This window comes from Myotis myotis, unplaced genomic scaffold (assembly GCF_014108235.1).
Source record: "Myotis myotis isolate mMyoMyo1 unplaced genomic scaffold, mMyoMyo1.p scaffold_m19_p_13, whole genome shotgun sequence".
Classification (NCBI taxonomy): domain Eukaryota; kingdom Metazoa; phylum Chordata; class Mammalia; order Chiroptera; family Vespertilionidae; genus Myotis; species Myotis myotis.
In genome coordinates, this window is record NW_023416317.1 from 2,772,946 (window position 1) to 2,894,841 (window position 121,896).

Below are 121,896 nucleotides of genomic sequence, written 5' to 3' on the forward strand. Positions count from 1 at the left end.
AGATTAACCAGGGAATTTATATGCAGATATGCATGACCCATGGACACAGATAGCAGTGCAGTGAAGGCCTGAGGGGCGGGGGGCAGGAGTGGGATAGAGGGGGCCAATGGGGGGAGGCAGCGAGGGAAATAACTGTAATGCTTTCAACAATAAAGATAATTTTTTAAAAAAACAAAAGAAATTTCTTTAGGCTAAAAAAGAATGAAATCAAATGATAATCCAAGTCTACCAGAAGGAATTAAAGAGAACTAAAAATGGTATGATGGGAGTAAACATTTAAAAAAATTATCATTTTTTTCTTCTCCTAATTACTTTAAAAGACAACTGTTATTTAAACACACACAACACACACACTTCCTAACAGATTATAACATTTGCAGATGTACAACTTTTAAAAATAATAGTACAAAGAAGAGAGTGTATAAGTGGAATGATACAGTTATAAAATTATTACATTTTACATGAAGTGTGACAATATTTACACTTAGTTAACAGAGCATACCGTAATCCTGAAGAACCTAAAATCTTCATAATAAACCTCCTAGCAAGTGTCATTCACGTGTTTATTCTTATGTCTTTATCAATGCCAGCCAAGGTCTCTCAGCGGAAGCAGCTTGATAAGGCATAAAAATAATTTGAAGGTAAACAGCTTTTTCTTAATGATCTGACATGAAACAAGTATAAAACTTAATTCATTTTATGTCCCTGAGTATTAGTTCTTAAAGCCACACTTTTGATGAGTTCTAACATCTAATGAACCCGTAATTGGTAGGCTGTGTGGGGTTAGTTGTAACCTTCCCCTGGCAAAGCTTGTGTGATTTGTTGTATTTACTTTGCCTCTGATACTTTGGGCCAACATTTATTTATTCCATGTGCATTTTTGTATCAAGGCCACAAAATCCCCAAAAGAATATCCTAAATGCAAAATATGTAATGGCGTGTATTGGTCATCAGAATAATGAACTACCCTAAGTGACACAGAGGTTCAGTGCTGCAGCATAAACATGCTGTGAAAGCAGCAGTACACCCTCCCTTCCACGTCCACTGACCCCTCCACCAAGCCCTCCACAGCTCCACGCTACAAACTACAGTCCTCAGTCGCTCCATCTGAGTCGGCGACTTCTCTACACATTGATTATATCATATTGTTACATCATACATATAATTTCATTGTTTTATAATCAACGGCAAGTGACTGTGGTGATTTTGGGGGGAAAGACTAATGATAGCACATAATTATTTGTTTCTTAAAGAAATCTCTAGCTTCAATCATTCAACTTTATTTTAACAGAAACATAAAATATATGATGATTTTGCAGGTTTTTCTCTTGGCAAACGTTGCCTTCCCCTGAAGCTTTTGTCTCTGGATCAGATTTTGAGTAGGAACTAGATACATGGATGCATGAGTCAAAATAGAAGGCACAAGGTTATAAAATAAGAGCATATTCAAACTACCTTTATTTAGACAAGACAACAAAAACAGAGTTTATCAAGAAATCTGAACCTGGAGGCTGCGCCTCCGGGTCTGCATGAGTTAGCCTGTGACTTTAGAGCTTCATTTTGGACCATCTATTGCTTCTCAGTCTGCTCTGCTGCGGTTCATCAGACTTGGTTTCTCCTTCCTTCTTATCCTCAGCTGTGGGCTGGCTCATTCATTCCAAGCCCCAGTCCAGCTCGAGACTAAAATCCCAGTGTAAAGCAGGCTCTCACCCAGATGGAGAATTCTGCGGCCCAAGAGCGCCTCTAAGCAAATGAGTAATTGGTTTAAAGGCTGGCATCTGTATGGAATGCACTCAATGCAACGTCCAGTACAAGCACTGGTGGTGTACAGTTTATCTTGGTGCCTAGTCTTATCTTTATTGATGAAGAAGATGAAAAAATTGAATATAATGCTTAACATCTACAGCTCTCATAAAGAATGATTACACATACAAAGACAGGAATAGAATTCAAAATTAATTATCTAAATTCAAAAAAATGGTGCCCTTTAAAATGAAAGAAAATTCCATACAGAAAATTTAAGTAATCTCACACACTTTGTTAAAAAAAAAAAAAAAAAAAAAAAAAAAAGAGAGAGAGAGAGAGAGAGAGAGAGAGAGAGAGAGAGAGAGAGATATCAGGCCCTGATGGGTTTGGCTCAGTGGATAGAGCATCGGCCTGCGGACTGGGGGGTCCCAGGTTCTATTCCAGTCAGGGGCATGTAGGTTGGTTGCAGGCACATCCCCAGTGGGGGGTGTGCAGGAGGCAGCTGATGGGTGTTTCTCTCTCATGGATGTTTCTAGCTCTCTGTCCCTCTCCCTTCCTCTCTGTAAAAAATCAATAAAAATATATTTTTAAAAAAAGAAGTAACCTGTAGCTTGACTTATATTATATGTATATATAAAAAAAGAGAGAGATATCAGGCCCAAAATGGAGGCACTTGTGTTAAGCTCACATTACCAAGCCAAGACTTAAAATCGAGGTTAATTACAGCTGCAGTCTCCCCCAGGAGTGAAATTTAAAGAGCTCACCGGAAATTGCCTGGTCAGCACTGGTGAGGTCGCTGCCCGGGGACCCCTGCCGCCCCAGTGGAGGCCGCCAGGCCTGGAGCCGGCTCCTCTGCGCCATCAGGCGTGCCCACCGCTTTGGGAAAGGAGGCACCGCTGGTGTTTGATATTCATTCGGTTTTGTTTATCTCGCCGTCATTCATCTTTGTGTGGTCCTGCCACGCACTGAGCCGGACGCATGGAACGTGGGGCAGGGCTGAGTCCTCAGGGGTAGTCTTGTCGGGGAGATGGGCGGGCACACGGAGAGCAAAGTGCGGGGGCTCAGGCCAGGAGCCCCGCTTGGGACATAGAAGAGCCGGATCACTTCCGCATGAGAGAGGCCCGGAGGGCTTCCTGGAGCGGGTGGAGGTGAGGTTTGAGGAAGCAGTTCTGGAATGTCAGTTATAGAAGCAGGCAAGTTCAGGACCTGCAGCGCTACAATGAGGTTGGAGTGAAAGGATAGGTACCGCGGAGGAAGCTTCGCTTTTAGCCAGTTTGAGAATCATGTTATAAAATCTAACTCTTCAAGGTCTTCCTGAGCTGTCGAAGGAATCTGGAAGCTGCCTTATCGATCATGGGATCATGGGATAAGCTGAAAGTCATCTTACTGTGGAAATTGGCTGATCAAGGTAGTTTTCAAAGCCAATGAAACTGGAGCAAAGCACAAGAAATGAAGTTGGGAAACAGGGTGTAAGGGGTGCCAGGTGATGCGAAAACAGAGCCTTTGGTGGAGACCCTGGGAGGGACCCTGTGGCCAACACCAGCAACGACTCTCCTTGGCGAACAACAGGCCGGCCAGGACGTGGGCTCTGTCAGCACGCATGCCTAAGGGCTGTGCCTCCTGCACCAACCTCTGTTGGAAACAGTATTAGCTCTGACTGAGAATCTAATGACAAAACCGCTTTGAAATGTTATTTCACAGCCTTTTGGGACATCTGCAGACTCTCCACAGAACCGGATCTGTTTTCTTGTTTCCTATACAGTTAGGAAAACTTGTTTCTCAATGTTTCTGCTGCAGGATGAACTTCTAAAGAATAAAGCCTCAGAGGTGTTCTTTCCTTTGCCTTTAACCCAAGTCGTCTCTGCATATTCTTCCTCACCCTCTAATGTTACCCCAAGGATGAGCGGCGGGTGTGGAAGGAAGGGGTGAAGACACTGTCAGGGTGGGAAGGCTATTGTTTCTCCCACTTTCGCAGAGTGTCGTTTTAGATCGGTGCTGGCCTGGAGGAGGTTTTCACTGTTTGAACCACAGGCTTTATATGACCTTAAAAAAGCTCTCAGCCACAAGTTGGATGCTTTGGCAGCGTTACAAACGTAGCACCACCGGCAGGGAGTGCTTCGCTTCCCTGCTCATTTCTGGCCGGGAGAGGGAGGAATGCTGGGCATCGGGAGGCAAGGAGAAGGCTGCCCAGCGCCTCGCACACTGCCTGGCCCCTGGGCCTCCTCCTGGATCCCAGGTAAGCACCGCGGTGCCGGAGCAAGGTCAGCCCAGCTCCTTAGAGAGGCCGGGAAGAGGGGTGCAGTGGGGTCCAGGGAGATCGCCTCACCTTCCAGAGCTCCAGGCCTGTCTCAGCCCATAGGGTTCTCATTCAGCCCAATAAATGGCTGAAAATGTGCTCTTATGTTTTCTTATTATGCATATCTCTGTATATCACTTTGCAACATGCTTTTCTATAGACTATTAAAAACATGAAAACAGCAACAGAATGTTTGTTTTTTACAAATCTGTGGCTAGTTGTTAATCTGTTATTCTCTCATATTCATAAATTATAAAATCTTATAGCACTCTGCTGCTGGGAAATGAAATATTATATAAAGTTTAGTTTTCAATATTAATGTTTTAAAATACTACAAATGGATAAAATGTAAGACAACTTTAGGCAGTGAACTGCAAAACTATAGGGAAAACGCTTTCCTACAATATGGCATTAGTCTCTAAATATAAAGATCAATGTCACAAATTTGGGTTCTTAAACATTTTTTTTTTTATATCACAAATTGTGTTTCCTCTTAGATGTCAGAAACTGAGCTGGAAAACATAAAAGTAAGAGCAGCTGAGCATTTTGAAAAGGACAAAAATAACATTTCTTGGTTGAAGGAAGGTAAGTCCTCTTGCTGTTGATTTTCTCCGAATGTGAAAATTGTGATTTTGTTTATAAGCAAGAGCTAATGTGGGAGATGGAATGCCGGGCAAATCAAATAATATTCGTGCTTCTGATTTTTTTAAAGTTTTCTCCTCTCGGGCTGGGTGGCACGTGAAGGTGCTTGGCGTTGAGCAGCTTGTTTCCCTCTGTCGCAGTAAGCACATGGTTATGCTGGGAGAAAACGTACATTTTCAGCTCGGACAGATTATCCGTGAGGTTCTGGCTGTGCTGTAGGACTTTCTCCTTTAGCCAAGGAGACTAAATCATTTGAGGACAAGAATTTTCTAAATAATAATCACAGCAAGGAAGGCGTGCTGTAGGAAGTGATGTCTACAAATAGAATCGCCATTCACTGCAATTAAAGGGGCCACCTCCCCCGGGAGAGCGGCTGGCCACAGGCACCGTGTGCGTAAGGCGCTGCTGGAAATACACACACAAATCGATATGTTCTCCTAGGACGAGAGCAACTTTGTGCGCTTTTGAAAATATGTATCAGCTCATGATTATTTACTAGAAGGTTTCATTTTATAATCTTTTCATTTTATGAACATCTTAATGTTTCTTAAAGTGGCTTGGTATTTTATTGAAAAAGGTGTATCTTTTACATTATTTCATAAATTTACTCAGTCGTACAGAAACAGCTCCTCATTAGTTGCCATTCCTCAAAATTGCATTCTAAGGTCATGGGAGACTTCAACATATACGTCAAGGAAGTTCTACAACACCAGATCAATACTAGCAATAACATCGACCCATTGCCAATGTGTGCTGATAGTATGCTGAGTCATCACAACAACCTGTGCAACAGTAATTATTCCTAATTTTCAGAGGAGAAAACAGAATCACAAAGGGCTGAAGTAACGGGCTAAGAGGATAAGATTAGGAAGCGTGACAGAGCTGAATTCGATCCCAAAGTGTGTGACTCCAGGGCATCTGAATTAACCACGACCTTATACAACATTTCAAAGGAAAGATGTTAAATTACTTGCAGGGCGTGACCTGCCCCATGCCCCACGAATCACAGTTCATAGCTGGAGCTCCTCTCTGCTAGAGCTCTGCTTCAGGATAAAAGTTGGTGCAGACATGAAGTATTCTCAGAATCACTTCCTTCAAAAAGCCACAGGCAAGAAAATTCTCCAACTTCTCTTTATTAAGAGATGTTTAAATAGAACATTTAAAAAACTGTGAAATTAAAAATTGAACTTGGATCAAAGATTTCCCTTTGCATTTCCTGTGAACTCCAAATCCATGAAGACAAAGGTGTTCTTCACTACTACTGATAGCGATGTTTACATTATTTACTTTTGCTATAATTATGCCATTCTACAGTCTCATATAGAAACAACGATGAAATGGATAGACCAGTCCATTGTTTACTGAAGTATTTTCTTTTTGAAGAAAGTGTGTCCATTAGGTACAGTTTCGACATTAAGTTCTTGTAATCCATAAAAGCCAATTTCCCAGGTGACCTGCTTTATCCCTTTGGACACTTCATTTAAGCTATGTTCAAATTATGTTTAACATATTTCATAAAAAGAAATTGAACCAGATTCTAGATGTCTTTTAAAGTAAATGGACTTGATATTTTATTGAAATGGGTGTACCTTTTACATTATTTCATAAATTTATTCAATCGTAAAGAAACAGCTCCTAAGTAGTTGCCATTCCTCAAAATTTCATTCTAAGGTCATGGGAGTCTTTAACATATACGTCAAGGAAGTTCTACAACACCAGATCAATACTAGCAACAACATTGACCCATTGCCAACGTGTGCTGATAGCATGCTGAGTCAGCCCAACAACCTGTGCAACGGCAACATCTTAATAGGGAACATCTTAATAGGGGATCATCAGAATGAGCTAGTATTCAAACATCAATCCCTTTTTTTAATATTAAGAAAAAGTATACGTGTTGGCTTATTTATTTATTTTTAAAGGCAAACTGGCACATTGGAAAGAGTCGAGCATTTGCAGCTGGACAGGTGTGGTTTTTAAATCCCAGCTCAGCTCCTTGCTAGCTGGGCTGTGACTCTGGCGTGTTGCTGAGCCTCCCGAAGCTCAGCCTCAGCGACGCATGGTGACACCTGCTTTGAGTGACTGTGGAGATGAGATTTCATTATTCTTGTGTGCTCCCCCCCTTTTGAAGCATGATTCAAAATAATATAGTTATATTTTTTGAGATCCTCATTCACATTTGGAACAATCATTAATAGTAAGAGTCCTCTATATTTTTATAGTATTTTATATAAATTTCATCATTTAGTCCCTGCAACAACTTGATATGCAGTAACATTGTTCCCATTTTATAGTTTCAGAAAGACTTTGGATCGTCCTCAAATTTGCAGAGCTGTTAAATGGCAAACTGAATCTGGAACCCAGGTCTTCCAGCTCCAAATTATACTCTGCCTTAAACCACTTTACCACATTGATTTTTCCAATGATTATTAATCAGCTCTCCCCCCCCTTAAAAGTAAAATAGATGGTTTAAATTTGTTCAAATTTTTTCATGAATGACAAAAGTAGTTGCTGCTCATATCACAATGCCTCTTTCCTCCCTCTGCAACTCTAGCTGAACACTCCCCATTGGTGAAAAGTAGAGAATCATAGCAATGCCTCACTGATGAGAGTTGAAGTAAAAGCACCCACTGGATGAATCCAGTGCGGACCTCAGGGTGTGCATCCGACCAATGAGTCATCACCATCATTGCCAACCTGGATGCTAATGTCCTTTCTAATTTCCATCTTCAAACATTCACTCCATTTGTCCAATGAGACTCAGCATTATGAACCATGTGTTCCTGGAGATGAGTCATGAGAGGGGCAGGAAAAAAATAGAAAGAAACACAGTCCTGCACTCGAGAAGTTTCCTATCTCATTGGCTGGCTTTTGCCTGAAAGGCAAGGCGTTGATTGCCTTCCACTCTGCGTCCACTGGACCATGGGGGCGATGGGCTCAGCAAGGGCACCAGAGAGCTGGTTACAGCCACACCCAGAGCTATTACCAACAATTAAGGTGAATAGTGTTTGGGAAACCACTGCAGACCTGAAATGCACTCCTGTCAATGTAATTGAATCCTGTTTTATAGCCTATCCAGGCATCAGGCCTCTATCACTATTAGTCATGCTGTCTTTAAATTCTAGATGATCAGACTGTAGCTCTATCACATTCCTATGTCCCAACTTAAGGAACTCAAGAGCCCAGGAATAAATACTTAAGAGGCAAGACAGGTAATTCTGAGGTAAGATATCCAAGGATCATACTCAGAGAAAACCTGTTTTAAGACAATCAGAACAACAAAATATGATTTTGAAATATGTAGCCAGCACGATGAGCTATCTTGTGCAATTGTGGTCCAAGGTGGTCTAACGGCCAGTCTTGAAGGCGGTCCCTATCTATTTGCACAGGTGGCACGAGGAATGCTGGGAACAGAGTCATCAGAGGGCAGATGCCTGCTTTGTGCTATGGTCAGGGCACACTGGCTAGCTCTTCCTGTAATTAACACAGAATGAGAGGGACAACGGACAGGGACAGCAAGGGCGGGGCCCAGGGATGAAGCATGCTGAGGGCACATGAATTCATAACTAGTCTGCAGAGTGGCAGGGGCAGGCAGAGGAAAGGCTAGGCAGCAAGCCTGGTGATGGCTATGACAGAAACAAATTCAGTAACCCCAAGTGAGAAAATATGTCCTGGGTAAAAGTCATAACAAGGAGAGGAGAAAAATAGGCCCAAATGTGCAAAACTTTATGAAGGGAAAATTGATATAACAGAGAAATTAGGGGGAAATTACAGGTGGAATAAGATGGCATGTAATGCCCCATTAAGCCAGGGAGCATTCTGGGTAAGCATTTCAGTGCCTACCACCTCCACCATTTGATACGGAAGAGAAGCATCAGGGAGGATGAAGCCTTTAAATTGTTGCCATTTGTAGTTTAAAATCACAGCGTCGCCAGTGCTTGAACTGCACACAATTTCTTACACTGTCTCCTGATTTTTCAGGGGAAACTGGAAATCTGAAATTCCGTGTGAAACCTCCTAATTTCTAAAGGTTAAGTAAATAATAACAACAATAATAAAGCACATTGCAGAACAAATTAAGCCAAGTTCTGTGACGCTTTCAGCCCATCGGCTACCAATTTGTAAGAATTTGTATCCCGAAACAAAACCTATTACAATTTCCCCAAAACCAGTTTTCCATAAAAATTGCTCATATGTGCACACACACATGTACATGCACACAAATACACACGTATTTATATGTATGTGCAAAGTCAATTGTTTACAAAATCTGACGTTATGACTGCTGAAATGAAGCCCTTTTCTTGTAATTACCTGGACTTGTTTCAATGAGGCATTCTCTTCTGGCTGTAGTAAGCAGAGGGAAGACCAAAATAACCCAGGTTACCAGTGTGCCCTCAATGTTTATCATCGTCTCATCAGGTGCTGACTTTCCAGTAACTGCTGAAGCCGGTGGGCCTTAGTGGGAAAATCCATATTTCTGGAAGAGGTGTGATTTTGAAAAGAGGAGATGAGAGCAGTGAACAAGTTGCCCTCTGACCTTCCAAGAAACGCCAGGAAGAAAAACACTTGGATGTTGAAAACTGTGTCATCATTTTGAACTAAGTACAAGTAGTCATATGGTGACTAGAGTCTTTGGTGATTTCATGATCATCATTTAAATACATTTTTGAGGAAACTCGCTGAATTTATTTAGTATTAACATAGAGAAGTTGGGTCACCAATGACTTGGCATCTTGAATACATTGGTTATCATTTAATCAGAATTAATACATGTTAGGAATTGATATAACAAGATACTGGAAAACAGCCTAGAGGTCCCCAAAGCCATGTCCTAAATATAAATATTCTCTTCTTAATAAAATGCAAAACTTCAAATCCATATTACAAGAATATCATCTCATTCCTGATCATTGTTTGCCAATGAGATGGAGAAAGTGAGAATCCTACTTTCTATTGATATTCATAAATTCACTGAACTTTCATAATTCTAAATGGACAAAAATCCCCTTCCCTTGCTCAAACATAATTTCAGATTGTAAGCATTAAAACAATTCTAAAATATATATTTTATTCAATTTAGCAACTATTTGATGAGGCTCCTCTTGAGCTCACAGACAACATGTTAGGCAAAGAAACAAAGATGTCAAACAAGGAAAACGCCACTTCTGCCTTTAAGGAACTCATTTACTTACGTGCTTTATAACAATGGCTAAGTATTAATCCAGGATAATTCCCTCACTCAGATACTGCTCGTTTTGCAAAGGCCCCTTTTTCTGACTAGCGTAAGTATGAAGCCACGTTCACGCCTATGTTAAATTGTTAATTTACACAAACAGCATATCTTGAGATTCCTGTTCTTATGTGTACACAGGAAACAGGATAATTAGCTCTTATTTCATTAGTCTTCATTAACTTGTGAAAATGTGTTACCTAATAACCAAAATACAGGTGAGGAAAAAGTAACAGCCAAAGAGAATGTTGTTTTCTGTTTAAACATAATTAAAAGGATAAATTAGATGGGAAAATATGGCTTTGCAAATCATATCAATAAGAAAGACGAGAACAAGATACTTTTATAGGAGTAGTTTTCTGGAGGCTTTCAAACAGGCTGATGTGATAGAGCATGGGGAACGCTCCTTTAGAATCAGTGATTAAGGAGGCTCAGAGAGAGATCTGAGTTGAGAGTAAAATCACAAGAAGAGGCCAGCTCAGCTGTGCAAAAATCTGCAAAGAACATTCCAACAGGGAGAAGAGCTTGTGCACACACAGAGTGGCTCGGAATTCAGAATGGCTGAGTGGGAAAGGAGGCAGGAAGGGTAGAGGAAGGAAGGGAAGGAGGGAGGGAGGGGAGGAAAGAGGGAGGGAGGGACAGAAAAGAAAATGATGGGGAAAGGGAGGGAGGAAAGGAAGGTGCTTAAGTTGCCAATAATGTTGGACTACCTTGCAGGTCTCAGTCAGGAATTTGGATATTTTTTCCTAATTGGAGCCACTGGAGATTCTAAGAAAGAGAATTTGAACAATCACTTATATTGTATGAGCTAAAGAGTACACAGAGTCCTAGCTGGTTTGGCTCCATGGATAGAGCATTGGCCTGCAGACTGAAGGGTCCTAGGTTTAATTCCAGTCAAGGGTTCATGCCTGGGTTGTGGGCTCAATCCCCAGTAAAGGGTGTGCAAGAGGCAACCAATCAATGATGTGCTCTCATCACTGATGTTTCTATCTCTCTCTCCCTCTAACTTCCTCTCTGAAATCAATAAAAAAAAATTTTAAAAGAATACACAGAAATAAAATAGAAGATATTGCATTTGAGTACGTAAAAGATGATAACTGAAATAGGATAAAATTGTGAAAGTGAAACAGAGGAAATAGGATTGGGGATCTATTTCAGAGGTAAAGGCTGCTGAGCTGGCTGGTGCAGTGGTTTGAGGCAATGAAAGAAAGGAGTCCAGGCTGACTACTGGCTTGAGGCACTGCATGATGGTGATGCTGAGTGGAGGGGATGGGAAAAACTGGCTGGAGATGAGAGAACCAGACCTGGGTGAGTCAGATTAAGTGTGAAATGCCTTTGAGGCTTCCCAAATGAAGATTATCAACTAAGCAAAAGGATATGTGAAATCAGTTGTTGACAAGGAAAATCTGCTCAAGATTTTGCTTAAACATGAAGATTGAGAACGCATTTTCTGATAGAGAGAGTAAAGGCAATGAAATAAAATTTCACTTAGAAGGAATGGGACAGACAAAAACATGTCATGTTTCAAAAAGTGAATGAAAACAAGAGTGGCTGGAGCATCTTGACCCAGGGGAAGGCTGGCATTCGAAGAGTGTGGGGAGCTTGCCCAGGAATAGAGCCAAGAACCATTCATAGACTTAGGTCAGCATTTTGGATTCCAATAAACACTTCACCCTGGAAATGCCTACTAAAGATATATTTTACATTACAGTAAATATATTCTACTACATTTTATTTTCAAAAAAATGTAAGGTTAAGTACTATCAAAGGATAATACATTACTATCAAAATCTAATGATTACAAAACAAAGTTTTAATAGTTTGTATTAGGTTCTGAGGAACAGAATCAACAGAGATAGAGGACAGATAGATAGATGATAGATAGATAGATAGATAGATAGATAGATAGATAGATAGATAATAGATAGATAGATGATAGATAGATAGATAGATAGATAGATAGATAGATAGATGATAGATAGATAGATAGATAGATAGATAGATAGATAGATAGATAGGAGGTTTATTATGAGCTACTGGCTTACACATTTATGGAACCTCAGAAGGGCCACAGTGTGCTGTCCCCAAGCTGGAGGCTCAAAAAAGCCAGTTGTCTACTTTCAGTCAAGCCCAGCTTCTGAGAGCCAATGCTTTAAGTCTTGCTTCAAGCAAGACATTCAAACAACCGGAGTGCTGATGTCCAAGGGCAGGAGATGATGGATGCCCTAGCCCAAGTGGAAAGAGCAAATTTGTCCTTCCTCTACCTCTTTGCTCTATTTAACCCCTAACAGATTGGATGATGCCCACCCACATTGGTGAAAGTGATTTTTTTAAAAATCAGACCTCCAATTTAAATGCTAACATATTCCTGAAACACCCTCATGGACTCAGTCAGAAATAATATTTTTGCCAGCAACCTGGGCATCCCTTACTCTAGTCAAGTTGACACATAAAATTAATCTTCACATAGTTTTTGAGAGGAAAGTAACAGACGCTGATTCTAGCTAAATTAATGAAAAGCAGAATGTCTTCTGAGGCTGCGAAGTGGCTCATAGTCAAGAAGCAAAATCCAGGTCCAGAGGGGCAGAAACCGGCTCTGGACAACAAATATGCTCAGGCCGCCGCTCCTGGAACAAATGAATTCCGTATACTTTCTCTTTCCTCTGTCGCTTAGAGTGAAGGCTCCAAACCCAGAGAAGAAAGCTTCCTAGCTTCAGCCGTTTGTCCTGGGCAGACCGCCCGGGAGCCTTGGCTGGCAGCTCCGCGGCCACACAGAGGACGAGAGGTACCTCTTCAGCAGGAATTCGGGCTCTGGCACCACATGCAGGGAGAACAGATGTTGTGTGGCCCCCAAGTAATGTCTGCTCTAAAAGCCAGCACCCCTGACCCGATTGTCAGTGCTCTTCTCCTGAGGGGTGTTTTCTTCAGCACGTGGCATGAGCTGTGGGCGGAGCGCCGGGCACTCCCGGAAGGAGGGTCCTTAGCCTCAATGCCCTTTTGCTGAAGTTCAAATGTCAGAATCACCAGGATTCTCTGATAACCTTATTTTATGTTTAGAAAGTTCAGTAAAATATGAGATTTTCTGTGTTCTCATAAGTCAACAAATTAAAGTCTAGTGGCACAGTCTAAAGCTGACGATTAAAATGTCTTTCCAACTAAGTCTATAAAGTAGTAAGTTCATTTCTTATAAAATGATGATATTGATCCCAATGGAACAGGAGGCCTAGAAAATGCCATGTCAGCCTTGAGACTATGGTCAGATGAATTAATCAGTGCAAAGTCCCTACACGTTGTTAACAGCAGATTTAAAGACTCTCTTTCAATGATGATAGAGCAGTGCATCAAATCCAGAGTGGCCTTAGCTCACCATTATTAATTGCAGTTTTATGAACTCAGAGCGAAGCAATCTGGAGAGTGGGAACTGGTTTCTCCTGTCTCAAAAGGAAGAAGAAAACTGTAGAGAATGAGAAACTTCAAGAGATTTGCTCCTTTTAAGTGAGATTTTTCAGTGGATGAATTCATTTTCCTATATGTCACAACAGCTGTTGATGTGATACCCTTAATCAACATTAGTGTAGTGAGAGAAAAAAGCCCCTTATGTTCTATGCCTCAGGAATAAGGACATTTCATTTCTTGTAAATTCTACAGAGATACTTTATTTTTATGTGATGATGGCCCATTTCTTTCAGCTTAGGAACAGCATTTAGAGGGAATATACTCTCTAATAAAATGCACCTACACTAGGTGTTCACCAGACCATTAGTTAAAACAGGGAATGTGAATAGAGCAAATGAAGACATCCCTCTGCGGGCATGAATCATTGGAGCCATTTGAGCCATTATTTAAGCTTGTCGAAAAGTAAATGTGCGGCAAAGACAAAAAGCAAGGGCAAGGACAGTAGTTCTGCCTGTGTACGACTTCAAGGAAAAATACAGAGGACGCTTCACAGTGGTGAAGTATTAAACAAGACATCAGGCGACTCTTCCTGAGTTGAATTTTCTCACCAACATGGATTTGAAAAGAAATAGCTCCATTAAGAAGGGAAGAAAGATGCTTTGTGATGTCTAATCTCAAACAGCAGACAGTAGGAGAGGAACATCTGCATTTTCCCTCTTCTTCCACTTACAACTTTCTTTCCTGTTTTATATTTAGAGTATTCAGCGTTATAGATAGGGAATCGTATTTCTACCAGTCACCAAAAGACATAAGTGAGTACCTTGAACATAATTTTCTTAAGAATATAAAAAGTTTATATAAATATACTCTTCTGGAGAATTAAAAAGTACATTAAAAGCTATATTCAGACCACAATTAATAAAAGGAAACATTCCACTCTATACATGTCTTAAAACTAATTTCTTGGACTAACATATAAAAATTCAGATTGATATGGTAAACCATTCATAATATAGGAAGCATTTGTTTAACAAAATAATATAAAATCAAGTAAACCAAGTCAGCAAACGTTTGGACTTCACAAGGCACAGACTCACATGGTGACATGCCGTGACTCCTAGGCCCAAGGGACTTGCAATTAGTTGGGAAACAAATAACAGCAACACACCCTGGTTGCCAACGAGGCAGACGAGAGCAAGCGTTCCAGCTGTATCTGAAACAGAGTGGACTGCACACAACCAGTTTGGCTGGAATTGTTTTCAGTATAAATCTCACAACCAAGCCATACGGGTACGTCCAAGTCCTTAGCTAGATGCGGACTTCTCTTAAGATTAAAACAGAGCTTGTTGGTTTGTTTTGTTTTTAATGAATTTGGTGGACTTGGGCTAAAACTACTCTGCTAAAGAGTCACTTGAAAACAGCAGGTTCATTTAAAATATTAACTTAGATTTCTGACATATCTTAAAAGATTTTTTCTGTAAATATTGTTTAAAATAAAAAAAAAAACCCTATACCATAAAAAGATAGACATTCATAATAGATAGGAAAGGACTTCACTTTTCCAAGGGAAATTTTTTTTTTAAATATATTTTATTGATTTTTTACAGAGAGGAAGGGAGAGAGATAGAGAGTTAGAAACATCGATGAGAGAGAAACATCGATCAGCTACCTCCTGCACATCTCCCACTGGGGATGTGCTCGCAACCCAGGTACATGCCCTTGACCGGAATCGAACCCGGGACCCTTCAGTCCGCAGGCCGACGCTCTATCCACTGAGCCAAACCGGTTTCGGCCCAAGGGAAATTTTTAAGTAAATAATTTTTTTTTTTTTTTTTGTAAAGAGGGAAAATTTCACTAAAGACAAACAAAAAGTAATCATACTTGGAGGCACAGTGTACTTATAGGACTGGATACTTGGAGTGTGTGAATTCAGTAAAATGTTAACACTTTGCGATCTGTAACTAAGGAGCCACCCTCGGGCCTCTGAACTCAGGTGAAGTGATCCAGGCTGCGTTCTGTGACATGCGCTCTGATAAAGCGTGTACTCCGCGTCAGGTTTTCTTAAGGAAGTTAGTCTCATTTTGGTCTTTCCTGGATATAACGAGCAAAAATAACTTGTGTCCATCATTTTGGAGACCAAACTAATAATTCTAATTAGGAATTGATTTCAATTTTCAAAAACACTGAACAGGAAAAAGTCACATGGTTAAATATGCATGTTTAAAACACATACATATATATGCACCTATGTTGCTGGAATAAAATATTTGATTCAGTCCTTCCTTCTGGCCCTCCAACAATACAATGCATTTATTAATTATCTACTATTTGTAAGATAACATAGTTTCTACAAGATAATCACACATAACACAGTCAGTAGATGTGTGATGTTACAGGGTAAGGTGGTAGTTATGGGAAGTTCACCATAAATCAATAGATTTAAAAAGGAGAAATGTTAAGTATTAGATTATTAATTGCTTAAGGGCAAGGGTGTATCTGGCTTGTTTACACCCATATATCTGAGTAGCCAGATAGCCCCTGGAGAATAGCAGATGCTCAAAAATGATATAAATAAATGAATCAATACAGAAATAAATATTGAGGATAATACGAAATGCAGACGTAGGTAAGAAGACACGTAGAATTCAGAAAAATTGAGAGTTCAGTTGGGCTATAAGTTGTAACTAGAATTTTAATAGGCAGTATCATTACAAACTGATGAAACTTGATGATCAAAAGTAGAGACAGAGAAGCCTGGGGTGTTCAGAACACAGCACTTGTGTTTGGCTGCAGAGTAAGAAATAAACCTTGCCTATGCTGCAAATGGCTCTTAATACCAGGCCAAATGTCCTAGGACAGGGGTGGGCAACCTGTTTGTGAGTGCGTGCCAAAACCAGCAAAATCTCTGACTCAAAATTCTTCTGTGTGCCAACCCTAATTTTTTGAGAACATGTTACGCCTACTTGGTATCTCTTAAGGTGTACATATGTGAAGAACCTTGAAGGAATAATAAAATTCATTCGAGCAACAAAAACACAGTATACGATGATGAAAAACACATTTATTTTTTAATGTATACATGTACACTGATAGTCCGACAGAAAACTTTATGACTCCGTTTGATATTATCAGTGGGACTTTTGCTGCTGCATCACTGATGACAGAGACTTTACATCAGGTTTCTATTTCGTGACCTTCAGAGATATGCACGAGCTACTACTTTCATCCGTCAGGCTGCTCCTATTACGAGACTTAACAAAATTCACCACTGAGAACAAAGATTCACAAGCGTATGTGGATGAAACCAAAGCACTGGTCGGATCTAGAAAGGCAGGGAGAGTTAAGGCCGAGGCATAGAAATTGCTCTTCCCCTCTCTCGTCAATCCATGTCTATGGTCTTTAAGATAACTTGTTATGTAAAATTATTTATTTATCTAAGATGCACCTACACTGAATTTATCTGCAAAATAAAAAAGTCGATATTAAGAAAAAAAGCTGTAAATGGAAGATTATAAGAGAGGGTTTCGCGTGCCAGCAAAAGTTACTGCCGTGCCATGTTTGGCACGTGTGCCAGGGGTTTCCCACCCCTGGCCTAGGACCAAGGGACGCCATCAGACATATCCAGGGTTATGTGGGGAGATAGACAAGTCACCTCTGTGCTTCAGCAAACATTTGTGATTTGAGAATCTTTATGAAGATAAATTGGGAGGGTAAAATAGAGGTGAAGGGGGAACAGAGTGTCTAATTAGAAGCTTTTTGCATCCACAGATGAGAAATAACGATTTCTGAACTGGGATCATGGTTGGCAGGGCAATGGAAACAGAGGCTGGCACCCAGACAGTGCTCACCCAAGGCCTTGACCATGGGCTGGATACTAAGGGGTAAGAGAGAGAAAGAGTTGCCAGGGATTAAAGAAAGCCTCTGGACTGAAGCAGACTGTGTGTGTGTGTGTGTGTGTGTGTGTGTGTGTGTGTGTGTGTGTGTCCTTATGTAAGTAATCTGTTTACTTTAGAAAAATTTAAAAATATGGATGGAAAACTTACTTCCAATCCCCACACTTGGAGATAGCCGTTGTACATCTTTTCTTATCTGTTTCATATTTGTGTATCAAAGTGTGTATGTATATTTATATATACACACACGAATTACTAATTTCATCAAAATCTGTTTATGCAATATACGTATTTAATAATGTGTTTCCCATACTCATATATGAATGCAAATACCTTTCTGGTTAATAAATATACATTTATAGCATTATTTCAATTGTTATGCACATAGTATTCCACTATTAAAGTAATAAAATATATGTAACCCATTTCCTAGTTTTGGATATTCAGGCTGTTTCAAATGCTTTGCTGCTAAATCTCAGAGAAATGAGATTGTCATTTCCTTATAAGCTGACTAACCAAAAGCACTGGTGTGTCCTCAGACCTCACCCTGGGCTCTCAGGCCACAGTTTATGATGGATTGCACATCAGGTCTTCAGTTCCTTCTCATAAAAGTCATGTGCAGAAGCCTTAGCATGCTAGTCCCACAGTTGCAGAAAGTAAAGCTCAGAGAAGTTGAAATAATTGGGTCCAAGTCCATGGGCAACAGACAGCAAGGCTAGGCCTCAGTCAGGTATGCTGTGAACTGCCCACTTCAGCGAGACCGCCAGGCTCGCTGTGGCCTGCAGCAATTAGCCCGCAGCCCCGCTCCAGCTCCCCCCCCAGCTCCCCCCCCTCCCCCCCGCACATGTAAGTAAACAGGCTCTTTGGATCCAAAATCCAGTGCATTTTTATCAGAGACTCTGCTTTGAAATATGCCTGAAGGCAGATAACCAATAACCCCTAATCGGCACTCATTGGGCAATTATAATGAAAGGAGACTGGCAGAGTTTGGGAGTCATGCAGATGATGCCTCTTTAAACCTGTTACTCACCTAGTTGGATTCTCTAAACAGTATCTTCGGCTCAGGGGAGTTGATAGGAAAGAGGCCAGAGTTATGGCATCAGGCAGACCCAAAGCCGATTTATCTACAGATTGTAGTGATCAAATAGTTCAGAATGAATTACAACTTTGTAATATTACTACATTCATATTTAAGAGATGAAAGTTAGAGTTCAGCTCCCATGATATCCAGTCATTTAAGACACAGTGAGTTATAAGGATTAATCATTTTAATATCTTCCCATTGAAGTTGGCTAACTACACAAAAAACAAGGCGGATAGAGGGGGGAGTGGAAATATTATTTTGTTTGCTGATCTTTGTGAAACAAGCCCTTGAAAATAAAACATATCATATCAAAGCGTGGGTGTGGGGATAATTCCAGTGGCAGAGCGAACTATGATCAGATTAAGAAACAGCAATATATTTTTGCATGGCTAATAAACAGATCAAAAACCTGCAAACCTAAGGATATTTGGATGCAAACTCTAAGTTTAATTTTCCCATATCCCTATCTGGTCATACCATCTCTCCAGCAAGAAAATTACATTATACACAGCCTTGTTTTCCAGTGTTCAGCAAGTAGCACCCACTGTCAACCTCAGATGTGACCTTGATTGTCGTTGTTATATTTAGAATTTAAAAAATGTGTCCCCTTAAATCTTTAAATAGTAGGATTTAGCAAAGAATAAGGACACTCAGTAAAAGCTTTCCTAAAAGCCAGAAACAACATCTTTCAGAGAACCACTCTATAGATATTGCATCCACTGTATTTTTCAATCATGAATTAAATTCAATTATCCTTTGGGGATCAGAAGACTGTAAGTTTATAATAATATTTTAATTCAAATTATAAAGCTATATTTTGGTAATCAAATTATGCTTTACAAATTACCTGATTTCTTAACATGTACCCTCAAAAGGAAAATAACAATAAAAAATGCTTAAGGAAGGAGTTTAAGAAACTAAGTCAAACATTTTTCACTCTCCAAGAAGAAATTTAGTGCAATTCAAAAATGTCTGATTGTACAAATATACCATTGCTCCATAAGGCATCCAGACCTGTGGAATAATAAGCACTCATATTTCTGTCTAATTAATTGAAACTATAGAGATTATATAAATTTGGCATTAGTAATAAGGGAGACTAAGTAGATAACTTTGGGATTAAACAGATATATAGCTTAATTACAGCTTTCTAGTGGTTCAAATATCAAACATCAAAACTGCTCATTTTCACCGAGACCTCCAGGCTTGCTGTGGTCTGTAGCAATTATCCTGCAGCCTCTACTCCAGCTTTCCCCAGCATATTTAAGTAAACAGGCTCTTTGGTTCTTTTGCGTTGTTTTTGCAAGTATTCATTTTATAATAACTAACTAGCAGCCTGATGCACGAAATTCATACAAGAGTAGGCCTTTGCAGCCCTGGCCACCCTCGCAGCCCTGGCTGCCTCAGCTGCATTCAGAAGGTGTCTGGGTGGTTGTTCCGTTGTTCAGGTGTTCGGTCAATTTGCATATTACACTTTTATTATTATAGATTACCCAGAGTCAGGGAAAATAACTTGTACAATTATTAAAATTGTCCCATATGAATTTCAACAAGCAGAGAATTATGCTTACATATAAATTTAGTTTGTTCTCTTTTTTAAAGTAAACAAGGTTTCTATCATTTCAGAAAAACCTTTTGATAAGAAATAATATATACCCTGTCAGTCAATCAACCAACATTAGCAAAGCCATAACACATGTCGAGCAAGAGGGGATATTGGATCAGATCCTGGTATTAGACTAGACCAGATCACACAGTACTGATTAGCGTGTGAACAAAGTTACTCTAAGGGCAATGGGGAAATATTAAATGATATTAAACCCAGAGAGGCTGCTGTTAGGACCTGCCCTTTATAAAGAACACTCTGGTGGTAGCAGAAGGGAGAGGAGAAAAAGTGGTGGTGGAAAGCAGGCAGGAGGGCTTGCGGGTTATGGAGGAAGGCTTAAAAGGGTGGCAATGTGAATGAGAAGCGATCTTGAGCATCTTGAAAATTGGAATGGCCAGGACTTCCTGGCACATTGGTTAAGGGATGCAGGAGACAGAGACTTCAAACACAGTGCCCAGCCTTCTGGGAAATGATTAAGCTCTTTGCTCAATTGAAAACACAGCTATTACACTGTATGCTCCACCTGGTGTGAGTTAAAGAACTAAGTGATCTTTAAAACTAACTTATTTGGAAAGGCATGTTAACTGGCGTCAAGGTGTTAGAAGTGATAGGTTCTGGACACTGGAGCTGAGGACTTTGGCTGACCAAAGTGAGGTCCATATTTCCAGGTCGGCTCTGAGGCAGTAGTCCATCGGGAGAAAGTAGCATGTTTTGAGTTTGTTTCAGTATAGGGGGAAAGTAAGCTGAAGATTTGAGGAGAAAAATGAAGCATAGCATTTAAACTAAGTTTCACAGCATCTCATGTTTTCAACTGTAACCTATTTGGGGGCTTATGGAATGAGACAATCTAAGCTTCGTAGTAGGTGTAAACAACTCATTCATTTGATCTTCCCCTTTTGTAAAGTGAAGGAAAGCATTCACCCTTTCTCCACCAGTAGAAATGCTGCTGGTCTGAATGGCTGATAAGATGTAAAACACATCTAGAATTCTGTTGATGTCGGCAACAGGTTGACCCGCACATTAGACACAAGCTTAAGTTGTGTCCAAAGAGGCTGTGAGGTTTTCAAGTCAGCGTGGGTGCCCTCGTACACACACGTTTGCTTTCTCGTTTCCATGAAGATGAAGGGAAATAATGAGCAAGTGTAGGAACAAGGAGAAAATAAAGGAGGGGCATGGATTTTCATTAAATCCTATTCAGTTTTATAAAATAAGGCCTTATAATGACAACAAATGAAACAATTTTGGTATATGCTTCTTTTTAAATTTGTCATTTACTTTTCACACAGTAGACATACATACTATGTTAGTTTCAGGTTTACAAGATAGTGATTAGACATTCATACACCTGACAAAGTGAAGTGGTCATCCTGGCGCCACACACAGTCGTTACAATAACATTGACTGCATGCCCTTTGCTGTCCTTTACATCCCCTGACTGTGTTATAGCTGGCAATTTGTTCTTCTCAATCCCTTCACCTTTCTCACTCATCCTCCCATCTTCCCTCCTATCTGGCAACTACACATTTGTTCTCTGAATCTATGATTTGTTTCTGTTTTATTTATTTATTTTCTTTTTTAGATTCCACACGTAAGTGAAATCATATAGTATTTTTCTTTTTCTGTCTGACTTATTTCAGCATAATATTCTCTAGGTCCATCTATGTTGTTGCAAATGGCAAGATTTCATTCTTTTTTTAAGCTGAGTGATATTCCATTGTATATATGTATATGTTTTTAAATTTTTATTTTCAATTACAGTTGCCATTCAATATGATATTACTTTCAGGTGTACAGCAGAGTAGTTAGACATTTATATAGCTTATGCAATAATCTCTTATAAATCTAGTTCTCCCCTGGCATCATACATAACTTACTACAATATTACTGAATATATTCCCTAAGCCGGACTTTATATCCCTGTGGCTATTTTGTGACTACCAATTTGTACTTCCTTTTTTTATTATTATTGATTTCAGAGAGGAATGGAGAGGGAGAAATAGAAACATCAGTGATGAGAGAGAATCATGGATCGGTTGCCTCCTGTGTACACCCCCTACTGGGGATTGAGCCCACAACCCAGGCATGTGCCCTTGACTGGAATCAAATCTGGACCCTTCATTCCACAGGCCGAAGTTCTATCCACTGAACCAAACCAGCTAGGGCCCAATTTGTACTTCTTAATCCCTTCACCTTTTTCACCCAACTCCACTCTCATCTGGCAACCATCAATTTTTTCTCTGGTCTATGAGTTTGTTTCTGATTTATTTATGTATTTTGTTTTTTTAGATTCCACATGTGAGTGAAATCTTATGGTATTTGTCTGTCCATGTCTGACTTATTCGACTTAGCATAAAACCCTCTAGGTCCATCCATGTTGTTGTGTATGGTAAGATTTCATTCTTTTTTATGACCCTGTAATATTCCATTGTACATGTGTATTATAATTTCTTTATCCAATCATCTATCAGTAGACATTTAGGATATGTCCATATCATGGTTATTGTAAATAATGCTGCAATGAATGTAAGGGTACATATATCTTTTTAAATTAGTGTTTTGAATTTCATTGGATAAATTCTCAAAAATAGGATTTCTGGATCATAGTTTTTAGTTTCATTTTTTTGAGGAACTTCCATAATGGGTACACCAATTTGAAATCCCATCAACAGTGTATGAGGGTTCCTTTTCCTCCACATCTTCGCCAACACTTGTGGTTTATCAATGATAGCCATTCTGACCAGTGTGAGGTGATATCTCATTGTGGTTTTAATTTGCATTTCTCTGATAATTAGTGACATTTGGCATCTTTTTGTATGTCTATTGGCCATCTGTATGTCTTCTTTAGAACAATGTCTACTCAGGTCCTCTGGCCATTTTTAAATTGGATTGTTTGGGGGTATTTTTGCTGTTAAGTTGTAAGAGTTCTTTATAAATGTTGAATATTAACTCCTTATCTGGTATAGCCTTGGCAAATATCTTCTTCCATTCGGTATGCTGTCTTTGCATTTGGTTGATGGCTTCATTTGCTATGCAAAAGCTATTTAGTTTGATGTAATCTCATTTGTTTATATTTTCTTTTGTTTTCCTTGCCTAAGGAGATATGTCAGGAAAAAACAGTACTAAATGAAATGTCAGAGAGCTTACTGCCTGTGTTTTTTCCTAGAAGCTTTATGTTTGGAGTCTTACATTTAAGTCTTTAATCCATTTTAAGTTTATTTTTGTATATGGTGTAAAAATGTGGTCTAGTTTCATTTTTTGCATGTACAAGTGTATCTGTAGTTTTCCCAACATCATTTATGAAATAGACTGTCTTTACCCCATTGTATGTTCTTGCCTCCTTTGTCATAGATGAATTAACCATATAGGCCTGGGTTTATTTATGGGCTCTCTATTTGTTCCATTGATATACGTGTCTGTTTTTATGCCAGAACCATTCTCTTTTGAATACTATAATCTTGTAGTACAGTTTGGTATCAGTAAGCATGATACCTCCAACTTTGTTGTTCTTTCTCAAGATTGCTTTGACTATTTGGGATCGTTTCTGTCCATATAAATTTTAGGATTATTTGTTCTAGTTCGGTAAAAAAAAAAAAAAAATCTCATTGGTATCGTGATAAGAATTGCATTGAATCTGTAGATTGCAATTAACATTTTAATGATGTTAATTCTTCCTATCCATGAGCGATATAGATGTATCCATTTATTTATATCTTCTTCATTTCTTTCTTCAATGACTTATACTTTTCCAAGTACATGTCTTTTACCTCCTTGGTTAAATGTATGCCTAGGCACTTTTAATGCAATTGTAAATGGGATTTTTTTTAAGTTCTCTTTCTGATTGTTTGCTATTGGTGTATAAAAATGCAACCAATTTCTGAACATTAAATTATATCCTGCTATTTTACTGAATTCATTTTTAGTTCTAATACTTTTTGGTGAAATCTTTAGAGGTATCCTGTTATCTGAAAATAATAATGCTTTTACCTCTTCCTTTCTAATTTGGATGTTTTTTATTTCTTCTTGTATGATTGCTAAGGCTAGGACTCCCAGTACCATTTGAATAAGGGTGATGAAAGCAGCCATCCCTGTCTTGTCCTTATCTTAAGAAAAACACTTTTAGCTGAAACCGGTTTGGCTCAGTGGATGGAGCGTCGGCCTGCGGACTGAAGGGTCCCAGGTTCGATTCCGGTCAAGGGCATGTACCTGGCTTGCGGGCACATCCCCGGTGGGAGATGTGCAGGAGGCAGCTGATCGATGTTTCTCTCTCATCGATGTTTCTAACTCTCTATCTCTCTCCCTTCCTCTCTGTAAAAAATCAATAAAATATATTAAAAAAAAGAAAAAAAAAAGAAAAACACTTTTAGTTTGTGCCCCGTGGGAATGATATTAGCTGTGGTTATTCTCATTTTGCTGTGAGTTTTTATCATAAATGGGTGCTGGATTTGGTTAAATGAGTTTTCTACATCTATTAAAATGATCATTTGATTTTTATCCTTCATTTTGTTTATGTGGTGTATCGCATTAATTGATTTGTGGATTTGAACCAACCTTGCATTCCATGAATAAATCCCACTTAATCATGGTGTATGATCTTAATATATCATTTAATTCAGTTTGCTAATATTTTTTGAGGATTTTTGCATCTTTGTTCAGCAGAAATAGCAAAATGCAACATATTGATTGTGGATCAAAATATACAGCACTTTACATATTTTTATTGTTGGATTTATGCCATTGAGAATAATGCAATCAAGTATCAAATCTTTGGAACCACACTGACCTGCATTTAAATTAGGATTTGCTACTAATTAAAAATTGGTCTTAGTCAAATCATTTAACATCATTGAGCTCTGATTACTAAAGCTACAAATCAAAAATAATAAAGGCTGCTGCAGCAGACACAATTGATTGCCTACCCATCATCTATTCTTTTCTTCATAGCAAATCTCAATTTTCATCAGAAATCCACCAATTTCAATGCAGCCATGTGTTTCCAGGAAGACTGGCTCTATCATCAGTCCCAGGAGTGGGAAGAATTCTGATTAATTTAACTCAATTCTAGTGGTCCCATTGCCAGTGTTCAATTTAGACAATAGTTTGTGAAATAATTTAGGACAATGACAAGAGAGGTTGTCTGCTGGGAGTTTTCAGTAAAGGTTTTTGTTTGTTTTATTTTGTTTGGGGGAAGGTGGGTTGGTTTGTTTTGTTTTGTTTTGTTTTGTGTGTGTTTGTGTGTTTTTTTTTGTTTTTGTTTTTGTGTTTTGGCTTCTAAGAGAGTTCATAAGAAAATGTTCTTTCCTCTTTTGGACATTGTCAAGTCTTTATGTAATGACTGATATTGGGGAAGCCATCATATTATTACAAAGGGAAGCAGATTGATAACAAAGCCACACACCTAACCTAGAACACAGAAAAAAATGGAAAAATTCTATTTTTATAACTGTTGTTTAGCCATTGATTTTTTTAAAAATATATTTTATTGATTTTTTACAGAGAGGAATGGAGAGGGGGAGAGATACAGAGTCAGAAACATTGATGAGAGAGAAACATCAATTCAGCTGCCTCTTGCACACCCACTATTGGGGATGTGCCCGCAACCCAGGTACATGCCCTTGACTGGAATCGAACCTGGGACCCTTCAGTCCGAAGGCTGACGCTCTATCTGCTGAGCCAAACTGGTTAGGGCGAGCCATTGATTTGATCAATCTTGTAGCCATCTTACCTCTGAAATTAATATGTGAGAAATAAATTACCTTATTTTTTAAGCCAGTTTGGATTCTGTTAATTGAAACTGAAAACTATTTGGCAGAATGAGCAATAACAAGTGAAAGCACTGGACACCCAATAATAACTACTATTATTAATTTACCATTTTCTCATACTCACTTTTTTGTTTTCTTTATCTCTTTACCTGAGCATTTGAAACCATCAGGAAACATGTAGTTTCTTATTTCTTTCTATATTTTCCTCCACACTTATAGCAGTGCCTGTCAACGGTAAGTGCTCATAAACATTGTCAAATAGAAGCACATTTGAATCTAAACCTCCTCATATCCTGTAAGATCTATAATGACATAAAGTGACCAGGTTTCATTAGCAAAGAAAAGGAATGCTTTATAAATAATAGTATGAGAAAAATCAATGTGATTTTCATTTTAAAGGAAAAAATATATTTCCACGAACTGAGTTTTAAATGCTAGGGAGGAAATTATTTTGAAAAACTGACATTTTTAAGGAACTAAGAAAAAGAAACTAAGATAAAAAAAAAATTAAAAGATAACAATGTCTTTGTAAAATCAAGCTGTGCCCTTAATAAAAGTTGATAAATATGAAAAATGCATTTGACCGTTGACTAAAGTAACATCCTTAAACTTACAAGCAAATTTCTGAGTGAGTGCTTAAGCCTTGTCTGTTTATATGCTCCCTCTTTCATTAAATAATTTTGCTCTTTCTATGGCTCCATAAATCTCTTTAGAACTCAATGTGTAATACAAAAATTTTAAAAAGTGATGTAATAGGAACTGACACAATTATTTTTACCAATTAGCAAATGTGACTAGGCTCATAAAAACATATTTTTTCTATTTATCTTTTTTATGTTTAGCTTAAGATTCTCTGAATGAATATTAATGTTATATAAAAAAATTCTGTTACTGTAAAGTTGAGTGTTGTGTTGAAAAGAGAAACTTGAAGAAAGGAGGAGACCTACAGATAATCTTATTGGGGACAAAAATCAAGCTAATACCATGTTATAGTACTGTAGCAGAGAAGTGTATGTGTTGTTGTTTTTTTTCACTAATCCCTCACTAATATCATATCCCATTAGCAGTTTTGAAAACAACTGTTCTTATGTGAATAACAGAAATCATGGTTATTTTCATATGACATTGTTATCATTGCTGATATCTCAAGATATTGTTTATTCTTATCTCATCATCAGTTATTTAATGTCTTGGTGTTATTTAATTTATTGATATAGATGAACATTCTAGTATATTATAACAATTTTAAAAATATTGTGATAAGTGTATGTAGCCAGTTTCCTTATGATCATGTAAATTTAATTTTATGCATTTAAAATGTTATTTTGAGAAGAGATCCATAGGCTGCACCAAGTTTCTGATGAAGGACCCTTGACCTACAGGAATCCAAATGGGCAGAACACCACTGAACCTCTGCCTCTACCAACATATAATATGCTACTTACTTCATGTCAAACAACAAAACTTAAAGTCTGTGATTGCATTACCAAAAAAAAGATCTTTAGTTTTTTCCAAAAAATGCCTACATTTTTAGTAATCAATTTTACATGTTTTTCTTTTTAGACCATTTTGAATCTTTTTTTTTAATTAAATATAGTTGGTATACAATATTGTGTTAGTTTCAGGTATACAATATAGTGATCTAACATTTTTAAACCTTGCATTATGACTATAAATATTCTAAGCTTATTTTGAAAAAGTTGATAATATAAGATTTATATCCACCAAGGTAACTACCTTCAAAAAAATTAAAACGTAAGTGCTATGAAAAAATTTAAATTCTGTTGTAAAATCAAGGAAAGGTATTCTGTCCTTTATTTGAAAAATTATAGATAGACTAGAGGCCCGATGCACAAAGATTCATACAAGAATAGGCCTTCCTTCCCCTGGCTGCCGGCACCGGCTTTTCTCCAGCACTGGGGACCCGGGCCTTCACTCTGGCCGCCACCTCCTGCCTTCACTCTGGGCCAGATCTGCCTCCCACTTGCTCTGGCCAGCTCCATGGCCACCGCTCAGAGGCTGGCCCTCAACGGCCAGCCTGGGCTTGCAGGAGGCTTGGCTTTCTTCGTTGCTGGGGCGACAAAGGAAGCCAAATGTCCCTCCCACTCTGGCTGGCTCTGTGGCTCCAGCCGGTGCTGCCATCTTTGTGGCTATGGGCACTGCCATCTTTGTGGCTATGAGCACCATCTTTGTGGCTATGGGCACTGCCATCTTTGTGGCTATGAGCACTGCCATCTTTGTGGCTATGGGCACCATCATCTTTGTGGCTATGTGTGCTGCCATCTTTGTGGCTATGGGTGCTGCCATCTTGGTGGCTATGGGTGCTGCCATCTTTGTTGCAGAGTGACAGTTAATTTGCATATTACCCTTTTATTAGTATAGGTAGATAGATATGTATAGAGATATATGTGTGATATATACATATATCATCAAGCACATAGTTTTAAATAGTTTTACATTATTAAATAAACATTTAATAGGCTATTATACTGGAAATGAATTTTGGTAGTTTGTCAAATTATTAGATGGTTTAAAAGGGTTATTGATCAAAGAGAAAAATTCATCCCAATACAAATTTTTAATTATAAAAAAATTAAAATACATACAGATACAAAATACTCTCACATAAAAAAAATCACAAGTTGAGATAACCAAGATGGTGTTGTAAGTGCCAGTACTCATCACCTCCCACAACCACATCAAAATTAAAACTATAATAAAGAACAACCATCATTCAGAACCGCTTGAAAACTGCCTGAATGGAAGTCCTACAACTAGAGAAGTAAAGAAGAAAGCACACTGAGACTGTTGGAGGGGCGGAGTTGCAGAACAGGTTGATCTGATATCCACATGTAGCATGTTTTTAGTTGGGAGGGATAGCCTGACTGAGGAGGAGTCCTGTGAGGAGCAAGGAGTCCTAGCCCCACACCAGAGCCCCAGCCAGGGGTTCCAGAGCTGGGAAGAGAAGTCCCCGTAACTTCAGGCTGTAAAATCCAGTGGGGATTGTGGCTAAGTGACACAGAGGCTGCTGGCCTCTTAAAGGACTTGAGCATGAGCTTAAATGGTGCCACTTCCTCTGAACTCCAGCACTGTGCAGCAGCTTTAGGGAAATCCTGGGACATATGGGGAGGAACTGGACTGTCTGGCATTGGGGTAGGAACTTAGGGGTGGCTTTCTCCCAGACAGAGGTACTCGCAGGGGTCATTGTTCCTATGCTGGGACCACCCCTGTTGCAGAGCTGACTGGAAGCCATATCTAAATATCTAAATTTCCATCAACATGGCCCACACTGTTCCTTCATCCCTGGTGATTCTCTGAGACCCCATCCCATCCAATTTGCAGCCACAATAAAGCTGTTTGCCACAACTATTCTATATGAATGGCCTGTCCAGGCTCAGCTTCAGACTTTGCTAAAATTTCTAAAACAAACAGCAGCTGGTGTCAGCATGACCCAAACCTATCAATAAAAGGCCCAAAACCAAACACTAGCACTGGTCTGCCTTGCTTCACAGCTGTGCCTAAGCTGGGCACTTCTAAAACCAATATAAAAAGTAGCCATCTGCAGATTTCTCTGTAGCTCCTGCAAGGTAGCCCCAGGCAGAGGCTGACTGCACCTCCCTGGAGGCCACAGAGCCAGTGCACCCAGTGAACATCTTCAGACCATACCAGATTACAACTCTACACATCTACAATTGACACATTCAAGGAGCCAACTCAGTGAGCAGCAAACCCCTCTGAAGCAAGTCCTGCTCCATAGGGATGTCTCCTGCACAGCAGCTCTCCCACTGTAGTTACAACTGGTCCTCACAGCCAACTGGTCTGGAGGTCAATTCCTCCCAATGATGCCAACAACAATCAAGGTTCAACTACATGAAGAGTGTACACACAGCCCACACAGGGGCACAACTAGAGTACCCAGCTCAGGTAACTGGGGAGGCCAAAACACTGGGCCCTACAGCACGTCTACTACATAAGGCTACTCTACCAACTCCAGGAGACATAGCAGATTTGCCTAGTACATAGAAACAGACACAGGGAAGCAGCAAAAATGTGATACAAATAAACATGTCACAAATGGAAGAAATGGAAGCAAGCAAACTACTGGATAGAGTTCAAAACAATGGTTATAAGGTTACTCTAGGATCTTAATGAGAGCTTCAAGAGACTTAATGTGGCCTTCAAGGGACATAGTGAGACTTTCAAGGATCTTAGTGAGACTGTCAAAGACATGAAAAAGGCCAGTCAGAAATAAAGGCTACACTAACTGAAATAAAGAATAATTTGCAGGGACTCAACAGCAGAGTAGAAGATGCTAAGAAACAAATCAATGATTTGGAACAGGAGGAAGCAAGAAACACCCAATCAGAAGAGCAAAAAATAAAAAAAAAATATGAAGATAATGTAAGGAGCCTCTGGGACAACATCAAGTGTACCAACTTTCTCATTATGGGGGTATCAGGAGAAGAGAGAGAGCAAGTTATTTGAAGAAATAATGACAGAAAAATTCCCTTACCTGGTGCAAGAAATAGACTTACAAGTCCAGGAAGCACAGAGAGTCCCATACAATAGGACCCCAAAGAGGCCCACACCAAGACACATAATTAAAATGCCAAGGGTTAAAGACCAAGAGAGAACCTTAAAAGAAGCAAGCAAAAAGCAGTTAGTTACCTACAAGGAGCACCCAGATGACTATCAGCTGATTTCTCAACAGAAACTATGTGGGCCTGAAGGGAGGAGCAAGAACAGCAAGAACCTACAACCAAGATTACTCTATCCAGCAAAAGTATAATTTAGAATGGAAGGTCAGATGAAGAACTTCATAAACAAGAAAAAGCTGACCATGAAACCTATATTACATGAAATGGTGAAGGGTATTCTTTAAGAAGAAAAAGAAAAAAAGATTTAAAATAATATGAACAATAAAATGTCAACAAATATCTATGAATAATTGAATCTAAAAATAAACATCTCTCTATATAAAACCCTAATATGCAAGTAGACCAAACGAGAGAACAACCAAACAACCAGTCACTATGATGTACGCTGACCACCAGGAGGCATGCACAGAACATGGCGGGCGTCAGCAGCAGGTGGCAGAGCATGGGACATGGTGGGCATTGGCTGCAGCACAATAGTGGAACAGATAAGCAGGGAGCCAGACCAAGGCGGGACACTGATCGCTGTCATCAGGGCGAGCCTCTGGTGGTTACTGAAAATTCTGTGCTCCCACATGCCACAGTCCTGCCCGGCACTCGCACCTGCTGCTGACACTGGCCCTGCTCAAACCTGCCACCGGCACCCAGTACCAGCCCCTATTGCTTGGCGCCATCAGCAGGTGCAAGCGGTGGCTGCTGGCCCCGATCACCCCTCAGGGCTTCTCTACTGCCCCTGCTCCTAAGGGGCAATCAGGGCCAGAAGGTGCCTCTTGCACCTGCTGCCAGCAAAGGCCCTGCTCACATGCGCAATTGGTGCTGGAGCCACCACTCGCACCCGCTGCTGGTACCCAGCGCTGGTCCCGATTGCTCAGCACCATCAGTGGGTGCAAGTGGCAGCTGCTGGCCCCGATCGCCCCTGAGGGCTTCTCCACCTCCCCCTGCTCCTGAGGGGTGATTAGGGCAGAAGCCGCTCCTTGCACCCACTGCTGGCGCCGGCCCCAATCGCTTCGCACTGTCAGTGGGTGCAAGCGGGGCTGGCACAGTCAGTACATGGGAGCAGTGGTGGGGGGAGTGGGGCTGTAGGCAGACAGGAGACCAGGGGCCATGGTGGGAGGGGCTGGGAGGAGGGGTGTGCAGGGTGGACCAAGGCCCACCCTGTGCTCACCACAGCCTTGCGGCCCACTGTTCCTTTCAAGGTGCACAAATTTATGCACTGGGCTCCTAGTAAAAGAATAAAAAATCTAATTAACAAAATAAACTGATGAATAAAATAGAATCAGAAGCATGAAAACATGGAATAGAGTGATGGTGAACCTATGACACGCGTGTCAGAGGTGACACGCGAACTCATTTTTTTAGTTGATTTTTCTTTGTTAAATGGCATTTAAATATATAAAATAAATATCAAAAATATAAATCTTTGTTTTACTATGGTTGCAAATATCAAAAAATTTCAATATGTGACACGGCACCAGAGTTAATTTAGGGTTTTTCAAAATGCTGACACACCGAGCTCAAAATGTTCGCCATCACTGGAATAGACTGAAGATTCTCAGAAAGAAGGGGTGAGGGGGTTGTGGGCAGAGATTAACGAAATATCTTACATGCATATATGCATTACCTATGAACACAGACAACAGGTGGTGAAGGTCTGGGGCTGGGAGGGAATAGGTGGAGCAGGGCAATGGGTGGAAAAGGGAGGACATCTATAATACTTAAAACAATAAAGTGTGCGTGTTTTTAATCACACGTTTATGAATTTTTTTCAGTGTTTCTCAAACTGAAGGAGTCAGGCGCACGTAGCTTGAATTCACCCTGCGATAGCTTCCAAGTTGACCCTTACTGTTGTTAGTAGTGATTAACAGTAAGTTACAGTAATTGATCTTACTAAGCGTCTGGCACAGTGTTTAAAGCTCTATCAAGGGGAACAAGGCAAGCAGAATAACAACTCTCAGTGGCTCCGGTCTAGTAGCATAGATAGTGCTTATCACAAATAATTGGCTAAATGTAATTGTTTCCAACATTATGAAAGAAAATCTTGCGGTGTATTATCTCAATTCTTGCAACTTTATGAGCTATGTACTATTATTTTCATTTTGTAAAAACAACAACAAAAACTTGAGTTCAGAGACGTAGAGTCACATGCCTCTTGTTGTAAGGGGACCACAAGCGTAAAAGGAGAGTTTAACATACGCAAAATTAATCATAAAGTAATAACATTTTATACATTAATGTTTGCCTTCTTGAGGGAAGAGCTAAACATTAAATAAATGTTTATTAACATTTGAAACAATTATGTCTTGTATGTGATAAGTAAAAATTATCAAATGACTCAAAATAAAACATCAAATAAAATTTAAGAGGCTAAGGGTGGGAGAACAGAAACTATTGCATCCTATGTTCTGCCAGGAAGTCAAAGGCAAGATCTGCAGACTACCCATCTTGGAAGAAGGCTAGGTTCATTCTTGGTTAAAAAAAAATTAACACTTTAATTTTTAAATTAATAGGAAAGTCTGTGCACGTGTGCGGGTGGGGACACGTGGAAAGCTCTATACCTCCCTCTCAATATTGTTACAAACCTAAGTATGCTTTAAAAATTGTCTTTAAATTTGTCTAAACAGTAAATAATAAATATAAGAGAAATATAATTTAGTATTCAATAGTTGATGAGCATCTACTATACGAGTAACAAATACATTGCATCTTTTTTAATATAATGGTTTTATTAAGGTATAATTCACATACCATGCAATTAACCCATTTAAAGTGTACAACTCAGTGATTTTTATATATTTTTATTGACATATAAATGACATATAATATCCTATTCATTTCAGGTGTACATAATAATGATAGTTATATACATTACAAAATGACCCCCACGGTAAGTCTAGTTAGCACCTGTGACAGTTATTACAATATTATTGACTCTATTCCCTCTGCTGTACATCCTCATGACTTACCTATTCTGTAACTGGAAGTATACGTTGCATCTTGAGCTATTTGATTCTAATCTGCTTCAGTGCTCTTAGGAGTGTTGTGCTAATGAAGGTTCTGAGTGGGGTAGGAGTAGCAATGCCGCCATCAGTGCCAGAGGGGATGACTGTAGCTTGCCAAAGATTGGCCATTCTTGGCTCCTGAGGTTTCCAGACTATGCTGAGGGTATTGTCCCTTCCCAGGAGAGTCTCCAAGTACGGGGGAAGATCAGGTCAAAGGAACAGAAAAGGCATACTACACTGTGGCAAGTACAGGAACAGAGCTGGGTTCAAGATTTTGTATCGGTCCGGAGACACGAGATAGGTAAGCTGCTCTCAGAAATTAGTAACTCTCCTTATCAGATATAATAAGGATAGCCCTCAGTTACAAGAGTAAACATCCCATCTCAGCTTCTGCCAAATCCAGGCCCTACTCATCCCGCCATTATTGAGGGTTTAGTGTCTGCCAGAACATGTACTGCAAACACAGACCAACCAAAAGCAAGCAGTCAGAACGCTGCTTGGTCTGACATGGCTTCTGCAAACCTGCTCCCGTGTCCTCCTCCTAACGAAGCTGACTCACAGGCATTCCTGCCTCAGCACAACTTATGCTCCCAGCCACCCAGTGCTGAGCCAGTGTCAAGATCATGGAGTCTATGGTTTAATTATTAATCATCCCAAAAACCATGGGAGGAGAGAATCCTCCTGAGGTTCCCAAGGCAGTAATCTAAAACCTTTGGTGATTGGGATGTATTATATTTCAACTGCTTCTTCAGCCTCTTGTTCCATTTTGTTTTGTTCCCAGAGCTAACCTTGGTGACAGGCCTCCCTTGGACACCCATGGGTTATAAGATTCATCTTTCCCTCTTTTGTAAATTTCATATTGGTGAGACCAGGTTGCAGATTCATTTCCTCTACAAATATTTACTGAGCATGACTCTTTCCAGGCACTCTTCTAGGCAATGTGGAAGGACTAAACAAAATAGTCATAATATCTGTATTTTAGTGGAGAATGGCAGGCAAGAAGCAAACAAATAAGTATCTAGTATGTCTGGTGATGAACGTGCTAAGGAGTGGAGGAGGCAGGGTATAAACAGGGCAGTCAAGGAAGGCTTCTCTGATTAGGTAATACCCCAGCAGGGACCAGAATGAAACGAGGGCAAGAGCCATGTCTCTATCGAGAGGGAGAGAATTTCTGGCATGGGAAACAGCAATTGCAAAGTCTGAGGCACTGCGTTTAAGCCCAGTGAGGTAGAAGGAGCCAGCCTGGGTGCTCACTGCTGAGGCCAGAGGGGATCAGAGCCGGGTCATAGAAGGTTTTAAATTTTAGTCAGAGAGGAAAGGGAAATAATTAGCATGTATAAGTAACATGGTATGATTTACATATTTTAGGGTGCATGGATAGGAGATGTGGCCATTTGGGAATTTGGTGGCAGAAGACATCTTCTTGAGCTGGTATGTGTCCAGGTGAGCTTCCATTCCAAGGCAGTACTGGCCACGTGCAACGCATAGGGTGTTAAAGTAGATATAAGGAGCCACCCACACTGGAATCACTCAAAAAGCTATTTATCCTGAATTTTTAATGAGACCCGCTAAGACATAGTGACCCAGAATGTTTGTGATTGCGGCGAAAGGATGTACATTTCAAACAAGTTGCATATAATGACTTACATATGCAACAACTCCTAGAGTCAGGGAAAGCTTTGCAGAGAAGAGAATTCATGGACTGAGTTCAAAGACAAGAAAGAGTTAGCTTGTGGGTGAGGGACAGAGAGCGTGGATAGAGGATCCCTCAGGGAGAGGAGCCATCATGGACAAGTACGGAGAGACACAAACTATCAGCTAACATGTTGATTCCTGTGTTTGGTTTGAAGTAACTGGAACAGCTTTCCTTTTGAACTTTAACCCTGTGCCGGGCATACATATGGTCTCTTTTTATCATTCCAGTTACTGTGAGCGAGACTCTGAGGGAGGGAAGGGCCTCTCCAAGCTTCCTCAGCTAGTAAACGGTGAAGGAGAATTCAAGCAGACATGGTTTATGTTAACTCTGCATCATGTGGTCTTAACCGTTAGACTGAGGAAAGTCCAATAATGAAGTCCTAGAGACGATAGGACAGCTCAGGAGGTGCTTGAATACCTTCCTATGAGCCAAAGAGTTTTAATGTTGACACAAAATCTATGGGGTGAGGCTCTTTGAAGAAGTTTATACAAGAGAGTGCCAAGATATAAGTTCGGGCAGTGACCTCTGGCTGCAGGAATATCTGGAAGAAGTAGTAATGCAAAGACAATGCCGCCACTCAGCTCCTTTAGAAAGCAGAGCCTGAGGCAATGGTAAAAGTGCCCATAGCGTATCTGAGAGGTGCACCTCGGGTGGTGAAGGTGCAGAACTAACTATGGTTAGTGTTATAGGCTCAATAATGGCCACCCAAAGTTATCAGGTCTTAATCCCTGGGACCTGTGAATGTTACCTTATAAGGAAAGAGGGTCTTTGCAGATGTGACTAAGTTAAGGATACTGAGTGTGGACATGAACTTGGATGACCTAGGTGGGCCCTAACCTCAATCATAAGTGTGTCCTTGTAAGAGAGAGGCAGAAGGAGATGTGACACACATCGAAGAGAAGACGGAGTGACTGTGGAGGCAGGGAGTGGAGTGAAGCCGTCATGAGTAAGAAAAGCTGAAGCCACCTGCAGCTAAGAGATGGATGCTTCCCTCGAGCCTCCACAGGGAGTAAGGCCCGGCTAACACCTTGACATTGCGCCAATGAAGCTGATTCCAGACACCCAGCTTTCAGAACTGTGAGAGAATACATTTATGTTGCTTCAAGGTTGTAGTTTTTGGCAGCAGCCTGAAGAGGCTATGCACTGGAAAGAAAGGATGCAAAACAATATGATGTAATGCATTATGATGCTTTCTATGCTGGTCACCACTCCACAAAGAGCAACATCATGACACGGCATGGGTTGGCAGGTGGCGTTGTGCAGCCTGAGGGACTTCTGAAGAAACAGTCCTCTAGAGCAGCCCATAAAAGGACAAGGGGTGAGAAATTTATCTGCTGATTGCATCATCCAAACCCTAGAAACTACTCAGGAAACTCCATTCCAGACCCTATGGCCTGCATTTCATGTAAATGCAGACATGGAGGAGCTGCTTAGTGCAACTAGAACTCAGCATGTGTTTTGAGAGACCCATGCAAATCTGAACCCTCAACTTTGATTCTAAGTGGATTGGGATCTCACCAAGGATGCAGGAAAAGGCAATGGTGGGGTGATGCATTTGGCAAGAACATTGTCAAGGGAACCAAGTTTGCTGTGTAAAATTGAAGTTAATCAAATGAGTATTGGCGTCAAACAGATTTCACCTTGTATCTACCACTCATTCTACATGAGATCAAGGATACTTTGATTTCTCAGAGTCTCAGTGTCTTCCCATCTTTGAAATGGAAAGAATAATGTGCACTTTTAATGGTTCTAGTGAAAGATTATGTGTAAAGCATTTATCACAGTGTTTGGCCTGCAGCACAAATAAAAAATTGAAATGGTGCTCATTGCTGTCATTATTGCACAGAGTGAAGAAGCAGAGGAAAGGATGGAAGAGGACATTCAGGAATCTGGCTTGGGCAACTAAGAGGACATTAGGAAGGGGAGAAAACTTGACAAAGGAAAAAATGAGGCATCTATATAGCGATGAATTTCTCAGAGCAGCATCATTGCTTTGCTTGACCACCTGGATCACTAGGACCTATTTATTGAGCCTCAGCTGTGTGTGAGACACTAGCTTGTTCCTTTACATGTGCTATTTCATTAGTCTTTATACTGACCCTTTCATTTTTGGTGTTTTACCATGCTATAGAGAGGCAGAATCCGAGGCAGAGGGAACATAAGTAATTCTACTCAGGCCACTCATTTATGAATTGGTTGAGTTAGAGATGTCGACCTAAATCCCTCTGATTCCAAAACTTGCATTCTCACTACCTCCCCATGGCGTACCATATTCTCCACACAAGCTTAAGTGTACATAGAAAACAAATTCCAAACACAAGTATATTATTCTTGAATTTTCTGTACATGCAACATATAAAGGCATTTACTAAAAGGTATTGCAACTGACAACATCAAGTACTGATAACAACACAGAGCAACTGGAAATCTTGTACGCTGACAAATGGATGTACAGATGGGAGTGATTTGGGGAAAGTGATAAGCAGTATCTGCTTAAAGCTAAATTATGCCCATTCTGCCACCCAGAAATTCTGCTCTTAGGTTTATGCCCCATAGAAATGAGTGTGTATGACTCTTTTATAAAACATGCATAACAGTATTCAAAGCAGCTTTATTCAAAATGTCCAATCATTGGAAACAGACTTAATGTCACCAAACAATAAAATGAGTAAATAAATTGTGTCTTGCAATGGAATACAACACAGAATAAAAAAGAATGAATTACTGGTACATATAAAAACATGAATAAATCTTACAGACATGATGTTGAAACAAATAAAATTAAATATAAAAATATACATTGTATAATCCCATTTATATAAAGAACAGGAAAAAATAATTGTTAGTAATAGAAGTTAGAATAGTAGTTTCTCTTTTTTTAAAAAAAATCTTTTTTGTTGAGAGTATTACAGATGTCCCCTTTTATTCCACCTACTTCCCCCCTCCACCAAGTTCACACCCCCCCCCAAGCCTTCACCACCCCATTGTCTGTGTCCATAGGTAATGCATATATACATATAAATTCTTTGGTTGATCTCTTCCTGGCCCCTGACCCCCTTCCTGCTGAGATTCATCAGTCTGTTCCATGTTTCCATGCCTCTGGTTATGTTTTATTCATCATATATTTATTGTGTTCATTAGGTTCTTTCTTTGTTTATTTTTATATTCAGTTGTTCATAGATATGTATTTATTAACATCTTATTGTTCATATTTTTAATTTTTTTCTTCTTATTATTATTAACTGCTTTTCTCTTGCCCAGTTCTGGATCTCAGAGGGAGCAAGTCCATGTAAGTTTGTGTGCTGGCCCTTTAAGAGGAACTGCCTGGGTCTCCAACACTCTCTGTGTCACTCAGCCATAATCCCTGGTAGTTTTACAGCCTGAAATTACAGGGGCTTCTCTTCCAAGCTCTGGGATCCTGGGCTGGGGGTCTGGTGTGGGGCTGTAACCCCTTACTCCTCACAGGAGGCCTCCACAGCCGAGGTAACCCTTCTGATTGAAAAAAAACAACAACACACCACACACAGGTGTCGGACCAGCCTGTTCCTGAACTCTGCCCTCCTATTAGTCTCTATATGCTTTCTTCTTTTTTAAAAAAAAAATATTTTTTAATTTATTTCAGAGAGGAATGGAGAGGGGGAAAGAGATAGAAACATCAATGATGAGAAGGAAACATCAAATGGCTGCCACCTGCACACCCCACACTAGGGATCGAGCGTGCAACCTGGGCATGTGCCCTGACTGAGAATCAAACCATGACCTCCTGGTTCATAGGTCAAAGCTCAACTACTGAGCCATGCCAGCTGGGCTGCTTCCTTCTTTACTTCTCTAGTTGTAGGACTTCCATTCAGCCAACTTATAGGTGGTTCTGAATGATGGTTGTTCTGTATTTTAGTTGTAATTTTGATGTGGATGTGGGAGGTGGAAAGTACTGGCATTTATCTATGCTGCAATCTTGGTTCTCCTGGTATAGTAGTTACTCTTGGGCAAAGGTCCCCGGGAAGTTGGGGGAGGGGCACAAAGAAGTTGTCTGGGATGCTGAAAGTATTCTATATCATGGGTAGTGGTTACATGGGTAAACACAGAATTTACACTTAGGAGTTGTATACTTTATACTCTATAAGTTATATCTCAATTCTATATGAGGGAGCCAATAAAATCTGCCCAGTAGGCGCTTGACTGTCAACCTATGATTAAAGTTGAGTTTCATGTTAATCAAATTCATCTCATTCTTTCATCCTCTGCACCTGGCACATAGTAGGACTTTAAGTATGTATGCAACAAATGAGCACATGTCTAAGACACTAAGCAATTTTTCAGCCATCTTTAAGTATATCTCTTCTTTTTCCTCAGGTGTCTGTCAGGTAGATAATGGAACATCCCCATACCTGAACACATGTTCATTAGAAGGAATAAACCATAGTAACAAGCAGCAGCTTTGTGCATAGCAGATCACTTGCATGAGGCCAATTTTCCACTTATGACAGCAGTAGTAGCACTAAAAGCCAATGAAAGTGGTCTGTTCATTCCGAGATCGGCTTTTATGGCTTATTTTAAATATTATCAGCAGAATCAAGAGCCATCATTATAGTGTCTAAAAAGCCTTCCTACCTCGTAAGCAAACTGTGATTTTGACAAATACTTATTACTGGGCCTGCGCAAGGCCAATGGTGGGAGAGAAGAGCCCGATCATTGTGATTTCCGATTTCCGGTTACACAGTCATTAAGGTAAGGTTGGTTAGTTTCAGAATAAACAAAATGGATTCATATGTCAAATGATATAAATTGCTTTAAACAATTCCAGCATCTTTAAAGTCTTATTTCCAGGCAGCAGAAGACATGAACAACTTAGTTATCCAACTTAGCTACTCTGGGCCTTACAAACATGTAAGGAAAGTTCAATAAAACTCAGTCATTGCCATGGGCTCAGCCACTTGTTTCTTCTGTCTCATTTAAAGTACATTTCAATAATTTTATTCCTCTAATTTCAGACTTGTTGGTGACTCATGCATGCTCAAAATGACTTGTTAGTACAAAGCTTCTTAAGAAAAAAATAAATCCAAGACATGCTTGTCCTGCTTGTCCATGTGAAGAAGTCTCTGTTGAGAAGTCTAAAGTTGAGAACAGAAGGTTTCTGGAGGGTCATTTGACAAAATTACAACCTTCCCCATGAGGTCAGGAGTGCGAACATTTTCTGTAAGAGCCAGCTAGTCAATATTCGGGCTTCACAGGCAGTGCAGTCCCTGTCAAAACTACCCAGCTCCACCATTGCAGTGTGAGACCACAGGCAATAAGTAGATTGCAGTGTGAGGCCACAGGCAATAAGTAGATTAGCAGTGTGAGACCACAGGCAATAAGTAGATTAGCAGTGTGAGGCCACAGGCAATAAGTAGATTGCAGTGTGAGGCCACAGGCAATAAGTAGATTAGCAGTGTGAGACCACAGGCAATAAGTAGATTAGCAGTGTGAGGCCACAGGCAATAAGTAGATTAGCAGTGAGGCTATGTTCCAACTAAACTTCACTCATTAATAAAAACAACTGAAAGGCATTGGGCTGTATTTGACCATGGCCATAGACTAGACGATTCACTGGACAGGACTGCCCCCGTTTTTTGCCTTATGGTATGCTCAGGGCAATGGTTAGGTACTCAGTAAATACTGGTTGGAGGCAAAAGTAGGTTTGCAATGTTCCTATGGAAAATAATACAGTAATTAATAATTATAAAGAAAAACCTCTGTTTCATATACTCATACTACATTTGAATTTGCCCTCCCCTGTATTTACTAAATAAATAGTGAATAAATCATAATCCTTAGGACCCCATATAATTAATCAGCCATCTACCTCTAGGCTTTTCCCTAAGAAAATAATCAGAGGTCAATGCAAATATTTTCTGTGAGTACTCGTCACAATATTTGTTTGTAAATGTAAGACAATACAAGTAGCATAAATGTCCAACAATAGGGGAGTGGACAAAGAAAGTGTATATTAACATGATGGAATGTTAATCACTCACTAAAAGTTATACTATGTAATGTTGGAAGAATAATATTTAACACTTTTAAAATATCTTCAAATGTATCAAGTAAAAATTTGTATTAGAAGCAAGTATTTTCCAATGAACAAATATGTATTGAACATTTACTACATACCAAACACTATCCTAGACACTGAATTTCAGCAGGAACAGAATTGGCAAAAATTCCGTCCAGAGTTTATATCCACTATCTTCCTGTATCTTTGTTGAAAAGAGTACTATATATAAATGTGCTTGTTTTTTAGTTTGAAATGTTATTCACCATAATATATCTTAAAATTTATTGTGGGGGAACAAAATCATGGGTAATTTTATCTGTCGTCATTTTAATTAAGAATATTAAAGTTGATTAGTTAACATGAATTGCATCAATAATGAATAATCTGATTTTAAGTAATTAATGCATAATTAAGTACAAGGTAAAAAACAGGTTTCAGGATCTTTTAAGAGAATCATTTTTATTTCAAATAAAATTTATATTATTTAACAGGTTCTCAAATAGCACTTATTATATATTTATGTGATATGACATACATCATACATATGCTATGTATGTGATATATATACAAATATACATGCTAGACACTACTTAAGTACTTCATAAATATTAATTTACTAATCCTTGCAACAACACTATGTGGTAAGTATTATTATTATCCCTGATTTACAGATGAAAGAACTGAGGCAAGTGTGATGGGTAAGAGAATTGCCTGAGGTCCCAAAGCTAACCAAGGGCAATGCCGAGAGGTAGAGCCAGGCTGGGCAGTTAGTTCCAGGGCCTGTTTTCAATCATTATGAATACTATTTGTGAACACAATATATAAAACTGATAACAATTTGTTAATATCAACTTTTTTGTATTTTAAAATTTCTAACATTTATATAATTACTAGAGGCCCGGTGCACAAATTAGTGCACCAGTGGGGTCCCTAGGCCTGGCCTGTGGGATCGGGCTGAAACCAGCTCTATGACATCCCCCGAGGGGTCCCGGATTGCTAGAGGGCCCAGGCCAGGCTGAGGGACCCCACCAATCAGCCTGTCCTCAGCAGCAAGCATCTGCCTCCTGGTGGTCAGTGCACATAATAGCAAGCAGTTGAGTGGCCATAGCATATAATTAGCATACTACACTTTGATTGGTTGAATGGATGACCAGAGGACTGAACACTTAGCATATTAGGCTTTTATTATATAGGATAAGATCAGTGAGAATGATGAAGAGGCATTTCTGATAAGCATAGGAATTTATGAGTGACAGCTGCAGACATATCACCCTGAAGAGGTAGTTTATTTCTATAGTTTTCTTTGGAAACAAAGTACTAAGTATCTTCATTCTCATGGATAAGTAGTTTCAAATGGTAATATTTTATTCTCCCTTTTTATTTAACTCTATTTGCAAAACTAGTAAAAATCTTTAATGAAAATAATTCATATCTTTCAGGAGCAATAGTAAGAAATTTGGGTTTTAAAGTTAAACCACTACCAATAGCTAATGATTTTTATAACATCTCTTAATGCATAAATATGGACACTTCTGACAAACACTTCAGTCAGTTTAACATTATTTGCAGAAAATATTTTTGAAATGTGTTTTGTAACATTAAGCTGATAAACATTGCCATTTAAAAATTACATATCAGTACTCATTTCTGTCAAATCTTTATATTTCAAAAGAGTTACATTTATTTTGTTCAAATGATTGTTTCAAACCTTGTTTCATTTTCATCAATCATAATTTATCTGTAATTAAAACCACCAAAATATTATAATCTGAATTGCCTATATGCCCTGAGAGTAAAATAAATCAGGTCTCTCATTCTCTCTCTCTCTTCTCTTATTCTATTTAAGGGCCAATAAATTTTATCAATAGCAAATTGTGGCCCTCAATGAAAAAGTTACCCTTTAAAAACTATGATCAATTAGTGGTGCCTGCCATTGGCACAGTCCAGGGAGAATGACAGTGTATATGTGTGCCAGGCATTTCTATGCCTTGCTTTTTCCCCCTCTGACATTATCAAAATGCTCACATAAAGCAAAAACAAGATCCTGAGTTATAATATTCTCATAACACAGACATTCAACCAGCATTGACTTCTTCCCAGTTAGATGATATTACTGAACTATCTGCATTTCCTGTGTTTTGGAGGGCTATTCTGGAGCATCTCCCAGGTGATGGCTAGCATCCTAAAATGCTTCTGGACAGAAACAATCCTATGATCTCATCCTGAAGCTTTTAAGACTTCCCCTTGGATTAAAGGTCTTAGCATCTCGATTTGAAGAAGAAGAAAGAGGTGATAAGTATTATATAAACACATTTTCTTTAGCATAATCTTCAGAGAAATTGTTGAGCCGAGTAAGTTTTCATGAACTAGCAGGGCTTAGCACACTTGTGATCCTACCTGTGGGACCAGCAGGAAACCTCATGCATGCCTTTCATGTCTCACCGATCACTGGGATGAATCTCAGGTTTGGCAGTCCGCTCCGGATCTTACTCGTCTTCCTTGTACAGACAGCTTTATTCAGACAAAACTCAGCTCTCTAGTTAGACTTCCTGGAGCAACAGGTCGGCTGGAGTGTGAGAAGAATATGTGGAGGTAGCATGAGGATGGAGGATACTGTTTGACCTGGATTGAGGCCTTAGGCACCAGTTAGGAGGCACATGCCCATAATGGGCTCTTCAGAGAGTTTCTGCAGAATGTTATTTGCTAGTTGTCTCTGCAGTTATTTATTTCCATGATCTTCTCTGCTCTCTTTCAGTTCCTTTTCATGGAGGTTATTAATTTATGCTTTTCAACAAGAATTTGGAGGAAAGCATGGAAGAATTTAGAGGAATTATAGGGTTTCTGCATTCCAGAAGTTACATATTCTCCCTAATCTCACAATTTAAAATTTGCTGAGCACTTATCATATCTAACTCAACAATTACATCTCCAGGTATTTACCCAAGAGAGGTATGGGGCATGCTGAGGCCAGATACTGCTTGTTTGAGAGATTTGAGAAAAGTCTGAAGCCTGAGCCAAGAGTGACTGTTTGTGTGGAAAAGCAAACGGAAACAGTTTGGGTGGTCCTGCAAATTGGGTGGGGTGGGGTCTGAGGGAATCAGGGAATCACCAGGGCAGAGTGAATAGTGTTAGGAGGCTTAGGGGGCGGGGGCAGAAAAGGAAAGATGACTTCTGCCAGCACTTCTTTCCGAGAGAAAGCTGCCTCTCCAGCTCTCACTCCCACACCAGACAATTCAACTCCTGCCGTATATGCTGGTACCTTTTGAGCTACTGTTCCAGTGCTACCACTCAGAGATAGCAAGCCCAAGTAAGTCTGTGCATGGCCCCTTTAAGAGGAACTGCCTGGGACTCTAATAGCCTCGGTCTCACTCAGTTACAATCTTTGCTGGCTTTTACAGGCAGAAGGTATGGGGATTTCTTTTCCTGGCACTGGAGCCCTGGGCTAGGGAGCCTGGTATGAGGCTTGGACCCTTGTACTCAGGGGGGGACCTCCACAGCTGAGATATCTCTCTTGATTTTTATACACTACATGAGGATGCGGGGCCAGCCTGTTATGCTTCACTGCCCCTCCTACCAGTCTCAATGTGGTTTCCTCTTTATACCCTTAGTTGTAGAACTCCCACTCAGCTAGATTTCAGGTGGTTTTGAATGATGTTTGTTTTGTAGTTTAGTTGTAATTTTGATGTGTTTGTCGGAGGTAGTGAGTACTGCATTTACCTATGCCACTATCTTGACCAGAAACTTTAATTCCCAATATTTAAAAATCAGAAATTTTCATAGAAATGCCAAACTTTTGATGTCTCTTAAAAAGCAAATATCTGATGATACTTAATCTGCATCCCAAATGGCATCAATTAGCTGGAACCGATTAGCCACAGCCCATTTGTTCATGCATAATAAGTATTGTCTGGTTCTCCTTGCTTCCTACCAGGCACTTTCAACATTTACATATCTGCCTAGTACATGGTCATTTTCAGTTTGGAAACCGTAAGCTAGATCAATGATCAATAACTTGGATCCTCAAGATGTAAACAACTTTTCAGCTTTGATAAGTGACCTATAATCTCATTAGGAATGAAATTTTTGTGTGCTAAAAATCAGTCCTGCGAAGTCACTCCCTCATGTATATACATAGAGAACGCACCTGCAAGCGTTGAAATTCCAGTCAGCCTTTGCACACACTGGGATAAGACTAAGGAAACAGTCATACCTGCTATAGAGAAAGCTTCAGCCATTGAAGTAACCCAGACTTAGCCCTATGGCAGCCACTGATGGACACGTGGATGAAACACACAGCTTATTTATTTATATTTTTATATTTATGTGTGATTGCTCTGTGTTCTTTTTTTGTTTATCATTTGGGGCTCAGGATTATCTATTGTTTATAAAAAGTTGGAAGTAGCTATATCTTAGAAGTTTGAAAGGACTCATGGATAAAATCTGTTGCTTTTTCCAAAGTTGTTAGTGTATTCTGCTTGTTTTTGTATTCCAAATTTAAATATATTCTAAAATTTCTAACTTATTTGCATATTTGTGGTTTTTATTATTTGATTTCTGAGAACTCTGTCTCTATTTTTAATATTTTTCCTTCCTTAGAGAAAAAATAAATTCTTGGATTTATTTTTATATTTTTGTTTAATTCTTATTTCTGCTTTAACCTGTTTTTTCTTCCTTCTCTTTTTCTCAAGATCATTTTCTTTTTCAATTTTCTTGAGTTGAGTACTTATTTTAGTTGTTGTCATTTAAGAATAGAATTTTCCTAAGTTTATATTTGACTCATTCTTTAAGTTTTTATATTTTATTATTACTGTATTTGTTTTCTAACTACAATATATATTTTATTTGATTTCTCCTTTCTCTTATTAGGATTTTAGAGAATAATATTTAAATTTTCAATTGGCTAAGCATTTGATTTTAAAATTATCATTAAGTTCTAAATTTATTTCATCATAGTAAAATATGGTCTGTATATTTTCTGCTGTTTGGCATTTATTGGTATTTTCTTATGACCTAGCATGCTATAATTAATGTTTAATTTTTGTGAATATTGAATGTGGATATTTCAAACAAATATTCCGAAGATGTTTTAAAAGAATAGGTATTTTCCATTATAATGCTGCCTTTTGGTTTTGTTATCCTAGTCTGTATTGCTTTATTTATAAATACATGCATTTTTAAACATTTGATAGCTTGATAAAGGGCTATCAAGTTATTTTCCACCACAACAGTATTTTCTCAATTTCTCTTTATGTTTGATCTTTGTAGTATACAGGGAGTGGAAGCCTCATTCTGGTTCAAAGGACAAGACTCTGTTTCCATTGCTAACTATTAATCACAGGCAAACATAATATGTGCTTCAGAAAAATAATTCTCATAAATTGAGAGTTTATAATACTATTTATACCAAATATTTTGTAATAATAATTTAAGTTCTTTTATAAATGAAAGAAAAATATTTTGAATCAAATAATCCCATTAAAGTGGCTACTTCATTGAGCTCCTTCTCTAAAGGAGTAACCAGAATCAATAGCTTTTATTCATCAGCTGAAAAAAATGGGGGTACTGAGTTTAATGTTTTGAAAGAGAATGCTCAAAAATTAAGGCTAATACGCAAATTCCCAACTCTACTTTTCAGAAGGTGAACTAATCTTTTGACTAGATTGGTACTCATGTCAGATTCCCGTTTTTACTTAACAGAACTCATTTCCTAAAAAAAAAGTTAGCTTTCACTTAGGGAGCTCGTCATTTTAAACTAGGGACCCAGTGCACAAATTCCTGCACCTTGAAAGGAACTGTGGGCCGTGAGGCTGTGGTAGGCACAGGGGCAGGTCTCGGCCCATCCTCCACGGCCCCCTGGTCCCTCTCACCATGGCCCCCAGGTCCCCTGTCCACCGGCAGCCCCACTTCCACCACTGCCGCTCCCAAGCGCTGACAGCACCAGTACCGCTCACACCTGCTGATGGCACTGAGTGATTGGGGCCGGTGTCAGCAGTGGGTGTGAGTAGCAGCTGCTGCCCCGATCACCCCTCAGGAGCAGGGGGAGGTGGAGAAACCCTCAGGGGCAATCGAGGCAGGCAGCCACCGCTCATACCCGCTGATGGCGACGAGTGATCGGGGCCTGTGCCAGGCACCAGCAGTGGGTGTGAGCAGTGGCTCTGGTGCCAGCAGTGGGTGCAAGCGCTGGGCAGGACCATGGTTCACAGGAGCAAAGAATTTTCAGTAACCACCAGAGGCTTTCCCTGATGAGAGTAACCAGCACCCCGCCTTGATCTGGACCCCTGTTCACCTGCTCCTCCATTCCAACTCCTGACATGGTCCACACATGCCCCCTGGTGGTCAGCGCACGTCATAGTGACCAGTTGTTCGGTTGTTCCTTGTGTTCCACCATTCGGTCTATTTGTATATTAGCCTTTTATTATACTTAGATGTATGTATTATTTCTTAGTTTTCTTTCCACCACTGATAAAAATGAAGCTTCCTTCCCTTCTGAAAAATAAGGAAACATTAGGTATAAAATCATTGTATAATTTATCTGAAAAATTTATAAAATTTTAACACTCCCTTCTCTACTGTCCACTCCCTGGGGCAGCAGTTTAAGGGAGTGACTCAACTTAACTCACTGGCACTGCGTTGCTCAGAAGGGAGCTGGGATTGCTCACTCATGGGAACTTGAATGAGGAAAACTGTGAGAGGCAACAGCTGCAGTGTCCGTCCTGTGTGGCCTGTGTGAAGGTGCTTCAGCCAGCACAGCTCCACTGCTCTGAGTGAGCCCTTTGCCTCCTGTGAAGACGGATGCATGGGCTCAATGTTCTCAAACTTCTGCTTGAATGATTTTTGACATTTTCATATACCATCTGGGCTGATATTTACTAATTTGCTTGAAAACTGATTCATGTTTCAAAAATTAACTAAATGTATGTAAAGAAAATTATGTATCTCCAAAATTGGTAAAACAGCACTTGTAGTTGCCATAATATGTTTAGATTAAAAAAACAATTACCAGTTAAACAAAATGTCATTCAACTTTACAAATTAAATATTTGACAGTAAGTATAAACAATTAAGTAATAAAAGATTGAATCCATTAACAAAAATATATAGTTAAAATGACTTCCTTAATGAAAACAAAAGATATGTTTAATAAGTGCTTTGTAATGAAGAGACCTTCTGTTTAAGATCACTTAATTGAAAAAAATATATAAAAACCAAAATAATGTAAGAAACTTTCGTTCAATAAACTTTTGGTTCAAAAGACAGAGATCTCATCCATTTCTCTTCTAAAAATATCTATTCATTTAGAAAGTCTGAAGGACATTATGGAAAATGTTTCCAACTCATTTAATGTTTCTATTTAGTTTGGGGAAAATATTAATGAAACATCTTGATCCTGTCTTTCCAGTGTCTCCACATAGTGGGCCAAAGGTCTTCATGGAGCTCTTCAGATGGGCTTCAAATAAGGTTGCTCAGAGAAGAGAATAAGCTTTTGATATTTGTCCATTGGAGAATGGATGGATGCATTTAATATAATGTATTTCAGGTCTATTGGGTTCTGCCTCTGACGCAGGATGAAAAAAATAATAATGCTATCATTTACTAGGCACCCATCAGATATAAAGAACTGTGTTTAAGCACGCCTCATTTCAATCTCATCTACATCATCTCATTTAACTCTCACTCACCGTGGGAGATAGGTACTATTATTATCCCCACTATATCCCTCAGTAGACTGAGTCCAAAATTTGCCTAAAGACATGTAACACATGAAGATTATTTCAACTCCAGAGCTATGCTCTTAACCATTGCCCTCAGCTGAATACAATTCAAAGCTACAGTTCCTCCTGGGTCTTCCCGAGCCCTCTGAACCAGAAGAAGAAATATATACTCATTAAGGGCCTGCTGAGGTACAGGGGTCCAGGAACTGCTGTTTCCAACTCTGCACACTATGTTTTTTATCTTCATCAATATGTTTTATTGATTTTAGAGAGAGAGGAAGGGAGAGAGAGAGACATCAATGTGAGAGAGGAACATCTATCTATTGCCTCCCAACTGCTCCTCAACAGGGGATCCAACCTGCCCTGACTAGAATCGAACTTGCAACCTTTTGGTGCATGAGATGGTGCTCCAACCGACCGCGCACCTGGCCAGGGCTCTGGCCACTTTTGACAGCCCAGCCCCACCCCCAAAAGTCACAAAATTGGGACGGTTGGACATGAGTCCTAGTGTATTAGTGAGGCTAGGCAGCGTGTTGAGATGGGATGGCATTAGGTAGGACTGGGGTGAGAGGGGGTCATAAAAGTCCCCAAATCAAAAGAGATTCCTCTTCACTTCTCCCTTCAATAGGCTCTAAAGCCTACACCCTACCTTTGTCTTGCCTACTATCAGTGAAAAGAATGTCACATCTTGGAGAATACTTTACTAGTTAGCTTTCCTGCCTTTTTGTATGTATATAATTCTTAATAATTCTATATATCTAACTTAAATATGACTTTCCCAGAGAGCCTTACCTGAATCCTAGTCTACTTTATTTTAGCCACAGCACCGAAGAGCTCCTATAGCTCCTTGCCTTTTCTTTGTCATGAGATTCATCACACTGTGATTGCTCCTGCTTACCGCTTGCCCAAGAACTCTAATAGCAGGGGGCCCCATTTGTCTTGTTCACTGCATTTAACAAAGTGAGTTTTTAACCATAGGGGCTCAGGAAATACTTGTTCCATAAATGAACGACAGAATGTATGGCCTGATGCTAGCTAACTCACTCTGTTCAATTCCATGGGCACCGATGAGTCAGGTTGTATCTCCTACAGCCAGAGAAGCAGTGGTAACATGAGCTCAGGCACTGTGATCTTTGTGGCTATTCTGTAAATTAGCAAACTGATATTCAGTTCTTAGACATATATTTTATAAACCCGGTTGCTATGTGTTAGTCCTGGAAAAATTAATCCACTCTTAGAAGGTTAAACAAAAGCAGATTTTAAGAATGTGAAGATGATGGGGTTCTGCATTATGGAAAATTACCAAAATAAGCTCAACCAAGGAGACATCTATTATTCCCCTGATAATACCACAGCCTTTTAAAGGCCCAGGGATTTCAAGAGAAGCTCAAGCCATTTTCCTGAGGCAAGCTGTATATATTTTTCACAAAATGAAGAAATACCAAGACCTTGTTGCAAAATCTATGTTATATTTTAAATATTTATATTTTAATCATTTCCAAATAATGATTTTTGTAAAAAAAGATAAAATGCAAAATGGTTTGGCTCATGACAAGATAATTATAGAATATAAAAAGTAATAACACTTCATAGTAAACTTACTGCTTCCAGCCATCAGGGCACATTACCAACTAGAAAACTGGAAATACCTTAGGAAACAGCTATTCTAGGAATTGGATTACAGGACTTGCAGGACTGTGTTTCCTGAGAGAAAGGACGCAAACAAAGTGAGTCCTACCATGACTCAAGCTTCTGCCTGAAGTAATTTCTGAGCTGGGATATAAAAAGAGGAACCCAAATGAAGTTAGGCCATGTCCCTGAGAGGGCCATGTGGAGACATAGAGATACCACTCCTGACACTACCCAGACCTGAGTGAAATACTCTGTTGAGACTGGTACCAGCAATGTTGGTTTTCTTGAAGGATAATGTGAAGTTCCACCCCCAGCTCTTTCCTTTAGGTTTCCAGCACTGACGACAATAGAGTGCTTTCTGGGGAAGGACTAGAGCTAAGGCCGTGACCTGCACAAGGCGCCACGTGAGAAAGGGCCTGTGGCCGGCCTCAGGCATTCAGAGCCTGAACTGAGAACTGCCGGGAGCCAAGGCGCAATTTCCTGTAGGGACTTACCTCATAAGCACATTATCTTGATCTAGTTCATACTAACTTCAGGATCTTTCTCTGTTATATCACTTACCACTTTCTTTGCCTTTGTAGTTGTTCCCAATTTTACATTTAAATTTTAATTATAAAATAATAGGTTCATTGTTGGAATAAGCCTAACATTTTTTAAAGAAAAAAGTCAACTATAACCATCACCCACTCTTATCATTTTTTGTGCTTCCTTCCAGTCTTAAATTTTATAGGACAAATACCATTTTATTGTAAGGTTCCATTTCTCTTTGATAACTATTTATATCATATTAAAGTTTTCATTATTTAAACATGCTTCGATGTGCTCTCTTATACATAAATCTTTGACTGCATAGTTTCTTTTTATTTTCTATAAATTTCCAGTAATGGGAGAGCTGGGTTAGAGCATATGTATATGTTTAAAGATTGTGCCAATCAGCACGATCCATCTGTAATTGATAGAAATTCAGGTCATGCTAACTTAAAAAATGATGCTTTATTTGCTCTTATGACTGGATAGTCTAGGGATTGATCTACCCTCATTTATGGCTGAATACAGAGTTTACAAGTATCTGTGTGTGTGTGTGTGTGTGTGTGTGTGTGTGTGTGTGTGAGTGTGTGTGTGTGTTCTCAATTTTTCTGTAAATAATTTCTTCATAGATGTTTTGACTTTTTATTTTCTTAATGTGTCTTTCAGAGAGCATACATTTTAAGTTTGATAAGCTTAATTTATTAAATTTTTTTATGGTTTTTGCTTTTGATGTCTTAAGAAATCTTTGACTACCCTAAGGCTCAAGTTGCAAAGAATTTCTCCTCTGATTTATTCTCAAATATTATACTTTTGCATTTACATTATATTTGTGATCCATTTCAAGTGTTTTTTGTTTTGTATTTTGTGTGTGTGTGTGTGTGTGTGTGTGTGTAATGTGAAATGAAAGTTGTAAATTTTTTTTTAATTTGCCCATGTAAATATCCAGATGTTCTAGTACCAGTTGTTTAAAGAACTATCCATTTCCCTATTGAATGACTCTGGCACATTTGTCAAAAATTAATTGACATTTATAGATTGCTGGAGTCTTATTGTGTTCCATTGATCTATATATCTATTCTTATACCAGCACCACACTGCCATGATTGCTATAGATTTATTGTAAATCTTGAAGTCAGGTAGTAAAAGTTTTCCAATTTTGTTGTGTTTCAAAATGGTTTGAGCTTTTTAAGCCCATGGCTTTTCTGTAAATGCCTGCTGCTGGGATTTTGATTGGAATTGAATTGACTCTATAGGTCATTTGAAGAAAATTGCTATCCTAACAATATTGAATCTTCCAATCCATGAACATAGTATATGTCTCTATTTAGATACTCTTCAATTTATCTCAGTGGTGTTTTGTAGGTTTTAGTATATAGGTTTTACACATATTTCCTCAAATTTATTCCCCAGTATTTCATGGTTTTTGATGCTATTATAAATGGAATTTTCTTCAAATTTATTTTCCAATTCTTTCCCTGTCCACCTTAAAGCTCTGCTTACCTATGATTCCTTTTTGGCCTATTGGCTACATTCTCTCCTGCTACAGTTTCCCTCCAAGAGGAAAACTGGCCACTAACATTCCTAAACATAATTCTTAAAGGTCATGATTTAAAAGGAAGTTTCTTTCCTGTTAGCTCTATCAAGAAATTCCCAAAGACGTCTATCCTTGAACTGCCTTGAGTGACCAGATATTCTAGGTGTTAAGGAACTGGGAAGAGTTTGCTAAAGAAACCCCTTCCAAGGAAGGGTATTGGGAAGACAAAAAGCATCGTTAACCAAGTCCTCTACAATACTCATGACATACATTATCAAATAACTTTCTAAAAAAGGTGTGCTGACTTTACCATCCCATACACTGTGCAAATATTCTCTTTCCTTTTTCATAAATGGTTCTCTAAATGTTGATTTTCAATATGAAATCTCTGAATATTTATAACTACTGGATATTCTCCCCACCGCTGGCCTTGCCCTCCTCTTATTTGCTTATTGCACAAAGCCTGGCTTTTCTTGGGCATCACAGTGAGAATGCATTTTAATCCCTTGCCCAGGGAATTGAAATCATCAGTTAAAATCCTAACTATCCATCCAAAGAAGTTTGTTTAAGCTTCTAGTTGCCAGCATAGTGGAAATAGCCCATCTACTTTGAATTACAGTGTTAGTATGCTAAGAATGTTTAGAAAGCTCTTAACTTGGAAGAAAATAATTAGTAGTGGAAATTCCCACAGTTAGAATAAACTAGAAGACCAATATTATAATTAGACTCTTTCAAATGCTCTTCATACTTCTAGAAAGAGGGGCAGGTCTCATAACTAAGATTTCCTGTATCATGCATTATTTATTTTACTGATAGAACAGGAAGTATATTTTCCAATATAGTATTAATTTATTTAAGGTCTCTAGGGTTTTCAATATACAACACTTAAAAGAACTAATTGAACAACTGGGTCCTGAGACCCTCAAAGAGTTAATATACCTCTCTACATAAGAATTGGGATCATAAGTTTTATTAGTTAAACCTTACGGTCAGTTTTTCATCTTAAAGAAAACCTAGATATTAGTTTATACTATGGATCATCCCAAAGAGTATTGGTAGAAAGGCCAAACCATTTCTCTGTCTCTCAAATAATGAGTACATTTCTCTCTCTCTCTCTCTCTCTCTCTCTCTCTATATATATATATATATATATATATATATATATATATACACACACACACACACACACACACACACACACTGAGTGGCCAGGTTATTATGACCACCTGACGTTTGTAGGCAAATTAGCTATGATTTCGGGCTGAAGTTGCTAGAGGGTGAGACCATTATAAATAGGGAAGCAGGTTGTTTGCCACAAAGTATAAGTGACTTTTTTCTGAAGATATGGGTAAACAACGCGATTTAACAGCCTTTGAACGTGGGATATATTTGAATGTGAGTGGTCAGATTATTATGACCACCTGACATTAGTAGGGAAATTAGCCGTACACTGCATCGTATGGGATATGGAAGCCGAAGGCCTGTTCGAACAACTTTGCTATCTGCAGTTACCAAGATAAAATGTCTCCAATTCGCACAGGAACACAAGGATTGGATAGTCGAGCATTGGAAAAAATTCATGTGGTCCGATGAATCACGTTTCCAGTTGCATCATGCAGGTGGCAGAGTGAGAATTTGGCGGAAACAGCATGAAGACATGCACCCTACATGCATGAGTACAAACCTTCAAGTTGGTGGGGGCAGTGGTATGGTTTGGGGCATGTTTTCCTGTCATGATTTGGGCCCTTTAATTCGTGTGGAACAACGTCTGAATAGCACAACATCCCTAAGTATCGTTGCTGATCAAGTTCATCCTATCATGTTGATGGCGTATCCCAATGGAGACGGCTTCTGCCAACAAGACAATGTGCCATGCCCCGGTGCTCGTATTGTGCAGGAGTGCTTTCAAGAACATGAGGGAGACTTTACCTTGCTTAGGTGGCCCCACAATCACCAGATCTCAATCCAATGGAGCATTTGTGGAATGCAGTTAAAAGAGCCATCAGGCAGCTGGTTCCACAACCATCCAATCTCACAGAACTGGACAGTGCTATTCATCAGGCATGGTGTCAGATTCCCCTCATCACCTTTCAACATCTCGTGGAGTCAATGCCAAGAAGAATCGCCACAGTATTGAAGGCAAAAGGTGGCCCAACGAAGTACTGATAGGGTGGTCATAATAATCTGGCCATTCAGAATATATATATATATATATCTCCCACATTCAAAGGGTGTTAAATCACATTGTTTACCCATATCTTCAGAAAAAAAATCACTTCTACTGTTGCGGTAAACAACCTGCTTCCCTATTTATAATGGTCTGGTCCTCTAGCAACTTCAGTGCAAAATGATAGCTAATTTGCCTACAAATGTCAGGTGGTCATAATAATCTGGCCACTCAGTATGTGTATGTATGTGTGTATGTGTGTGTGTATGTGTGTATGTATATATATATTCGTGCACTGGGGTAGAGGGGGGGAAGGGCCCCTCAGTCTGGCCTTCACCATCTCCAATCTGAGACCCCTCAGGGAATGTCCAACTACCTGTTTGTGCCCACACTTTTAACAGATAACAGCTCCATTGTTGTTTCTTTCTTATGCTTAAAATCATTGGAATTAGTAGGTATTCAAAGTGTGTATACATTTTGGGGGGACACCCTGTGTATCTCTAGTCAGCGGTGAAAGAAACCAACAGCAGATTTGGAACCCCCAGACAGGGAACCTCACTCACTCCCCACTTGTCTCCCCACTTCACTTTCCACCTTCCTGGGCAGCAGGAGAATCAACGTTTTCTCTCATTAATTTGGAAAAGCACGTCCTGTCACCCGCTGCCCGGCAGGAGTGCGCTAGGCCCCAAGCAAGCGAGGCTCAGTCAGGGCAGCCTTCGCTTATGGGTGCTGGCACCCAAAGTACACATTCCTCCTCTACAGTCGCCCTGACTATCCCAGTGTTTCACTGAGAGAATGGAATTCCTCTCCACCTCTGGGTTCTTGATCTTGAATGCTGACCGAAGGCACCTCAGCGAGGGCTGCCCGCACCCACCAGGTGTGTCTGTCTGCATCTGCTCCCGCCTCAGCACCTGCATTAACCCTCTAGAGGTGATCTCGTAGCTGCACTAGCCTCTGTGGGAACAGGGCATCACCACTCCACCCTCTCACTGTCATCTCACAGGAGCCCACCCTCAGCACCCAGAACAGCCAGACACTCTCCAAAGGACGTGAGCGCATCAGAGGGGATGTGTGCACATCCTATGGGGGTGTTAGGCATGCTGGGTTGATGGAAGTGCAGTGGAGAGGTGGGGGAAACTTGTGCATGCCTTGGTTTGCAACTGTTGCAGGTGCGGGGAGGTTAGGTGACAGTGTGCTGGGGGATGTTCGCAAGCCAGGGGGGGATGTGCACACCGGAGGCCTCTGGCTTTGCAGATCCGCAAACCCCTGTGATGCGGCCAGGAGGACTTCAGTCTGGCCCATCAAGGTGGCTGTCCCTGCGATCCTGCACCTTCTGGGCCAGGAGGCAGATCTTGCGCAGCCACTCCTGGGCGCTGATGGCCTGCAGGCGCTACTTCAGCTCAGCATGCAGGCTCCCCTTTGCGCGCTCACAGCTGTCACCACTGCCATGTGGGGAGTACAGGCCGCCCTCCACCGGCCTGCCTCCCCTGTCCAGAGGCTCTCTGCACTGCTCACCTGCCCAGAGTGACTGGGGCTGGGTGGAAGCCAGGCGTCCTGCCCTGCCCAACCCCGGCCAATCCGCCCCTGTGCAAGCTGCTGCCCTGCCAGGAAGGGTCACAGATCTGGGTCCTGGGACCACGGAGATCCTCAAGCACTGCCCCCCGCCTGGCAGGGTCACGGATCCGGTCCCGGACCTCGGACAGCCTTGCCTGCTGCCGCCCGCCTTCAGTATGCAAATTAGCCGCTATCTTGTTGCTTCAGGGTGGGGGTCCCCACTGGGGTGCCTGGCCAGCCTGGATGAGGGGATGATGGCTGTTTGCAGCTGGTCACACACCCTTCAGGGTGGGGGTCCGCACTGGGGTGCCTGGCCAGTCTGGGTGAGGGGCTGAGGGCCATTTTCAGGCTGGAGGGCGACTGAAGCTCCCAACTTCTCCTTTTTTTCTTTTCCTTTTTTTTATTCTGGGATTTATTTACCTTCTATGGCTGTCACTGGAGCTGAGAGCCGGCTTTAGCTCTGAGGCTTGGCTCCAGCTCTGAGACCTCGGCTGCTGAAAGCACGGATCTGTGTTTGTTCTATAATTGAAACACTGTTGCGATCCTGCTGGCTGAAGCCCAGCTGGCCGAAAGCAGGTTTCTGGGTTTTGTTTAACTTCTATAATTGCAACATTGTTTCTTACAGTGCAAGCTCAGAGGCCGGCAGTGGCAGGCAGGGAACCTTGGCTTCCTCCTTCACTGGAGCAAGCAAGCCTCCTGTTTGCTTCAGCTGCCTGGCTGCCGGACAGCATCTTGGTTGGCAGTTAATTTGCATATTGCCCTGATTAGCCAATGGGAAGCGTGTCGGAGCTATGATTAATTACCATGTTTCTCTATTATTAGATAGGATATATATATATATATATATATATATATATATATATATATATTTCAGAGAACCTGTAACATAGATACAGATTCCCAGAAGTGTGGCTTCATTTTTCTAGCAACAAGTTGCTTGTAGTATAATTAAGGTTTTAACATTTCTATCTGAATGAAAAATGAAAAGGATCATTTTGAGAGTATATTTATTAAAGCTTGGGACAGTGAAACAAGGAAGGGCCTAGGATAGAGGAAGCAACAGAAGAAAGACTAGGTGGGTTGCCCTGGCTCTCTGGAAATGTTATAGGAAAGAAATGAGCTGAGGCAGGGCTGCTTTACTGGGAAGTCAGAGAAGAGGGGCCTTAGAGACAGGTTCAGGGGATAACCCTGGGATAAGCTGCCACTGCCCATTGCTCCCCTGGTTGCAAATCTTGTGGGGTCTCTTAGAGTTTAGGAGATGCATACCTATGGGGGAAAGAGAGGGGGATGGGAAATGTGCAGGAATGCTCCCAGGAGGGAGAGCACATCCTGGGATCTTCTTTTTGAGGGTTTTTAAAGCTGGGACTTTAGGGGAGATCTTAGGGGATGATCTGAAGAGATTATTTATCAGCTTTCCAGGTACATCCTTCCAGAATCATGGTCTCCACTCATTGCCCTCCTGGTTCTGCTGCTTTTCTGGGCCCAGGACTAAAATACAACTGAGGTCTAGATGTTATCTCCAGGGAGGTGAACTTCTGTATCTGGCTTTAAGTAGTTTGGTCAGTTTGTTCACCTGTGTCAGTCTCCCTGTTACACTTGTCCTGGCTTATTGGCCTGTCTCATTCCCCCGTCAGAGACTTTCATCCCTGAAATTTTTAGGGATGAGGAGAAGGACCAGTTTGTCTTCCGTAGCTGCTTCCTGCTGACAAGGGCCATGGTCTCGGCCTCCATGGGGTGTGGAAGTCGGTCTCTGCCTGACCTAAGGGGGACAAGGGAATAAGATCTGAGACTAGGATAGAGGCTGTTAGCTGATTCTTCCAAATTAGAGAGGCGGGGTCCCCAAAGCGTCATCATCTTGGTATCGAATTTTATCATTCCAGAAATGGAGTTGGTGGGTTGCTTTATATTTCATTGACTCTATTATGTTGTCCTAAAAATAAATCAGTTCAGCAAAATTTTTGAGTCTTATTTCAGGAGGCAGTGATGCAGACAGCCTTCCAAAGTGAGACCTATATTGTGTAAACAAGCAATAGGTTATTTAATAAGGAGTATGCCTATGAAAACAGAAGAAAAAGCAAAGGTTAATGATCAGAGGAAATTATAAGCTAGGTTCTGAGTTTGCGAGACTGTCAGTTTTAGACAGTTTTAGATATAAAACAAAGTTCCTTTTGCTAGAATAAAAGCAAGTGCTGACATTCTGATACATCCACTTTATTTGTAGTTTAAATATCACAGGTGGTGCCATCAGGTGCTCAGGTAAATTCTGTATGGCTTACACTGCATCATTAGTTCTCAATAATTCCAAGCAAAGAATAGGAGACAAAGAAAACATTACTTTGGAAGAAAAATAGAAAAATTGAGGATCCAATTCAGTGTGAAAAATAAAACTTTAACTAGAGGCTAATAGCCACAACTGTGTATTAGAGATTCTATTGAAACACAATTTTCACCCTCATTTTTATCAAAGAGCCAAATTGAGACTATTTACTGTATTGTCAGTTTCAATTTGTCCTGATTATTTGCATAAACACAAGAATTGTAATTGGTCATATAGGCTCTTTTAACTCTGCTTTGCTAGAATCTCATAAGGAATCTCCAGGCTGAGCTGTCATTAGCCCTAAAAGGCAAAGAAGCCAATCCATCTAATTGCCATCATATTTTTCCTGCAATACCTATAGATTTGGATGAATTCCTTAAGTTCTCAAGGCTCCCAAAAATGTCTTGAGGTTCTTTCTTTGCCATCTCCTAGGATAGAAACCTTTATTCCTTACCTGGAAAGACTGCCATGAACCATGTAAATATGCAAGGTACTAGGCTTTTTCCAAGGGGCTCTTATTGGACTCAAAGGCAATCTTCATTCCTTAAAGCTTTCTGGTGACATCCAGAGTACAGGCATGTCTCTCTTAATCATGAAATTCCAGTCATGGTCTTGGGTAATAAAACCACAATTGGAAACTGGTTTTTTGTGTCCTAATATAAAGAGAACAGATTCTAATTGGATTCATGCAAACAAGGATATCGCCATGAAAAGAATAATATTCACTCATTAAGAGTTGCCAAATTCTGGGGGGATTGGGTAGGGAGAAAATAGAAAAGCTTCAATATTGCTTGCAAATATGTCTTTAGAAAGATCCATGGAAAGAACTCTGACTTACTCTAACTTACAGGTTTCTAAGAGGTCACATCTTTGAACTCGATGAAGATTTATAGAACTCTAAGGAATAATTGGATTCATGGAAATACTGGCAAATAACCAGGATAAACAAAACTTGATTATATGGGACTGAATGAACTGAGGATTTTTATTATTCTTATGACCATTCATAATATAGCTGAGTTTTAAATCTTTTTGTTTTCCTGCTCCATTACCTAATACCATGAATTCTTAGTATTATTACTATTTAATTTTTTTTTTTTAAAAAAGAGTAGGTGGTATTATTATACCTGTAAATTGATTCAATTCTAAGGGGGAGGGGGGGTTGATACTAATTTAAATTACACATTTTAACATTTGTACTAATTCTCCATGTAATTAAGATTTTTTTTCATAAAATGTTCAGCATCCACAATTCACATATAACCAAGGAGTTAAAGCATTTTCCAAAGTGACAGAAGCTTCTATCAATTGGTATGCGTTGCTCCCCAGCTTCCGATGTTCAGAGAGTACATGAGGCATTTTTGACCAAGAGGCTTTTTTATATACTTCTGAATGACAGAACCAACATGCTCATTGCTTATCTGCCTATTATGAACTAAATATATAGAGCAGCCCAGACTCATCTTTGACCCTTTAATGTGTGTATTTATAATGCCTATAAAATTGTAAAATATTTTCCATCATAGTTTTATTTTGAAAAAGAATTTGTCAGTTATCAGTGCAATTTACTTTTTATTCTGTAGTTTACTACTACTTTAAATTCTTTTTACATTTGTTTTTAAAGCTTATCTCAAAATAATGACCTAGGTGCCAAAGGATTGGCCTTATTGAAGAATTTTACTTGTTTACTGCTTTCAGTAAGTGAAGGATGTACTTTTATTTGGTTCGTTACTTTCACCTACCCTTCTTTCTTCCTCAGGTTGGATCCCCACTCATTTCAAAACAACTATTGTAAAATTACAGGAAACAATCTTAATACCCATCAGATTATTACTGGTCAAATGCATAAGAATGTTATAAAAGCACTAAAGACAGATGTTAAAGTGAAAAAAATATCTACCATTGCATATAATAAACTCTCACTTTTAAAATAAAAATGGTGATGCTATCTATGCATAAATCAGGTATAGAAGAATACACAAGAAGCTGTCCACAACTTCACTACTATGGGAAGATTGTTGAGTGTCTCTATTGAGGTGGAGTTGGTGAGTGATGATAGGACTTCTCACTTTCATTTTTTTAAAAGAATTTTCTCCTATCCTCTCTCTTTTAAAAAATGTTTTTATTAATTTTAGAGTGAGAGGGAGAGAGAGATAGAAACATCAATCACACGCCCCCTACTGGGGATCAAGCAACCAGGGCAGGTTCCCTGACCAGGAATCAAACCAGTGACTTCTTGGTGCATGGGACAACACCAAATCAACTGAGCCATGCTGGCTGGGCATCATTGTCAATTTATAACCTCAAGGAAAAGACTAGCTTTTTCTATAACTTAGATAAACTTAAGTAATGATCTTCTTTTTTCTATGTCCATGAATTCTCTTTTTTTTTCTTTTTTGCTCAATGCCTCCACTCCAACTACCTTTCTCCACCCACCCCACCCCCACCACCACCAGAGCTGTCTGCCTGCTCTCTAGCGATGAGTCGTTCTCTATTTTCTTGGTAGTTCAGTTTGTTCATTAAATTCCACATATGAGTGAAATCATATGTTACTTGTCTTTCTCTGACTGGCTGCTTTCACTTAGCATGTTCTCCAGGCCCATCCATGCTGTTGCAAAGGGTAAAATTTTCTTACTTTATCCAGAAAAGTAGCATTGCGTAAATGTATGACAGGTTTTTTACACACTCATCTACTGATGAACAATTGGGCTGCTTCCAAATCTTCACTATCCTCCTATATAATAAGGAGGTAATATGCAAATTAACCTTCACAAGATGGCTGCCTATGACCAGGCTGGCAGGGGGGTTAGTGAGGGACGACCAAACGACTGAACGAGCAGGCTCCATGGGGCTACCAAGCCGGTGGGGGGGACAGTTAGGGGTGACCAGGCAGGCAGGCAGGTGAGTGATTAGGAGCCAGCAGTCCAGGATTGTTAGAGGGATGTCCCAGGTTAGAGAGGGTGCAGGCTGGGCTGAGGGCCACCACCCCCCATGCACAAATTTCGTGCACTGTGCCTCTAGTTGTAAATAATGCTGCAGTGAACATAGAGGTAGATACATTCTTTCAAATTAGTGTTTCGGTATTCTTCAGATAAATTTCCAGAAATGGAATCATTGAGTCATAAGACTGTTCCATTTTTAATATTTTGAGGTAACTCCATACTGCTTTCCAGAATGACTGCACCAGTCTGCATTCCACCAGCAGTGCACGAGGGTTTCCTCTTCTCCACAACCTCATCCAATACTTGATGTTTGTTCATTTATTGATGATAGCCATTCTAATAGGAATGACGTGATACCTCATTTTGGATTGAATTTGCATCTCTCTGACGATTAGTGACATTGAGCATCTTTTCATATATGTATTGGCCTTCTGTATGTGCTCTTTGGGGAAGTGTCTATTCAGGTCTTTAGCCCATTTTCTTTATTGGATTGTTTGGATTTTTTTGGTGTTCAGTTTTATACGTTCTTTATAAATTTTGGATATCAATCCTTTATCAGATGTGTAATTGGCAAGTATGTTCTCCCATTCAGTGGATTGTCTTTTCATTTTGTTGATGGCTTCCTTTGCTGTGCAAAAACTCTTTAGTTTGATGTAGTGCCATTTGTTTATTTTTTATTTTGTTTCCCTTGTCCTAGGAGGTATATCAGAAAAAAAATATTGCTACCAGAAATGTCTGAGATTTTACTACCTGTGTTTTCTTCTAGAATTTTTATGGTTTTGAGTCTAACATTTAAGTCTTTAATCTACTTTTAGTTTATTCTTGTGTGCAGTGTATGAAGGTGCTCTAATTTCATTTTTTGCATGTATCTGTTCAATTTCCCAACACCATTTATTGAACAGACTATCTTTAGTCCATTGTATGCTTTTGCCTCCTTTGTCAAATATTAATTGGCTATAAAGGCATGGGTTGGTTTCTGGTTCTGTATTCTGTTGCATTGATCTATATGCCAGATTTTATGCCAGTGCCTCACTGGTTTGATTGCTACGGCCTTGCGGTAGAGTTTGATATCAGGCACTGTGATTCCTCCAACTTTGTCCTTCTTTCCCAAGATCACTCTTGCTGTTTGGGGCCTTTTGAACTTCTCGATAATCCTGATTTCATGAAGAAAATTGCTTCCTGCTTTTCTGAAGCTACCTCTGTCACCTCATCATTATGGAAAATAGACTTGTATTTATTGTTACAAACCCTTCTAAGTAAAACTTAATTTTCCCTAATGATTTGTGGGAAGAAAGCACACAAAAGTCTCTTTTCGCTTTTATGTCCTTTGTATCAAAGATGGTTCATGCTACTAATATAAAACTTATATAAAACAATAATTGACAATAATTACACAGTTGAATAAAAATAAGCAATTTTAGAATGTTTCAGGATGAACTTTTTAAAAAATATTCTTTTAGGTAATCTTAAAATGAAAATGACTTTAATATGCTCATTAAATTCAACAAAGTTCAAATACAGACTTACAGCTGTTAAAATCATGAAATTGACACTAATGTTTTATCATCACTATTTAGCATTTATCTTATAATAGGAATTAGGTTTTGTTATGTACAATTACCAAAAACATTTAATGTTCAGAAAAGAATATTAATAATGTAAATATGCTTACTAAAGACCTGATATGTAAATCAAACTATCCAGATGTATAATTAATCTTATCTTTGCATTTCTGAATGCTCTTTAAAAATTTGGCTGCAGCAGCCATATTATAACAATGAGCATAATAGAAAAGCTTCTGTATTTGTTTTTGTTTTGTTTTTAGATGTGATTGCATGGTTTTATATTTACATATCTTTATCTCCTGGAACAGACTTTTTTCTTTTAAGTTTATTTGCTTATTTTTATTCAACTGTGCAATTATTGTCAATTATTGTTTTATATAAATTTTAAGTTTATTTTAAGAATTTCCACATTCTCTAAATGGGTCATGGTCTTGTTGGATGTTTTATGTTATCTTGATTTTCTGTTTTATTTCCTCTTTAGCTCTTCTTATTACAATCTAATTGTACTTATTTAGGTTTCTATGGTCTGTCTCATGAACTAGAATGTTAATTCCACAAAGATTTGTTTGTTTTGTTTATTCGTGTGTCTACAGAAACTAGAACAGTTCCTGGCATGTAGTACGTGCTCAATTTTTTTAATAAATAGAAGTCAATGCAGTGCCTGAATGACAAAACCAGTTGGAACCAGATAGCTACTTTCTAGAAGTGGGTCACATATTCTAGTTTACAATGGGTGCCTCATTCTTATTGCCTGGCACACTTTATTGATTTATGTTCTCTGCCTGGCTTTGCTTAACTTTGAGATTGTAACTCTTGAAACATGCTCCCAATGTATTACTCTCTAACATATCTTAAGTGGAACACTTAGATCAATAATTCATTTGACAGTTATTACAATAATAGATTGCATCCTCAGTTGAAACTTGTGAGCCCTCCCACCCATTAAAAGAAAGGCTTGCACTGATGCAAATGAAGTCGCACCTGTGAAAGGTTTATGGCCACTGGCATGCTCCACCATACCCAGGGGAAAGCCACAACATATGATTCACCTACAGTGAGCCTAAGGAAGACACAGGGTAAGAATTCCACCCAAGCTATGTGTATTTCCATTTCAGAATTATTTTAAGTTTGCAAAAACCTATTTTGTTCTATGTCACCACTTACCAGGTTAGTGCATTGATCAATTACACATAACTCATCATTTTATTGACATTTTTACAATGTATATGAGCTGAAGCTGCCGCATCAAACACTGAAATCAGGACAGCGAAGATGTTGTCCTCTGGACCGGCACCCCCTCACCTCTGCAGATTGTTGTTTTGAGGACACGGGGTTAGGGCACTAGAACTGGGCATTGTATTGCCATTACAATATTGTGGAAAAAACACCTTGAATTGCAGTGGCAAATGACAATGAGCATTTATATCTTGCTTGCTTATCTATGCGTCAGCTGCAGTTTGGCTGGGTGCAGCAGGGCTTGAGTGCAAAAGGCAGAAGACCGTATTTTCAAGTATGTTGTTCTCATATTGTTTATGTGGCCAAGTCACAGCACTAAACTCTCCAAAAAGAACAGAGATATACACGCCACCCTCCTGGAGCCTGAGCAAGGATGCACAGGTCAGATGGTATTCAAGGAAGTAGAAGTTTTAGACCAATGAATCAACCTGTTATATACCCACATTACATGTAGACAGAGACGATGTCAGCTATGATCTTAGACCTCGGTATGGTAGTCCGATTTAAAAAGTTCAGGTGGTGCCCTTTTTATGGCAAAGATGAACTACCAACATCGACTATGAAGAGTGAGGACTGGTCAAGCACGTTACTCACTGGGCATGAAGTTCTCAGAACCTGGATATTAGAATTGGAACTACAAAGCACGGGCATCTCGTAAGCTTGAGGCAGCAGTAACCACAGAACCTGAGGAGTCGCTGTGTCTCCAAAGATGTGGGCAGAAACCACCTTTTTGCAGTTTCTCTAATGGAATTACAATTAACCACAGGCTTGTTGTGGAATATGGCTCCACTGGGTATTACAAGTTTGGCCTAATGAAAACAGTGCAATGGTGCACAGCATATTCTCTCTCTCTCTCCGGAAAGGTACTTAAATGGTGATTTCACAAAATATTACTTTTAATCAAATCACATGGGTAAATGTCATTATTTTATCATTTTTCTCTACATAGATGAAATTTTATCAAAGATCATTTTTTCAGCCAAATGTGCTATACAGTTTTGATGACGTTTTCTTATTATTTGACAAACTTTCCATTAAACCTGGCTTCCATTAAAGAGAACAGTGTGCTGAAGAAGAAACACATATGTTTATGTCTATAAATCCAAAGGGAACACAATATTTTCTTGGTCCCAAATTGAAAGATTCTTCCAGGACAAACAAAGGATTGCCAGTGGGAACTCTGGATCTCGTATTTCAAGTGAGCTGGGGAAGCTGGACATTTTTGTGAAACAAAAACATACAGTAATTTCAAATTACACACATTCACAGAACAAACCTTTGCCAAACTGGCTCTCAGAGATTATTTTTCCACCTACCTAGTTTAATGGCTTTTCTTTTAAGTATTAGTTGAAAATATTTACCTACAAGCTCAAAGGAATGTCCTGAAGTTGATTAAAACTTGGTTGGAAATATTCTAAGTTTTTAAAAAATGATTCATTATGAAGAAAAGTACAGAGTGTTTTCTTGTCACTAACAATACAATCTGAAACATAAAATGTGGCCTCTTCTCAATGACCTAAGAAATGTCATTGACAACAATAAAGTTGCAAGTAACTTACAAATTATGTACTAAGAGTAGAATTAATAAATACAGTGAGAGAGATTAGTGACTTTAGCTGCACAAGATGAAAGAATTAAGAAGCCCCACTCAAGAAGTTGTGTGAAACTGTTAAAACTCCAAATTCCTCAAAATATTTATTAAACAGACAAAAATAACTAGCAACAAATTGGAAAAGAAATTCCTTGGCTTAAACCACTAAGTAGACAAGAGGATATAAAATTTGCACAACCTGACCACTCCCTCTGTTTAAAAACAATCATTTAATAAACAGCTCGAAGCAAGAAACTCTCTCTTGATTTTCAACCAAAACAGCTCAACATCGGCTGGACTGGTGGGTCTAATCATGTGCTAGCACATAGGCCACTTGGCGCACTGCTCATTTTTTTTTTTTTTTTTTTTTTTTTTGCCAGAAAACTCCCTCACCCCCTCAAGAATGTTTTTATTAGAGTTAGCAAATAAAGGAATTTTAGTTTTTATTTTATGGTCACTGGCATCAGCGGTTACAATTTGAAATAACTACCGTATCTTAGCAACTCCAGTCTTAACAAAATAAATACAGCAAGGAGCAAACAGGCTTCAGGCCACACCAGCATCTCATCAGCATCCAGAGAAGAAAGGGGCAGGAGCAGGGGACAGCTCTCCTGTGGTGCTGGGCCTGGCAGCTCTCCCAGCGCCAGCATCATGACAGGACTTTCCATTCCACAGCAGGAGCACCTGCAATGCTGAATTTTAGGGGAAAAAATCGTTCACTTAGTCCTACAAGGGCAGACATGAGGGAGGAAGGAAAAAGGATGATGTTTTGGAAAAAAAAAAAAAAAGATGTGAGGGGGGAAATACATTTAAGTATTATTTTGTTCTTTTTTTTTCTCCTGGGGCAGGGTGGCCACAATGGGGCTTTTCTCCTAAATTGCATCAAAATCAATGTTCATACTTGCACAGCCTGAGAAGTTCCTTCCCTTAGACCAGTGGTTCTCAACCTTCTGGCCCTTTAAATACAGTTCCTCATGTTGTGACCCAACCATAAAATTATTTTCGTTGCTACTTCATAACTGTCATGTTGCTACTGTTATGAATCGTAATGTAAATATCTGATATGCAGGATGGTCTTAGGCGACCCCTGTGAAAGGGTCATTCTACTGCCAATGGGGTCACGACCCACAGGTTGAGAACCATTGTCTTAGACACTATAGCCTGGTATAGCTTCAAATTATGACTGAAATAAAAAAAAAGGGTACTAAATAAATCTTTAGTGGATAAATTAACGAATCTACTTCTGTCCTCTCAAACGGGTTTGAAAATATTGAAGACAAAAATCTATTGAACTTATTTCATCCCCTGGATGGATTGCTCACAGGGTTGCTGATGTAGAATTAACCTGGATAGGTTGCTTACAGGGTTCCTGGTGGAGAATTAAATTCTCATTCAACGTGGTCCAAACACCCGCATCAGTCTGAAGTCAACCTGAGGCTATGCAATTTCAAAGAAAGATCAGGGACTTTGTGGTTAGATAGACTTCACTAGGGCCCATTATGTCATCATTTCCAGCTCTGTGAGCTTATAATATTACATTTAACATCTCTGATCTTCGGTTTCTTTTCAGCCAAATGGGATAAAACTCCCTCAGGAAAAAGATGGCGGTAAAGTTGTCAATTGGAATAATGTATGTAAGGCTCTCTAGCTCATTTCCTTGTAAGTACATTTACCATCAACAAAGTTAATTCACTTCCCTTTTCTTGATTTCCTTTCATCTGAGTCATATAGGCCACCATCCACAAACACATCACATCTGGCAGCCGGCTCAACACTCTCCCGTTGTATACCAACCAGCTTTATCTCCACTTCCCAGGATATTTCGCTGTTGAGTTCTTTGGTTCATTAACTCTTGAATCCGTTTTATCCTGTTCATCTCCAATTATAAATTGATATCTTGTTTAAGGCTTCATTAACTCTTGCTTGATTGCAAGAGCCCAGCATTGCTCATCTAACCTAATCTTGGCCTTCCAATCGGCTGCCAGAATTCTCTTTCTAATTTTGACCAGGTATTTTTCTGCTTTAAATTCTCCTTTCTATGATATATGAGGCCTCCAATTTCTAGGCTATCCCTATTTCTCAAGTCTCATTTCCTGGATATCTTCTTACCATGAACCTTATACTCCAGTCAAATCAGTCTGTTTTTATTGCTGCTTCATGACTCAACACTTTGGCAATTCTTGAACCATATACGTAAAATGCTTTTTTGCCCAGTTGAGAAACTCCATCTGCACTCAACTGAAGTATTATCTCCGCAGTGAAGACATTCCTGTAATCTCTTTAGAAGGCTGATAACATTTTATCCAGGACCATGTCAGTACAATATCTTATGTCTTCATAGCACTTAATTACAATTCATTGGAATAATTTATTTCCTGTGTGTCTTTCTTATTAAACCATGAGTCAGAGAGTAGAAGACCTGACATTACAAATTATGTTTTAGTATTCCCATTGACTGGCACAGTACCTGAGATGCAATAGGTGCTCAATAAATGTTAACCCATCTCCTTTACCACTCTCCTTCCTACCCTCCAAATAATAAAAGATGAATTAAATTGGCTTGTTTTGACTTATATTTTGATCATATTAATGGAATAATTTACTTCATTTGTTAAAGTAATGTCTAATATAATATATATATATATATATATATATATATATATATATATATATGCCTAAGTGACCGTTAAGATGGAACAACTGGAAAACCAGTTGACCAGTCTCTATGATGCGCACTGACCACCAGGGAGCAGAGGCTCAACACAAGAGATGCCCCCTGGCAGTGAGTGTGCCCCCACAGGGGGAGCACAGCTCAGCCAGAAGCCAAGATCACGGCTGACAAGCACAGCTGTGGCAGCAGGAGCCTCTCTCAACTCCACGGCAGCACTACCGAGTGGCAGCAGCAGGTGCAGCGGGCCGGGATGAGCACGAGTGGTGCAGCATCTGGCCCTGGTTCTGGCTTCTCCCTGGCCGTCTGCCGCTTGGCATACTGCTACATCCCTCTCACAACCTGGGACCCCTCGGGGGCCAAAACTGGCAGTCAGACATCCCCTGAGAGGTCCTTGATTGCAAGAGGGTGCAGGCTGGGCTGAGGGACAACCCTCGCCCCCCCCCCCCCGCTCCCCAGCACAAATTTTGTGCACTGGGCCTCTAGTCTAAAATAAGACTGAGTATCTCTTTAACCCATAAACTTATACTTAAGTAGAAAAATAATTTGATGTTATTTTTGTGCTTTGTGAATACTTCTGATTTCTGTTTCCTTGATTAACAAAATCCTATTTGTGGTTTGTAACCTTAAATCTCCATTAAGCCTCTATATTATTCTGCTTCTTGCTACTCTCACCCCACACACATCTCACTTTATATTTCCTTAGAAAATGCTCATGGTATGCATACAATAAAAACAAAACAAATCATAATGATGATTGAGATAAAAAGGTTTCCAAAAGAAGCCACAGGACCTATAAGAACTGCAGAGATGGGAAATGAGCTGCGCCCCCATCCACGAGTGGTGCTTGAGAATCTGGAGGGATATCTTAGCTGTAGAGTTCCTCCCTGAGTGCAAGGGTCCCAGCCCCACGCTGGGCTCCCAGCCCAGAGCACCAGTGCCAGAGAGAGGAGCCCCACAACATCTGGCTGTAAAAATCAGCAAGAATTCTGTCCATCCGGGTGAGACAGGGGGCTGCTGGCAACCCAAGCATCCTCTTAAAGAGCCCATGCACAGACTCACTCACTTGCAGGCACTTGCCTGGCCTCCAGTGGAAGAACTGCAGCTGGGGGTCGAAGGGGGAACAGAGACATACAGAGAGAAACTGAGTTGTATGGATCCAGGGCACAGGTTGGAGGGAGAGCTTCCATTGTCCCTATGTTGATCCGTGCCTTCACATGGCCAAATCTGAATCTGCCCTAGTCTAGTGAATTAATCTTACCCCATCACTCAGATGACTTCCTGAGACCCCACCTTTCAGTACTACCTTAGAGGTAGCCAGCAGCAGGCCTCAGCAGGCTATTTTGCTGAATGGTTCTAGGCCCACTACTGATGTCAGGCGGGCTCAGTTCGCAATGGTGGCCATTCCCACACACATCTAGGCCAAGCACAGGCAACTACCAACTGTGGGTCACTTTGGAGCTCCTACCAGGTAGCCCAGGGCTGGTCACACTCAGCTGTTTACCTGGCCCTTTAACAGAAACACCCAGTTGAAACAGCAAAAATAATATTTTTAAAAAATGAGGATAGTTTAAGGGATTTCTAGGACAACATCAAATATAACAACATCTGCACCATAGGTGTACCAGAACCAGAAGAGGAAGAGCAAGGGATTAAGAATCTATTTGAAAAAATAATGGCTAAAACTTCCTTAATCTGGTGAAGGAAATAATACAAGTCAGGAAGCACAGAGTTCCAAACAAGATAAATCCAAAGAGGCCCACACCAGGAGAGGTCATAATAAAAATGCCAAAGATTAAGGAAAGAATCTTAAAAGCAGCAAGAGAAAAGCACTTAGTTACCTACAAGGGAGCTCCCACAAGACTGTCAGTTGATTTATCAACAGAAGCTTTGCAGGCCAGAAGGGATTGGAATGACATACTCAAAGTGATAAAAAACAAAGACCTGCAACCAAAACTACTCTACCCAACAAGATGATAATTTAAAATGGAGAGATAAAGAGCTTCCAAGACAAGTAAAAGCTAAAGGAGTTCATCACCACCAAACCAGCATGACAAGGAATGTTAAAGGGACTTTTTTAAGAAGAAAAAAAAATAAAAGAACATAAATATGAATTAAAATATGACAATACAATACCAACATACCTATCAATAATCATTTTAAATGTAAATAGATTAATACTCTAATCAAAATATATAAGGTTGCTCAATGAATAATAAAATAAGACCCATGCATATGCTATCTAAAAGATACCCACTTCAGATCAAAAGACTGATTTAGATTGAAAGTAAAGGAATATAAAAAGATATTTCATGCAAATAGAAACAAAAAAACTGGGGTCGCAATACTTATATCAGACAAAATAGACTTAAAACAAAGGCTGTAATAAAAGACAAAGAAGGACCTTTCATAATGACAAAGAGATCAATCCAAAAAGAGGATATAAACATCTATGCACCCAACCTAAGAGCAACTAAAGATGTAAAGCAAATATTGACAGACATAAAGGAAGAAATTGACAGGGATGAAGTCTTAGTTGGGGACTTTAACACCCCATTGTCATTAATCAATGGATAGATCCTCCAAACAAAAAACCAACAAGGAAACAGTGGCCTTAAATGACACATTAGAATGCGTTATTTATTCATTTATTTATTTATTTATTTATTTATTTATTTATTCATTCATTCTTGATTTGAGAGAGAGGGAGAGAGAGAGAGAGAGAGAAACATTGATCTGTTGCCTCCCACATGTGCCTCAACCAGGGATTGAACCCACAACCTGGGTATGCACCATGACTGGGACTTAAATCTGCTATCTATTGGTGTATGAGTCAACACTCCAACTAACTGAGTCACACTGGCCAGGGCCAGACCAGGTAGAATTAATTGATATTTTTAGATCATTTCACCCCAAACAACACAATATACATTCTTTTCAAATACACATGAAACCAGCATTATTTACAATAGCCAAAATATAGAAGCAACCTAAGTGCCCATCAATGGACAATTGAATAAAGACATGGTACATATACACTGGAACATTACACAACATTAACAAAGAATACACTCTTACAATTTGCAACAATCTGGATGGACTTAAAGAGCATTAACCTAAGTGAAATAAGTCATACAGAGAATGACAAATACCATATAATTTCACTTATATGTGGAATCTAAGAATGAGAGAAATGAACAAACAAAACAGAAACAGACTCATAGATACAGAGAACAAAATCCTATTTTTACCATTGAAGAGAATTGGGGCAGCTGGGTGAAAAAAGTGAAGGGATTAAAAAGTACAAATTTGTAGTTACAAAATAGGCATGGGGATATACAGTACAGCATATGGAAAATAGTCATTAATACCGTAATAACTGTGTATGGTGCCAGGTGGGTAGTAAAGTGTATAAATGTCTGACTACTATGCTGTATACCTGAAACTAATGTAAAATAATATTGACTGTCAATCGTAATTTAAAAAAACTTTTTTAAAAGATAGAAAAAACAGAATACATGTGAGGTGCTCAAGAATGCAGTTAAATATTTTAGGTTCAATATTTCCATAACAACTTTCCTGGTGGGTTTAAAGGAAAATATTTCACTAATTGCCCATCTTCAAGAAAGCCACCCTCAACCATTCAGATTTAATCTAGTCCCATCCTTATTAGAATTACTGCCTCTAAAAATAAACAAATGGGACTACATCAAAATAAAAAGCTTCTGCACAGCAAAAGAAATCATTAACAAAACAAAAAGGGAGCCCATTGTATGGGAGAACATATTTGGCAATGGTACATCTGATAAGGGGTTAATATCCAAACTGTATAAGGAACTCATACAACTTAACAGAAGGAAGACAAACAATCCAATTACAAAGTGGGCAAAAGACCTAAATGGACATTTCTTCAAAGTGGACATACAAATGGCCAAGAGACATATGAAAAAATGCTGTTACTAATCATCAAAGAGATGCAAATTAAAATGACAATGAGGTATTGCTTCACACCTGTCAGAATGCCTACCATCAATAAATCAACAAATGACAAGTGCTGGCAAGGATTTGGAGAAAAGGGAACCCTAATATACTGCTGGTGGGAATGCAGACTGGTGCAGCCATAATAGATAACAGTCTGGAGTTTCCTCAAATAATTAAATATGGAACTGCCATTTGACCCAGTGATCCCACTTCTAGGAATATATCCTAAGAAACCCAAAGCACCAATCAGAAAGAATGTATGCACCCCTGTGTTCATAGCAGCACAATTTACAATGGCTAAGACCTGGAAACAGCCCAAGTGCCCATCAGTAGATGAGTGGATAAAAAGCTGTGCTACATTTACACCATGGAATACTAGGCAGCAGTAAAAAAAAAAAAAAAAAAAAAAAAAAAAAAAAAGGATTTCTTACCATTTGAGACAGCATGGAGGGACCTGGAGAGTATTATGCTAAGTGAAATAAGTCAGTCAGAGAAAGACAAGTATCACATGATCTCACTCATATATGGAATCTAAGTAACAAAATAAACTGGTGAATGGAGTGGATCCAGAGACATGGACGCATGGAACAGAGTGCGGAATCTGTGAGGGAAAGCAGGGGAGGGGGAGGAGGGAAGATAATCAACCAAAGAATTTGTGTGCATATATGCATAACCCATGGATGCAAACAGTGGGTGGTGATGGCCTGGCACGGGGGAGGTGGCGAGGGGGCTGGAGGGGGTCAATGGGGGGGGGAAAAGTACATATGTAACACTTTCAACAATAAAGTTTTTTTAAAAAGAGAAAGAAATGCTGCCTCTACTTTATTGATAAGATGGTGTAAAATTTCTCCCTGTACACACCAAAGAATATCTCAAAATAAAAAGAAACTATAGAGGGGACATCATCATTATGTCTGAAAAAGAAGTGAAATGACAAAAAGTTAGAAAAAGGGAGAAAAAATAAGTGACATGGTCAGAGAATAAATTCATTCAAGCAATGTGACCTGAGTTCCTACCACCTACTTGGCACTGTGTCTGGCACTCAGGAAAATAAACTTTAAAAATGTCCCAGCCCTTCAAGGTTGTCAGGGAGACAGACAGACACCCACCAATTATTATGCTATGACTTGAGCTTCATATTGTTCAAGAATATTCTGTTAAGGACCTATAATCATTAATTATTGAGCAAAAGTCATGCTTAAATATAACATCATTAATTACTATTGTGTGGGGAGAAAAAATGATTTACAAATGTTTAAGATGGTGAGGTTGTTTTAAGGATAACACAAATTAAAATTATATTGCTTTTCTTTATAAACTTTCTACATCCCAGTTATAATCTACTTTCTAAATAGTACACAATGCCATGCTTTTATCATTAAATACAGATGCCCAGTTAAATCTAAATCTCAGATAAATAACACATACTTTTTGGTATGAAGTATTCCCATATATTACATGGTACATACTCATACAAAAACGTATGCGCCATTTTATCTGAAATTCAAATTAAACTGAGCACGCTGCACTTGCATTTGCCAGACCTGGCAATCCCCTTCAGAGCGGCCTGTCCCGTCAGCAGACGCCGCCGCCTCCCCTGCCGGTGGCTTCAGTGGACGCCACGAGGGCACGAGGGCGGGCGCCACGGCCCGCGTGGCTGCGTTTACAACAGCACTGGGCTCAAGCAGAGGCTCGGCAGCTGCGTCCCCCTTCTCTCCCCAATGCTCTGGTTCATCACACAAGTGGCAAAGCGCGACCTTTCCCCTTCCATCCTCCTGAGGAAAACACACTTTCTAAACGGGTGAAAGTCTCAAAAATTAAAACTGACTGTGAACTGTTCCAGAAGCTTGAGGCTGTCAATGCTTTATGCTTTTAAGCAGTTGCCATAATTCACCCCAGAGGCATCTGCATATTTTTGTGGAGTTTTTCATGGTGTGTAGTGAACTTTGATATCTTTTGGGAATAAAAGAGCTCTCTGTCTGTCTATCTACACATATATATTTAACAATGCAAGTTATTGTTACAAAATGTAGGCTGTTGTCAATTTCAGTTCCCTGTCAGATCAAAAGAACAGAGCAGGCAGGAAGGAGAGGATGAGCTCACTGCCTACGCTAATAACAAGCCGGGTCCCGAATTGGCAAAGGCAGCCCTCGCTGCAGAGATTGTTTTTAACACCATAAGCAGACATTTAAAAAACTGCATGGTGACAGGAGAGTACATTTTAAATTGTCAACCTTCATGATGTCCTTTTGAAGAATAGCAATTACATAACCGGGAGCTTTATTTTGCATTTGAAATATATATATATAAAGCACTTGGCAGTGTTATGCACAACTCCGTATCTGAATACTTTATAAAAATTATTTAGTTTTTACTATTACCTTTTTCCCCCCTATTACCAAATTACTAGTTAAAGTTGCCATCAATATTAAGTAGGTAGTACAGAATTACAACTGTTTTCTATTTAAATTATTAACAAATGTATTTAGTCAGGCCATTAACCATATGCCATTTTTTAATCACATTCAAAGTCCAGTTTGTAATGTTGCAAGGGTCACACTTTTTGTCATCTTTATAGCATTAAAAGAGTTTGTTAATATTCTAACAATTTGTTAAAGTTTAAGTCACTTCCTATTAGGCAATGAGAGAGGAAAATGCTATCCAAAAAGTAATCTTATATCACCACAACATCATTTATTCTTTTTTTCTAATTCTCATCTCCTTTGGAAATAATTCTAGAAAAATCTCTTTAAAAATGCAGACAATGCCAAGAGAAATGCATTGCAAGTACCTTAAATAGTTAATGTATTTTCTAAATGAATGATTTAAAATAGCTATTAAAGGAGAGGAAATGAGCTTAGGTTTCTAGTAATGACTTCTCCTCTTCAAAATGAAATCTGTAAATCCCTGATCACAATTCCAAATCCCCAAAGGGCGTGACGTTCTGGGACCAGGGCTCATGGACTTCATGTCTAACAGCCCCCCGTGAGTACCATGATTTTTATAGATGTAATTTGGGAGAATTTTCAAAATTTATAATCCTGGGGACAGTTTATGAATGAATTTCCTTCTTAAAGTACATTATTCTAGAAATCAACTTTTCCACCCAAATTGTAACCAGAGCATATAAGAATGTGAGCAGAGCATAGATATGTACCTACAGAGACATATGCATATGTGTTTATATATGCATGCACACACATGCACACAATATAAGTACCATTTTATTCATAACAGCATAATGACTCAGCCTGTGATTGTTAATAAAAGTGCATTTCTAACCATCAAATTGGAGTCTATTATTCTAAGTTAATTGCATTTGCCCTAAAGAGACTTACAGCTGGATGTCAGCCTGTTTGTGTCAGTTTCATTTTATTCATCAGTCAATCTTGTCTCCTCTTCTTTTTAAAGCCCATATATTGATCAAATAGATTTTTTAGCATACCTCCGCAGCTTCCACAGCATCTTAAAAAATAGAAATCATCTTACTATCATCAGATACATTTGATTACTTCATTCATTTGCCCGTTATCTTCATTGCTATTTCAGGAGCAAATAGATGCCCCTTTGATAGGCCCGTAATTTTGCCTTTGAATATAATAGATGTAATTCGCTTAAAGAGGCATTTGGCAAAAGTTAAGGTAAGGACGCGTACACTGCAGTGGGTGGTGCGCGGCTGCTGCTGGTGAGGGCAGGGGAGGCGCCTGGCAGTGGCTTGCTTCTTTACCAGAGTGCATTTCAGAGGAGAGAGCATCCTGTTAAATTTGGCCTCAGAGGAGAGGGTACTATTAGGTGGGGAAGTGGCTTAAAGAAATAACCGGGCTCCATGTTCCCATTTGAGCCAAAGAAAACCCGAGGGGGCACAGAAGAGCAGGAGGTGAGGGTAGAAAAGCAGTTAAGCTAGAAAATCCGCACAGAATTAGAATCTTCCTTCTGTGAGTCCAGTTGCGTAGCGGGGATAAAAGCATCACAGGGTGAGGAGGTAATTAGCAGATCAGAAGCAAAGCAGTTAAAAGGTGACCCTTACCTCCTCCACTACTCAGTCTAGGAAACTATGGACAATTATGTCAGTATTCTCTCCAGGGACGGGGTACGGGTCCTCCATCTGCCAGGACACAAAGCTCTCAGCATTGTCACTGCCCGAGCCCGGTGCTTTGTATGGAAATTCCTTCACATCACGCCAGCCTGGCCTTTCACCCTTGCTTTTGACCAGTGATTCTGAATGACTGGTTTCCGTCCCGGGACATTGGGGAACCTAGAGGCACTGGGGGAGGTGCCCCTGCTGTTTGGTGAGCAGGCTGAGTGGCACAGCTCACAGCCCACAGCACAGCCCCCTGGACGAGGGTTTACCCAAATGACAGCAGTGCTGCAGGTAAGAAACCCTGCTCTCCGGGGTGCCTGGCATACACTTAACGCTGAAAAACAAAGCCTGCAACACAGTTCAGCGGAGGCAGCGGGTGAGGAGGATTTACGCAGCTCAGAGAGGAGGGCAGAAAGCTGCAGAAACAGACTCTCCCCTGCCTATTAAATAACCTGCACCCAGGAACAGCTGAGCAAAATACAACCCCAATTTTGAGGGGAACAAAGAAAAATGAAAATCATTGCTTGAGAGAAGATGTTTCAAAGGCCTCCAAGACAAACCAACTGAAAAATCCCCAATAAAAAGACTCAGTAAGAAAAATTGTGTCACGGTCCCTAATCCTCAACAGACCTTAACAAGAGGTTCATGAGCCAGAGACTCATGTCTGCAGAAGACAAAAGACATAGGAAATAATATCGTCTAGAGAAGGATTATTGTAAAGCGGCAGCAGAAAGATAAAACAGATCCTGCATCTTACAATTAGGACTCCTAAAAAGAATAACCAGAAATGTGCTAAAAACCATATCACAGTAACTGCAACATCTTTCTGCTCTTGGGAAATTAATATTTAGTTTAGGCCTGGGGCAATATTTTTAAAACCTTTTTTTTTTTTTTTTTGGACGGATGCTTTATACCCCACCTAACTAGATACCCCCGCCACCAAACCACTCCCCAGCACAGATGGCCAAGACATTTGCTTTTTCAAATACTCCATATTTCCACAGCCACCCACCAGACAAAAATTAGATTACCAATGCTTGTGTAAACTTTCCAATCTCTGACACAATAAGATTCCAGAAAATGTACGTGTGCAGCTAAAAGCAGCATTATACATAATGTACTGTAATTCCAACAGACAAGTTGCTATCTTCCGTAGATATACACACTTTCCATGCCAAACACATGAACGTCAATACATTTTTCTCAAGTTAAAATGGAAACCATTTAACAGATATAATGGGCACCATGACTTTCATTTTGCATTACTAATGCAGTAGAGGAGGGAAGCTTTGGCAGGGATTGCAAGGAGACCAATAATGTAAAAAAACAGGAAACAACATAGAGTTATCATTGCTGTCAAGCTATTGTCCCAAAGCCTGGTCAAGGAACCCAAGAGCCCTGAGATTTCATATGGTCAGAAGTCTAATTCCACATTCACATTTCTACCGATGAGCATGTAAAAAATGGACAAAATAGGAATTGCGTGTTTACAAAAAGATCAAAGGGGTGTCGGCATGCATTTCCCCCATTCCTGAGGAGAAGTTATCATAGGCAGCTTGATTTTAGGGGAGATTGCTTAAATGATAAGTAAAGAGAGTTAGGAAGATTGTCCATAAAGCCAAATCCTGAGTCTCTAATTTCACTGCAGGAAAAACATATTTGTCAAGTCTCCTTTCTATAACCCATGTAAAAATGTCAGAAACAATAATACACAGCATTGGCTCTTACCCTTACCTCAAGTCTTTCCAGCATCTAGGATCGTTACTTCAGTCATTACACTCTGAAGAACTTTTTCTTCTGGTGCTATTAGATTTAGGTAATACACTTAAAGCCCTAAACCAATGTTATATTTTGTTTTGAGTTTTGAACACAGGGTTATTGGAATCAAGCAGACCTCAATTCTAAGCTTATCTCTACTACTTACAAACTGAGTGAGCTTGGGCAAATAACCCTATCAGACTTTCAGTTTCTCCACCTGTAAAATGGGTATAATAAAAATAAAGAACCTAACAATTCCTGATATAGAGCCCATTGCATTTTAGCCATAGTCGTTATGTCCGTTATATTTACAAAGCGGGTATAAGCATGTTTAGTACTAGGCTCCGAAGTGTAGAGACAGACTCCAGAAGCCACCTGGAGGAAGAGCGGGAGACTGTCTTTGTTAGGCTCACGGTGATTTCCAGCAGCGATTTGCCCTTGTTTGATTTTATTTTTCCCCTTAGGAAAAAACACATCTGTACCTGGTGAAATGTTAAGAGTGAAAATGTGACAATATTCAGGAAAATCAAACTAGCTCTTCTTTCAAAATCTCACCACGCCCAGCAACCAAAGACTTGTTGGCTGCTGTGCCCTGTGTGGGGCCTCCTCCACTCCAGCGGCAGGCCTCCAGGCGGTCCGGCCTGCGAACGCCGTGACAGCAATTCGGTTACGAGGTGGGAAATGGTGGGACATGGTGGGAAACAGTGGGCGTAGGAAATGAAGAATATCTTGGACTGTGAAAGGTCCAGATGAGTTAGTAAGCTATTAACTTGGATCATTTTTCATATGATGAATCAACTTTTATGAGAAATATTCAATGTTTTCAAACTGCTTATCAAGATCTTAACTCTGTCATCGTCTAGGCCTGTATTATTGAAATTTTAAGGACACCACTTAATATTTTAATTGTTAGCTTACAGTGACGTGCCCTAGAGTCTAAAAGCATCTCAAAAATTTAGCTTGTTTCTGTCTTCTCATGGGGAATAAACGTTTCAGAATGAGGGTCTTCTAGGTGTACCATGTTTAACCAGATGAAAACTAAACCGGATGGGCACGACAGTCAGCAATAGAAAGAGAAACAGATTAAGTGCTTATAATTAAAGCTGGAGGAATGGAAGAATTCACACTTCCTTAGAGCTATTATTTCAGACAGTCTGGTGTCAGAATTAAAAGCCAACCAGTGCATCTGTTTATATTGCCAAGGATTTTCACAGAAGAAGGGCTAGGAAACACATATTTTTTAATTAGGGTCCAAATTCCAAAGAGCACACAAAAAAATAGTACTTAAAAAATTTATGTTCTTGTGATTTGTATTGTCCAATGTCTAAACAAAGACAAAAATCATGTTCCTTACTTCTCCTTCACAAACACAAGTGAAAAGATTTTTTTAAAAAAATGTAATTCTGTTGCTTTGGCCACAGACTCCTTTTTGTTTTCCTCTTGCTTCTGGCTGAGCTACTGCTTCTCTTTCCCAGGATGAAATCACATAGGAAAAGCTGCTTAAGGAAGGCTTCACTCACACAGAAGGCTCACACACTGGCTCTGCTCTCTGGCCTGAAGAGCTGGTTTACAATGGCCACCAAAAATTACCGTTTTACACTCCAAAAGTACACCTCCTATATTTAAAATCTGAGTTAACTCTTTGCTTAAACTTCGAATTAAAGGAAAGCCTTTTTTTAAAAATCCATGCTGATGATATAGAACATTGTAGCACTCAAATCTATTACCAACTCTATTGTACTCTTCACCTGAAAAGTTAGAGGTAGTTTCTGCAATTTCAAAGATTACTTTTTTGTTCGGTTGAAATAACATAACAAAATAAAAATATAGTTTTCCCTACACAAAAGCGAATAGACTTTATTCAGTATTTATTGACCACCTTTTGCCAGCCAGCGGGCTTGCTGTTGGGGAACACGGGGTTGAGTCAGTCATCCTGCACCTTGAAATCTCTCCTAAGGGAAGTCAGGGTTGTAGCAAAGCACCTGGGAGAGGAGAGTGGTGAATGGACTGAGAGGTGATCGGTTCTCATGCCTTTCCTTCGGTGGAGGAGGAAAGTAGGATCTCAGAGGCCTGAGCTCTGAGGTCACAGAGCTCTTACCAGGACTAGAGTTCATGTCTCCAAATTAAAAGCTCATGCCTCTCAATAGCAATATACTTCTCCCCAGAAAATAATTGGTTTTTTTCCCAAAAACAATAATCCCAAGCCATGAAAGTCAAGACAGTTGACTAAGAGTTGAGAACAGAGCAGAGAGGCAATATTCATCTCAATTACACAGCGTGATGGATGGTGGGGAGGGAGGCTTTGGAGCTCAGACCCAACTGAGTTCTCACCTTGGATCTACTAGACCTATCCAGCTCGGTGATGTTGGCAAAAATGGAGCTCTGAAGGTATTCATATTATTAAATACTTTTAATTAAGATAACAATATGTGTATGACAGGTATACATTTCACAAAATAATGTACTTGAGTAGGTACTGAATATGTGTGTGTATATATATATATATATATATATATATATATATATATATATATTCCTGTTTCTTCTTCTCTCTGATAGAAATTGAATAGAACTGAAGAAAGACCAGGTCAGCAGAAACCACATCTCAGCTTTTCTGTTTCTCGCCAGTCATTTTAGCATGAGATCCACCCTGCAATTTTAAGCCATTTTTATAGATCATTTTTGGCACCTTCACAAGATTGAACATTTCCACACTGAACATTTTGGGAGTTAGAAACCAGAGACTAAACAATTACATTTAGAGAATTTCTTTCTTTTTTTTTTCTCAGAGAATTCCATCAGCATACACCCTCTAAGAAAATATGGGGAGTGTACAGAATCAGAAGAAGTATTTAAAATAAAGTAAACCACCTAGATAATTTTGCGAGTCTCATTCCATTATAAATCATAGCTACCATGGGTAAAGGGAAGTGTAGGTCCCCGTATCTAGGATGTCCAGGAGACCAGCTTTAGCAGCAGGGAAGGCCAGGTCCCTAGGCCGTAATTCAGTGCCCGCCGTTACGTTCTCTGCTCAGCGGCTTGGCCCCCAGTTTTGCTTTATTCTCAGGCTTTTTACACACAGCAAGAAAGATGGCTTCTGTCAGTCACAAGCCTGTCTCCCCTTCCCACCTGGCAAAGGAGAGAACACTCATCCCAGCATGCTAGTCTCAGGTCCCAGCCCTGCTGCTGCGCCTGGCTCTCAGGACCATCCTGCAGAGAGGCCTGCCTGGGGAGCCGAGGGCTCAGGCCATGGCTCCATGCATGGAGCAGGGCTGGGTGAGGCCACTCCACCCGCCAAGGGAATAGGCCCTGCACTGGAAAGCGGAGCTCTCCTTCCTGAAGAAAAGGGGGGAGAGAACCCTCCCAAGGCAACGCGCGCGCGCGCACACACACACACACACACACACACACACACACACACACACACAGAGGCATAATTCTGTTTAACTTCCCTGATTTAGGATTTCCCAGTTCAATTCAAAACCCCCTGGGCGGTCTTTGTAATAGCTTCCCGAATTGACTGCTGGGCGCTGCTGGTGCCAGGTGGAAAGGAAGAAGCCCACCCTTGCCCACGGCCACCCTCCAGCCGCCAGAGCACTGGCTCAAGCCCCTAAACATCGGCATACCCAGGGCATGCTGGGGGTGCAGTTTTACCTGAGGTGCTGACCGCCTGTGGCTGCACACATGTTAGATTAAGAAAGGTTAAAAACAGTGCGCTCGTTCGTGCGATATGTGGGCTCAGTGTGGCCATGCAGGCGCCTGCATTCATTCTGTGGGCTCACAGCTCCCCGCCTCCACCCCCGGCACCCCCTGAACATGCATGCAGAGGGAGGAAGGAGTCAGTCGAGCGAGACTGAAAATACAGGGAACAGGGCCGGTGGTGGAGAGACACCTCCTGTGGCTGGTAAAGAGATAGGGATGCAAACTCTGATGCAGAGGCTCATCTTTAAAAGGAGGAGGGTCCTTCTCCTCCAATAGAAACAGAAGAAAATGTACAGGAACAGGAGGGTCCTTCTCCTCCAATAGAAACAGAAGAAAATGTACAGGAACAGGAGGGTCCTTCTCCTCCAATAGAAACAGAAGAAAATGTACAGGAGGGTCCTTCTCCTCCAATAGAAACAGAAGAAAATGTACAGGAGGGTCCTTCTCCTCCAATAGAAACAGAAGAAAATGTACAGGAGGGTCCTTCTCCTCCAATAGATACAGAAGAAAATGTACAGGAGGGTCCTTCTCCTCCAATAGAAACAGAAGAAAATGTACAGGAACAGGAGGGTCCTTCTCCTCCAATAGAAACAGAAGAAAATGTACAGGAACAGAGACATTTTGCAGCAAAATGCAATCAAAGGAAACAATACCAATAAAGTTTTATTTGTACCCTTTTGGACAATGGTTCACATACTTCTCCAGCTACACATTAGAATTGTCAGAGCAATTGTTGCAAATTGTGATGCTCAGGCTGCACTCCATGTCCTGCACTCCATTTTCTTTCCATAAGAAGAAAAAGTTCCGTTTTCTTCAGGCTGAGGCTGTCCCAGGCAAGCTTTAAAGAGTTGGCAAGATCTGACCGACTAGGTGGGAAATGGGAAGGCATTACATGTGAGAACAACTTGGGCAAAATACAAAAAACTAGGAGCCAGTAAAGAAATTAATCTGAATACAACAAAGGAAGCAAGGAAGAAGTGGGGAAGAACACAGACAAGTTAGTCTGGGGGACGATCACAAAGGATGCTGCAAAGTAGACATGTGTGCCTCCCATTACTGTAACCATTAGCTGCACAAAGTCGGGATCTTACCAGTGTTGTCCACTTTTGTAATTCCAATCCCATGAAAGTCCATGGCAAAGACATTGTAAAGTCAGTAGATGTTCAATAAACGTCTGTTGAATAAATAACTTAATAAATGAACAAATGCATGAGCTGTATGTCTGAGATCCTTGAGAAAAGTGGGACTGTCTCATACCTGATCCCAAGTCACTCACTGCAAATACCTTTCCACATTTTACTCAGATCTACCTGGGGCCTCAGCTGGCTTCACTGGATATGACCTCAGTCCCTGTCTACTTAGTACCAGCAATGATAGACTGTGCATGTAATACATTTTTACTAAAATTTGACAAAAGTCAGACAACAAAACGGAGAAGGGCTTTACCATCCAAGTACTAGGTAGCAAGTGATCAGTTAAATATTAGAGGCCCTGGCTGCATAGTTCAGTTGGTCAGAGTGTTGTCCAGATACGGCAAGGTTGCAGGTCCAATCCTGTCAGGGCACATACAAGAATCAACCAATGAATGCATAAGTACGGAGAACAACAAGTCTCCCTGCCCCCCCCCCCCCCCGCTTCTCTCTTTCTGAAAATCAATCAATAATCTTTTAAATTAAATATTAGATAGCCATATTGTTAACTGTGTTACTTAGCCATTCTCATTGGTCATTATTCCATGGCAATACCTTGCTTCCTGCCAATTGCTATACTTCTATTTCCCTCCAGCCTCACCAGTACGACCCAAACCACAAGTTTCAGCTTTTCCTTACGTAGAGCATTTAACTCTGACTCTCCTATGCCAGGGCTCAGGAAAACTCAAGCTTTCTCAGGAAAGAGTCCCTTCCTGTTCATAGCTACAAACATTTGTAGCCGATTATTATTGTAAATGTCAATTTTTTTCTCTGTCTCCACACAAAAGAATGAATCACTCAGGGAGACAAGTGGAAAACCTCTGACCTAATAGTCACAAGTGAGGCCCCCACTGGGGAATAAATATTCATTATTAGAAATCCACAAAACAATAGGTATTCCCATGACTGTTGTATGTGATCTATGCCCTCTACACCCCCTAGGAACTCACATAATCCACATTGTTGTCTTAGCCTGTCATCCCCGAGGCCAGTCCCATGCTGGTGTGACTACAGGGGACACTCGCCGATCATGAGGATGAAGGTGATGAGGAGATGCTTGCTGAGATTTTATATCTTATAATAATAGGGGAGATAATAGCTACTTTGTGTGTCCAGAGCTGTTTAAAAGCATTAACATTTCACACAGTGCACATTCTCAGAAAGCAGATCAATGTTTACTCTTCCCTGTGTGGCGACTCCATGCAGTTGGGCACCTCTGGGTGAAAGCCTGGGACCCTGGAAGCGCAGCCCCAGTTCATTATGTCAGAATAGGGCGGTGTGGGCTGGAGGGTCAAGGGGCCCGTCTGTAATACTTTCACAATGAAGATAAATCTTAAAAACTAAATAAACAAAGACCCTGGCCATTGGCAGTGTTATTAGTGGTCAGGGGGCCGGGGAGGAGTGGGCAGCGAGGCGCTGGGATCACAGCGCTGAGTGGCTGTCAGGCAGCAGGACTATTACTGGTGCAGCATCCGTTTTGGAAGGAAGGAGACACACACACTCATGCACGCACATCGCACCAGGCCTGTGTGGTTCTTCCAGAGGAGGAGAATTTATTTTATTCTGTGACTTCTGGTCCAAATCGGCAAGTGGGCAAGTGAGAGTAGTGGGATCGTGGGATCATCTCTCTCTCTCTCTCTCTCTCTCTCTCTCTCTCTCTCTCTCTCTCTCTCTCCCTCTTTCCCTCTCTCTCTGGTCAGTGTGTGTTTCACTGATTAAGCACAAATCAACTTAATTCACGACCAACCAGAAAAGGATTCTGCAAGATTTAGCTCAGCAGCATCCAAAGGGCCACAGTCTGTCCTCAGAGCCCACTGAGAGGGGACCCCCAGCGCCGCATTCGGAGTCTGGACCCGTTTGTGTGGCCTGAGGAGTGGGGGTGATGCGCTTTGAAAGGGAGGCTTCTAGAGTTTTCCCTGGGGAAGGCAAGGCGCTGGGAGCGCTGGGCAGAGCTGAGCTCACACAAAGCGGAAGAATGTGAGGTTGCCTTGACAGCTGGATCCCAGGCAGAGGCTGGGCTGCCTGTCTAGCAGGCCCGCTGGGTGCAGATGAAGGAGGGGCAGGAGCCCTCGCCCCCTTAAAGGAGCAGTGCTGCCCTGTGCAGCTCGCTGTGGGCACTGCTGTTTCCTTCCATGAAACCTCTCTCACTGGCCAATTGGAGCTGGTCAGGCAATGACATTTTCATGCATGACACACTTACTTAACAGCCCCCATGTGTTTTCATACATTTACAGTTGATAACAATGAGGCTGTTTTGTCAGAAATGGTTAAAAAAAAAAAAAGAAGGTACTAGTTGCAAATGCAAAGCAATGGGAAGATACGCAACCCAGATACTGTGCCCCATGGCTGATGCTCCTCCGAGGGGTCACCCAGCTCCCAGGAGCAGGGAAAGGCAGGGAAGTGTGATCAGGTTGAAGACTTCTGATGAGAACTGGTGTTCAGAGCCCCTCCTCCCACCTGGAAGGAGGATGATAGCACAGCAAGGTGAGGTGGGCACGAAGCACCTCATATTTAAGTAGACATTTGGCCCTTGGGTTCATCATTCTCTTCAAATTTTAAGTAGGTGGAAAGAACGGGAGGCATGGTTTCAGAGATAAACCAGCACTTACAAGAGGAAGCCAACTGAAAACTAGGATCCTTGACTCATCAAGTACAGCACGCCGTTACCACAGGTCAGCCGCTATCAGCCAACTTCAAGAGAGGTTTCTGTTGCTATTTCAAATGTCCATTTGGCTAGAGTTTTTTTTTAAAGTGTGTTTATACATGAGGCATCTGTTATTGACCTAATGGTAACAATGTGTTGATAGAGGTTTTGAGAAGCAACTACTAGTTCTAATGGTCAAAAATAAGGGTTTAATATCAGCCCAACAAATACATGTTGTTATGAAAGCACATCCTGGTGACAAACATGTCTGTTGTTCTATACTGAAGGGAAATTGGTGTGTGGTCTTTTGGTTTTTTTTTTTTGTTTTTGTTTTTTTTTTTGTTTTTGTTTTTTTTTTTTAGATTGAGATAGAGGGAGGAAGAGAGAGGGAGAGAGAGAAACATTGATTTGTTGGCTAGAATGATGTCCTAACCAATTGAGCTATCCAGCCGGGAGGGATGCAGCTTGGTTTCATCCTGTACCTCTGTCACCCCAGGGGGCACCTCAGAAGTTTCTACTGCATTCTTTGCTGAAAGCTATTGGTTAAGTAAAGAACAATATGAGGAGACTTGTGTGGCAGATTTTAGGTGAAAAACCCAGAAGTGAGGCACATCACATTTCTGTCCAAATCTCTTTGGCCAGAGCCATTTGAGTGACCCCACCTTGACACAAGGAGAAGGGAAATGCAGGTGCCTGTGGTCCAGAGAGAAGTCCTACTGGTTCGGTTGCATCCAGCCAGCCTCTGTCACCAACATGCATCTTGTGAGCTAAAGATGGTGCAGATGTTCCTCAGGCGCATTTGAAGGAGCAGATACACCAGTATGTGCCAACACAGAGCATCCTGAATGCCCAACGTTCCTGTCAGGCGCATGGAATTCCTTTACCCACTCGCCTCCCTTGGCTGTCCAGGTTTCCTTCTGTGCCCTGGCTACTGCTCCCCGCCCTCCCCCAGTTCCTCTTCTCCCGGGGACACCAGGTGCTGTGCTTGACAACAATTTTTCACAGAAAGTTTTAACTTTTCACAGAAGAAAATGTGCATCTTCCTGCTCTTCCTCTAGATTAGCTCTTGATGGCTCTTCGCTGAGAAGACCTTGGAGCCTTAGCGGGTGCTCACTGCTGTTCCCACAGCTCCCGCCGTAGCGCCTGCTGTATGGGCCCTCAGTGTCTCCTCACTGAGCTACTGGACTAGAAGCTGCTAGAAAACTGGCTTTTATCCGAGTTTCTCCTTACCTAGTACAGTGTCTGGCACAGAGTAGACCCTCACTATCAGTCACTGAATGAGTCCCAGGATTTCAAGGCAAAATCTAAGTGTACATTTTAATCAGTAAAGAAAACCAAAATACAAATGAAACATGAATGCCATCTATCAAAGAATAGATGGTTCATTAAAAAATTAATGGGAGGATTATGTATTTTCCATTAGAAAAGTGCAAAACTTTTAAATTTTCAACCTTTAGCACCATCTTTGCAACAAATAAACAACCTGGGCTGTTTCCTTTCAAAGGTGTGCTCGCTGCCTAGGAGAGGAGGGAAAGGCCAGGGCCGCAGGGCAAGCATGCGGTCCCTTTCCGCAAGCTGTGCAGCCCTGACCGACCGGAGGCCCGCTCTGAGCCGGGGGGTCAGGCAGGTTGCCCTGGGGTCTGGCCTCAGGGAGCAGGCAGTGGCTTCTGAGAGGCAGGAACGAAAACTTAGGCAGAAGATGGATTACTTTTCAAATTCAATTCTGATTAGAGAAGATACATTTTTGTCAACTTTTTCATTCACAGCAAAACAAAAATAATATAGTGTGTTATATTTTATTCAGTATTTTTACATTATTGTGATATTTTAGATATTATTGTACATATTGACTTCTAAAAAAGATCTTTCTTCATATTAGAATTTCTAAGACTTAGAAATGGTAAAGACTGTTAGCACCTTATCCAGTTCAAAATATTGAGATATTTAGCACACATTACTGTAATAATAGTGGTGGCTAATTCAAACTGGTATCATTAAAGTGTCTTCTTTGTATGTAATTCATATTGCTTACTATATTACTGTTTTAATGCTGCAATATCATCAATATTACTTACTATATTATATGCACTAGGAATGTTACTATTCACCTATTTTATCAGGTTCACAATAGTAGTTAAAAGCCCATCTTCCATTTTAGAAGTCCCAGCTCTGCCACTCACCATCTGTCATTATAATTCATAACTTATATTACTTTTCTGTGCCTCAGTCTCCTCATATTTTTAGTAAATGTGGATCATAATGTGTGTAGCCCATATGGTAATGTGTGGGTTTATAGACACTTATGCATTAAAGGTTTTATAGAACATTGTTTGCATGTGTATGTTCAACTTCACTTTCTTACTTCTGCTCCCTCCCATTCATCCTACTTCAGTCTGTCTCCTGGCCTTACCGTCTATTGAAAGTTTTCTAGCAAATGTTTCCAAATTGCCAAACTAAGTGGTTGTTTCCCATCCTGAAGTATCCTGGCCTTCTTTGCAGCATTTAATCCATTGAATCATACCCTCCCTTTATTTTAATGTTCTCATTTCTTGGACAAGGAGAAGAGGTGCAGACAGATTCAGAGAAACTGATAACATAGCCACCCAAGGTTTACACAAGCAGACAGAGGCAACAGTGTAAGGAGAAGGCTATAACTGCTTTACAGGTTAATGTGAAGGAGAGCAGACATAGGGTAAGGATTACTAGTATCCTGTCTATTTTCCCTGTAATTCTTCCTCCATGTTGGAATTTCTAACACGAAAACACGATCTTGCTTTATTCCTGCTTTAACCCTTTATTTCAGGGTCTCAAACAGGAGTTCAGGGAACTTAGATAGAGTTTGTGTGTCTGGGGTGGGGCATGTGTATCATATGTGTGATACGGTTCATTTTCCCAAGGAGAGAAGCCCTATATTTCCTTGGGGTCCTTTCCCCTAAAATCGAGAGCCAGTGGTCCAGAGGCTCCAGTTTAAAATCCATGGTAAAGACACAAAACTCCCCTCACCGTCCGCCCCCGGGGTCCCTATGCCCTCCTCTCCCATCCACCAAGCTCTTACTATGCTCTGCTACGTGCTGTTTTCCCACCTCCATGTTTTACAAGCTGTTTTCTTCATCCTGGAATATTCTTGCTTTTAACTTCTACCTGGCATTTGAATACTAATTATTTGAGATCCTGTGAAAATGTTATCTCTCCTTAGACATCTTTCTCACTACATCAAACTTAGTTGGAAATTCCTAAATGTTGCACCCACAGAACTGTGTGTAGCACCTCTATTATCCGTTTATCATGTGCTATTCAAGTTGTGTGAGTGCCTGTCACCCTACCGAAGAGTAAATCCTGAAGGCAGGGGCCAGGTCTGATTCATTACTGTGTGCCTACCAGTAGTTAGCATACTGCTGGGCATATATTCAGAGCTCATAACTGTTTCCTGACTGAGTGAGCAAATTACTGATTATTGTCTTGCTTCAAATTCATCCATTTTTGGGGGGGAGGTATTGTATGGTGTTTTCTGAGGAATCTTTTTGTAAAACATAAATGTTGATGAATCCACATGACTACTATATACTCTTTCATACAGAGATGAATTCAGAAATAATGTGCTGTTTCATACCTTTTCTAAATTGTTTTAAGTCATGTAGGCATCAAATCAAAATACAATTTGATAGTTGGCGATAGAACAAAGATTGATTCCATGATTTTAAGTCCTAGGAGGCCAGCACTCTCTTCACTAACATTTTGTCTAAATGGGACTCATTGCAAAGTTACCTCAACAGGAAGACCACCGTACACCTTGCACGGAAATACGGCATTACTGCAGGAACGGCTGCAGAAAGAGGGGAAACTAAGGCAGAAACACATTGTGCTTTGTAAAAGACATAAGTCTAAAGTACTTATTATTAAAATATATTTTCAATCCATTGTTTTATTTTTGTGGATTTAAGAAACACAAAACCTCTTTTGATCCAAAATAGAAACAAAATTTCCTCACAATTGTGTGTAAAGAAGTTGGAATTAGGCATGCATCTGGCATCTTGAAGCAGGAAGAATGTATAAACAGTATACATTGACTCTTGACAAACCATTGCTTTCTTAAACTAGAATAATAAAAATTTGCAAATGAACAGAAGAGTGGGAGGTAGATATCTGATTTACAATGTTTCTGAGATAAAGCACACTATAAAAAAGATCAGCGTGAATAATAAAGCATTGTTAACTGAGTCATGACATTTCTATTCCAGCTATGACTTGAACAGCAGAACTGAAAATGAGCACTTTGTGCCATGTTCAAGTGGGAGAGAGGCATATAATTATAATTCTTACACTGATGAGGATTCAAGAAAACCTGAGGAAAAGTTTATTGAAAAACATATTGATGTGTCATATTATAAATTACCTTTTCTTATTAATCCAAAAAAATATTCTTTTGTTGGCTATCTCATCGTGGCAAAAAGGTGTTTCAAGAAAAGACATACTTACCGTAAAATCCTTCTCTTACATTGAGAAATATCTGCCATGTATTTATTCTGTAACTTTCTCAACACGTAGATGTATTAGAGAAATGTATTTTCAAAATAGTCTTAACTTCCATGGTCTTGATCACACATATCAACATTGTCATATCATTTATCAAAAATCCTCATAGAAACCTAGTATTTAGTCAAAACTAAGGAGCCTATTTTAACAGCCTGTGTGAAAGTAAAAGAAGATATAATATTATGCTCCCATTTAACATACATTTTCATCCATTTCCTTTGTTTGTTGGATGTTTGGGGGGGGGGGGACTTCAAAAATATAGTGGTATAACCAAGTGCAATGTTTTAACAGAATTGGAAATGGCATTTACTGAGTAAAATTCGTAGTGAATGAAAATACCCACCCACAGCAAAGGGGTGAAATCTCAGAGGGTCAACTCGCCAGTGTGGAAGGAAGCTCTCTAAGTGACCCTGCTCCTGCCTGGCAGCTGTGGAGGCAGAGGGCGCTGTGAGGCCGGGGGGAGCACCTGGAGGTTGTAGTGCTGTGATAATGCGGCCTTGCAGGAAGCTCGCCCCGTTCAGGGAACATGCTCATTGAGTGCCTCCAACAAGGAGATGGAGAGTTTTCCTTTAGAAAACGTGCCACATTTGAAGGAACATCTGGAACCCATCCTCAGGGTGTCCAGAATAGGTGATAGAACATAATAGAGAGAATTGGTCAGCCATTCAAAGTCAGCTGGCCCATGGAGTCCTCTGTACACATGCACCGAGGTTACTCATCGACCACTGCGATGAGCTTCAAAGACTGAGGCAGAATGCAATGTGTCTGGTCTATGTAGAGTCCTTAACCAGGACTTTGAGCCAATATGCAAAAGACCTACTCACAAACTTAGAAGAAAATATACTTTGGCTATTTCTTGCAGTTTACTACTCCAGTTTCACCTATAACCATTTCTCTCTGTCTGTTAGTGATAAAGATACACACGGGGATTTGGTTTTTACACTAACCTGGTGTTTCCTACAATGTCAGTTGTGATAAAGAGTAAAGATTAAGACACATGGGGAAATATATAAAGACTATAGCTGGTGCATTCTTGTATATAGCAATGCATATAGCCTATTAGGTTATAGTGGAGAAAGAAAGAAAACCACAAGGTTAGGGGTGAAAGCACAATACAAAAGTCAGATGGATGAGGTGGTATCAGAAAAAGAGCACAATGAAAGAGGATCACAGATTAGATCTAAAAGAATGATCACACATGCACCTCATAGGAAAGAAACACTGAAGAACCTAAAACAACCTCGGTCCCATTTGCTCGTGAATCGAACTGACTGTATGAACCTTGTTGTTGATACAATTCTGATGTAGAATGCTCTTAAAATTGAGTAGCATGTTGGGAAAAGAAATTTCTCAAACTTAAGTTTTGGAGATGAGCCTCGCACTGGGCACCAAGAACCAGCCCTTAAGGCTCATTATGACAGCTCAGAGTACAAGAAATTGTCAACCTATTTTCTAGCAGGAGAGAACTTCAATCTTTCTGAATTGAGGCACTAGTTTGCTTGAAATCTAGTAAAATAACTTTTGCTTGGAAATGAAGACATGGAATCATTTCCAAATTCTAACTCAAACTTACTTTAAGCACATATGCACCCAGAGCACTGGACACAAGTGCTTTCTGGTGCTCCTCACTTACAAACTGGGTTTGAGTCTTGGCTGTGTGAACTGGGGCAAGTTGCTTCACCTCTCCGAATTTCAGTTGTCTCATGGTTCATAATAAGTGCAAAGTAAATAAAAACTTTGAACAAAGTGCTGTTTTCACATATTGCTATCCTGCTGCGAATATTCAGACTAAAAGGATAGTATAGAATAATGAGAATCATTTGAAGTAAGTGGCAGAAATTTGGCCATAAAATATGCCAGTTTTTCCATCACTCTCCGATTAATGGACATATTTTCCAGACCAGATAAGCACCCATGGGTGCAGATACTGATTTTTGACTATGTGGAGGTTGTCTCCTTAACCCCCGAGTTCCAAAGCTCAGCTGTAATGCATTTGATATTAGAAGTCTTCCGGTGACTCAGGACCAGCGACCCTGGGAGCACAATACAGCAGCTTGGGTTTTACAATTATTCCAGGCGACTCCCATGAATGGGAGCATTGAGAGCCACTGTCCTGAGTATTACAAAACAAAAGCTAGGTGGGCGCATGCCAACATGACCTATAAACTAGACCAGTTGGATGCAACAAGCTGATCGCCTGGACAGGTATATCTCTGAGAGACCTTGACAATGGAAAGCGTGCTTCCTTTACAACATCAGCAGTTCTGATGACGTACGCAGCTCTGCTAAGGAGAAGAGGGAATACTCTTCCTGGTCTTCCACCATTATTGAACTGGAGTAACCTGGTTTATTTATACTTGTTTGCATCACCAAGGGAGAACTTCAAGCACAGTGTGGTTGACTCATTTCAGGCTTAAATATTCCATTAGCTAAGTGGTAAGGAAGTTCATATAACCCAGGAGGCCCTCTGGTTCCATCTCAAGTATTATTCCTTTGGAGTTTCTGTCACTGTTTTCAACCTTTTTAGTTTCTGCAAATGTATTTGGCATTCAATTAAATTGAGATTAATCCAAAACAGATGACGCTGTAGTGAAGAAGTGCATTGTTGAAATCCTACCATCAGAGGTACTAAATTATCAGCACATAGACACAAACAGATCCATAAATATCAATTATTTAAAATGACTTAAAATGCATAGCTATTTATATAATTCATTTGAAAAAATATAAATGCAATGAACTCTTAACAATGAGCTAAAATGAGTAATTTTCTCTTCCTGGCAACATAAAATCATAAGCTGAAGACCTAGAATTTCAGAGCCTTCATCTCCAGTTGCCAAGAACAACTCAAAATTTTGCCCAAACCTCTGACTCTCTATTTTGTTGAGTTGTTCGCTTACCTAAAATCTTAGGGGTTCAGAGAAAGAGCTCAGCAGAGCTTCTTTGTCCTATAAGCTTGGAGGGAAAATGTGAAGGACATAAAAAGCACCTTGAAAAATCTAAATCACAAAGGGCGAATGCAGTAACAGTTACTATTGTTGTTTATTGACTAAGTGGGATAGAGCCAGATTTCAACCAGGCACAGTTGTTCTTTTTCTAGGACAACCTAATTGATAGAGTCTCTTAAAGGCGAGTCAGGTGACTAAACTACCCAACTGATGTATATGAACCAAACATTCATCATCTAATTCAGCAATGCCCTTTAAATACAAAAACAACAACAACAACACCTCAGCAACGATGGCTGGGCACAATCATGTGCTTTAGAGTCCCAGGGAGTGGGACAACAATCATTGTCCTTCCTCCCCCTTCATTTATTTAATTCTCACCTGCCTCACCTGAGGTCATGCCCTGAGGGCATGCTTAGGGAGAGGAAGGGATGAGAGAGAGATATCTATGTGAGAGATAAACCCACAACCCAGCCATGTGCCCTAACCAGGAATCAAAAGACACTCAACCAACTGAGCCACTCCAGCCAAGCTTCCTCTCCCTTCATTTGACTTCGGCCTCATGGGGAAATCCTGACCAGCCATTAGTCATTAAGGAGAATCACACTGGTACAGAAAGCAGGTTACAGACCCACAGAAGGGCTGCCTGTAGGCAATCTATCTGTTGACATATTTGTCTCCTTTGAAGAGACCATAAAGCCCACAAAGACACAACTATACCTCACTTACCTTTGTATCTCTTGCACATATTAAAGTGGTTAAGAGAAAGATCGATATCCTTCAAATGCCTGAATTCAAATTCTTACTCCAATCTCTGCTAGATTAGGAATACAACAATGAGTAAGGCACAGCTCCTTCCATGGAGCTGCGTTTTCTCACTAGGAAAGCTCAACTCATAATAACTTTCTCACTGGGTTATTGTGAGGATTAAATGAGAATCCATTTAAAGCTCTTAGCCAAAGATTCTCATAGCGTAAAGAGAATATTAGCTATCATTATTTTTATATTATAGCAGGTGCTAAACAAATGAATATATGGAGGAATTGTGTGGGAGACGAAGCTCACATCTGTGGTTCATTCCACATCTAAAATTCTAGAATTCTATTCAGTTACAAGAGAAGTTCGTATCTGAAAACATTTCAGCTGTGCTAGATATTTGTGTTGTGGGTGCAATGTGATATAGAAGGAAGTGCATAGGACTAGAAGCTGGAGAGCCAGAGCACAAACATGTCTTTATCTACCACCTCGTAGGTTGATACATATCTGCATTTTACCTTTTTGCCAAGCACTGGGGTAAGCTCAGGAATACCAAAGCGCTAGCCCCTTTCCTCACAGTGGAAAGGACACGCTCGCAAGCGTGTCAGGGAAGCGCAGTCCAGGAAGGCTCCGGAGAAGCTGAAATGTCTAGGAGGGTGGAACTGGGTTTCCTTCATCTCCGTTTCCCAGTCCCTTGCAGGGTTTCCAAGTACAGTAAGCAGCAGTTGACAAGTGTCTGTTGAACAAATAAAGTATCACTTCTGCCAAGTCCTGCATGATGGTTCGGAGCCCACTAAGGTAAGACAAGAAGAAGGGAACCCAAAGCAGAAAGAATCGCACCTGCATTCCGGCACTCACAAAATCGAGAGATGCAAACCTGTGTGTGTGTGTGTGTGTGTGTGTGTGTGTGTGTGTAGGTGCTGTGGGGGGCGGGGGGGAGCAGATTGAACAAGGTGGTGGCTATGAAACCTTGTGTGGATTGAGAGCTCTGTGCAGCTTGATCACTATCGTGGTGAGCTCCACCCTCGCCCTGGCCCCTTTGTGTCGCACCTAGTTCTCAGATGGGCTCCTCATGCTAACAGTCTCCAGCCCGGGGTCCTCTCCACAGAGCCCTAATGCTCTCTTCCTCCTTTCTTTCCGCAAATGTGTTAGAAAACCATTAAAGAATAAAGACATATAATGCTGCCTTCATCATTCCTTTTATTAAACAAAAGAACTACAATAATTTGCAAAGAATAAAATTATGAGTGCAGGCACACTAACCACCAACATTTCTATTTTTCTGGCTTTCTAATCCTTAATGAGTACTTTATGGCACTCCACTTTAAAGATTTCTATTTTTAATTTGTCATTTTGAAAAAGAATACTTCTTCACTGAAGAAACATATTTTATTAACTTTATGAAGGCCTTTTGTATTGAAGGCCTTTCAGGTTTTCACTTAAGAAAACCTGAAAGAGTCAGGAAATTTGGGAAACATGTTCATTACTAACATTTGGGACATTCAGAGAACGCTTTTGTGAGCAAGTTTTTAGCAGATAATTTTCTTTGCATGTAATTTCCAGGCTATCACCATAATGAGAAGCAAACACTAATACTGAAAAGGTTTCCTTATCCATGACACCCAGATACTGTCCTCAGAGGACACCCAACACGTCCACAGACGTCCTGGCTTCTAGCCTGAGTTCCTTTTGAGCAGGAGTGCACCCCAGCACTTCACTGTAGGCATTTGTTCCAGTGGGTGTCCTTCGGGACCACTGGTCTTTCCTGGCCACAGCTGCCAAAACTTGCATTTCTAATTTTGTTTTGCTTTTTTAATAAGTGAAAATACGTCTTTAAATATTTTGTCAAGAAAGGATACTTCTAAGAGTAGTATATTTTCTCCTAACAATATATGATAAGAATACCTTATTGCACCTTCACACAGAAAAGTTAATTGAGTATAAAATTATCAAGGAATAATCTGAAGCGCCACTGTTTCTGGCACTTGGTTTTGCCTGAGAACAATTTGAGACCAACCTCAGGACAGCTCTTTCTTACATCAGCAAGTTTTGCTCCTCTGGGCACTTGAACAAAAGCTTTATTCTTATAATTCAAAATGCTTTCCAAGATCGCCATCTCTTTTTACTACATTTTAGACTGAGTTTCACACTCAAAAGTATTTCTACTCAAGTCTCTACTTCAGGATTATCTTCAAACAAAGCTTACTAATGCTTACATTGTCTTCATTTCTTCTTCAGAAACGCATCTCTTGGGTGAGATCTGTGTGCCCTGGGCTCTGTAGCTAGCATTATTTATATCATCATAACCTTAATCCTTTGTCCTTGACTTTTCAACATGGGGAGCTTGCAGTATTTGTTCTCCGTATTGTGACTGCTGCTTCTGCAGCGCCCGTTCTGTGCTCTGCTGCCCCTAGTGAGGATTTCAGTCCAGCACTCACGCTCCGACAGCTTCGGAGCCTCCACCCGGTGCCCTGTCGGGTCTCGCCTGCCTGCGGGCTTTCCATCCAATGTGTTTGCTCCTTCCGCTTATCTTCTCCTTTCCTCACAGTTCTTCATGCCGCATAATTAAAACCTCAAACAAGTTTTGAAAATGTTCTTCTGTTTTTATAACAAATCATATCCTGGTGGTCAGAGTGCCAAAAAGAAACCTCTGTCTTCCTGGTCAGATCCAAATGCACGCTCTTCCCGGGAGATGCGGCCGGCTTCCTGCTCCCAGAAAGGGCTGGTTTTTGAACCAGGAAGAGGGGAGGCAAAGGCTGTGGTTCCCTCTCAGCAGAGCGGGTGTAGGTCCAAAAGGGCTGAAATCTGCATCTGATGGGTTGCTATAGACGCAGATTTCCCTCGGGACTACCACACCCGTGTCTTCTGGATCGGGAACATATTTCTTTTCTTTTTATTTTTCTTGTCAGAGGTGTTTTAGGAGGAAGCTAGAAGAAAGTATATCAAGGATTGCTATAAAGAACACAGGTTTAAGTTTGGAAACATTGACTACAATGTCTGTTTGGCTTTGAAAATAATTCGTATAACTTATCATTATTAACATATGGAATAAATTAGTACTCCTTTTTAAAAAAGACTTTTATTTTCTTAAAATGGCCCAAACGCTTCGTGGAATTGTCCTGTTATTTTAAGACCTGAAAATCTAACCTAACTTGGTGCTGGCCTGTTGTAACACTGAAATATATTCAGAACAGTCCACCTTGACGGGCTCAGATGCTGAATATTTTGTGCTGGGACAAAGTGAACTGCCGGTCTCGCCAAGCACAGCCAATGCACTGGAGTGTGGTTACCGAGATTGCGGGAGGATTTTTTCTATTTATTGTTATAGCTCAAATCCTTGTGTCCCTGGTAGGCTTTAAGTGACATAAATATGCATTTCCATCTGCACATCCTTGTCAGGAATAGTTCTGCTGGGAGGTGTTATGCCGCCCGAGTGCTTCCCGAATGGAGCCTGTTAATCCTGTTACCACGATAGGAACTCAGGACAAGTCTCCTCAGGCCACCACTGCAGCTGCTGTGGCTGGAGCTGTGCCAGCAACCACACCCTGGGGACCAAGAAGAAGCACAAGAAAGTTGAATTTCCCTCAGATGGAGAGAGATGTAGAGAGCTAGCCTCCGTCTATTACTTAGACTAGCGGTCCCATAGTTTTTATTGTAAACCTTCACCAGTAAAAAAGGGGGAAATAGCAAGCCTACCTTATGTACCTATATACCAGTAGACACACATATACACACACAGCGGATACCTATGCTGCCATATTAACTGAAATGTACATTATAAAGTGTGCAAAAATAGCTGTAATAGCATTTTAAGAGACTAACTATAAATAGCTGTTCTAACCTCATTAAATAGACTTGTATCCAAACGACACGTGTCAGCAAGGATGTGGAGAAAGGGGAACCCGCATGCACTGCTGCTGGGAATGCAGACTGACACAACCACTGTGGAGAACAGTGTGGAGTTTCCTCAAAAAGTTAAAATTGATACTGCCTTATGACCTAGCAATTCCACTTCTGGGAATTTATCAGAAGAAACCTGAAACACGAATTTGAAAGAATATATGCACCCTGTGTTCACTGCAGCATTATTTACAATAGCCAAGATTTAGAAGCAGCCCAAGTGTCCATCATTAGATGAGTGGATAAAAGAGCTATGGCACATTTATACAATGGAATACTACTTGACTGTAAAAAAAGGGGAGGGAGGGAGGGAGGGAGGGAGGGAGGGAGAGAGAGAGAGGAGGGAGAGAGAGAGAGAGAGAGAGAGAGAGAGAGAGAGAGAGAGAGAGAGAAGAAGAAGAAGAAGAAGAAGAAGAAGAAGGAAGAAGAAGAAAGAAGAAGAAGAAGAAGAAGAAGAAGAAGAAGAAGAAGAAGAAGAAGAAGAAGAAGAAGAAGAAGAAAGAAGAAGAAGAAGGAGAAAATCTTACCCTTTTGACAACATGGATGGACCTGGAGAAATTATGCAAAGTAAAATAAGCCAGTCAGAGAAAAAGGAGTACCATATGATTTCACTCATAAGTGGAATCTAATAAACAAACAAAGCTACCAAGCAAATAGAGACAGACTCATAGATAGGAAGTAGGCAGACAGCTCAGGTGGGTGGTGGGATGAGGAGGGATTGGGAGTGGAGGAATTGAGCAAAAGAGAATAAAGAGAAAGAATTTATGGACATGAACAAAAATAAATAAATAAATAAACAAATAAATATAAATAGAAGGGCTTGGACCTCTCTCAGTATATGAATGTAAGCCAATTTGAAGACCATTGGGCTAAACTCCCACCAGGTGGGCCACCAGTAAAACAGATCTTATATCACCAGTTGGGTTCCATGATACGTTGGGTGCACACACTGGACAAACAGGAGTTGTCAATAAGCATGTGATTTGCTTCTTCACCCATTTTCTCCTGTTACCTCTTGCCCTTCCTTACAGTCTGCCTTGACTCATGGTGTCTCCAGGACCTCTGTAGAGATGATAGCCCATCCTACACTTAGACAGTTGTCATGCATGACACTCACCTGTCAAGGCCCAGAAGCTGGCAGGGAGCCTCCAGTCTGCCAGTGCCAGACCCAGCTAAATAAACCCCCGTCCAATCATCAGTCCTCCAATAATAAAATTAAAATGTATCAATAAACACAGAATAAGAGTCTTAATTTTATATAATACAGAAGATCATAGAATTTCCCATCCTATTTAATAAAAGGCTAATATGCAAATTGACTGGACGGCCGAATGACCGGTCGCTATGATGTGCACTGACCACCAGGAGGCAGACACTCAATGCAGGAGCTTCCCCCTGGTGGTCAGTGCGCTCCCACAGGGGGAGTGCCGCTCAGCCAGAAGCCAGGTTCACGGCTGGCTAGCACAGCGGCAGTGGCAGGAGCCTCTCCACCTCTGAGGCTCCTAAGGATGTCCTACTGCCAGCTTAGGGAGCGGGCCTAACCCGGCAGTAGGACATTTCCCTCCCTCCCCCAAGGGCTCAAGAATTGTGAGAGGGCAGAGGCTGGGCTAAGGGACTCCCCTCCTACCCCCCTGAAGGCAAGAGAGTCATGCACTGGGCCCCTACTTAACCTATAAGTATGAACAAACACCTTCTGCCTCTATGATAGTGAAAGATTATCTTCAGATATAGAAAATTAAAGACTTGAATCAAAGCTGTTTTCAAATTGATAAAAATAAAATATTTTATTGGTAAAAGCTAGACTTGGCCAGAGAACAGCAAATAGACTTCTCCCAGGAACTCTCCGACATGTGGATGTGAATGCTCAATGGCACTTCCTGGAGGCGGGTAGTAAATTATAGGAAGAGCTTTAGGAATTTGGCCATTAACTCAATAAGTCCTTCCCTATGAATTCAACCTATAAAAGCAAATAGATATATGAAAAGATTCATGAAAATAATGTTTAAAATCATTGATAATAGCAACATTTGGAAGCAGTCTAAATTTTTATTGAATGGAGGAATTGTTAAATAATTTATGATACTCTATGCAAGAAGTATTATTTTTATTCATTCTTTGATTTCTTATTTATTAAATATCTACTATGTCCAGGCACTCTTTATAAATTAATTAATACAAACAAAGCTTTCATAAAGGTGACATTTTGGTCAAGGGTAAAAGAGACACATACTCTATAATCAAGTAAACAAATACATGAAGAAAGCATTTTAGAATGCTGACAGTTGCTATGAGGCAATGAAACAGTGGCACAATGGAAGTGGCTGATGATGAGGGCTTGGGATTACTTTACTTAAGGATTTCTCAACCTTGCATTATTGACATTTGAAACCATATTGTCTTTCTGGAGGTGGGGGGGAGGGGCTCCTGTGCAATGAAGGATGCTTAGCAGCATCCCTGACCTCCACTCACTAATCACACCTACCCAAATCATGACAATAAAAATGTCACCAGCCATTGTCTGATGTCCACTGGGGGCAAAACCTGCCCTCACTGAGAAGCAGGGCTTTAGATTTAGGGTAAGGGAAAGTTTCTTTGAAAAGGTGAAATTTGAGCTGAGACCTGAGTGTTTTTTAATAAACTTTAGGATGGAGGAAAATGCTCATGATATAATAACATATAAAATATAATATATTCAATTAAATCCCAATATTGCTTTTCTCTTTAAAATCACTGTCTAGACAAACATGATAGCTTTATAGTTAGAGGCATGAACCTGGAGCCAGGCTTCTTAGTTAAAACCCAGCTTCCCTGCTTGTGGCCTTGGTATAGTACTTCACACCCCTATGCTCTTGTGTCCTCATCCACGAAATGGGGATGACACAAGTGGTACCTAACAGGTAGGGTTCCTGGGAGGACTAAGTGACTTAATACATGCCAAGGTCATAAAAGAGTGAGTGACACATCTTGGAAGCACTGTACATGTCATATATATAGTGCATATGTTTATGTACATACTAGAGGCCCAGTGCACAAAATTCTTGCACTGGGGGGAGCGGGGTCCCTCAACCCAGTCTGCACCCTCTCGCAGTCCGGGAGCCCTCGGGGGATGTCCAACTGACAGTTTAGGCCTGCTCCCCACTGGCAATAGGACATCCTTAGTGCTGCCACGGAGGCAGGAGAGGCTCCTGCCACGGCCACTGCCGCTGCACTCACCAGCCATGAGCCCAGCTTCTGGATGAGCAGCGCTCCCCCTGTGGGTGAGCACTGACCACCAGGGGTCAGCTCCTGTGTTGAGCGTCTTCCCCCTGGTGGTCAGTGTGCGTCATAGCGACCGGTCGTTCCACCATCTGACTGAACCCAGCTCTCCGATATCACCTGGATTGCAAGAGGGTGCAGGCCAGGCCGAGGGACCCCACCAGTGCACGATCGGGGCCAGGGAGGGACATGGAGGGCTCCAGGGCATGTCTGGCCCATCTCGCTCAATCCTGATCAGCTGGACCCCAGCAGCAAGCAAATATACCAGTTGGAGCATCTGCCTGCTGGTGGTCAATGCACATCATAGCGAGTGTTTGAGTGGCCTTAACATACCATTAGCATATTACACTTTGATTGGTTGAATGGCCGACCAGGTGACCGAACACTTAGCATATTAGGCCTTTATTATATAGGATAATATATATAATAGAATTGGAGTGAGTGACATCTTAGAAGTACTGATTATATAATATAATATATTCTAATTGTAATATATACATAATTTGTATCTATATATATGTGTGTGTGTGTGTGTATGTGTGTGTGTGTGTGTGTGTATATATATATATATATATATATATATATATATATATATATACCAGATATTTCCGTTTTCTTTTGTGACACAAATGTGTTAGTAATGGTAGAATTATAGGGGATTCTATTTTCTTTGTTTTGTTTTTTTTTATATTCTTCAGTTTTGCAGATTCAAATGCAAATGTTGCTTTCAAATAAAAATAAAAATCAGTGTGTATATTAGCACAATAGAGATAAGTTTAGACTTACCAGGATAAACTGACATATCGAGAGTGAGGGAGGAAGACCCTGGAAGATGTGCACAAAAACTGGTCCCAGGGAAGATGAGTCAACTGTCAACTATCAGCCAAAATATCCCACATTCAATCCGCCAGTCAGCTTCAGTCTCCTAAAAAATTTTAACACTTGCTTTCTGCCAGACATTGACCTAGGACGTGCTGGTGAATCAAAGCTGAATAGAGCATCCATTTCCTTAAAGAGCTCAGAACAGGGAGGAGAGAAATACAGCCACAAATAACCACCGTACAATAAACTGAAGTGGGACAGCAGGCAGGTGTCGCCCCAGTTCCCCGGAGCTCCCAAAGGGATCCATTCATTTCTGTTGGAACCGGGGGCGGGGGGGGGAGGGGGGGCGGCATTGCGGGAGTCATCACAAAGGAGGTGACACTCACACTGTACTCGGAGGGGTGAGTTTGGAAAATGCAATCAGTAGGAGTTATGGTTTTGAGCAGACATGTAAATTGCTCCTAATCAAATACCAGCAAGAGCAATCAACCAGGAGTAAAGAAAGTCAAAAGGGACAAAGGAGTTCTACTTCAGAAGAGTATCTTGATCTCAGATCAGAGTGCCTGGTTTCATAAAGCAATTTGTGAATGTAAAGTTTGACGGTCATGGGAATTAGGAGACATAAGTTCAAGTACTAGCTCTGTCCCTTACCAGCTGGGTAATCTTGGGCAAACCACTGAAATGTCTGACCCTCTATTCACTTTCTCATTCATCTAATAGTTATAATAATACTTTGCAAAATTGTTGCTAGCCTAAATTGAGATAATGCAAGTAAGAGACTTTAAGTGACATTAAAATAGTCGGGATGAATAAATTGTCATGGTTTTAACATAATAGAGAATATTTTGAATAATTATAGTTTAGTTTTTAACATTTATATTTAAACACTGATAGTTTAAAAATCAACTCTATATGTAACACCAATTCTGCATGAGTTCATAACTTGATTGGCTTCATTTATTTTTTCAGAGCCCTAAACGTATTACTAATGCAAGTGCATCAAGCTATAAAAAGAGCTAACCAATTTTTTCTGAAATAACATGATCTTTATTTCTTGAGACACTTTGTACAAACATTAAACTGAAGATAACTGCATAAAAATGAAATGGAGGCTCATAATTGCAAACTGTTTCCGTGTCCGGAGAAGATTTAACCACCTCCCTGGGCTGAATTGCTCCTGGTTACAGCTCTGGATCGAGCTATAAAAGTATATCACTTAGCCTGCGCCTGTCTGCAGGTGCAGCGCCAGCGGAGAGCAGACAGCTGCGGCCTCCTCCAGAAGAGCGAGGCCAGAAGCCACTGTGACCCAGACTGAAGTAGCTTTGAGTGGGGAGGGAGCTGGGGGGAGGGGCTGTGCTCAACTTTCTTCTTTCTTTCTTCCCGCTTAACCCTTCCACCTCGAACACTCACTGCTCCTACTTCTGGAGAAATAACATTTTTTGCTTTTTCTCTCTTTTTTAAAGGAGGGACTTACTCAGGCTAACTGAAAGGCTTAAATGTCCTCTTGTCATGGCTCTTGGTAAACATTCTGTTTAGCTTGTTGAGGGCAGTTTTAGCTGAATCACCACCGACAATGAGGAAGCCCTACTGTAACTTGGAGGCCTTTGAAGGACCTCTTCCAACCAGAGCTGCCATTGGAAACCAAAGACCACGCCCATCCATTCACTTATTCCTCTCCCCCACCCAAAACGCAGATTTAATGAATCCAAAATTTTGTTTTGTCCAATCAAACTAACAGGATATAGCAATGGAACATGCGTGACTGAGTTATTTCCATTTATTCTGAAAGGTAAGAATATTTTAGGAAGACTTCATCCCTCTGCTTGAGAAAATGAGCCCACTCAGCTTTGAAAAAAGACAAGGCTGGGTTTGTGGCTGGTTTTGAAGACACGGCATCCTTGTGGTGCTTTTGTCTGGACCGAGGAAGCCTTACTTCCTACTTTTGTTCTTTTATTTATTTTTTAATATATTTTATTGATTTTTTACAGACAGGAAGGGAGAGAGATAGAGAGTTAGAGACGTCGATGAGAGAGAACATCGATCAGCTGCCTCCTGCACACTCCCACTGGGGATGTGCCCGCAACCCTGGCACATGCCCCCGGCCGGAATCGAACCCGGGACCCCTCAGTCCACAGGCCGACGCTCTATCCACTGAGCCAAACCGGCCTCGGCTTTTGTTCTGTCTTTAAGCAGTGCCAGTTCTCACTTTACTCAATAGCAGAATAATAGTGTTCCATGTCGAGAAAACGTGATTCTAGCTCCTCCTAGTAATTTGCAGCGTGCTCAATATCAACTGCTCTCCTCTATTTCACGTATGTGTGTGTAAGGTGTTATTCCTGCCAAGCTGGGCAAAGTACAGTCTACATATCCTGACAATAAAAACAAAAAAAATAATTTCTGACATTTGTGTGAACTCTACAAACAAAAAACCCACGCACCTTTTTACCCTCTCCAGTGTCCCTTCAACTAGCTACTTTTATACTAGCCATACTCATTAGTTAATTGGTTGGTAGCATATTCCTTGAAATGTCACCTATCTGCTTTGATCTTATTTCGATCACGGATAATTACAGCATTAAATTCTAAACGAAAGAATAGTTGAGAGCCAAGAGAAAATATAATTCACCATATAGCTCTAAAATTGGCCTATACATTTGAAATACTCACTCACCTTAACATTAAAATCATCCTTTCTTAAAAGCTTATCTAATCATATTTACATATGCTTTTGGAGTTCACCATTCACTAGAAAATCATAACAAAAAGTTACCTCTTTTATTTTTTTAAGGCTTACCAGAGGATATGTTTATTGATTTTAGAGAGAGATGAAGGGAGAGAATGAGAGAGAGAGAAACATTGATTGGTTGCCTCCTGTATGCTCCCTGACCAAGAATCAAACCGAAACCTTTGTTGCAAGGCATGACACTTCCACTCACTGAGCCACACCTGCCAGGGCTTACCTTTTCAATAGACAATTAGGCAATAGATTTGGTATGTTAATTGAGAACAAGAGAATGGGAAGATATTCAGGTAATAATGAGCTTTTAACATTTGTGTGTGTGTATGCATGGTGTGTGTGTTTTGCTTTGCTTTTATAAATGAGTAATATAACCAGAAGACTATCGCTGAAAACACTGTTTTGATTACAGTGCATAAGATGTCTTAGGGAGGGTTGTCAATGACTGCTGAAACAGTCCACATCTGAGAACACAGATGCTTAAACCTGAGTGGTAGTTTGGGGAATGAAAAAGCAGAGATGGACTTGTGAGATATTTAGAAGGAAGGATAAATAAGACTTTGTAAAGAGCTGAATGGAGGGGTGGGGCAAACCAGAGAGTATTTTTAAGCCTAGGAAACTGGAGCTACTCGATTTGGGGAAAGAATGAGGGACTTAGTAGAAAGAGACATAATAATTGCAAGGGTTTGGCTAGTAAGTCAAATAAAATACCCAATCATCAGTTACAAGCGGGGGCTGCAGCCTGTGATGCCTGTAGGCCTCTTGCGGACCAAGGCTGTTGGAACTCTTCAAACCGTCAGCACCAGGCCCCGGCCAAGCACAGCTGTGCTCCCTGTGGGGCCTGGCTACTGGCTCACCCACTGCATAGAGATTTGGGGTCAACTTTACAAGAAAATAAAGCTGTGAGTGCGAACAAGTAACGAGGGTAGGTGCAAAGAAGGAAACTAAGGAGACCAAGTCTTGAGAAACAAATACATTGAAGAGCTGGAGGGGAAAAGCAACCAGTAACAGAGACAAGGCAGGCTAGTCAAAAACTAAACCAAAACAGAGAGAAGGGAAAGAAGAGAAGGGGCAAACAAGAACAGAATGAGAGGAGCAGGGAGGAGAGACGCTACTTATTATTAATGTGTGTGTGTAGGTATATACACCAGCAAACAGGTAGATGCAAAAATTAAAGAGTCACATTTCGTGAACAAAAATAAAAAGGATTAAAATGTTTCCTTAATAACTTAAAGTAAATAAGTGAATTGTTCCTGTCACATTGATTCATCTATCGCATGTGGCTACTCCATAAATGTTAATTGAATTAAATTAATAGCATTTGCTCAATGGTAATAAAAAATTAATTAACTGTCTGTCTTTTCTGATATTTGAGTGCATGCCCATTGGTTCTGAAATTGCTCTAGCCCAAACATAAATTTTCTATTTTACTGACTTTTAAGATACACTTAATTTTTTTCCCCTAAGAAACACAGTTGAGCTTCTAATTTTTGTCCTAATGTTGGTGGTTTTTTCTGTTGAAAAAAATTATTTTTCTTACATTAATGTCAAGATCTATCTATAACATCCCAAATATAGTTTCACATGTTCCTTATTTAATTCCAAAATAGTTTTCTCTGCAGAAGATGTGATACCATTTTGATGTGATTCTCCTTTTAGCTTATGCTACTTTATAATACTTTGTGTACAATGTCAAATATCATCATGAAAGACGAAATGTGGGGAAATTATTGTTAGCATTGCTTCTATAAAAGACAGAAGATGTCATTTACATTCACCCAGAAATTGTGCCTCCTTTCATATGTCAGATTCTGGGCTGAACAGACTGGATTCTGACACGTGTGTGTGTCAGATGACTTTCTAATGAGCAACAGATAGCTCCCACTAGGAAATGAAAAAAATAAAAATATAAACAGAGATATAGAATTAAAATAACTTTATGAATGGCAGTTTAAGTTCTCCATAAAATTCTCTCAGTACAAGCCCAGTACCTCCAAATGGTTGCTGTACTTAAAATTGTCACAAAATTAAAAAGAGAATCGTGTACCACTTGGCTATATACCGTCTTCTCTGCATGTTCCTATATCTCAGTAACCTCTAGCCAACTTTTCTTTGTTACTGAATTACTTTGTGCGAAAGAATTTGAATTCCATGCAGCCTGACTACGTGTGATCACTTGAACTGATGGTTAATTTCATCTGTAAGTGAAGCGCTGCTCCATGCTCCGTACTTACCAAGTCCCCTTACCTATTAGCTCTTTCTGAGCTGCCCTCCCTGCGCCTTGGAAAGCCGCTGTGCCTGCTGGCAGGACTCCCGCGCTGGGAGCCAGCCTGGCGCTGCTGAGGCTGTTCTGGGAGGCGTGTCAGTGGGCTGTTTGCAGGGCTTCTTTTGGGGTCATGCCATACCATTGGACTCAGGTGAGGAGGGTTTTGCGGATGTGCAGTCTTTACAGCTAGGAAGTGAGACAAAAGCTACAAACAAATCAAAGCAAAGCTTTTGGAATCCACCAGGCCTGGGTTCAAATCCCGGCTCCACCATTTGCTAAGGAAGAATCTTCGGGCAATTTATAAACTATCTGGGCCTTAGTTACAGTCATTCAGCCGTTAACTGGAGACACCAATTCATACTTTTGCCACCTGTTCAGAGAGGCTGACAATATTGACCTCCTAGAGTTTTTGTTAAGTAAGGTATACAGGGTGAGGCAAAAGTAGGTTTATAGTTGTTCATATGGAAAATACTACAATAAGGAATAAATAATAATACAAGAATGAACTTTCACATACTTACAACTGTAAACGTACTTTTGCCCCACTCTGTATAAGTGGTAACAGAGAGCCTGACATAAATGCACGCGACTGTGTGTTGTGTGTAAGTGGTGATGTGGTTTGCAACCTGAGTGATTTGCCCCACAGGGGATACTTGGCAATATCTAGAGACATTTTTGGTCGTCACAACCCAGGGTGATGGGTGCTACTGGCATCGAGCAGGTAGAGGACAGGGATGCTGCTAAACTTCCTGCAATCTCCCGGTCATGAACAGTCATCTGGCCCAAAGCATCATGTGTTCTACATGCTTGAAGGACTAATTTACACGGCTATGTTTGTGATATTAGCTGGTTACTGGACATTTTGGTACCCAAGTAAGAAAAATAAATTATTTTTAGCATCATCATCCTTATATCATCAATTTGGTGAATCTCTCTTGGGTTAGAGGAAGCCAAGAGGTTCTCAATCTGTTGAGCTAATTCTATCTCTTCAATATTTTATTAATTACTATCAACAATAGTTGTTTTTCCTGAACCCCTATTTCTGCCAATCCTTTTTAGGATGAATCAAACTGCCACGAAGAGATATAAAGCCAGCAGCATACGGGTTGGGAATAAAAGTTAAATGTTGTTGAAAGCCAACACTATTTGGAGGATCAGAAGGAGATAAAATGGCCTAAGACAATTGTGTGTACCACTCTGTTAGCTCCCCTTCTGTTACGGGACCTTGGAGAGCAACCGGTGAGGACTGGTTTCTGAACGTTGCTCATGCACCCAACACTGGCTGTTCTTTTCCCTTCTCCACTCTCCAACGCCGAGGGCCCCTGTGGCAGTTGTTCTCAAATCTGTCTGCAGGTGGAGCTTCAAAAATCCCCCAGGGACTGTGATCTAATCTGTTGGGTGGAGTGAAGAGGAGGAGTGGCCTGACCTTTTAAAAAATGCCAAATTTTTAAAGGGTTTCCCAGGTGAATTCTACTCTGAAGACTCGTCTGGGAATCATGGCCTGAGGCGGTAGGCCCCAGCAGAGGTTTCTGTCTGACCCACAGGAAGAAGTCGTTTTTGAAAGGATGATGACTATGGACTCGGCCGGAAGATACCGTATTTCTTGCACTGAGCTGTGTGAGCATGGCAAAATCAAACCCAATTGTCCAGTGTGTTATTTATTTCAGCCACTCAATGAGCATTGCTAAATCAAGCAGGCCTTGGGCCAGCAATGGGATGCGATTCTCCAGAGTTAATCTTCACCGCCCCCTGAAGTACCATCAAATCGCCAGGACCATTGCTTGTTGAGCTCTCAAGATGTCCCCGGGAGTCAGCCTGGCCACATGTTTGAGAATTCTTACCTTAATTCTTTTCTTAGTCTTAGGACTCCCCAGTTTAATGAGTGCAGATAAATAATAAATTAACTGCACCATTACCCAGGCTGGTTCTCTCTATAATATGACTTCATTCATGGCTTCCTTCTCATACTCTCCTCAATACTACAGCTTCTTAGCTATCTTTGCTAACTTGCTGGATGCTTGTGAAAGCCAGTAACGATGCCTGGCCTAGTCACCACTGTATCCCAGTACCCAGCCCACTTATTGCTGCATTGCTGACCCTCACTCAGGATGCGGTAATGAATGAACAAATGCAGGCGTTGAGCACATGAAGCACCTGGCCGCTCAGCATTCTCTATGCCTCTGCAACCACCATCTCAATCACGGACTCTGCTCAAGGACCTCTGAGCATCGCTCATAATTGTGCGGGTGACTGTATGAAAACACAGCATGTGCTCCAGAGCACCCCTGCCCAGAGCCACACAGACCAAACCTGAGCAGTGGCCTAGCAAGACCTTCCAGCGAAGGACGGGGTGGAAACGTGCGTGTGTGAGGGCAGAAAGAGAGTCGAGTTAGGGACTATTGATTGTTAACACTATCCTTACACAGCATTTGTAGAAACAAAGAAGGAAGGCACTTGGTTGAGATCACGTGCTCTCCCTGAGACGTACTGCTCAGCACTGAAGACCCCTGACTACTTCTCAGACCCACAAAATGCTGGCAGCACAGCGCTCTGGCGACGTACTGCAAGATCTGGCTGATCCAAGTGAATGGGCTCCTTGCTTCTTCCCACCCATCAGTAAAAAACCTCACAGTAGAAATGTTGCAAATTACGATGATAGCTAAAACTTAACATGTGGGTAAAATTTTATAATTATTGCACTCTTTTATTCTTACTTGCGTGTTCATACAAAATTTCCTGCTCCAAAATGCTTCATTCTTTTTTATTGTTTGTTTTGTTTTTTTAAAAATGTTCAGTTACAGTTTATATTCAATATTATTTTGCATTAGTTTCAGGTGTGCAGCGTAGTGGTTAGACAATCATGCACTGTGCCGAGTGGCCCCCCGATATTGCCAGGACCCACCTGGCATCATAGGTAGTTATTACATTATTGACCATATTCCCTGTGCTGTATTTTACAACCCTATGACTATTTTATAACTACCAATTGTTTTTAAAAAGACTTTTTTCTTATAAAAGTCTAGAATGTGACATTTTCTGCACATGTCCATTCTTAGGATCACTACATTGCGTCTATAGTGAGTTTGTGTGTGTGTGTTTCTTTTTTCGTCTAGATATGCAACTCACAAGTGAAAAACATGCAGAAGAGAAACCCATTAATGCTATCGTTATAAATTCAGGATCTGAATTCAACATCACAGATGGGCCAGCCAAGGAAACTTCCACTGAGAAAAAACTGTCAGAATCCACCACATCACTGTCCTCCCTTGAAGAATGTCAAACGAAATTTTCTTACCTCCAAACCGATGCTTCAGCTCATCAGAGAGACACTGATGGTATGTTTCTCAGAATCAACCATCTCTAAATAAAGCTCCCCCACCCCCAGCCCCTGTAAAATCATCACATATGCTGTTAGGGGAAAATGCTTTATGAATATTAAACAGGAAGACTTTTATTTGAAAGCCCTGGTGAATGACACATGTCAAGGTCACTTTGCAATTACGAGGTGCTTGGCAGAGTGTTTGCTCTCAACGCTGGGAATCAGAGGCAAACTGTTTTGAAAGAGTTGGGTGAGGTGTAATCATTTTTGCTGTGGGGCTAAATGGTAAAGAAAAATGGCAAACTTTCTTTTCTCAGATCTGGGACTGTTGAGGTGGGGAGGAGAAGGAAGAGTGGAATGCTATTGAAATGCTGGAAAAATATAAATATAGACTATATAGAAGACTAGGATGCTTACAGCAGCAACTTGTATAAAAGGGTTGGTTCCTCTAGGTCGGCAAACTGTGGCACGGCAAACCGCGGCTCGCGAGCCACATGCAGCTCTTTGGCCCCTTGAATGTGGCTCTTCCACAAAATACGGGCTCTTCCACAAAATACCAACTTCTGCGCATGGGCCATGAAGTTTCAATCGCATTGTACGTGTGCACCCATACGTAGTATTTTGTGGAAGAGCCACACTCAAGGGACCAAAGAGCTGCATGTGGCTCGCGAGCCGTGGTTTGCCGACCACAGCTCTAGGTAATATCACTTCCTATGCATTCTGATCAGTGCAAACCTACACCAAACCATCCCTGTGTGTGACAAAGCACATTCCATCTGCAAAGCCAATTTCAAATTGATTTGGAGCTAAATGATCAGGATAGTCAAGTTCAAAGTCACAGACTGCACCAGACACATGAACTTCACTCAGGATAACCATGCAGTGGCCTGTACAGGAGACATAAACCATTTAAGGATTTTGTGTTTAAAAATAGCTAGAAGGAGTTTACATTTACATTTGTGTTTAAAGAAAGCTAGAAGGAGTTTATCAGAGGAAAATTCGAATGGGTATAGTTTCTGATCTGTATTTAAATTCATATTTACTTTTTACAAATAAGAAAACAAAATTAAAACAAAGTCTATATAAGAGGAATTTGGAATCACATCAGTTTAACTCCTGGCTCTGAAATTTTTAACTGCAAAACTGTTTGTTTGTTTGTTTGTTTGTTGCCAACTGACTCTCAGCCTCTGGGTGATATGATGGGGCCTATAACACCCCACAGAGCATTTTGAAGAAGAACTGAAATCACACAAATACAGCAGCCAGCATGGACCTTGTCACATACCAGAGATGCAGGTTTTGCTTGTATGATGATTACAGTTTTAGAGACTAAGGGAGGAGAAGATTCTAACATGTCATATATGTGGTGTCTTGTACAAATGTTGTCACGGATGCTTTAGACCAGAAGCTACAGGCCAGCTGCCTGGTCACCAGGAGATGCTGGGAATGATGTCGAGAACTGGAAGGCAGTGACAGGGGGGCGAGGCTGTGGAGGCGAAGCTGCCAGCTTAGTGTTACCTGGAACCTCTGTGTCCCTTACAAAACTCCACACAGCCAGCAGCTTTGGGCCGACATTGGCCTGCGGACTGCCAGGTTATGACCTCAAGTCCAAGGTGATGCCTAAGTTTCTGGCTTTTTTAGTTTGATGCCAAACAAGAAAACAGGCAACACAGGAGAGGTCTCCGCATTTTATCAGCTAGTGTCAGGGATGCAAGGATCTCACTTGTAACGGGTCTTGGCCGTGTGACCCCAGAATTAGACACCGCCCTGGTGCCCACGCACGCTGGGTAGCACGGTGCAGCGCCAGGCCTCTCTGGTCTGCCCGTCAAGGGGCGGGAGAAGGAGAAGGAGAGGGCCACGTGGCTAGCATGGTGCCTGAACTCACACTCTCAGGAAGGGCCCAAATGACTGCTGGCGGGGACGTACCTGCTCCCTTTCTTTAAAAGCGTGAAGGAGGGTCCTGGGGACTGTCATCAGGCTGCTTTCTTGAGGCCTGGGCTCAGGCCAGTGTGACCAGAACATTCTGGTTTAAGGCCAACACAATAGCTGCTAATGCAGCCCTCCTTTCCCCAGTGAAAATCCTCCCTTCAAGGTAAGAGACTGTGGTTCCTGGGTGAACGGGTAGAAAACCCAGGCGAGGTCCACAATGGTGACTTAGAAACACTCCCATTACCCTAGAGCACAAACACCGAGGAAGTCAAGGGTTCAGTCGGACTCGCTTCATTGTAGAGAGTTGTCATCGCAGTTAATCTAAGGATGCAGCCCCTGGGAGCGGGGTCACCGTGGTGCTGAGAGAATACAGAGAACTTCCAGAAGCAGCAGGGGAAGCAGAAGGGGGAGAGGAGACCGCATCCACTTCCACGCCTGCGTGCGGCTAATTTCTTTCAAATGCATAACGGAGAGCAGGGGAATGGGTGCTTAATTGCTAATATCTATTATTCATATGCATCGCCCCATTTAAACAAGACGGAAAGCCTCGCGCGTGCAGATTTGTAAAGCACCTCCCGGCGCCAGCGGTCACGGGTGCGCGATGGGGCTTCCAGGGGCTGCGCTGCACATGGCCCGATGCCCCGGAGCATCACGTCATGCAGCCCAGGCTCAGCCCGGGGCCCTCCCGGATGAAACGGGAGAAGCCAGGGCACCGCCGGCGCCTCGCAGCGTCTCTGCGTTCTGACTGCACACGCATCCCCGCGGGTAAGAAAAGCGGGGCTCCGCGTGGTGTGAGAACACCGGCTCCTTAGACGAATCCTGGGAGGACACCTAATTGGTGTATAATTTTGAATTTGAGATGTCTCATCCAGGTGGAAGGGAAGATCATCAATACAAGATGCCTCAAAAGAATAGTCTTAATTACACCATGGACTACTGAATAAAATGATTACATTTTCTCCCCAGTAAATTTCATACAATTAAATGCAGCAGTGTCACCTTATAAAATGTTTCAATTTTATAATTATTTCAGTTCATTTGCTCAGAAAAAAACATAAGCACAAATTTACTAAGTATCACCCAAATCTAGTCATTACAGTTCTAAAGAACTGCCGTCGGTGTTAGTCGTGCTTGTCTGAACTTAAATGGATCCTGACATGTTTAAGTAGCTGTTACACGGATAACGCGAGGGGCGATCCCCGCTGGAAGGAGGCATTCAGTCCCACACACTCACATTCTGCCTTACAGACATCTGGAAACACACAAAACCAAATGTGGGGGAGTGGGAACCAATTTGTATACTTTTTGACCAAAAGCTTTTAGTAATCAGTCAGACGCTGGGACTGAGTTTCATGATTACGCCAGATTCCCGGGATGGCACAGGCAGCGCTCAGGGCTCTAGCGTCCTGGGTCCGAGGCTCGTGGTGCCTTCTCTCGGCCTCTGTTTGGGGGAGAAGAGGGCGATTGCTGTTTATCTGGGGTCACTTCTGGAAGAACCATAATCTGCTGTTTGGGATAATGATTCTCAAAGCAGCAGGTGGCAGCTTCTGGAGCTGAGTGCTACCAGCAGGGCGGCTCCTGCCACCGCACCTCCCACCTCCCACCCCTCATCCCAGCACCAGGGGGAGGCCCCAGGGGGCAGGGGGCAGGGGGAGGCCCCAGGGGGGAGGCACCAGGGGGGAGGGGGAGGCTACAAGGGACAGGGGGAGGGGGAGGCCCCAGGGGGCAGGGGACAGGGCAGGCCCCAGGGCCAGGCTGAAAGCTGGAGGCTTCTCAGGGAGGACAGGGTGTGGCCATGAGACTAACATGTGTGGAAACTCCTTGTAGTGGCACCTTTCTGCTGTGATTACATATGACTCTTTCTAAGGAGGCCCCACCCCGCAGCCGGTCCCCAGCTGTCCGGCTGCACCTGTGGGCCCGTGTGTCCTCCGTGCTATCAGGGGCCACCCATACCCCTGTCCTGAAGGCGCCCTGGGTGCTCACAGAGGTGCCAGCACTGCCGCGTGGCCTGCTGCTCTGGGATTCATCTGAAAGCTGTTGGACCCATTTAGAAGGGTACGGAGTGGGGACGGGAGGTGGGCACTCCCACCGCAGTGACTGGAACCTCTGCCAAGATTCCCGGGGATCAACCGAGGGAGGAAATACACAAAGGGTGCCAGGGAGGTAGCAGGGGAGGTGGACAGCCAAGTGGAGGACCAAGGAGACACCCAGAACTTGGCAGCAGCTCCTCCATCTCCTCCCCTCCCGGCACCTAACCATCCTCCCCGAGCTGTGAGGGCCGCTGCCAGCCCAGAGGAGGCGTCAGGGCCAGAACTGGTGTGCTCCCACCAGCCTGCGGCACTCAGCATGGCAGAAGGAGGAACAGCCTGGCCTTCACCACCTTCTCCCTGCCCCACGATGCCTTTCCCTTACGGTCCACTTAGTCAGTCAGCAAGAGCATGGCTTGCTTGTGGCGGAGGTCCCAGGAGGGGAGAAGCTAACTGATAAACTAATTATTTAACATCCTTCTGTGGTTATGCTGTGAAGGAAAAACAAGCCAGGTGCCATGAGAGCTGCAGCAGGGTGTGAGTCAGAGGGCAGGGCTGGAGGCGGGAGCCTCCAGGGCTGAGTGGAGTTCAGGCTGTGAGGGGAGGACACAGGCCCTGAGGCAGGGGCATCCGGGCCTGGAAGTCACCCCGGCGGGTGCGGGAGCAGGCGGAGAGCAGGACTGAGACAGGGCAGTGGGAACGCCTCCCGCCCCAGCGGGCAGCAGGGATCGGGCTTCCGAGAGAGTGAGTTGTCCTCGTTTATGGCTGAACTTATCGTGGCCGCTGAAGGTGTGAGGGCTCATGGGTAGCAGTGGCCTAGGTAGGAGGCTGTTGCTGCTGCCGAGATGATGGCTGAGGGCGGCTCGAACTAAGGATGCGGACAGAGGCTTATGGGCTTCAAATAAAGATCTGAGAGAGAATCAGCGGGACTCGGTGAAGAATCGATGGGAGACTATGATGAGGAAGAGGAAAATGCCAGAACGCCTGCCAGGCTGCTGGTGCATCATCTGCATGTACGGGAGCCGGGACCAGGCAGCACTGGCGGGGGGCGGGGGGCCCAGGCAGCACTGGCGGGGGGTGGGTCTGCGGTGCGTGGCCTGGGCCAGGGTGAGGTGTCATGAAGCGACTGCATAAGAGATGTGAGTGAGGCGGCTGGCTGCACAGCAGCCTCTGGGGATGGGCTGAGAGGCTGGTGGCCATCATGGATGCGACTTTGAGTGTCATGCTTATTAAGCACTAAAACCCCATTGAGTCGTGAAGGCAAAGACAATGCATCCGCCGGAAGGGCAAGTCCCACTCTGCTTCTGACCAGTTGCAAATTTTCACATGAATGCTCACGTTACTTTTGTGCAAAAAACAAAAACACCCGCATGCAAAACAGTTTACGCTGCTCGTGAAGAATGATTTCACATGACTTTTAGGAAAAGTGTAGAGCACACTTGAAAGTTGGGAAGATCTGTTTTCAATCATCAACGTTGCCATGTTTTTTGGTAAAGGCTCTGCCTTTTGTAATCAAATCAAAAGGACTGACAGCAAACGCGCTCTATTCTCAAGTGCACAGTAGAGGGAGAAGGAAAGAAATGCTAATTTGGCCCAAGAGTTGGGTGAAAACATCTTTTTTTTTTAAATAAAAATCGATGGCAGACGTCAGAAGCAGAGGCCTCCGGCACCTGCCAACCTGCAGAGACCTGGCACTCGGAACCGAACCCGAGGTTCTGTGCCCTCAGGAAATCGTAAGGTCACTTCACAAACAGGTACTTCATCCTCTTACAGGAAACACTAGCTCCTGTGCAGGCGCGCCGCCCTGCACCCGCCCGACTTACCTCCAAACTAAGTCTGAATGTCTCCTCCGCAAAGGACAGCGCTGGTGGGGTCGCTGTCACAGGGCCGTGCCCTGAGCAGGTCTCCTGAGCCTCCGGCCTGAGGGGCCCTGGGCTGTTTCCTGTGGAGAACCTCCTCTTGCGGGGCTGCTGCAGTAGCAGGCTGGGCACTGGTGGCGCTTGGTGAGGTTTTAAGCCCCGATCTTGACCACCAACACACCCTGGTCAGAAACGCATAAGCAAAATAGAGTCTTTGCACTGAGCTCACTCCTGAATGTTTGTGCGTGCTTTGCGGTGACTTATGAGATACGGGTGAGTTGGTCACATGCTAGAAACTGGCTCTCAGTGAATAAAAATGCACCATTCTGGCAAAGAGATGAGAACATACTACAGAGGTATTATGGAATATGCTGCCTGCACTATGAATACTGAGCAATGCCACAGCACCTGCAATAATATATGGCGATTAAAGGGGCCGTGAAAGTCCTGGTGTGGCTCTCTACCACGTTGCACAGGGAAAGGGAGGGCCCGGGACGGGAGGGAGGGCAGAGACAGGAGGGAAGATTTCTGTCCACCCAGGCAGGACTCGCTTTGGGCATTGGCATCTCCATCAACTAAAGTCTGAAAAGCAAAAGCTATGAATATTTTTCTGGGGGAAATCCTTACTTTCAACCATCAACAATTTTCAGGGCTCTGATTTTAATTAACAAGATATGTCATGTGAGCACTTATGCAGGTTTTTACCAAAACTCCCATTTTTTGAGAAATTTCTAACTAAAAAGAAAAGTTATAATTTTAACAAGAGAACTGCTCCCTCTTCTAACTAATTCCCTTCATGGAAACAAAGAATATAATAGCCTATGGCCCATCACAGCCGTTTGGCTCGAATTACCCATTACCTTCAAGGCCTTAGAGAGACTTTTCAGATTTTTACAAGTCTGCGTAGTAAATCTTTAGACCAAGTTTCTTTAAGGGGTTCGTCAGATTTATACCCTTTTAGGAATATAATGACGTATTCTTCTAGCCACGGTTTATATAACTGGAGGAAAACAGGAGACAAGGATTAAACATAGAACACAATAAAAACACGATGGTTGGTTTAAAGTCACTGACATTTAAGTTTTGGAACCTGCTTTTTGCCTGGATGTGAATATAGGTGTGGCACCTTTATGGGAATCCACATCAAACAAATAAGAAAGCCTTGAGACAAAAATCCAGAAGGTTGTAGCCTTTCCCTGTCCCGACTCTAACTGCTCCTGAATCACCGCTGTGGGGAGGACCTGCTGGTTTTCAGACAGTTGCAAGGTTCCCAGTTGTGTGACTCCCAGCAGCTCTGCAAGCCAAGTAAATAAAGGAGTGTAGAGGTGACGGCACTTTAAATGACCTGATTATGTGGGATCAATAGGAAATGCTCAGCAGCTAATAAAGCCATCACTTAAGTAGGGTGAGCACTACGTGGAGGAGGGAGAGCCTGAGAGAACACGGTGCCCATTGGCCTGATGTGGACAACAGCTAAGAAGGGCGGTGAAGTTACCAAGGTCACGCCCACACCAGCCCTGCCTACACTGACGCTGCCACGGGTGCCACTGCTCACTGTCTTTCTTCTTCTTTAAACAGAGGAGTGTGCCTCCCTCATCCTCACCTGCCTCTTTTGCCAGTTTTGGGATTGTCTCCTGATGCTCCCAGACACGTGTGAGACGGTGTGCACCAACGCGTGCTGCCCCTCCTACCGGTACCACCACACCTCGGACGAAAGCCACTCCTGGAATGACTGCAACTGCAACTGTGACATGGACTGCAGCCTGTTTGAATCTTGTCACGAGACCGGCGAGTGTCTGGAGCTGGCCATGGAGATTTCAGAGATCTGTTACCGCTAGGCCGGGGGCCTGCCGCAGAGCCGCTGCAGGACGCCCGATCCCAGCTGGAGGAAGGGCTGTGTGCATTTCTTGAGCGCTGCTGGCCGTTTACTCTGCACCTGCCTGGGAAAGCAGTAGTGTCACTCAAAGGTCTTCTTCCAAAATTCACAACCGCATGGCTCGCTGAAAAATAAGATGTTGATCACATGTGATGAACAAGTCCTAAGTTCCTCTTCCATGCCACGGGCAACAGATGTCTCGCAACAACCATAGCATGTTGAAGCCCTCTGAGCTAGTGCACTCGCTGGCTTGCCGCATGAACTTGACTTCATTCACAGATTCAGGACAAATTAGTGCGTTCTTTACCATTGACATATATTAGCTCATCTTTCTAATGGACTCATGCATAAACATTATACATTGTTGGTTATTATTAATAATGTATTGCATAACATCATTTTTAATTAAAAATTTATTTATACGGTCTCTTAAAATTCACTTATATGTACAGTTTAGGTAGGAAAGGGAATTAAATAAATTAGAAGCCATGTTCATGTAATTACAACAGATTCGTTAAGACACCTCCAGTGAATTTCGAATATGATGTGCTTTGAGGGAGCCCTCTAATTCTAGGCCATGTTCCTCCATGTCTGACTATGGCATGTTCTTAATTTGTTGTGAAAAGGCTCTTCTTTATCTAATGAGCAAAAATGGGAATTATGTGCAAGTTTCAAGATAATCAATTCCTCGTTTTCCCCGTTTCTGTTTGTCAAGTACCGCAGGCAACAGGATATCAAAACAGAATCAGTTCGCTTTGCTGAGCCGCCATTTGTGCAGGCGCCGAGGCGCCGGAGGTCTCGCTCAGCGTCTCCTAACTCAGCATGTGCTTTCAAGCCATCGCTTTTTCTCCTGATGATGTTTAAAGTAATAAAGAATTACGTTGAGCGCCTCCTCAAACTTACAAATCTCCAAAGAAGATTTTATGTGGCCCCTGCTGGTGTGGCTCAGCTGGTTGGGTGCCGCTGCCCTGAAAGGTTTCCGTTCAATCCCTGGCCTGGCATGTGCTCAGGTTTCCGCTGGGTCCCGGGCCCAGCAAGGGGCGTGCAGGAGGCAGCTCTTATGTGCTCTCACATTGATGCTTCTTCCTCTCCCGCTCCCTGCCTCTTTCTCTAAAATAACAATTAAAGATCTTTTATAAATTAGAAGGTACTTTACAACTCAACCAAATTATTTTGAGGGAAAAACACAACTAGGCTGAAGTTACATTGGACTTGTCCTATTTCCTGTCAGCATGCCATTGCTCATTCCTGTGTTCTTATATGTCCCAGGGAGATACTGCAATGTATTTATTGAATATTAAAAGCACAATGTATCAATGACCAAACAAAGGTGGCAACAGTGAGGTGGAGAGTCAAGGGAACTTTTGCAATCTAGGCAAACAGCAAAAACTTCAAAGGACCTGCTTTGCTTGACTAGGTAATTTCAAGCAAAAGCAACATTTATTTGGTTTCTGTAGTACATTGACACATTTTTCTACTCTGCAGTAAATTCCCCCAAACACTGAAAACTCTTCATCTTTAAAAAGTGTTTCGAGGCCGCCTCTGGGAAGGGGCCGCTGGCTCTCGTCTTGCTCCCACAGCACCCGTGGTTCCCGCTGCCCGGCCGGTGCGCTCAGAGCTGCGTGGAGGCCGAGCCGGTGCTGCTTTCAGAAGCTGGGACGCCGCTCTGCTCTCCGCGCACAGGAGGCGCAGATCGGTGTGGGGAGAGGAGTGGATTCTGACACTAGGAATGGAACATTCTTATCATAGATCCTCACTTTTCACAAGAGGAAAGGGAGGCCCCAAGAACTGACTTACCCAGGACTCCGCAGTATGAGGGGCAGTGGCAGGGACCTAACTGGTGTCTAACCTTCTAACCCCCTGCGCCCTCCACAGCTCCTACTGTCCAGGCGGGCAGTGTGGCTGCTCCAGCTCCACGGGCTGGGGCCTCAACAGCTGCTCCCTTAGTGCCTGCCCCTGCCCTCAGCTCTCCTGGCCCCTAGCCAAGCACCCTCGCCGCCCCGCCCCCCATGGTCCAGTCACTGAGAGCAGAAGACCCTGCCCTGGGGAGGTCTTGGGGGTCCTGTGCCAATAACGTGGTCCTTGGAGTCACTGATCAGGTCATGCCGCATCGTTGCTAAGTAGTTCGACCATCATCCCCTGATTCTTTCCAGACCCTCAGATCGCACTAAGCTTATGCATTTCAAATGCGAATTGAATGCTTGTCAATTAGAGACATAAGAATCACCAGGTCTTACTTTATGATGTGGTCAGAATACCAGGAGCTTTCTGCGGCCTCTTCCCGAGGGCTGTTCACTCGTTCCTCGCTTTCAGAACCCTCTGCGCTGGAGCAGGAGCCGGTTATACAGTGTGCCATTTCTTCTCTTTCTAACCAGTAATAAAACATTATCCTTTTTGCAAACATGAATGGCTCTTTCAATTGCATTCTTACACAATAAAACATACACGGCTGGAAAATGCAATTGCAGAGGTAAGACAGATGAAAAAGAAATGTGGTTATTGATTAAATACAAATATCCGAATCTGAGAAGGATCCAAGTTTTTCACAATGATAAAGGCCTGTGATTACAAATAAAGATAATGTTATTCTTTAAGGAGGGTTTCTTAGAGAAAGAGTGTTCCTATTTAAGGAAAACACTTGATAAGAGAGATTTGAGAAGATACAACCGTTATAGAGAACTGAGAACAGAGATTTCCCACAGCAATATGACCAGGGAGTACATTGTCTTTGCTTTGCTCAGTGGGTTTGTATAAAACCGTGCTTCTCTAAAAGCCTACAAAATATGGGAAGCAATGAGGAAACCAGTGGTGTTTCACTTGCTAATAACATTTTCCCACCATGCAAGCTGATAGGCCTACAAAATTAATTATCAATGCTGGACATTCAAGGTTAATAAAGCAAATGCCACTTCCTTTTTCTCCAAGGGAGTATGAAAGCATATTGAAGTAGAGAAACTTTACAAAAAGGAAATACCACATAAAGGCACATCAGCATTTTTTTCAAGGATAAATTTACAGGAGGAAATGCTAGAACAGAATTCATGATCCAATTCCTGAAGTTTCTCCTTCTACAAAATGGAGCAAAAGTACACTTTAGTAAGGTGGTTTGACTGGAAGAGTTTTGCCCATTAAATGCTAAATTTAACCCAGACTATTCACACAGACGATCTCTGATGAAATGCAAGTACTTGGCTTATGGTATATGGAGTATTCTTATATATATATATATATATATATATATATATATATATATATATATATATTTCAGAGTGGAAGGGCGAGGGAGAGAGATAGAAACATCAATGATGAAAGAGATTCATTGATCAGCTGCCGCCTGCACACCCCTACTGGGAATCAAGCCCATAACCTGGGCATGTGCCCTGACCAGGAATGGAGCCTGGGACCTTCTGGTTCATAGGTCAATGCTCAACCACTGAGCCACACCGACCAGTCCTGGGTATTCTTTGAAGAAGATGTCTGAGTTAAACCCAAGTAGTTGTCATAGTTAGCCTCATGTGAGCTGTGTAGAAAGGCAACGTGAGGAGAGGATGATTTCCTAGTGATTATAATCCACATGGGATTATTGGGCTCCTCTGCACAGGTGTAGACAGCTCCTAGAATTACTGCAAAGGAGCCCAGAATGTTGGAGGAGGCGGGAATGCAGGTGGGGCAGGACCTGTATTGTGTTTGGATAAAAGGCCCACCTTCTGGTCGACCATCATGACAGGCTTCACAATCCTGCTTTACCTCTCAAGCTGTGGTTCCCAGTTAGAGGTGATTTTGCCTCCCCCAGGGGACAACTGTTAATGTCTGGAAACATAT

At 41.2% G+C, this 121,896-nt stretch overlaps 1 protein-coding gene across 2 annotated transcripts; it reads left to right on the plus strand.

Moving 5' to 3' along the window:
• Positions 1-4,539: 4,539 nt before the first annotated feature.
• On the plus strand, positions 4,540-118,036 carry MDFIC2 (MyoD family inhibitor domain containing 2). 2 transcript variants are annotated; one of them, XM_036333785.1, is made up of 5 exons: positions 4,540-4,627; positions 81,773-81,805; positions 84,558-84,563; positions 110,178-110,399; positions 117,777-118,036. In XM_036333785.1, exons 1-5 carry the CDS (start codon positions 4,540-4,542, stop codon positions 118,034-118,036), a joined length of 609 nt encoding a protein of 202 aa, XP_036189678.1. The 2 variants fall into 2 exon arrangements, with proteins under 2 accessions (XP_036189678.1, XP_036189679.1); XM_036333786.1 differs by lacking the exons at positions 81,773-81,805; positions 84,558-84,563.
• Positions 118,037-121,896: the final 3,860 nt, after the last annotated feature.

Coding starts and splice junctions, on each gene's coding strand:
- MDFIC2 (XM_036333785.1), top strand. CDS start 4,540: ATGTCAGAAACTGAGCTGGAAAACATAAAAGTAAGAGCAGCTGAGCAT. Junction 4,628..81,772: donor CATTTCTTGGTTGAAGGAAG/GTAAGTCCTCTT, acceptor TCCCTGATTTAG/GATTTCCCAGTTCAATTCAA. Junction 110,400..117,776: donor TCATCAGAGAGACACTGATG/GTATGTTTCTCA, acceptor TTCTTTAAACAG/AGGAGTGTGCCTCCCTCATC.